Raw genomic sequence first — 144179 nt, 5'->3', positions numbered from 1 at the left:
GACTGAACCAGACTACAGGTCCGTCTAGCTCAGTATGACTGAGTAATGACTGCCAATGACTTTCCAGGGTTTCAGAGAGGAGCTCTTCCAACCCTAGCTAGGGATGCTGGGAACTGAACTAGGGACCTTCTGCGTGCAAAGTGGATGTTCTGTCACTCAACCATGACCCTTGGGAGGAGGCAGGGCTTGCGGATTTCATTCAGGCTTGCTACCTCCCCCCCCCCCAATAATTCACCCACTATTTGCACAACTTCAGATGGGGATTCACAAAACGGACCTCTCTTCCATATAGACTATGCCTTACAACACTTCTAAAATGTTTTATTTCATTCATTTATTTCATTCACCTTTCCTCCAACGGGTTCAAGGTGTATACATGCTCTCGCTTGTAACCTCACAACAACTCTTTGAGATGGAGTAGGCTAAGACATGGTCCAAGATAGCCTAAGGTGAACTGAAAGGGGAATCAGAACCCAGGCCTCCCTTGTAGTCCAACATGAACCACTATACCAGTGGTTCTCAACCTGTGGGTCCCCAGATGTTGTTGGACTACAACTCCCATCATCCTTGACCACTGGTCATGCTGACTAGGAATGATGGGAGTTGTAGTCCAACAACAGCTGGGGACCCACAGGTTGAGAATCACTGCACTATAACATTCGTATATCATGGAGAGGAATTCTAGGAACATAGGAAGTTGACTTCTACTGAGTCAGACTATTGGCCCATGAAGGTATTGGCTTCACTCATCCCTCAAAGAATAGAGTTTCCAAAAAGTCCTGTCCTGTCCTGTCCTCTCCTCATACCACTGCCACCCTCTTTACCTGAATTTTTCTTGGTATCAGACCTTGAATCTGCTAAGTTTGGTGCATGAGAAATAAATACACTGAAGGATAGAATCCAAGATCATATTTAATGCCAGCGCAGCTCCAATCTATTTTATATGGGATATTTTACTTCTTCAAGTATATGCAGTGTCAGGGAGTTACCTTTTTGCTGAGATATGCACTAGCAGAGCATTTTACTGAATCTACAAAAGTAAAAAAATACCAAAAATATTTGAGACCACAGCAATTCTAGGAATTTAGAGAAGTTAGCATTACACAGACTATTAACTTCTTTGGCATCTGGAGGCAACGTCTGACTTGTCATCTTTGCTTGACCCTGAAACAACTTAAACAACTTTCCCCATAATTGTTGCCAAGATGTCAGCATTGAATAACCACGTCTCGCTTTTCCTTTCAGGGATGAGGGGGGTATCTTTCAAAACTAATGGTCACAAAGACGAGAAATATTTAGAGAATTTGAGGAGAAACTACCCTGTCATCAGAAAGCACTCCTCACCAGAGATATATATATATATGTATATATATCTACTGGTACTCAAGCCCCAGTTCTCCAAGTGGTGAGATGTTTATGGGGTATTGTGATTTTCAAGGTATGGACTCTGCTGGAGGTTTACTGGAATTTGTGTCATGATAATAATAATAATAATAATAATAATAATAATAATAATAATAATAATAATAATAATTTATTTATATCCTGCCCTCCCCAGCCGAAGCCGGGCTCAGAGCGGCTAACAACAGTACAGTGGTACCTCAGGTTACATACACTTCAGGTTACATATGCTTCAGGTTACATACTCCACTAACCTAGATATATTACCTCAGGTTAAGAACTTTGCTTCAGGATGAGAACAGAAATCATCCTCCGGCAGCTCAGCGACAGCAGGAGGCCCCATTAGTTAAAGTGGTGCTTCAGGTTAAGAACAGTTTCAGGTTAAGAATGGACCTCCGGAACGAATTAAGTACTTAATCTGAGGTACCACTGTAAAATGATACAACATTCTAAAATCATTTCATTATAAAATCAGTTCAACTCAGATTAATGGTGACCATTGGGCTAGAGTTCTGTGAGGATTGCCAAAGGAGGGGGTCAGGCTGTGCCCTGGCCAAAGGCCTGGTGGAACAGCTCTGTCTTGCAGGCCCTGTGGAAAGATGTCAAGTCCCACAGGGCCCTAGTTTCTTGTGACAGAGCATTCCACTAGATTGGAGCCACAGCCAAAAAAGCCCTTGCTCTGGTTGAGGCCAGCCTAACTCTGTGGCCTGAGACCTCCAAGGTGTTTTTGTAAATATGCAGGTGAAGCACTTTGACAGATACCCAAAGTTCATTCCACCCCACTCAGAGATGTAAAGGCCCAGAAAAAAAGGCAGAACATTTTTTTTCCCAACTGGAAAAATTAGGTTGGAGGAAAATGAGATGTTACCTATTTTTTCCCTGGTGTTTTCCCCCATACCTTCGCATTTCTACTCACAACAGGTCATCAGAAGGAACCATAATCACCCCAAGATGCTCCCAGCTTTCTTTAGAGTATGGACTCAGTTCTTTGACTCTCCTCTGCAACTCTCCTAAACTGCCACTCTGTGGGCACTTATTTGTGTATTCAGTGATGTCCAGCATCTTCAAACTTAGGAGATAAAAGGTGACTTATAATGCAAGGTGGGATCAAGGATGAAGCAGCAGAAACAAAGAAGGTATATTGTGTACTTGTCACTTGCTATTATTTTGGTTAAACGCACAGGTACTTCCAAGCAGCTCCCACACAAAGTTCCCATCAGAATCAGAAGCCTGTGGCTGCTTGCATACTTAAACCTAAAATAGATAAAAGTCCAAGCTGTATTTAAGGTAAAGGTAAAGGGACCCCTGACCATTAGGTCCAGTCATGGCCGTCTCTGGGGTTGCTTTATTGGCCAAGGGAGCCGGGTCATGTGGCCAGCATGACTAAGCTGCTTCTGGCGAACCAGAGCAGTGCACGGAAATGCCGTTTACCTTCCCGCCAGAGTGGTACCTATTTATCTACTTGCAGTTTGACGTGCTTTCAAACTACTAGGTTGGCAGGAGCAGGGACCGAGCAACAGGAGCTCACCCTGTCATGGGGATTCGAACCGTCGACCTGCTGATTGGAAAGTCCTAGGCTCTGTGATTTAACCCACAGCGCCACCCACGTCCCATGGCACAAATTCATTCCTTAGCCATGGGCAAAGTCTCTCTCCCTCCCCACAACTTTAAATTCTATCACAACTGCATACAGCATGGTTCTGCGGGGTGGGGGACCAGAACTGAGGAGTTTGGAACTCATCACATCAAAAGCCACAGTCTACTGTTTGTGCCAAAGGTTGCCTCTGTTGAACTGTATCACTGGAGGCCACAGAATGTGCCTCAATATATGCCAAAAGGAGATATATTAGATAAACATGCAGGTCCCAGTATCCGCCCACTCATTATGGAAAAAATTCACTTATCTGAACATAAGAAATATGCCCAAATCTCACTACATGCACAGCTGTTTCAGATATCCAAGTGGCACAGTTTTTCCACTTCCTTACTTGTTTGAGCTTTGCTGGTCGATGGCAGCCATTTGGGGCAGGAACCATGGAGAAAGGGAGGCGGGTATATTGGCAAAACCTATTGGTGTTTCGCAACTTTCTGACTAGTTGCAGGACCTTAGCCAGACCTAGCAGAGTAAACGCAGAATCCACGGAAGCAATTGGCGACTTGGCTGCAGACCAGATAGACGAACCAGGAACCAGGAACTTGTACTTAGGTGTTTATTATATACAGTGGTACCTCGCATGACGAAATTAATTCGTTCTGCAAGTTTTTTCATCTTGTGAATTTTTCGTCTTGCGAAGCACGGATTCCCATAGGAATGCATTGAAAAAGAAAAAGGAAACAAACTTGCAAGATGTTTTCGTCTTGCGAAGCAAGCCCATAAGGAAATTCGTCCTGCAAAGCAACTAAAAAAACGAAAAACTCTTTCGTCTTGCGAGTTTTTCGTCTTACGAGGCATTCGTCTTGCGAGGTACCACTGTACAGTGGACTATTTACAGGAACAGATCACAGATCTTTTGCTAGCTCTCTCTGACACGACTCACAACTCCTACACTGACACAGAACTCCGAACTCACAAACTCCAAACTAACACATTCCAGTTAGTTACCCGTTAATTATCACTCCCTTGAGAGAGCTTGACCAATCAGGGAGCGGTCTCCATGTCTCTGTTATCACCAGGCAGACTTACTCCTTCAGACTGCCTTCTGGCTGTCTGCCAAACCTTAATTGACTCTGTGTGAGTAGCTGCATGTACACAGTTTCCCAACAGGGTAGAGATCAGACCAACCAGAGAGCCAGGGAAATCGGACAAATCAGTCTTTCCTTTGGCTGCAGCCATTTAAGGAAGAAACTGTGGTGGGAGAGGGGTAGAGATCACCGATTGAAAAGGTCCCCATAGGAAATAATGGAAACCATCAGCTCATTATGTGAACGCTCCCCTAACAAACAATTTTCTAGGAGTGCATTGCGTTTGAACCTGCCTGTGGTATTTTTCTAAGGCAATGGCTCCCAAACTTTCCCCCAGGGAAATTGCTGAGGTTCTTGGGACCACTTAAAATCCATAGGAATGCCACAGAGCACCTGAATGAAGCTTGTGGACCACAATTTGGGAACCTCTGATCTGATGCCTTCCTTGAATTTGTGGGAGCTGGGAAAAGCAGAGGCCGAATGTTTCTTGGCAAACAAGGGCTGGGTGAGTACTGGGTGAGTACTGCCGTCCTGCTCCACGTTTGGCTGGGCTAACCTATTTCGGTCCCACAACGCTACCAAATATTGATGTTCTCTAAGAAGAACCTAATGGGGCACACCTAACGCAAGGGCACAAAAGTTGAGGGAAGGCCTCAAAACAGAACTGCAGAACATTTCTAAATTGACCAAATGTCCTTATAAAAAGCGAGATGTCCTACGCGTTTTGGCAGCAAACATCCTCAGGAACAAAAGCGAGGCCGACCCTACTGTCGGTGAGGCAGTTGCCTCAGGCAGCAGATTTGGAGTGTCGGGAGAAGCCAGTAATTATTTAATTTATTATGTCACATTTTACTCTTGGGCAGGAAAGAGAAGTGCTTGTGAGAGTTTCTGCTTCAAGTGCCAAAAATAGCTTGGCTGGCCCTGGATAGGGATGGGACATAAATTAAACTCAGTTTGCGCATAAAGCAGAACTTACTTAATCCACATTTTCCAAACCGATACACAGCCATCCTTCAAACTTTGTACTTCTCCAAAGTTTTGTGATGCCGTTCTCCAGCCAAGAAACATGCCCAGAAATGTACATACCAATATATAAAGTGTGCATGTAAATGCATTTATTGGTAAATATAGCATACGAAAAAATGTTTTGCATGAGGGAAAGCAGTGCCGCAAAAATGTATATGTTAGCCAAAGGTGCATGCAAACATGTGTACTTTAGGTGAAATTTGCATTGAAATCTTGATTACATTTCTCAAGGACTTGAAAAATAAATTGCATACTGATTTGGAAACACGAAGAACTGAACTTAAGATTGGAAAAATGGGAAACAGAAAAAGCAGTATGGGCAGCCCATCCTTAGTTCTGGGTATTCTGTATCTTGACCTGTGGGGTTGGGGGCCACCACCTGCTGTTCCACTTGAAGAAGAAAAATGTTTTGGGCCAGCCAACTCAGGCACAAGAATGTAGCTCTTTTTTAAAAAAAGGAAACTTATATCAACTTCCAGAACCATTTTGGGGGTTATCGGTGTCCAAAGGACCACATAATGGAACAGATTATTAGCTCTTCAGCCTCAAGGGTATCTTTGCCATTCACTAAGGAATGAGTTTTGCTGGATTTGTTTCTGAAGGCCTCTATAGAAACATACTTATGCCAGAGCAAAACGCCTGTTTCTGGGGAAACTTTGCTGACTAGGCAGAGTGTTTGGTAGGGATGTGGTTCACCGGAACCCTCCACAACGTAGGCTATAAATTGCCATCATCTGATAATTGTGATCTATGAAAATATGCAGCTGCTTTTTGCTTAGAAAGAAAGTGGAGGGAAAATGAGGGAAAACGCTTTCAAGTCAAAACACCAAAATAACACACTCATGTATGTTTCTACAAAAGAAGGAATTCTTTGGCATGCCTCATTTACTCTTTGCAACCAGTTGTGAACCACAAAAGCATTTTCATTGTGTTTTCAGATCTGAATAGCGCATATGGCTTACTGCTGGCGTCTCTCAGTGGGAAGGTTTTCAAATGGTTTATGAACGCTGAAGTCTGCGTAACCACTTTATGCGCAAGATTTGTGTGTCACACCCACTATCCCCAAACACCCCATCTCAAACACACCTCCGACCCCCCCCAAAAAAAGCTTTGAAAACACACAGGAGAGCGCCCATTAGAAAGTAATATAAAATTCCAGGCATGGCTCAACATACATTAACCCTGAGAAAATATCATGAAGCGGCAAGCCCATTGGTATTTGTTAACCACTTTGACCAAACCCATCAAAACCTTGTTTGTTCACGTCAAATAAAATAGCTCATTTTAGTGGTTAACCCTACTGCCTCATCTTGGGGTTGGGGGCGGGGGGACGTCTGATGCACAAAGGTTTCAGGAATGTCTCGGATTTTAAATTGTCTGTTATAGCATTCTTTAACCATTTGCTGCTTGGGATGCGAGAATAATGAGTGGAGTTTGGGATTTTGCTTTATCATGTAGCAACAAGACGCCGACGCTGCCCCCCAAGCCTTTTCTGGTCTAATGCATAAGCCCCACTATCTCTCCTTCCAAGAAGCTGCTGTTGCCACTTCCCAGAAGAATTTGAGCAGCAATGGGGCAGACCATGCTCGTCTAAACTTATTCCAGGCCTGTAATAAGAGCATGCTGCTGTTCCTTACTGCTATCACCACTTGTCAGCAGCAAGCACAGCTTAGCTGGTAATTACAGGACTTACTCCAGCATGCCCTGAATGGGAAGATGAATTGAACTGGGCAGGCAGGGCAACAGGACTGGGAGGACCTTGGCAGGCTCACATCCATCTTTGGGATTGCTTGGCCTGCATGTATTATGGTTTCATTGCCCATACATTTCCGCTCTAAGTGAATACATTACTGCCTGGTTCCTACAGAGGGGCTGTTATCTTTAACATTCCACTCACAGCCCACTGTGTGTCAATCACTTCTCCTACCTGGGCAGTTATCTTTCCACAAGGGCCAGCATTGATGCTGAAATCCAGCATCGCCTGAGATCTGTGAGCGCAGCTTTCTCCCAACTGAAGTTCAGAGTGTTTGAGGACCGGGACATTTGCAGGGAAACCCAAATGCATGTTTACAAAGCTATTGTACTACCAACCTTACTGTATGCTTGAGAAACATGGACCACTTATAAACGCAATCTCCAGCTCCTCGAAAGATTCCAGCAATAGAGTCTCCAAAAAATGTTACACATCACTTGGGAAGACAGGTGAACTAATGCCAGTGTACTGGAAGAAGCAAAGATCACCAATGTTGAAGCAATGATTCTTCAACATCAACTTCTTTGGACTGGTCATTTTGTGCAGATGCTTGATTATTATCTTCCAAAGCAACTACTCTATTCCAAACTTAAAAATGGAAAGCGTAATGCTGGTGGTCAACAAAAGAGGTTTAAAGACTCTCTCAAGACAAATCTTTAAAAATATAGTATAAGCACTTGACAACTGGGAAAGACTGGCCTGTGAGCACTCCAGTTGGAGAACAGCCTTTACCAAAGGTGTCATGGACTTTGAAGATGCTCAAACTCAGGATGAAAGGGAGAAATGTGCTAAGAGGAAGGCACGTTTGTCAAACCCTCACCATGATCAACTCCCACCTGGAAACTTATGTTCCCACTGTGGGAGGACGTGTGGATCCAGAATTGGCCTCCAAAGTCACTTATGGACTCACTACTAAAACCGTGTTCATGGAAGACAATCTTACTTGGCTATGAGTGATCACCAAAGAAGAAGATCATTAACATTCCATGCACAGTCCATTGTGTTGAAGGCATCAAAATACTTACATTTTCCACGTGAATGGGTGATCACACCCCTCTTGCTTCTTGTCAACAAAGGAGGGTTAGAGGGGTATTGTGCAGCAGAGGACTGAACCTGTAGATTGAAAGGGAGAAGCGTGAAGCATAGATAACAAAGTCAACATCAAAGATTGAAACCCATGTTTGGGTGCCAAACACAAGTCAGTTATTGACTATCAGTATTTACTGTTGTAAATGTTGAAAGAGCGCCCCTTCCTCCAATTCCCTCAAGGCTGCTGACACATATATTGACCAGATCATATGAACACAAGAAGCTGTCTTATATGGAAGCAAACCAATGGCCTTTCAAGCATTGTCTCTTCTGTCAACAGTGGATCTCCAAGAATTGAGGCAGGCCATTTTTTTCACATCCTATCCCTCCATGTTATTTTAAATGGTCAGGGCGCAGAATGAACATGAGACCTTCTGGGTGCAGAGTTCTGTCAATGAATTACTCTTGTATTAGACAATGGTTTTTTACTCCAAAATAAAGTAAAAAATGGGGGGGTCATCTTATTCATGGGTAGTGCAGAGGGGAGACAGGGGAATGGTTGCATCCGTGAGCATTAATTGGCTGGATAACTGCATTGCAAAATTCAGGCAAACGCAAATCCCAAAGTGTTTTGGTCTGTGTATTGTTTCGGAAATTGCAAATTAAGTAGGTTTGTCTTTAAATGTCCACTAAATAGAATTTCTCCTCTATTGCGAGATTAACCCCCCATTCCTACAGAGGATAACCAGTGTGTCTGCAATAGGTTCAACCTGCTAAAATGCAGTAAAGCTTAGAGCATATTACAGCACTCAAATGTAAGCAATATGGAGATTTAGCTGTTTGTACTACATGCACTTATTTGAGAACTCAAAAATTGACACTCAAAAACTCATGGCAAGACTCTAGAAACAAAGCCATACCAGAGAATTATATATCTACACAATCTCAGGTCCTGCTATTTTATTTATTTCATTAAATACTCCTTGAAGGGCAAAGTTATTTTAATATCCACACCCAAGTCCCTGTCATGGTAATGAATATGAGTTGCTCATGGAAACTCATAGCATGTGAAAACAGAAATGAGACCCCAATTTAGGAAGAACATCATCGGTTTGGAAAAAGTACGACTATTATATTTGTTTTACACACAGGTTTGCAAAATGGAAATCTTAATAAGTTTTACAAAAGTAAACTTTTGTGAGTTACCGCAGACCACAGAAGCAGGGTTAAGGGAATTGTTTGTCTTTTGAGGCTTTGTTGGAGAATTTGGCCAGACAATAAATCAGCCAAAATGGTTCAAACAAAATGCCCAGAGGCTAACTCTCACATCCTATGCTAGCTCTGTATGTACAACATTTGGAAGTTATCAGCAATATATCTGAAATACATTCTGAATGCATGTGCATATACCGTATTTTTCGCTCTATAACACGCACCTGACCATAACACGCACACAGTTTTTAGAGGAGGAAAACAAGAAAAAAATATTCTAAACGAAACAGTGGCTGTATGATTTTTGTGGTTCATGCTGTGGCCACAGACATGTGATCTGACAGTGAGTTTGGGGTAGCCCAATACAAAAATCCTGAGGATCCATGTGGATCCGTGCTTTGTAACCACGTTTTAAGTGGGGAGGGAAGGAAAAACACTCAAGGGACAAGGAGCACACGTGGGGTGGGTGGAGAAGGATGCTGATAATAATGCAGGAGAGGCTCCTCTCCGGCTTTGCTCCTTTAAAACAAGCAGGCTCTGCTTCTCTCCCTCCTCCCCGGCAAGAAAACCACGATAGTAACCACTCTGAGACAAATCAAGAAAAATTGCGACCAACACTCTCCCCCAACAAGCGCGGTGAGGTCAAAACACACACACACAGAGAGAGAGAACTGGCCCTAAAGTCGCAGGGCGCTGGGAGAGCGCAGGGGCGCAGGGAGAGTGAACGGAAGCAAAAGAAGGAGAAGGAGCCCTCTCTCACACACAGACACACAGAGTGTCAATCCTAAAGTCGCAGGGGCGCAGGGAGAGTGAACGGAAGCAAGAGAAGGAGCCCTCACACACACACACACACAGAGTGTCAATTCTAAAGTCGCAGGGGCACGCAGGGGCGCTGGGAGAGTGAACGGGAAGCAAGAGAAGGAGCCCTCACACACACAGAGACACACAGAGTGTCAATTCTAAAGTAGCAGGGGCGCAGGGAGAGTGAAGGGGAAGCAGGAGGAGGAGAATGATAGCTCAAGCACACACACACACACACACACACACACACACAGCCCCTACAGTGGCTAATCCAAAATCGGACAGCAAAAAACTGCAGGCAGGGACAGAGAGCACGGGGTTGTTTTCAAGCAGCCAACTCCCGCTCTGCTTCTCTCCCTCCTCCCCGGCTCCGCTAGCTGACAGGAGCCGCTTACACCCGCTTTGCTGTTTCAAAGCAAGCCACGGACTGCTCACAACTGCAGCAAATTCCCCCGCCATCTGTAGGCATTCGCTCCATAACACGCACAGACATTTTCCCTTACTTTCTAGGAGAAAAAAACTGTGTGTTATGGAGCGAAATTTACGGTATATATATATATATATATATATATATATATATATGCAGGTTTTGGTGTCCTCGGGTGTCTTCCCGTGTAAAAGTTGGGGTGTCTAGGCGACGTTTCGACGAGGTCTCACTCGTCATCTTCAGGCTGGTGCTTTCGGCTTCTTGTTACTGGAACAGAGCGGGATCTCAATGTTTGAGTTCCTATAAATACTGTAGAGGGGGTGTGGTGTCTAGCCTCCAATGTTCTGGGCAGAGAGGAAGTTCCCAGGCTAGTGTGCCTTTTCTTCTTTTGTTCCTTAATTACTTGAGAGATACCTTGAGTGATTTCTTGAGTGATATCCTGAGTACCACTTAGGTGGGTCATTAGGTGTGGATTAGTTGCTAAAGTCTTTGTGTCTTGACCTCTTGAACTTTGTGAAGAGTTTTCCTGAGAAGATGGCTGTATTGCACTTAGTTGTGCTTTGGCTTGGCTTCGTGTATAGGGGCGAGCTGTGGTTTTGTGGCTTGTGTCAGCCAGATCTGTGTAGGGATTGCAGGGGGGTGCAGCATCCGGAGGTGCCACCATGGATTGGCTACTGGATGGTGTCAGTAATTCATCTGTGGAGAGGGTCTGGGTTTGGGTCTGGTGTGGTTGATTGGTGTTGGCGTTCTGTGTGCCTCTGGATCTGGTGTCAGTTTTTGTGGGGAGGGCTAATTTCCAGATGTCTGGCAAGCGGGATGTGTCGTCACGCTTGTTCATGTTGTGAGGGTGTTTCTCTATCTCGATGGCTTCCATGATTATTCTCTTGTGGTGATGTTCCGTGTTAAAGAGCAATTTGGAATCTGCAAAATTAATTTCGTGTCCTGTTTCTTTCATGTGTTGGAAAAGAGAGGAAGTTTTTTCTTCTTTTTTGACGGCATTCTTGTGTTCTGCGATACGTGCATTTATTCGTCTGTTTGTTTGTCCAATGTACGTGGCTGGGCAGACTTTGCAGGGTATTTAAAAGTCTGCCCAGCCACGTACATTGGACAAACAAACAGACGAATAAATGCACGTATCGCAGAACACAAGAATGCCGTCAAAAAAGAAGAAAAAACTTCCTCTCTTTTCCAACACATGAAAGAAACAGGACACGAAATTAATTTTGCAGATTCCAAATTGCTCTTTAACACGGAACATCACCACAAGAGAATAATCATGGAAGCCATCGAGATAGAGAAACACCCTCACAACATGAACAAGCGTGACGACACATCCCGCTTGCCAGACATCTGGAAATTAGCCCTCCCCACAAAAACTGACACCAGATCCAGAGGCACACAGAACGCCAACACCAATCAACCACACCAGACCCAAACCCAGACCCTCTCCACAGATGAATTACTGACACCATCCAGTAGCCAATCCATGGTGGCACCTCCGGATGCTGCACCCCCCTGCAATCCCTACACAGATCTGGCTGACACAAGCCACAAAACCACAGCTCGCCCCTATACACGAAGCCAAGCCAAAGCACAACTAAGTGCAATACAGCCATCTTCTCAGGAAAACTCTTCACAAAGTTCAAGAGGTCAAGACACAAAGACTTTAGCAACTAATCCACACCTAATGACCCACCTAAGTGGTACTCAGGATATCACTCAAGAAATCACTCAAGGTATCTCTCAAGTAATTAAGGAACAAAAGAAGAAAAGGCACACTAGCCTGGGAACTTCCTCTCTGCCCAGAACATTGGAGGCTAGACACCACACCCCCTCTACAGTATTTATAGGAACTCAAACATTGAGATCCCGCTCTGTTCCAGTAACAAGAAGCCGAAAGCACCAGCCTGAAGATGACGAGTGAGACCTCGTCGAAACGTCGCCTAGACACCCCAACTTTTACACGGGAAGACACCCGAGGACACCAAAACCTGCATTCCTGTACCCGTGAAAATCTACGAAAGCATATATATATATATATATATATATATAGTGATTCGAGGACCCGATCCCCGCTTGGGGAATAAAGACACGTGGACACAGAATGTAAGGTTAATGGGTAAGGTAAAGGCCACAACTTTATTGATTACAGCATGTGAGAAGGTATTGGCTTAGGCATTGGACCACGGAACATTAGACTCCACCCACTCGTAGAGGGGTGAGTCTGAGGAGGGGTTAACCACGAGTAGGGGGAGCCTGTTGATGCTAACACAACTATAGGCATTCTCCTGATGTCACCGAGGGTCGTGCCATGGCCCCCCGCCACACGGGCATCGGACAGGATCCACAACCGCCGGATTCCTTTAGCGGAATACCCAAAATTGTTGGGGAAGGCGATGGCCACACCTTGCCACCCGAAACACCAACACCACATTCCAATGCCTAACCGCCAAATACCACGAAAGTTTTGACGGTTGCTACGAGGTAGGCGAAAAAAACCAAGAGGCCGGGCCAATTTAGCCAATTGGAAAAAACTCCTACCAGCCCCCCTGGTTAAACAGGGCAACCAACCAGAGGTCCATAGCAAAGTCTCAGGAACAGCTAATCTAAAGGGAGTGGAGGGTGCAATATCCAAGCTCTGCCTGCCTTATTAGATTAGACTACAGTAATTCACTTTACATGGAGATGCCTTTGAAAAGTGTCGGTTCCGGTGATTTGATAAATTCTCAGCACAGGTATAATGCTTTCGAGTCTCTAAGTTATTCACAGTCATTTTTGCTTCGCTCTATCCTGAAATCTGATATGATGAAAGGCAGTATAAAAATTATCACTGTCATTGCTTTCTAACTTTACTCTGGGATGCTAGAGTTTGAGCTTTCTAAATGGCACAGATTCCTTCCTAAGCTGATAAGCGTCACATCTTAAAAGCACGGATTCGTAAAAAATGAAAAGGATAAGCAGCTGCCTATTCTGAAAAGACAACTCTTTCTTTTTTACCTTCTGCTGCCTGTTGGAAAGGCAAAGACTTGATGTAAGACTTGATTTTAAGAAGCACACAGCTTTCTCCTAATAAGTACCATTAGGTTCATGTCATTATGAGGCTCCACTCTCCTTAAGTGAAGGAACATTTAACAGAAGAGGATGTAACAACTTCTTGGGACTAATCTTTTACTGCAGTGCTGCCAAAAAGTGCTAATCCTTTGCCAAGGGACTTCCATAATACTTAGCAAATGTTCGTGATCAGGACCACCCAGGAACTTTATAAGATTTGCATTTTCGGGCTTTTATTTCTCGTTATGCCCTGAGAGCAAAACGCCCTTTAGTATGTGCTTACATATCGGTATCTTGCTTCGTGTTTGTTGGGTCCACTTGAGGTGGGGTGTGTGTGCGTGTTCATCATCATCTTCTAAAAGACCTGATTTCAAAGATGGTCCCTGGAAGGGGAAGCCGTCTGCCTTTCTTTAGCTTTTTAAAAAACATTTATATCTTGCTTTTTCATCAACAAGGCAGCTAAAGATATTAAAAAGAGATGCAATAAGCTTGTTGTTGTTGTTTAGTCATTTAGTCGTGTCCGACTCTTTGTGACCCCATGGACCAGAGCATGCCAGGCACTCCTGTCTTCCACTGCCTCCTGCAGTTTGGTCAAACTCATGTTGGTCTCTTCGAGAACACTGTCCAACCATCTCATCCTCTGTCGTCCCCTTCTCCTTGTGCCCTCCATCTTTCCCAACATCAGGGTCTTTTCCAGGTAGTCTTTTCTTCTCATGAGGTGGCCAAAGTCTTGGAGCCCCAGCTTCAGGATCTGTCCTTCCAGTGAGCACTCAGGGCTGATTTCCTTCAGAATGGAGAGGTTTGATCTTCTTGCAGTCCATGGGACTCTCAAGAGTCTCCTCCAGCACCATAATTCAAAAGCATCCATTCTTTGGAGATCAGCCTTCTTTATGGTCCAGCTCTCACTTCCATACATCACTTATGCAATAAGTAGGAACAGCAAAAATAAGCAGGAGAGGTGCCGTTACAAATGGTAGTATTATTTTTGCTTCAAAACTACACAACTGTTGCTTGTCACAGGAAGGTCGACCACAATGGAGCAGGTCAGACGTCATCTGAGAGGGAGTTTCAGAGCTTTGGTGTTACTTTCACAAAGGCCCTGACCAGACCTCACTAGACTGTTATGAGCTGGAGGGAGGGTTGTAGGTTGACTCTTTAAATTCCAGTCTAGCTTCCCGGTGAGGTGATAGCCTGGGCAATGGGCATTTAATGGAACAAAGGAAATGGCTCAGTGCCAGAGGGCAAATGGGTGCACCCCCTCCCTCAACTAGCTGGTAGTTAGAAAGACAAAGGTGAAAATTATGAATGACTACACACATGAAATGGATTTTATATTTATAAGATATAACAGAGAGGTGCTGCTTGTGTGGAAGAAAATATGGCTTGCTGTTAGATTGGACAACAAGTAGTAATGGATGAAATGGAAATTTAAGAACAGAAGATGTGGCAATAGGAGGATGAGATGGACATATGTTTGCAACAGGAGCAGGAAACTTGATTTTAAGAAACTATTACATTTAAGTAATTTGGATGGATTTGTAATAATTTGGGAAACTAATAAAAACTAATATATACAAAAGAAAGACAGACAAAGGTGAGAAATGAGAGTTGAATAATGTGAGCTAGAAGCTGGAAGCAAAGCAGCAGGCTGGGAAGCCAGAGAAACAGAATGATGCCTGGTTTCTGCTTGAATCCAGTGTCGCAAGCTATGGGGTTGGGGTGTTAATGCTGTGAACAGTGTATATATGTGTAAATAAACCTTTTATCATAATTACACCACGGTCTTTGCTGTGCCTCATTCCAAAGAAAACACAAACCCTGGGTAAATGCCCAGAACACCTGAAATTTCACACAGCTCAGAGACTGGGCTGGCATGAAACAATAGACACTGGAGGAAGCCAGAGTCGGGCATCTGAGGTAGATCTTAAGCAACAAATAGTAGGTACATGTGGAAGAAAGCAATCCTATGTTTCCTCAGATTTAAGGCCCCAGGATGGTGGTGAGTTCCCTTTCCCTCATCATACATTCATTCCCTCATACATAATCACATGTACAAACATGTACACTAATGATCCATCACCATCTCTCTCTCTCTCTCTCTCTCTCTCTCTCTCACACACACACACACACACACACACACACACACACCCTGACCCATAGCCTCCCTTTCCAGCACTGGGGTTGTTAAGAAGCCCAGCTGCTGCATGTCTAGTTGTTTATTTCCACCAAAGGCTTTGAAGATGCTCAAACTCAGGACAAAAAGGGGGAAAGTACTAAGAGGAAGGCATGCTTGACAAACCCTCACCACGATCAACTCCCACTCAGAAATATATGTCCATACTGTGGGAGGACGTATGGATCCACAATTGGCCTCCACAGTCACTTACGGACTCACTATTAAAACCGTGTTTATGGAAGACAATCTTACTTGGCTATGAGTGATTGCCAAAGAATTTCCTCACCATAGTGGCACCCCTGTTCTGGAACTAGGCTGTCTCTCATGCTACCCATACTTAGGGGACAGGTCAAAACTTGCTCATTCCTTTAGGTCTTTGGAACCTAATGGCTCAGTTTACATGTCAACACTAAGCCAAACCATGCAGGCCAGTGGAGGGGTTTCAGTTGTTTGCCCTTCCTCCGTTCTTCCCACTGCTGCGCTGTTGTGAGCTCAGCCACGGTTTGGTTTAGCATGTTGCCTGAACCTGGGCTCATGGTTTTGTCTCTTCCAGACAAATCTCCTCCTCACCATGCCATCTCTAAATCAGTGCTGGGTTTCCCACCCCAACAACTATCCAGAACAGATGTGGGAGCATGGGAGACAAACAGAGGAAAGACCCGTTGCACAAGCAAACTTTGTTCCACGTGCACAACAACTTAGTTGAATCCCGCCTCCAAATTTTGCCATGACTGCTAAATCTGCCGCAGTAACAGGACATCACATCCCTAAATAATGAAGATGGTGACATTCAGCTTTCCTAGAGACAGACAGCCAGCCAGACAGACACACTCATGCATCATAAAACAAAACTTGGGTTTGTGTGCTCTGAATGTACAGCTTTCAAATGACTACAGCTCCAATGACCAATGACCTTCTTGGAAGGGAACCTCAATGAACTGAATGGGACTTAGGTTTCCAAGTAGATCCGTATAGGAGTGCACTGTAAAATCGTTTTTAAATTTTGAATTGTAATTATGTTTCCTCTCCAGTTGTGGGCTTGTAAACATACTTTACCTGTTATCTGAAATTCCTCATACAGGGACCAAAACATCAGGGTAATGAGTACGTGTTGTTCAATTAGAAAGTTTTACGATGCACATCTTTCTTCTCAATCTCTCCCACATCTATTATAAAACTTTGGGATAGTTGGTTTATAGCCATAGCCCCTTGAACCTTGAGAACACAACACACTATAAATGTGTTAATGTCTTCTTGAAAGCTTTTTTACATAGCTTGGGTCCACCACCATAATTTGGCTTCGGTGACCAAAATACTAATTGCTGCTTCAATGCACAAGTTTGCATTTTTCACGGGGTCAAGAAGCTCTGTCAAGACACTCTGCAAATATCAAAGGCAAACCATCTAGAGAGTGCCCCAAAGGAATTGCTGCCTACACGGCTCAAGACTGAAAACCAAGTTAATCTTAGAAACCACCTGAATCCAACCCTACATTTTATACTACTGAGGTCATTGTGGAGCCTGCAGGGCCAAAGTGTGCTTACAGAGGAAGATCACCAGATGAGGACAGGTGCTTAATCCTCTTTCATACATACATACATGCATCCATTTATTTGTATGCTACCTTTCCATGGCTAAAACAGCATGAAAAAACACAAAAACAACAAAAGTAACCCCAAACAAAGATAAAACACATCAGAAAGTATGCCAAATTGCAACCATTTCTACATAATTCGTAATAACTTTTAAAAAGGTAAAGGTAAAGGTAAAGGGACCCCTGACCATTAGGTCTAGTCATGACTGACTTTGGGGTTGCAGCGCTCATCTCGCATTACTGGCCGAGGGAGCCGGCATACAGTTTCCGGGTCATGTGGCCAGCATGACTAAACCGCTTCTGGTGAACCAGAGCAGCACACGGAAACGCTGTTTACCTTCCCGGCGGAGCGGTACCTATTTATCTACTTGCACTTTGACGTGCTTTCGAACTGCTAGGTTGGCAGGAGCAGGGACCAAGCAACGGGAGCTCACCCCCTTGCGGGGATTCGAACCACCGACCTGCTGATCGGCAAGTCCTAGGCTCTGTGGTTTAACCCACAGCGCCACCTGCATCCCATTTTAAAAAGATATGTGTGTGTGTGTGTGTGTATGAATGACAGCAACACCCTCCCTCCCCAACAGTAGCCCAACCCAACAGTTTATTCAGCAGCTTCAGCTTTTGCAACTGGAGTCAGACAGGCCCTCCCAGGCCAAGTGGAAAAAGGCATGCAAGGCAGGGAGCAGGTCTTCCAGGAAGTACAACCAAGATGTGCAAACACCACTTCTCACATGCAAATGACTCTCCAAGGATATTTTCCCCACAGCCAGGTTCACTTCCGATTTCAGAGTCTGACGGGGGGCGGGGGGAGAGGAGAAAAAGCATTTCTGAGCCTGGTGGGAGCATATATAGGGCTGGATCATCAGAAAGGGAAAAGAGTTAAACATCTCCATGAGGGTGACATGTTTGAAGTCACATTTACACCATATATTAAAAGTGCCGTGATCCCCCTTAAGTAGTCATGGCTCCCTCCAACAAAGAATCCTGGGGCCTATCATTTGTCAAGGGACCTGAGAGTTATTCCCAGTTCCCCCTCCCCGCTACAATTCCCAGAGCTTTCTGGGAAGGTTTTTATTGTTAAACCGCTTTGGGAATTGTAGCTTGGGGGACTGGGAGTCTCCTACAAACTCCCAGCTCCCTGTAGGTCTCAGGATTCTTGGGGGGGGGGGGGTATGACTGTTTAAAGTGGTATCACTGCACTTTTAATGTACAGTGGTACCTCGCAAGACGAATGCCTTGTAAGATGAAAAACTCGCAAGACGAAAGAGTTTTTCGTTTTTTTGAGTTGCTTCGCAAGACGAATTTCCCTATGGGCTTGCTTCGCAAGATGAAACATCTTGCAAGTTTGTTTCCTTTTTCTTCAAACCGTTAATACCCAGGGAATCCGTGCTTCGCAAGACGAAAAAACTCGCAGAAGGAAAAAACTCACAGAACGAATTAATTTCATCTTGCGAGGTACCACTGTATGGCATGAATGTGGCCCAAGTCCAGTTTAAAGATAAAGGTCCATGATAAGTGGGGAGAGCAGAGGCCTAGAAGTTGCCCATCCACAGGTCTTTCTTGGTGTTGTGTAGATGACCACTGTTCATCCTTTCCATCCATTTTTCCTCAGCCCCTAGATATTTTTTTACAAGACATACATGCCTCTGGGGGGCTGGGCCCACAGAAAAGAGCACTTTACGAAGCTCAACCATTCCAAGGTCCTTCTAGGAATGCTTAGGAATTGTTAGGAAGTTCTTTGGATTGCGGCCCTTGATTCTTAATAATAATTTCATGCTAGTTCTTCTAGATGTCTTCAGAGAGGGGGGAGTGGAAGAGAACCCTGCATTTTTTTGGTTAACTTGTTTCCTTAATAAACATGTTGATGTGGGACACAGATGAAGCCTCTTCTCTCTGTCTCTTTTTATAACACAACCCATTGTTTACTTTTTAAGAGAGTTTTTTTTTAACAAGGACAGCTGTTCCAAGTACAATCTATCCCATAATTTGGCTAACTAATGGAAGTTCTGAAGGCTCTGCCAAAACTCAAAACTTAATTGCTAGAGCGGCCCCCCTGCCCCGGTGCACTTAAACGAACAAGTGATTAAAGCCAATGCATCTGGACCCAAATCTCAGTCCTTTGGCACAAGACGTAAACTCTGTAACTATTTCACCATTAATTGACTTCAGCTAGAGACAAGACTTGTTTGTACAGTTGCTAATCCTTGGTGTTTTAACACTCTCTCCGACAATTTTAAGTATTTCTTCAGCTTTGCAGTACTACGGTTTGCAGTAGTTATCAGGCGACAGTCAGCCTTGAAATATAGCTTCTCAACTAACAGTCACCATGAGTAGTATCTTATTAACAGATGGCTGATGAAAGATGACATCTTAAGGCAGACTTTACCAAGGCAAAAGAAATGTGAATAACTGACGACTCACAGAGTGCATCCACCCACAAGTTGTACCTTCCCTCTTGCAAATCCGAACAATGCTCAGCTAAGGTGCAGAATTCAAAATTCATTTGTAGAAGCTCTAAAGATATATCAGGGGTAACATAAGCATGCAAGTGCATTCAGAATTACTCCAAGTATACATGAAACCTGGTCATCTCCCCAAATGGGAAAATAGAAAGATGTAAACATGTCAAATCAGACGATTAGTCCATCTAGCTCAGTGTTGTCTATTGTACATGATTGACAACAGCTTTCCAGGGTTTCAGACAACCTTACCTGAAGGCACTGGGGATTGATCTGGGACCTTCTGCATGCAAAAGCATGGGGTCTACTGCCAAGGCCCTCCCACAGAAGGCAAGGGTATGTTGCTAGTATCTGTATTGTGTTTGCATTGTAAATGTATTTCACAACGAATAAATGGTATTGGGGAAAGGAGGTGGCAGTTGGCAGTTGGGAGATGGTTGGTTATTCTGTTAGTTGATCCTTTGACCAAGAACATGGGAGTGTAAGACACAGGATCTACCCACTCTGGAAGAATGGCAGATGAAGGTGATGGACTATATGGGATTGGCAGAAATGACTGGCAGAATCCGAGATCAGGGAGAAGAGAAGATTGGAAGAAATTTAAAGACTATCTACAGAAATATTGCAAAATTAATGAATGTTAGAATGATGTCGGATAGAAATGAAGTGGTTTCCAGCTGTAATGCTTTAAGAGAATATGAGAAAAAAATAAAAAAAGGTTTAGAGATAGGTTAAAATTTATTGATGAGGATTTGCTGAGCTAACAATTTGAATTGGAATACAAAAAAGGGAGGTATGAGGAGGTCTGGGAAATAAGTTAATGAAAAATAAGTAATGGAAACTGTGTTTTTAATTATTTTTATTTTTGTATTTTTGTTATTCTTTTTTCTTTTTGATTTTTATTGTATTATTATTGAAAACTTTAATAAATATTCTTGGGGGGGGAAAGAACGTGGGAGTGTGGTGACTTTGAGCGGACACTGACTAAAGGTGCTTGTGAGGATGAGCAAGCTATGGATTAACAACTTATGCACTGATATGAAGGAGTTTTGAAAACAAAAGGACTAAACCCTCTCTTGGGCTCAAGGGAGAGAAATGTATTGCATTCATTAATACATATATGAATAATACTTGTCAGGCTGGCACAGCTGAACAAGTAAAGTTTTATCTTCAAATCTTGTGTAAGGCATCTGTTGTTGTTTAGTCGTTTAGTTGTGTCTGACTCTTTGTGACTCCATGGACCAGAGCACTCCAGCCTCCTCCAACCTGGTGCACTCCAGATATTTAAGTTACAACTCCCTATTGGCTTTGCTGGCTGGTATTGATGAGAGCTTCTAAGAGCACTGGAATGGGGATGGCTGAACTATACTTAGCTCCAACCTAGGTCAGGAATGCAAAGTTCCGTCTCACGATCCCAGTATCCTTTGAGCATCTGCCTTGAGAACTCCATCCTTTGTGACTACCAATCATAAATGGATTTTGGCTGCTCCCTACCTTCCTTTTCATTTCATACTTTTTCATTCAGGCTTCATTTTGCCCAAATGTGGCTTGAAACGCAGCCGGAACGGACAGACAACAACCTCAGTACATTTTATGCTACTAATGTGAACATACCCTAACTCTCACCTCTGTCAGTGTACGTGGTCTTATGCAACTCACAACCTTTCAGCCTTAACCCCATCTCCTGTAGAGGAGTATTGACACTGTCCTGCTGTATAGGCTTGTTGAAATCAGAGGTGAGGCACTTGGGACCATCCAGATGTTGTGGGAGGTCAATTCCCATCATCCTTCACTGCTGGCTATGCTGGCTGGGACTGATGGGAACTAAGAGTCCAACATCTGGAGAACAGCAGGTTCTCTGTCTTTGTCACAAGGATTATTGATGCAATCTCTGTGTGGAAGACACAAGATTTACCCACCTGGGAAGAATGGCAGATGAAGTTGATGGACTATATGGAACTGGTGGAAATGACTGGCAGAATCCGAGACCAGGGAGAAGAGTCGGTGGAAGAAGACTGGAAAAAATTTAAAGATTATTTACAGAAATACTGTAAAATTAATGAATGTTAGGAAAATGTTGGAATGAAGTTATATGGCTTTAGCAGAAATGTTATAAGGAGTTAAGTACAAATAGATTTTTAATGCATTAAAGGGAAAAAATAAGGTTAGAATAAGATAAGATAAATTACAGGACAGAAAACAGAGGAAGATGGAAAGGAATTGCTGAAACAGTTAATTGAAGTGGAATACAAAAAAGGAGGTGTGAGGAGGTCGTGGAAACAAGTGAATGAAAGATAAGATACTGAAACTATTGGATGTGTTTTAAATTGTGTTTGTTTTTTGTTGTCAATTTAATGTTTTAGTGTTAGTGTAATGTAGTGTTTTTGTTTTTGTAGTGTATTGTATTGTTTTGTTTAATTCTTTTGCTTTTCTCTGTAATCTTTAAACTGTTAATAAATATTATGTTAAAAAAAATAATGATGCAATCTCTGTGAAGCTCTTTGGGCATTCTTAAGCCGCATAACTGCTGCTTCATCACCGCTACCTATTGTTATCCCCCTTTAATATATATTTTTAAAGACAATGGTGGTCCCTGACAGCACAATCCTATGCATATCTATTCAGAACTAAAAGCTCATGGAGCTTAATAAGGCTTACTCGCAGGTAGGTGAGTATACAGCCTTATGACTCCCGTTCTTCAAACTCAACAGAACAAGCTTCTTCAGCATTTCATTATGAATGCCGCATTCCATAGTACATGCCTCCCTGTAACTCTGGAGACATAAAATAAACCTGCACTGCAGCTTCCATTTAAAACAAATCTCTTGTGTTGGAAATGGAATTAAGTGACTAGGAATCTAATTCTGCAAATTTTGCTACCTTCCTGTACTGATCACCTTTCTTCCTATAGTGTTTCCCTTGCAAAATTCCAATCTCCTCTGGAAACAAGAAAGCAAACAATAAGGACACTTGAATAGAATTTTTTGGTCAGTTAATTTTCAATTTGAAGTAATGCATAGTTGAATTTGTTTGCACTGTAAACGTTTGACTAGTAAAAAGAGCTTTGTTTTGCATACCCACTTCCCTTCCACAGCCAAAAATCACAGTAGGCTTCACAAAGAGAACTCTTTAAGTCTTGAGTGGGATACACACTCTGCAGTGGGTTTCAACTGTACGTGCCACTGTAAATTGAACTGTGAATTTTAATCCCACTCTCAAGTTAGCCTTTCTGCCCTGCTGGTATATTACACTCCACATACTCTGCTGACCACGATGCGTTCCCTGTCATGGGGATCTTGAAAGTGCTTAAACAAATGAAATTGTAGGAATCAGTTTCGTATTTCCTGTCTGCATTCCAAAGCGGAAAAGAACGGGGCTGGGGTTGAGTTCCTACAAACATATGGAGCTGTCGTCTTCTAGGTCAAATCATTGGGTATACCTGATCCAGTAGATCAGTATCAAACAGAGGTTTGCCAGGGTCTCAGGGCTCATTCACACTTCCACTTGTTCCATGCCTAGAAAGTGCTCGTCCACACATAGATATACCCAAATCTTATACAATACTATAACAAACAAAATTCTTAATAGAATCCACCAGACATAGCTGAGGTGTGCATGAGAACAGAGTGCAACACATCTTCAGAGATCACACAGGTATTATCCAATAGGTCCTGTAGATTCATGTAACACTCACCTATTGCACTGATGGTGGTTATACTGTTAGGTGCTCATTTCCATTTCCCCCTAGCTGCTACATAAAACACTATCACACCAGTTTGACCAACAAACATGGCAAGGCAGAGAAACATAGGCAGCGACAGGTCTACAATATCGCTTCCATATTTGTACCTTTGTTGTTGTTGTTTAGTCGTTTAGTCGTGTCCGACTTTTCGTGACCCCATGGACCAGAGCACGCCAGGCACTTCTGTCTTCCACTGCCTCCCGCAGTTTGGTCAAACTCATGCTGGTAGCTTCGAGAACACTGTCCAACCATCTCGTCCTCTGTCGTCCCCTTCTCCTTGTGCCCTCCATCTTTCCCAACATCAGGGTCTTTTCCAGGGAGTCTTCTCTTCTCATCAGGTGGCCAAAGTACTGGAGCCTCAGCTTCAAGATCTGTCCTTCCAGTGAGCACTCAGGGCTGATTTCCTTAAGAATGGATAGGTTTGATCTTCTTGCAATCCATGGGACTCTCAAGAGTCTCCTCCAGCACCATAATTCAAAGCATCAATTCTTCGGCGATCAGCCTTCTTTATGGTCCAGCTTTCACTTCCATACTTCACTACTGGGAAAACCATAGCTTTTACTATACGGACCTTTGTTGGCAAGGCGATGTCTCTACTTTGTACCTAGATGTGGCCAATAAGAGGACTGAAAAATGCATGCTTGCATGAACTTGGCTTTTCCCATCAAAATACCCACAGACAGCCAACAGGAAAGTACCAGGAGCCCAATGGCAAGTATTTTTCAAGGGCAAATGTGAGATTTATACATACATTTAAATACACATGAGAGTGCTTTAAAGCTGATGCAATAGACACAGACGCGTGTTTACCAAATGAATGCATTTTTGGTGGAGAACGTCTTCGGATAAGTCACTTCTGAAAATGTTCTAAATGCGACAGACTTTTCTTGTCAATGCCTGCACTAGATACTACAGGCACCATTTTCGTAAGCAAACAGTTGTAACCAAGAAGGAGAATAAGACAACTGGAATGAAGGGGAGATGGGATTGCAGTCCATACAAGGGAGCCGTAAAAAGTTATGTTTAAACATATGCTGCTAACTACATAACAACAGATGGCTCAAGAGACAGGCAACAGGATCCAAGTTGTCTGTCCAAAGCCTTGTTTTAACTTAGACAAACTTTGACCTCCTTGCTTGATGATCTCCCCATTCACATCTTTGCTACAGTACTTAAAAGTCACATCTTTTAACAATGGGGATTCTGTACAAAGGCCAAATCTAAAGTTAGGTCACATTTGCTTCTGGCAGAAAAATTATCTGAGCTCTGGAAATACCAATGCATCTTTAAAGAACTGGAGGGTGTTTGTTTCTTTCCTCTTGTGACACTGAGAAATATAACTCCTGCCACGGGGCGGGATGACGGCATCCATCATTTTGAAGACCTGCAGTTGCTTCCATTCATACTGAGCAAGCCTATATTCCATTTTCTCATAGGGCATCATGGAAAATTAAAGGAAGCACGGGAACATGAGCTAGAACTAGACTGAATATAGAACACTATTTGTTTACCTCAAGGCAACGGAAAACAATTACCGGTAGTCTCCCAAGCCAGGTCACCAAACAAACAAGCGAGCATGCAATGTACCTAGACCAGACTTGGAACTCCAAATTCAATTATCGGAATAGCAGGCTTCAGAAAGAGGAATGCTAGTAGTGCCCATAGGTAAGGCTTATTTTAATGAAGATAAATAGCATTGCGAAACAGTGGTTCCCTCTTCCCAAGCAAAGCCTTTAACTCACACAAGTTGTGTCATCAGTTCAATCACTCTTGAGTCACCATCAGAGTTAGAATCATAGAGTTGGAAGGGACCATGCAGTCCAATCCCTTGCAATGCAGGAATGATTTTTGTCCATGGTGGTGCTCAAATCCACAACCCTGAGATTAAGAGTCTGATGCTGTACTGACTGAGCTATCCTCCAAAGGGCAGGGCTTTCCTTGGTTAAACCAGGATGCTTAGATGGGGACTGTGGCGTTTGCCTCCTAGGATGGGTCATAAGGAAAGGGTTAAAATGGGTGTGATGTGATTGGCCAGCAAGAATGCAAGGGGGAGGAAATAAAAGTTAGAGTGGGAGGTTTTGAAAGTCAGTTGAGGTTTGGGAGTTGAAGAAGGAAGAGGGAGGTTTAGGTGTGGGTTGGTAGAGTTGTATTGTGAGAGAGTGAGAGGAATTGTTAGGTGGAGTCAGATAGATAGTTGGGAATAATCAGTTTGGAGTTGTTAGGAACTAAGAATAAGAAACTGACAAGAGAAAATTAACTGAAACCATAAGCTTGTTCCTGCATTTAAAAATAAACTTGATTATTTGTTTATGTTAACAACTGTCTGGACTCCATGTGTCCCCGTGAGATACGGGGTGGTGGCAGTGGAAAAAGCTATCGCAGTGGCGGCACAGGGTCAATAGACCGTCAAACATCCGGGGGCCCTGTGTGTGATCGCCACAGGGACCTTTAGTAACTTGGTTGAGGCAGCAAAGGGTGAATGGAGAGGCAAAGGATATGAAGAGGAGTTATATACTCATTGAGCTGGAGGTCTAAAATAATCCAGCATTTTCAATTACGAAGCTACGAAGAGCCCTGCTCTATCAACACGAAGTCCCATCGAGACATCATGCCTTCAACAGCAGCCAAACCAATGCCTTTGAGCTCACAAAGCTGGATATGAAGGCAAACAGCATCCCTCTGTTGTTCTCTCCCTTCCAAGAGTGGTACCTGCACTCAAAGACATATTATATCTGAACTTGGAGGCTCCACATTGCTAACTCCATCCATTTGTTTGCTCCTCTTATGCTCTGATTTAAGATGGTGGTCATTGTGGTCATGAATTCCCTTATTTAGGAGTGTTCAAGAGGAAATACTTTACGTTTTTGGTTTTCATTTAGTTTCAGTGGGAATAACTTCAACCGCTCCAGTGCTGGCTTTCTGTTGGGAGCTCCAGAGAATGGCTGCTTACCTTTTCGTGGATATCCTTTGGTTACAGAAATCTGTGGCAGGCAGCAGGTGGACATAGCACAGAGAGATGTTCTTCGCTGGCAGGCGGAAGGATACCAAAGGCAGTCATTCCATGGTCTAAAATAAGTAGTGAATAATGGGGCCTTCCTACCTGCCAGTGAACAAGGGAGGGAGGGAGGGAGGAAGATTTCTCATGAAAATCAGCTGGCTACAACATGTGACCAATGTCTCACTTTTCTTAAGGTGGTTAACATCAGTATGAGGTCACAATGACTAGTAATATCAGCATGAGATCACAATGACTAGTTGCATGGCAAGTTCCCGCCTCCCCCCAATGAAATAAAGACACAGGACAACAGAATTCAGGTTAATGGGTCAAATTAGGCCACAACTTTATTGATTACAGGAATTGAGCTGTATTGGCTTAGGCATTGGTCCTAACAACTAACCGGCTTGAAGGCCGGTAAGGGTTAACCACCAGTGGGAGGAGTCCCGCTGAGGCACGTCAGCTAGGATCTCCCCCCCCCCAGCGTCACCGCGTAGGGGCGTGCCGTGGGCCCACACCTCCTTAGGCTTTGGACAAGGCCACGCCCCCCGGAATCCTTTACTGGACTACCCTTTGCTGTGGGGGGATGCGATGGCACTCCTTCCCCCCCTCATCTGCATAACAATAAAACAGTACCCCCACCAATGCCTAACCACCACTCGAGCCTGATTAACATCAGTATGAGATCACAATGACTAGTAATATCAGCATGAGGCCACATTGTCCACTTTCTCCATCCTTTACTGAAGCAGAAGATATGCAGGCACAATCTTTCTCTCTCTCTCTTTCATGGTGGCAGAAAGAAACAGGAACTATCACCTACAACCACCCAAGAGCAATCACCAGTCAGATAAGTATAAGTGTATGAGTGAGTAAGGAGGGAAGAATATTTCTGAACGTGCTCTGTTGCAACCAAATGAACACTGGATTAGATTATTAGAGGTGAAAGCCACCAGCATGCAAAGTCCTACTCTAGGACTTTTGCTGCATGTGCAAAAACTAAATAAGTATTATTATTATTATTATTATTATTATTATTATTATTATTATTTATACCCCGCCCATCTGGCTGGGTTTCCTCAGCCAGTCTGGGCAGCTTCCAGCAAAATATTAAAATACAATAATTAATCAAATATTAAAAGCTTCCCTAAACAGGGCTGCCTTCAGATGTCTTTTAAAAGTCAGATAGTTGTTTATTTCTTTGACATCTGGTGGGAGGGCGTTCCACAGGGCGGGCGCCACTACGAGAAGGCCCTCTGCCTGGTTCCCTATAACTTTGCTTCTCGCAATGAGGGAACCACCAGAAGGCCCTCTGAGCTAGACCTCAGTGTCCGGGCAGAACGATGGGGATGGAGACGCTCCTTCAGGTATACTGGGCTGAGGCCATTTAGGGCTTTAAAGGTCAGCACCAACACTTTGAATTGTGCCCGTGAACGTACTGAGAGCTAATTTTAGGTCTTTCAGGGCTGGTGTTATGTGGTCTCAGCAGCCACACCCAGTCACCAGTCTAGCTGCCACATTCTGGATTAGTTGTAGTTTCTGGTCACCTTCAAAGGTAGCCCCACGTAGAGCGCATTGCAATAGTTCAAGCGGGAGATAACCAGAGCATGCACCACTCTGGCAAGACAGTCCATGGGCAGATAAGGTCTCAGCCTGCATACCAGATGGAGCTGCGCTAGCTCTTGCAGAACCACTTGAATGCCTTTGGATGTAGTTTCACTTTTCCAATCCAATGCTATAGCACAAGGTATAAAACAACCCCTCGGAAGATGACTTCTGCATGCAGAAGAATACCTTTTGATCCAACCCATGAAATGGTTTTTGAATAGCTGTGCGGGGATGTATAACAAAGTTTTTGTTTGTGGAGAATGGAAAGACTGGGCTGCAGTCAGAAAGGGGGCTGCTTGATTCATTTTCCATAATGGCCAACTGGACGTAAATGCTCAATCTCAGCCAAATATTAATCTCAATTTATTGCACTTGGGTAGCCTGTCTGTGTGATGGAAATGGCAGACCCAAAGGAGAAAACAACTTAAAGAAAAAGAGAAAACTCATCTGTGCTTTCAAACAGAGCAAATGGTGACATTACACAAAGTACATTTGTTTACCAGTGGTGGTCAGGGATTGAGGAGCCATCTTCATTTATTTGTTAATAATCCACTCAATGGGCCTCTAATGGCCTGTACAGCCTATGTCTGGAAACTTAGTTTGACCAGACTAGAACTCTCAGCTGAATTAGGCCAAATAATGTAGGAAAATTATTGGGGAAGCCAAAAATAATACAAAAGAACATTACTCAAGACAAACACAGAAGTTCTCTTGAACAAGAGTTCTTCCCATAATAGAACTTTACATATTATTAGTGGACCTCCACTATTCCGTATCACTTAGTAACAGGGTAAATTAAAGGACATCTCCATTATTTATTGTTTGGGGTTAATTGTGAGATAGATAAAATATATCACACATACAAAAGTATGGTCTTAAAGAATACATTATAATAAAGTAGCAATTGCATATTATATTTAAATATTGACACACACTTATCTGTGAGAGCTTCATTGGAAAATGTTTCCCCCCTTTTATGAATAAACTGTCTGAGCTGTGAAATCAGTGGTCATTTCAAATATATCCCTTTCATCAAAGATTAGAGGTCTCGGAGGGAAGTTCAATAATCCTTTCAAAGAATTGCAGGACAGTGTTGAAGATGTGAAAAACGACCACTCATGGCAATGTCATAAAACAAACCTGCACCAGCCGATAACATATTTATCCTCAAAATCACATTTGAGGGTTGCTTTACTTCTGGTAAACTTAATGGATATAGAACTTCTATGACACTGGGGAATAAAACACTTGGGCCATAGTAGAAATATTCCAGATATTGTCCAGGATACAAAGAGCTGTAAGTGTGTCCTGTGCGTCTCTCTCTTTTTTTGATGAGTAGATGCCCAAGCCCAATCACAAGCTGATGCTGTATGTCCTGTGCACTTCAGAAAACAATTTGGCCATACAGTATAATATATGCTTTTATGATAAAGAAAAATGGGGTTGAAGGTAAATGAAATGGAGTATCTGGAAGAAAGGCATGGCTGATTAGCTTTGAACAACAACAACAACAGTAAACTTTTATTTGTATTCCGCCCTCCCCAGCTGAGACCGGGCTCAGGGCAGCTAACATTAAATAGGAACATTCCTATTAAAAGGTGAAGGTTCACCCAAACAGTATGATCATCTGTAAAAGCCCGTTGCACTGGATTCATTACTAAATCCCAGGCAGGAAGTGATTGGCCAGTGGGAACCCAAGGGGAGGAGTTAGAGTTAGAGTTGGAGTTGTGTGGAAGTCAGTTGGGAGTTGGAGAAGGAAGAGGGAGGACAAGTGTGTGGGTTGGCCGAGTTGTGTTGTGAGAGAGTGAGAGGAACTGTTAGGAGGAGTCAGATAGATTGTTGGGATAATCAGTTTGAAGTTGTTAGGAACGTATAGGACAGTACAGAAACTAAGATTAAGAAACTGCCAAGAAAAATTAACTGAAACCATAAACTTGTTCATGCCTATAAAATAAACTTAATTATTTGTTAATGTTAACAACTGTCTGGACTCCGTGTGTACCCGAGAGAAACGGGTTGGTGGCAGCGGGGAAGCAATCACAGTGGTGGCACAGGGATCAATAGACCGTCAAACGTCCGGGGACCCTGTGTGATCGCCACACTATGTATATAAATCACAATAGCCTCAAAATGGGAAGCAACACACAAATTGTGTTGTTTTTTTCCCAAAGAAGAGAAAATGCAAGTCTTTGAGGGCTAAACCCAAAGGAAGGAAAAACGTTTCCACATTCCTTTTCCAAAATGTGCAGTTGCACCCACTGACTTCTCTCTGTCACTGACTATTCATGTTATTCCAACAACCCAGTCCTACGCAGGTTCAGTTGTAAGTCTCGTTTTCAATGGGCTTTACTGCCAAATAAGCATTCTTAGGATTGCTGCCTTAGTCAGACAGCACATCCCCAGACGTCTTCTGAGATTCCTCAGTATGAGTCCAGAAAGTCTGATGTTAGTCTTTATGTCACATCACACGAAATCTCATGCTTTCTGTCAGGGGTTGCTTGAGTTTATAGAAAGTACATTTTCTCGTAACAGAAATAGGCTGGTTAATATAAGTGCTTTGATTTATAATCTTGCAACATTCTGTAAAGTGTTCATGAATTAGACATACCGGAAGTCTTATTCCTTGACTTAATCAGAAGTTACTCAAACACACACACAGTTCTAGTTGAGCAATATCTGTCTGTGGGGGGAAAGCAGCTCCTTAATTTGAGAATCTCTTCTTTAATGTTTCGGCTTCATTCATTCAGTAAAAGCCAAGATTTTTAAAGGGTCTTCCTGATGCCATGAGGTCTAGACCAGTGTTTCCCAACCTTGTGCCTCCAGATGTTTTTGGCCTACAACTCCCATCATCCCTAGCTAGCAAGACCAGTGGTCAGGGATGATGGGAGTTGTAGGCCAAAAACATCTGGAGGCACAAGGTTGGGAAACACTGGTCTAGACAACCTTCTCACATCTATGCATAATTCCAGGAAAGCAACAGGATAGGGGGTTTCACTGGCCAAAAGATTTGGTTTAGCCCACCTTAGTCCAAGGTACTTTGTAGGCTCTAACTTTCCCCCCCTTTGACAGATGTGTATGAAGTTTTCAGGTATGGAAGACCCTCCAGAGAAGATAAAGCCTGCCAAATTACAAGCAGATAAGTCCAGGGGCTATTGTGCTGTGTACCTTTAATTCTGATTTTTTTAAAAAAAGGATATGCCTATAACATTTTTACGTCTATAGCAGAATTGGATTAAATTTGCAGGCATTGTCACTTCTTCTAACAACACAAATACTGCCAAATTTCTAGAAGATAGTTGCAGTGGTATCCAAACAGCAGCAGCTATCACAATTCTTGGGCTGGATAGAAAGGAATCACTTGATCTCCTCTAGCATTTTGTAGACAACTGGTCTGAGAGAGGTATCCCTGGGTGAGAAACCTGGCAAATTGTGGATAAATATGTGTGGAGTCTTTTGTGGTAGAACTTTTAAAGCTGATTGTGGGGGGCGGTGGAGCTAAAAGTTTTCACTTTGCAGGTAAAATAATTATTTCTGATTACAAGCTTGACCTGAAAGTCACAATGGAGTTCTCTTTCCACCCTCTCCCCACTGTGGCACCTGATTTTTATTCCCCGTCTCCTCACCCTAGAATTATTCTTTACATTGGAAGCTCAGCGACATTAATTTCCCTTTCAGCAGATGTTTGTCTGCAGCATTATTGAAATGTCTGGATCAATGAGGCACTTGAAGACTCCTTGCTTTGATCTGTGCTGCCTCATAATGATCCCACATCACCTATGGCAAACCAAAAATTCCTCTGAGGGACCCTGCATTCATTCCCTCAGGATTCATCCCAATCTGATCTGCACTGTTTACTTCAGAGGTTCTATTCATGCTGCCTCATACAGATCCTTTGTTGTTGTTTAGTCGTTTAGTTGTGTCCGACTCTTCGTGACCCCATGGACCAGAGCATGCCAGGCACTCCTGTCTTCCACTGCCTCCCGCAGTTTAGTCAAACTCATGCTGGTAGCTTCGAGAACACTATCCAACCATCTCGTCCTCTGTCGTCCCCTTCTCCTTGTGCCCTCCATCTTTCCCAACATCAGGGTCTTTTCCAGGGAGTCTTCTCTTCTCATCAGGTGGCCAAAGTATTGGAGCCTCAGCTTCAGGATCTGTCCTTCAGTGAGCACTCAGGGCTGATTTCCTTCAGAATACAGATCCTGCTTTGCCCCATATCCTTATAAGGAACCCTTTTCCAGCTTTGGATTCACGTTTTTTCCTGAATCCAATGCACACCCACACAACAGAATATGTCCTGTGCAGCTCCCCAAGTTCCCTTAAGGAAAGATGTTTGTTTAATATCCTGCCTTTCCCAGATCACAACTACAAACTGTTTTGAAGCAGTATGTGGCAATCCATGTTTGCAATGTATACTTTTGGCCATGTCAGTTGCTTCTCCAACACATTCACAAAGGAAAGGACAGAATAAATATTATGAGCCCAGTCTCAAGTCTCCGATAACCTTCAATACCAGACTAAGATGTTTATTCAGTGTGACCCAGAAAGAAGCATGTACCACGCACACTGAATCATCCACACCACTTCCTGGACTACCTGAACCCATCTTATTTCAATAGCTACTGCATTCCCACTGGGGTTTTTCAAAGCCCTGGAGAGAACAGGGAGGAAAGCATCCCACAGCCTCATCACTTAATTCCAGTCCCAGTCACTTTCCTTGCTGCGCCTTGAACAACTCTGGAGAAGTTCATGAACTTTTCAAACCAGATTTTGAGAGGCTCGGGATAATGTCAATTGCAAAGCCAATAGCAAGTCAAATAATTCAAGGTTCCAAGGGAAGAGTGGAACTTGTTTGGACCCCTAGCTCCAAATAAAAATGCAAATTATGTGCAAGTGACCGGCGGTGTCACAGAGACTTAATCATAAACTGACCTTGCTGGTTGTCAGCGCTCAGCTATAAAAACAAGCAAACCTTGAAACGTGTGTCATGTTTCAGTGAAGATCTTCTGATTAAACGTTTCTTCATTGAGTGTGCTTCCTGTGGTCAAAATTCAAAGCAGGCTTTACCACAGTAGGGCAACGTGGTGCAACTCATCCAAGAAGACTGCTCCTTAAACAGGGACATGCTTTGAGCTCATGGGGCCATCGTAGGCTGCAGTCAAGCACTATTTGTCAGATCGAGAATGCTTCACATGTGATATTTCCTGTGCCTCAGGGTAGCCCAGAAATAGCAATAGACCTTAATAAATGGGTGTGCTAATAAATAAGAGTTAGACAGGCAGCCTTTCTACATGGTAGACTCTCCTTAGCTAGACAGTGAACTGAAAGCGTATGCTGCCAGATCCTGTATGCTCTCCCCAAAACATGGGTGGTCCTCCAAGCTGAAACGTCACATTTACCCCATTCCTTCAAGATTACAGTGTGGAGTCCAGATCTTACAGTATGGTCATTTCAAGAGGGGCTTGTCCAAGCCATCTCTCCCAGCCAGCCTGCAGCCAGCCTGCCCAAGATGGATCCATCTGTCTTCTTCCTTCTTCTTCCCAGAACACTGTGCTAAAAACCTCTCTTTTTCTGTCACCTCACACCCATATAACATGGCAACCTTCAAAATCCCCTCTGCTCACACCCCAGGGCACGGGGGAAGACAGTTCTCTTGCATTGCCAATGGATCTCAGTGGCCCTGTATTGTTTCTTCATGGGGGCCAGGTCGTTTTGCATAGGCTAGCTCAGAAATTCCTCTGCAGCTTGTATTTCTCCCTTCTGGGAATTAGGGGGATGGCACTGCCGATCAGAAGGTTGGCAGTGCGAATCCCTGCGACGGGGTGAGCTCCCGTTGCTCGTTCCTTGCTCCTGCCAACCTAGCAGTTCGAAAGCACTTCAAAGTGCAAGTAGATAAATAGGTACCACTCCGGTGGGAAGGTAAATTGTGTTTCCGTGTGCCGCTTTGGTTCGCTAGAAGCGGCTTGGTCATGCTGGCCACATGACCCGGAAGCTGTACGCTGGCTCCCTCGGCCAATAAAGTGAGATGAGCGCCACAACTCCAGAGTCAGCCACGACTGGACCTAATGGTCAGGGGTCCCTTTACCTTTTCAAATCTATAACAAGTTGACATTAGGTGTTCACTCAGAATATTCCGTAATGCATTGAAACCAGCATGGGAGGTGCTGACATCAAAAGTTAAAAGCAGGCTATATTTTTCTTTTCTATGCATCAATACTTGTAATGTGAATGGGTTTCTCTCCCTCCCTCCCGCCCCTTGGCATGGTGGCCAGGCAGCTTCTGAACTCCCAGCTCCTTATCACTTTCAAAGGTGACAAATTACAGTTGTGTTTCTTTCCACCATGGGTTATTTCAGACAAAAGTGGCCCATTGGGGTGGAAAGAGCGATATCCATAACAAAAGCAACAGAAAGTCTCGACTGTGTGCTGCTCTTGTTGGCTTGTGAAAAATGTCATTTATTTCTTTAGCAGTCGTAACAGCAGCAGCAGCAGCAGCGCTTCTTACCACTGGAAGCACCATAAATATGTCAGAGTTTGTGTGCATGTACTGTGGTAGCTGCATCATAATCTATTCAGAGTTTCTGACTTGTTTTCCTGGTTTGTTTCAGCCGTTCCCTCTTTAGGGCCTCTTACCTCTCTAGGGCAATCCTGGAGCAGAACCACAGAGGGCTGGGATTGCAACTCTTCCCTCACAGCCCCAGAGATCATAAATCAGTTGCAAAAAAAGCAACTTTTACTGAAGTGCATGGACATTGCTTTAAAAACAAGAAAACAAAAAACCACCCTTCTGTCTCTCCCAGTAAGGAAAAGCTGCTTGGCGGTGGGGTTGGGAGAGAAAAAGCTCTTCAAAATATGATGTGTTTGTTTTAAAAGAAAGGTTTGTGCCAGGAAGCATGTAACAGGTAAGACTTCTGTGGGATTAAACTCCAGGGCTGTAGGTCTCACATTTTCTACAGGGTTTCATTCTCCAAGGGCCAAAACTGCATGTTGCAAAGCAACCCCGCCGCTCAAAAATCTTGATCATTCCACCTTAAGGCTATAGAAATATGGGCAACTGTGTGTCTACGTGTGTCTCCCTTGCCAAGTAGAATTGGTTTTGGAGGGGAAATTACTGGAATATTTAGACACTGCCATGGTGGTGGCTTGTGGGAATGTCACCAGCGGTGGAGAAAACCGATTGGGCGCCTGGGCAGTGCACGTGCCCTGAGCCCAGGGGTGGGGCCACCTGCCCGCAGGGTGAGGCGAGCCGGGGCAGGACACTCTGTGGGGCCTCCAAGGAGTCTGCCTGCCTCCTACCATTCAGCCGGGGGAGGCAGTGGGTGGACCATTTGGGCAGCACGGAGCCTGCGGGCACCCAAGCCCAGGAGATGTTAGAATTCCTGTTCCATGATTGCAGTCATGGGATCTTTGTCTACCACATGACTGTGTATATTTTGACTCCGCAGAGTGGGTGAGTGCCATCCGGCGTTTTGTCACCCTCCTCAGTGGTGACACCCAGGGCAAACCGCCCCCACCAAACCCTCCTTCCTCCGCCCCTGGATGTCACCTGTGCCTCTCTCCAGTAATAAAGGCAAAGTACTATACCCCAGCAAATCCAGAAGTATCAGTCAGATACCCATGGCCAGCTCTGCTGCCCCTGTGGATCCTGCTGCCCGAAGCAGGGTCACCTCACCTTGCCTTATGAGTGGGCCGGCCCTGCAGACACAGCACATCATATTATTGCCTCACAAGTTCTGGAAGTCTATGTCAAAAATGCACACAAGAGACCCTGAGCCACTTTAACCGGCTGTCTTTGACCAAAGAAAATAGGTCACCTTGTTTTTCTTTCAAAAAGTGTCCAGATTCAGTGTTTGCGCATCTCTTTGTTATGTTTGTTTTAGCTAAGGTGGCTTTCAAGCTCGTTTTTACATCCTTAAGGTTGTAAAAAGTTATAATCCCCCTCAGTCCTCTGTTAGGAGATTTTGAAAACAAATCCAAAGCACAAATCGATTGCCAGCTGTTAAAGACAATGATAGACGCATAACTGGACAGCCTTTGCCTGTTTAGTAAACTGCAGGTGCTCCTCTGGCATTCCTAGAAAGCTGCCGTAACATATCTGTTGAAGTTGTTGCACTCCTTTTCCGGCTGGATCATAAAAGAGCCCTGCTGGACCAGTCCAAAGGCCCTTCCAGGCCAGTATCCTGCTCGCTCTCACAACGGCCAACCAGATTCCCATGGGACACCCACGTGATTCCAAGGACAGCAATCTCCCACCTGATGCTCCCCAGCAACTGGCATTCAGAGGCAAACCGCCTCCTGGATGTGCGGCTACAAGCTTTTTTCTACCCCGAGCATCCAAAAGGATTACATTGGTTTCCTGCCTCAGCTGAGCAGCTGTTTTTGTTATATTGCAAAGTTGTAAATTTGAGTGATGAGTGAAGATAACTGTCCTGCTCTCCGCATGGCACTGGTGTGGTGGTCTCAGCACACTTGGCTCATTTTTATGTGCAGTGTGTTGAACCGAGAAGTGTAAGGGCAAAGAATCAAAAGTGGTTTTGAAAGCAGGATTCTTTCCTCTGCATCCTCTTCCTACCTAGAATGTCAGTGCAATGAAAGGCATACAGAGCAAAGGAATGCCAGCCATGTGCAGTTTGATGGTGCACTTTGCTGTCACATTTGAAAAGTAAGGTGAAGGTAAAGGGACCCATCTCGCTCATCTCACTTTATTGGCTGAGGGAGCCGGCGTACAGCTTCCGGGTCATGTGGCCAGCATGACTAAGCTGCTTCTGGCGAGCCAGAGCAGCGCACGGAAATGCCGTTTACCTTCCCGCCGGAGTGGTACCTATTTATCTACTTGCACTTTGTGCTTCCGAACTGCTAGGTTGGCAGGAGCAGGGACCGAACAATGGGAGCTCACCCCGTCGTAAAGTTAAAAAGGTAAAGGACCCCTGGACGGTAAAGTCCAGTCAAAGGCGACTATGGGATTGCAGCACTTGTCTTGCTTTCAGGCTGAGGGAGCCGACATTTGTCCACAGACAGCTTTCCAGGACATGCGGCCAGCATGACTAAACAGCTTCTGGTGCAACAGAACACCATAATGGAAACCTGAGCACATGGAAATGCTGTTTACCTTCTCACCACCTATTCATCTACTTACACTGGTGTGCTTTCGAGCTGCTAGGTTGGCAGGAGCTGGGGCAGAGCAACGAGACCTAACTCCATCGCACAGACTTAAACTGTCAACCTCATGATCAGCAAGCCCCAAAGGCTCCATGGTTTAGACCACAGTGCCATCCACGTCCCTTTTGAAAAGTAACACCTGATGGACCGTAGGCCCTTTGATGTAATTGCATAATCCAACACAGGTGATAGCTCAGTTGGTTAGAGTGTGGTGCTTTTAACGCCAAAGTTGCAAGTTTGCTCCCCATATGAGACAGGTCCAACCCCCTGCATTTCAGGGGGTTGGACAAGATGATCCTCAGGGTCCCTTCCAACTCTACAGATCTATGATTTTCAAGGAGTAGTATCGGGCAGCTTTCAGCATCATCATCTTGAGACAGAGAAAACACTTGTACTCAAGAGTTGGGTGAAGGTAAAATGACTGGGATGGGATGCAGGTGGTGCTGTGGGTTAAACCACAGAGCCTAGGACTTGCCGATCAGAAGGTCGGCGGTTCAAATCCCCGTGACAGGCTGAGCTCCCGTTGCTCGGTCCCTGCTCCTGCCAACCTAGCAGTTTGAAAGCACGCCAAAGTGCAAGTAGATAAATAGGTAGCGCTCTGGCGGGAAGGTAAACGGTGTTTCTGTGCGCTGCTCTGGTTCACCAGAAGCGGCTTAGTCATGCTGGCCACATGACCCGGAAGCTGCACGCCGGCTCCCTCGGCCAATAAAGCGAGATGAGCGCCGCAACCCCAGAGTCGGGCACGACTGGACCTAATGGTCAGGGGTCCCTTCACCTTTACCTAAAATGACTGGGATAGCCCCTCTCTCTCTGATGTGTGAATCTTCTGCCTTGTAGGAGTTCCCCTTTGTCTTTGCTAAAGAGTTTGTTTAGATACTTGTAAAGAACAGAAATATTCCAAAGTCTCCAGTTCTCTCTCTCTCGAGGACATTCAACCCCACAGCATTGCTCCTGGAACTCCTCGCTGCTCGGAGATACGGGGAGAACGTAATATCGTGCTCGTCAACACATAATAAAACATTACATCCACATAAAGAGAACCTGATTTTGAAGCAGGGTTTCCCCGTTGGAGCCCACCAAGTGTCCAGGGTTCAAACCAAGTCCAAGGTGCTAATGATCAGAGTTTTGAAAGGAAAGCAGCAGGGAAATGGATGTGTGTGTGTGTTGTTTTCCTGCACAGGGTCTCGAGACAAGGTTTTCATTCAGCAGCTACTGTTCATGCACGGAAAGATTTGGTAAAGAAACCCCACGGAGTTCAAAACAACGTGAGCGGCCCCCTCCCCGTTTCCAGGCGCTTTTTTTTTGCCAGAGATAACAAAACAGTAACCCAGCTGATATTTGCAATAGCTGCGAATTTATGAAGGGAGGCCAAGGTGCTACCCCCTCGCACCCCATCGGCAAAATGGCAGCTCCTGGAGTTCCCCTCACAGCCAAGCAGCGCTTTCAGAATCCCCTAAGTGGCCTTGCAAAAGCCTTTCCAGAAAGACCCAGCCAGGTTTGTTAATGCATAAAGCAGAGTTGCTGTCTGCCTAACATTTACCTTGGGATTAAAGGAGAGGGGAGAGGGGACCTTGGACTTTTACTAAGCTTTAAACTCTGTGATGCCTTGACGTAATAGGAAGAAAAGTTGGCAGCTCTAACCTGGGTTTCTTACTGTGGATGTGAAAGCTTCAAGGCTTCCCCTCCCTGAATCAAAAAACAGACCTTTACATGGCGTTATTGTACAGAAGAGCAAGTGGTCTGTGTCGCTTAATACTGCTTTCTTAACCACCGGGCGCTGTCAGAAGGAACCACGCTGCACTGGGAAAACACATGAATCACACTTCCTTGAAGCTTGCCTTAAATAATAATTCTTTTTTTTCCTTCTTCTTCTAGTACTCAAGAGACCATAAAACTTCACGTGAAATCACTTCAAGGCACAAAAAGCCACCAGCCCCCCAATTGCAAGAAAGAATAAGACTTCACAAGCCCAGCCGCTGCTTGGCTCTCTCCCGGCGCCAGAGAGGAGCACAAAAGAGCTGCTTGGATCAACCCAGACCCAAATACACACGGCCGCCCCAAGACACAGGGCTGCCTGGAGCAAAGGACAACACGGAACCCCCCTTTCCATGTACTGGACTGGTAACAGGATCTTATTTTAACCCTGGCCACAGGGTAGCTTTAAGAGCGCACAGAAGGCAGCCTGGCGCACACAACTCTGTCCGCCAATCGGGAGGAACAGCCATGGTGACTGCCACCACTGTCCGCTTCAGCATCCACCGCCCGAGGCAGCTGCCTCGCTCTGCCTAATAGTAAGACCAGCCCTGCCAATGCACCACAGGCAAATGGTCAGGGGTACTAAAGGAAGGAAATAGCTGGTGGTTGCTTTAAAAAGCGAGCCAAGCTGCATGATGCAAAGGTGTTTGCTACTAACCAACCATAGCTGGCTGATCACAATCGCCAATCATAAATATGGCAATCGGACTGAGCCAACTCATTCTTTTTTATATATAAATATTTTATTTTTTCACATAATATATCTTTTAAAAAAATATAATCATATGTTACCATTCTTATTTTTCTGGGACTTCCCATATCGCTCAATAAGACGTGATATCTCCACTCTTTGAACTGAGCAAACTCATTCTTTGTATCTGCTTTCTAGGAACAGCTCAGTTGGTGGAGCATGAGACTCTCAATCCCAGGCTTGTGAGTTCAAGGCCCGCCTGGGGCAAACTTTCCTGCACTGATGACCCTGGGGGTGCCTTCCAATTCTATGATTCTAACTATACCCCAGTGTTCTTGCCTGTCGTCATGGCAGGAAGGAAAACCAAGTAGATCTCAGCTGCAACACTAGTCAAAAGCTCCAGTCTCCCAAAACCCAATGGGTCTCAGGAACTGGCAGGACACCAAGGAAGGGGGAAAGGATCCCAGCGAGGGGTATAGCCATGATTGGTACACACTGGGACAACCTGAAGATGGGGAAGGGGAGGTCGGGGACTTAGGGGGTACTCACGGAATATCAGAGGATGTTGCACACCACCAGAACCAGAGGTGTCCCTGTCTCCGTGGGCATGGTGGGCTCTGAAGTGCTGGGAACAGTGGAAAATGCACTCCAGGAGACTGAGGAAGTCCACTAGCTCACTAGTGGACCAGGAAGAGATCATGGGGCTTGTTAGGTCTGGGAGGAGACCAGTGATCACTCAGCTGGTGAAGATCACACATTTGTTAAGTGGAGAGACACAGCTGCTCAGCTGGAACAAGCTCAGGTGCATCAATCAAGATTGGGATGATAAAAGGGAAGCAAGGCAGAGACTCTGTCTGCTTAACCTTAGCTCAGTGGGTGAGAGTGCAAGTGAAAACGCCAAGGTTGCAAGTTCAAACCCCAGCAGTAATACCTCAAAACATGCAGCAAAGAAAAGCATGGGAATATAGTATGTAAAACCTTTAAAATGTGCCCTTCCAGTGAGTCCCAAAATGTCCCCTTTTAAAAGCTCTTTCCAAGCTATCCCACTCCCCTAGCGTATTGATAGACCCACACAAACGGTTTCCTTACAAAACTCTCAATACACAAAACTCTTTCCTACACAGCAGTCAGAAAAGATGCACAGGCAGTCAAAACATTGGTTAGTTACGAAATATAAGTGCTTTTAAACTATTGGTAGGGAAGAAACACTTGTTTCAGACTCCTTTCTGGTCTGAAACAAAAAGAGGTTGGTTAAAGCATGTGCTCAGAGCTCCTTGCATACTGAATTCCACATGGAGAGAAAGAGACCTAACAAAGGCTCGGTGACCCATTTCCTCTCAAGGTGGGAAGTGATGTCACAGGCTAAGCCTGGCAGGACAGCTTACTCTATGGTTTAACCCCTTCCCGCACTAATTAGACATGCTATGGTTATATGAGGCTGGAACCCTACATGTACTTGGGGGAGGGGTCGCAAAGAGCCACAAAAAATGTGTGGATGTCTTGTTTTTAATTACAGTTTGGGCAACAAATGCAACATGTAGAACATTCAAGATCTGAACTGGAGACATTCTCAACGGACGTATAGCCATCATACAGCGTAACCAGGTTACGCCAACCCAGGAAGTGCCCACAGTTCAGCTAGCTTTCTAAGAGTACTCTAGGAAGCCAACTTTTGTGAGATGCCCTATGATGAAGAGAGTGTTTACAAATGGGCTTCCATGTTGCCCGACGCCAGAGTTTCACATGAAAAGGAGCTCTATTAAGAGAGCAGGACCCTTAGGATGAGGTTGAGAGTACAATCATGACTTCAGAAGCCAGCTTTCCCCGTGCTCCCAGTATTTGATTTCAGGCTGAAAGCCATTCGAGGAAGCCAAAACAAGCACAGCCAGTCCTGCCTCCTTCCCCAAAAGTTTGCTTCATCTTGGAGTCTCTTGCATTTCCAACAGGACCAGGGGAAAAAAGCCACACTGCTTCATTTATCAAAAAGGAATTACTCAAGCCCCAGTTTATTAATGTTCAGTAGTTCTCAGTTAGACAGACAAGTTGCACACATAAGCGGCATTTTTTTTAAAAAGCCCTTCTGGTGTTATGGAAATGGTAACATTAAATAGTACTTTGCAACAGAGTTTTTCTGTTTAGGTTGGCTTCGGGAGTCAAAAAAAATAAAAGAGCTCAGTGCTAAGGGGTAAGGTGAAGGTCAACAAAAGCCTGATGGGGCTGGGATGTTCATTGTGCAGAGGACAGGAAACCCGTTGACTAAAGACTCCTCATGGCCTGTGTCCCACATATCACAAATATTCTGGAAAAGTGTATTCAGCAGAAAGATGGATTTCAGCTAGCTCAAGGAGCTGCTGTCTGTTGGCAAGAGCCACCTCCATTCACCCAAGTACTGCAATTAGGTACCTCAACCAGATGTGGCAAACCTGTGGTCTCTGGGGTACATCAGACCCACCAAACGATTGGCAGTGGCAGTGTTAGGAACTCAGATATATAAGCCAGGCATCATCATCATCATCATCATTTATTATTTATACCCCGCCCATCTGGCTGAGTTTCCCCAGCCACTCTGGGCGGCTCCCAATCAAGTGTTAAAAACAGTACAGCGTTACATATTAAAAACTTCCCTGAATAGAGCTGCCTTAAGATGTCTTCTGAATTTCAGGTAGTTTTTTGTCTCTTTGACATCAAATGGGAGGGCGTTCCACAGGGTGGGCGCCATTACTGAGAAGGCCCTCTGCCTGGTTCCCTGTAGCCTCACTTCTCGCAGGGAGAGAACCGCCAGAAGGCCCTCGGAGCTGGACCTCAGTGTCTGGGCTGAACGATGGGGGTGGAGGCGCTCCTTCAGGTATACAGGACCGAGGCCGCTTAGGGTTTTAAAGGTCAGCACCAACACTTTGAATTGTGCTCGGAAACGTACTGGGAGCCAATGCAGATCTCTCAGAACCGGTGTTATGTGGCCCCGCCGGCCACTCCCAGTCACCAGTCTAGCTGCCGCATTCTGGATTAATTGCAGTTTCCGGGTCACCTTCAAAGGTAGCCCCATGTAGAGCGCATGGCAGTAGTCCAAGCGGGAGATAACTAGAGCATGCACCACTCTGGCGAGACAGTTCGCAGGCAGGTAGGGTCTTAGCCTGCGTACCACGTGGAGCTGGTAGACAGCTGCCCTGGACACAGATTTGACCTGTCCCTCCATGGACAGCTGTGAGTCTAAAATGACTCCCAGGCTGCGCACCTGGTCCTTCAGGGGCACAGTTACCCCATTCAGAACCAGGGAATCCTAATCCACCTAATGGCTCCCTATACCAGGGTTACAGTCGCCAAAACGGAACGTCTAGTTGCCATTTTGGGGCAAGACAGCTCAAAAGTTGTATTTTTCAACACTTTTTTGGTCCCTGAAATTTGTTCTGATCGCGCTGATAAAATATAATGGATAGAATCCTACAGGTGGTGTTGTTAGTGTGTAGAAACAGTCAAGATCCCCAGGCAAGCACCTGCAAATGGTGGTGCCTAGTGCCTGGTGAATTTCAAACATCGCACTGACAAAATTTGCTGACAGCATCAAACATGGTTCCAAACGTATTGCTGTGTGTGATCATTACATGTTGAGTAGGGAAATGCCATTATCTCCTGTGTCTTCAAAGAAATGTGTTTTTATGTATACCATAAATGTATTGGCCTTTTGGGGTTTATTGCTACAGCATTGTACAGTGGTACCCTGGTACTCAAACGCCTTGGTACTCAAACGCCTTGGTTCCCAAACACTGAAAACCCGGAAGTGTTCCGGTTTTTGAAAGTTTTTCAGAAGCCAAACGTACGATATGGCTGTTGGCTATTGTTTCTGGGGCGCCTGCACCAATCGGAAGCTGCCCCTTGGTTTTCGAACATTACGGAAGTCAAACGGACTTCCGGAATGGATTAAGTTTGGCGCTTTTGTTTTTGCTATTTATTTTGCGTTTTAGTTCTTGAGGATTTTTTCGGTTCATTTGTTTTTGTGACTGTGTGGAACCCAGTTCAGCTACTGATGGATTGTGTGACTGAGGAAATGTATAAAAGCCCCCATCCAAACAATTACTATCATCAGTGCAGGTAAGGAAAAAATATTAATTTAATTTTTTATCATCTACAATACTGTCTTATTTATTTTACATTGCAGTACACTGATTATTGCTTTCATTTTATGGAACAATGGTCTCACTAGATAGTAAAATTCATGTTAAATTGCTGTTAAATCGCTGTTTTAGGGGTTGTTTTTAAAAGTCTGGAACGGATAAATCCATTTTGCATTAATTTCTATGGGAAAGCTCGCCTTGGTTTTGAAACACTTTGGTTTTGGAACGGACTTCCGGAATGGATTAAGTTTGAGAACCAAGGTACCACTGTATACTAAGCACCTTCCATCTTGTCCTTTGGATTATTTTCCTATCCAGAGAATTCTACACACATCCTTGTTAGATATTTGCCATTATTTGTTGGATATACCAAGAAAAACACACACCAAGAACTCAAGCCATTTGTTGGATGGCTATTAATCTGGAACAACCTCTAACCTTAACGTACAAATCTGTTGGTGGGGTTTCAGCTTAAACAACCCCATTAAAAGCAGATGCTCACATTGATGCTGTAAAGTCTGAGGGCCTGAAAAAAATGTTTGAAGGAACACTGATCTCAGACTCAGCACCCTGGGACACAGGAATGGGAATCGCACCCCCAAACCCTTTCACTCCAACCACAATCATAACCAAATTAGCCTGTCAGTGTGCAAGTTAGAAGTCAGAGGAGCACTGCTCCAAACTTCTGGGATATTCCGCCCAATGATGATGACCTATAAGCTGTTGCAGAACTTTGTGATTTCCACTTAATTATCAGAGTGTTTAACTGGCCCAAGTTAGTAAACACTTTTTAAGAATCCCCATTAACCTTCACCTTGGTTATCAGTCAGAGCAGCTGTTCTTAATGCAGAGGGGCTCAAAATCATAGAAAAGCAATCAACTCTGGGCTTTAACCAGGCTTCCTCAACCCTCTAGATGTTTTTGGCCTACAACTCCCATAATCCCTAGCTAGCAGGACCAGTGGTCAGAGATGCTGGGAATTGTAGTCTCAAAACATCTGGAAGGCCGAGGTTGAGGAGGTCTGGCTCAAAGAAACATAGAACAACAAACCTATAAGCTCATATAAGTGATAATTCTCAAATGGTTCGCATCGGGCACATGTTAATTCTCTCTCCATCTGCTGCTCAGCCAGAACATGGCAACCTTTCTCAAGCCGGATTGGACTAAGTGCTAGAAATCCCCTTGGCAAAATTTTGGAATGAGACCCCCTAGCACATAAACACACGGCTTCGCTGTCCAATCTCTGAATTTATATTATCAAAAATAAACACTTTCTGATGTTTTCTGTAACTGACATGCAACGGATTCCACATTGCAGCAAATACGATAAGTGCAGTAAACAATAGAAATTACACTTCATTACACACGGAGAAACATTTGCTTAGCCTTCGTGCATACAAAATCCGGTTGCCATGCAACTTTCAGCATCCCACAGTAAATAAAGCGTGGAATTTTACAAACCAAGACAAGCATTGGGCTGTATCGACCCTCTCAGATCATGCCGCAGCTTGACTTCTTTCTATTCCATCATCATTTAGCATCAAGGACTTCTTAAAACTGTTGGAGAAAAAATCTATTTAATTACTACAACACCCTCTGGTGGGAAGGAGATGTTCAAGTCAAGGATTAACCTCAAAGAGCATTTTTACACTCTGGGGGCTAAACTGCAGTTGGCAAGTTCAGTGAAAGGTTGTAAATGCATTAACTGATTCTACGGTCTTGTCGCTCACTGAGGGCACTTCAGAGTGGCATGTTTATTGAGCATCCGTCTTGATTTGTTTGCAGGGAGATTAAAAGGCACCGGCTATTTAATAAATATCCATCTTGTTTTGTTTGTGGGGAGGTTAGAGCTCTACAGAAATGGGATCCACAGAGGAATTTGCAGCCATCCTTTGAGAATGAGAAGGCATTGGAAACTCACCTTGAGAAAAGTTGCAATGGGCCCAAAAGGCGTGGCGACTGCTGCACTGGATCAATGCTCAGCGGGCAAAAAAAACTGGACATAGCATAAAAAGATGCTCACATCGTCTGCCAGGTGGAGATGGAGAGGGCAGATGAAAAAAGCATCTGCAAAGAGTGGGACTTGTGTGCCTGGGAAGTAAAACTTGCAATGGAAAGGATGATAAAGCGAGTAAGTTATGAAATGTCTAGGATGCAGAAGGCACATCTCCCATGAAAGCAGTTGGCATCTGCCTCTGCTTCAGGCTGAGAGGTGCTGTGGGATTTCAGGTGGGCAAGTCTCTGTCGTTCCGGCAGTGGCAAAAGGATGCTTGTGGCTCTCCTTCAGGCAGGCAGCATCGGCATGAATGGGATTAATTTCTCAAAGCTAACCACCGACTGCTGGGGTTTCCGGAACACCTTTCTCCACTTCCCTAGCTAAGGACAATGTAATCTTCGCCTTCTGTGTGAAAGGACACAACAGAAACGGCAGTTTTAAATCAGACTGGGAGAGCCTCAGAGAGGACTGAGTTTTGGGGCTCTGTAAGCTAACCCCATCTAACCATAGATGGGAAACTAATGTGGAGCAATGGGTTTCGCTATTGATGCATTTTGGCTGTGTGACTCCATCCATGCCCAACTCGTACATTTGTAAATAACATTTGCAAATGTTGCAAAGCATCTTTAAACCCCAGTACAGTGGTACCTCAGGTTACATACGCTTCAGGTTACAGACTCCGCTAACCCAGAAATAGTGCTTCAGGTTAAGAACTTTGCTTCAGGATGAGAACAGAAATTGTGCTCTGGCGGCGCGGCGGCAGCAGGAGGCCCTATTAGCTAAAGTGGTGCTTCAGGTTAAGAACAGTTTCAGGTTAAGTACGGACCTCCGGAATGAATTAAGTACTTAACCTGAGGTACCACTGTAATACCTTCTTCCAAAGGAAACCAAACTTGATAAGGCTTCAGACTTTAAAAAGAATTATAATACTCTTGTTTCAACAACAAGCACTTTAGTTTGCACCGTTTAGAGCAGAAGTGAATAATATCAGAGAGTCTTAAGGCACCTCTTACATTTTGGCTAAAGAATCTGGAAAACCATAGACGCCAATGTTATATTACTGCCAACAATCCGCTAACATCTTCCAGGATACTTGGTTTGACAAATGCTTGGTTCTCATCGATACAATAAGCCTGTGTTTGCGGCTCTGCCTTTTCAGGCTGTGGGGGCTCACATGACTGATCTGTCACACACACACACACACACACACACACACACAAAACTAGGTTAGAATTCTTCTTTCCTCTGACAGTTAGTTTTCTATGTAGTGGGGCTTGGGGTGTGGGGATGAAGAGCATTCAGTCATTTAAGTCCTCACCTGCCGCATGAAGTGGCAGAACCCACATACTGGTTGACTACCTCAGTGAGAACCAAGTCAACATTAGTGCACAAGTGACCTGCCCTGAGCTTATGTATTTTTTATTTTTAAAAAAATATTTTTTAAAAAATCAGCGGCTAAACTACTGAGATTCTAATGATAGGGTTGGCAGCCATCCCTTATCTGGGAAGCATGAAGCAGTCTGACCCCTTCTCTCTCCCGCAGCTCTTTCCATACGGCCAGGTTCCCAGAACCTCTTTTATGACAGAAACATTACTTCAGAACTCCCAACAGGAGAGAAAGTGGTAAGGAACTTCCTAATGGAAGGTAGAACAGGGAACACAGTACAGTGGTACTTTGGTTCCCAAACGGCTTGACTCCCGAATGCCGCAAACCCGGAAGTAAGTGTTCCGGTTTGCAAATGTTTTTTGGAAGACGAATGTTCGTTTCAGCTGTTGGCATTGTTTCCGGGGCCAATCAGCCAATCAGAAGCCTTGGTTTGCGAAAGTTTTGGAAGTCAAACGGACTTCCAGAATGGATTGAGTTCGGGAACCAAGGTACCACTGTATTGCTAAGAAATAAGACCTAGCCATGGTGGGTTTTCCATCGCTTTCATTTTTTATGATGGACAACTATTTGTCTAGTCATCTCTTGAGATGGGCTCTTTCATGTTGAAAGTCCCAGTCAATAGCTATCAAGTGTACCTTCAGACTATCCTCGTGTTGTGGGACGGATTCAAGCATATACCAGAACTTCAGGATGATGGGAAGGCCATAGCTCTGTGCTGGAGCATCTGCACATGGAAGGTTCTAGATTCAGAGACCCCAGCATCTCCAGGTAGAGAAACCAGCCTGAAACCCTGAAGATCAGTTGCCAGTCGGTGCGAGGTGGACCAATGGCCTGACTCTGTAAAAGGAAGTTTTCTATGTTCCTGATTAAAGTGGGTGAAACAGCTCTCTCTTTGTCCTTCCAGATGTTGTTGAACCACTCAAGCCAAAAGCTTTTAGGTGTGGACATAATTCTCTTTTGCTTTCCCCTCCATCCAAACAAAAGGCATTATTATAGTTCAAAGATACATCCCATCAGTGGTGTACGGTCAGTGGACTAGTCCCCAGAAGGGTCCAAGAGCCCTCCCGCCACCTTCCCAAAGCCTGCTTTCTTTGGGAAGGAGGCAATAGGGCTTTAGCATCCTGTCAGAGGCCTGGCACCTCCTTCCCAAAGTCTGGGAAGCTTCTGTCCAGCTTAGGAGGGAGATGCGATGCTCACACACATGATGTCAGCGCCCCAACCCCAACTGACCTCGAAAGATGGCATCTCTGGCTCTAACTATTCCCCTATGGAAAATCTCACTGCACATCTCCTCTGCATTCCATCCAGGAAGATGCAGAATACAGTGGTACCTCAGGTTACATACTCTTCAGGTTACATACGCTTCAGGTTACAGACTCCGCTAACCCAGAAAGAGTGCTTCAGGTTAAGAACTTTGCTTCAGGATGAGAACAGAAATCGTGCTGCGGTGGCAGCAGGAGGCCCCATTAGCTAAAGTGGTGCTTCAGGTTAAGAACAGTTTCAGGTTAAGTACGGACCTCCGGAACAAATTAAGTACTTAACCCGAGGTACCACTGTAGGCCCATGAGAAGTGTGGCCTGGGCTAAGACCTGAGGGTTTGAAAAAGAGGCCTGGACCACCCCCACCGCCTAGGCCTGAGTTTCTTCTCCCCTGATAAAACTAGTTTTCAGTGTAGCTAGGTGTGTACCATGTAAAAAGGCCTTTTCCGCACCTCCATTTCCCCAGATCTTCAGCTTGCCAACCTCTGGGAAACCCATATTGCCTTCCTGTATTCATAGCTGCCAAGGGTAGAGTTAATTCAGGTTGCTATGTTTAGAGCCCAGCTTGGGTAGGATTAGATAGTTAAAAGCAATGGCAAAGAGGTATCTTTCAGCCTTCACACTGGAACCGTTCTTTTCATCGAGTGCACCCTCCAAACATCTGCTTAGCGTTTTAGCAGCTCAGCCGCTCCCAGTCATGTGAGCCAAGAACTTCAAAGCAACACCACTAATATCTGTGCAACTGCAGTTCAGCAGTTCCCATCAGAAAACGTGCAACTTTGGTAATTAATGATGTATTTAGATCAGCCCATTTAAGAACAACGCGGGCTCTTATTTGGGCAATAAGTACTCACATTTCATTGCAAATGACAGAACACTGGATAATAATAAAAAGAATATAAACCTATCTATCAAGGTGTTGCCAATATTTTCCAATACTGTACTTTACGCATTAAAATGATGCCTTGATATATTTGATATATATTTGTGGAAGATTAGGCCTGTTAATCCAGCCTAAACCTGTACTGGAGGCATGAATTCACTTTGCAGTTTGCTGTCAAATAATTTGTAACCAACTGGACAAGTTACGGTGGCGGCAGCAAATACGGCTAGATCTTGCAGGCAGCCCATGGGTCTCTTCGCACCAATGTTCTGTCTATTGCTTCCACATTCTGACAACCTAGAAGGGGAAAAAAGGAAAGAGCAGGGGAGATAAAAGCAATTTGTAGTCCGAATTATTTTCTGTTCCCAATGACAGCTCCAGTAATTTTACCTGGGGGACGGGTCTTCTCCTATACTTGTTCAATCATATCAGCATCAGGACATGTTTTGAAAGACCCCACCACCTTCTGGAGCTTAGATGGGTGGTGACCACTAAAAAGGTGCGACCCTGTGTCTGGACGCCCCTCTCAAAGTAGCCCATTTGCCATAATCCCATCAAACTTCCAAGCGGCAAGTAGAGAACTCATTTTTCCATGCTGTCTCCAGTGATATTGACGCCAATGGGAGATTCCCACCCACAAGGCAAATACCACCTTCAGAGGAGGCAGGAGTTAAGCTCTCCATCCATGCTGATTTGCAATCTCGATAATTTATCAACCCAATCCCATGTGCTTTAGAATGTGATTTAAAGGTACAGTGTAGACAGAGCCAATAATTCCAATATATTTTGCATCTTACCAGAAAGTGCCATTGCCAACTGGAACTCTTCTTTCAATATCTTAAGAACTTCCTTCACACCTTCTTCACCCTAATTAAGTTAAGCATATCACATAAACATAGATTTTGAGGTTTCAGCTTTAAGTCAGGCAATGCCCTCAGTGTGGCGGAAAAAATATCGGTTTGTTCAGTAAACACCGAGTGGTCTTTCTAAATCTTGCCACTTGGCTGCTACTGTGAGATATAGCATACGTTCTGCTATAATTACAATGCTTTGTCCCCTATAGTTTAAGATGGCTAGACTGGTCGTATGCTAAAACAAACAAACCATGAATGAATGCTGAAAAACAGACACTGGACAGCAAAGAATTCCATCCCCAAATTGGAACTAACTTTCATCTGTCTTCAATTTAAAAGGTGGGGAAGAGAGAGAAATCTGGATCAAAGAATTCCATCCATTAGTCAAAAAGCAGAAAAGGCTTTGCATAAAATAGAACATTTGTATCAGTGTATTGGAAAGGAGATTTATAGCTATTTTAACCTACACCAGGGGTCTGCAACCTGCGGCTCCGGAGCCGCATGTGGCTCTTTTACACCTTTGCTGCGGCTCCGGGGCAGATACTAGCGAAGGGAGGAGGCGCATTGTGCGCCCCGACACTCCCCACTGTGGCGGGCGCTGTACTGGCTGTGACGTCGCATGTGGGCGGTGTGTGTGTTAGTTTTGCGGCTCCCAGGTTTTTTTTTCTTCGGAAACGGGTCCAAGTGGCTCTTTTTGTCTTAAAGGTTGCAGACCCCTGACCTACACAATATACAAGTCTTGAAAATCCAATGCATCCTGCCAGCAGGACTTATAAGCCAAATCCCTCCCTATGAGTCCAACTCAGTAATTAATGTGCAGATCTGCTTTTCCAGTAAACTAGCAGAAGCTACGGAACAGGCATTCGTACTACTGCTTTAAATTACCTTATAGGCAAGTCCCCAGATTACAGGCCGTCCTACGAACACAGCTCGGGCTCCAAGGGCGAGGGCCTTGAGGACATCTGTGCCTTTCCTTACTCCACCATCTAGGAACACCTCCACTTTTTCTCCCACAGCCTCAATGATCTCAGGCAGGACCTCAACCTGCAAAGGAAAGGGCGACAGGGGGTGGGAACAGCCTCTGAACACTTTCAAACTACCGGGACCCAACGTTTGTTTTTATCAAGCCGCCATTTTTATTTCCATGTGTGAGAATGTAAGTTTGGCAAGTGCAAATGTTAATTAAAAAACGAATGATCCAAAGCGGGGACAGAGAACTTAAGGTCCTCCAGATTTTGCCCAAATATGGCTCCCATCCAATCTTCACCATTGCTGGCTGGGACTGATGGGAGTTGGAGAGCAACAACATCTGGAAGACCAGGTTCCCCATCCCTGATTTGAAACATCAACACCTGGCGCCAAAGAGACCCAGTTGTGACAGAAAGCACTTGTGCACATACTCTGGGATATCACTGATCCTATATTGCACACTGCTCTGGAAGGTCCACTGCCACCAGCACTTGGGAGCAGCTTTCTGGGAGTCCAATGTGTCAGTTTGCATTTCTTAGTGCAGAAAGTATTGATTAATTCAAGAGGGTTCTGGAAGCTTTCTTGTGTGAAAGAAACAAGCAGAAGGTTCATGATGTTTGGGTTATTCCTTCAGAGAAGCTGAGTACAGCTGGTTTAAACTGGTTTTCTTATCTCTTCTGACAAGATCATGCTGATTATAAAAGTAGGGCCAGAAGGAGCCTGGGTTTCACTTTCTCTTTCTATCACTTTTCCTTCTGGTGTGGTGTTCTGTACATAGCATGCTTAGTGTAAAGGTTTAGACTTATCATAAGTTATTGTAAGTTTAAGTGAAGTCTGCTGCAACTAGATTTCTTATGGACAGTGCCAATCCTGAATGTATTGGATTTGTGATCATGATGCTCATTTGCCTTCAGCAACAGTAAAGTTCTGCTTGATGAAATACAATCGCTCCTTGTCTATTTTGGGGGAATCCTGCAACGTGTTTAAGTTTTCACTCTGCTAACTATACGTTGGAGTTCAGCTCTGGATCAATACGGAGTAGAATTTCAATGACACAATGGCACTGCAGGGAGGAAGGAGTAGAACAGTTCTAGTGCATGCATCTCTTTGAGTTGTAGCCCATCCCCATAAAACACAAGCATCTTTTATGGGAAAGTGTCTCCCAGACAGCACCATCCCTCTGTGTCCTGCCTCCTTCCCATGGCACTGGCTGTTTTAACAAACTGTAGGATTGGTTAGTGCTTGAGCTGTTTTATCCTCCTTTCATTTGGCTGCCTGATTTGTGTTTGCATGCATCCACCATCTTAACCAAGTCCTATTGAATTCAATGGGGCTTACTCCCAGGGAAGTGGAGTTAGGATTGCAACTTTAGACTGTTAAGAATGAAACCTTAAACTGCTGAGCCTAGACTAATTCTATTGGAGTTAAAAGGGACAACTCCATTTGAATTTTTCTGACTCCAAACAGCATAGCAGTAAGATCAGCAGAATGACTCCCCCTCTGATCCAAAAATATTTGTGTGGATATTTGTGCTGAAGTGCTATGGGTGCCATTCAGTTACTCAGAATGAATTCCTCATCTCAGAATTCTTTAATTCTCAGTAAGAACAACAAAGAAAAACAAATCTTTTTGTGACAGAAGTTTTCAGAAGAAGATTAATAGGTGGGAGGTGGATGGCAATGAAATTCGAATAATACAGTTGTACCAGAAGCTGTGTTGGATGTTCTGGTTCCAAAGAACATTCACAAACTGGAACACTCCCGGGTTTGCAGCGTTCAGGAGCCAAAACATTCAAGTCGCAAGGCTTTCATCAACCAAGGTATGGCTGAACGGTTTAAATGTCTGCTCAATAGGCATCCCTTTTACACTTGCCAATAGGTGGTAATTAGCGGAACCAAAAGGGAGTGGTGTGGTTTGAGGTGGAAAGGAAAGACCCAAGGGAACCACTGACACTGCGCCCAAGCATGCCCAAATCCTGGAGCAAGCCCTAACTCTATTGCACTTTGTGTTTGGTGCATTGGGTTGGTTTTTAACAGAGCTCCCGGCACCTGGTGCAGGCACATATGCATGCCAGAGGGGCGCACGGAGGGTGATCCCACCACAGCACCCCAACCCTCACCGCCAACACAGCTGGAGCAACCTCGCCCTGCACTGGAGCCAAACAGGGCCATGCTGCACCTCCTGCACAGGGGGAAGCCCAGTCAGCCGACACAGCACTTGACAGGCGCAAACTAGGTTCCCCATGTCAGCGCGCCCAGCATGGCATGGCCCAGTGCTCCTCTCCTTGAATGCTGGTTCCTCTAACACCGGGAGACGAGGGCCAGGCCAGACTGTGCAGTGAGCCTGCTTCATGGACCCTCAAAAATCCAGGGCCAGGGCTTCCCTGGCACCCACATATTATGCCCCTGAGATCCAGGTAGTGAGATATCCTGCAGCAACAACAGTGGCAGGTGCATTTGCAGACTTTAGAAACACAAGAAAAGTTATATGAGAACAAATTTCCTACAACAAAAAGAGCAGAATTCAGCTAAGATTCTATTTTTTTTATCTGTTGCTGTTGCTTAATTGCAAGGTGAACATTTAGCTCATTTTGTGAAATATGACTGCGAAATGGGAGGGGGAAAGTTCTTGTTTAAGAACTGTGTTGTGGCTCCAGTGAAGATAACGAATAGGAAAAACTATGCTGTGCATCAACCGTAAATGTTGAAGAAACTCCAGTTCCTCAGACTAGATGCCTCTCTTTTGAACAGGGCAAAATAATAAGATGCTAGCAGACTGTTGAATTGTTTTGCCAAGGCAACAAAACCACTTTATATTGCACGCCAAAACCTGAGATCTGGTAATTCAACTCTTTGCTCAGGACAGGTGAATGTGAGAAACCTATGACAGATGACTGATAGATAGCTGATATGATGGATGATAAACCTGTGACCAGGCAGTTTAACTACATGCACAGGACCACTGGATATAACAAGGCTATGATAGATGATAGATGAGTTCAAAGTCTCAAAGAGTCCTCCAAAGTCTAATGTGTTGATGGGGAAGGAGTTTATGCAAGTAGAAACCAATGTTTCATACACAGAAAACGATGCTGCAGAAGGCAAGCAGAGGCAATATTCATTTCTTTGAAGGCAAAACAGAGTGGCCAGAGGGAATCAAAACTTGCAAGTTCAATTTGCTTGTATATTCTTTCTGACTGAGGTTTCTAGTCATCTGGCACACAATAAAAGGGCTTGTTTTTCCTCTTTAGGTTTTGCTTTGTTGCCAGAAATACTTGGGTTCCACTTCCGCATATGTATGCTCACTTTCACATCCAGGCAGATTGTGCCAAGTGCTGTTACTTGAGTCTCATACAAGCCATAATTAAAGCGCACATTTCATCAGTGTGTAACAAGACACAAGGAAACATTCACCAGTTTGGACTTGATTTGTTCTCAAAACCAAAATAAAGCTAAACTATGTAGTCAGGTTTCAAGAACGTAAGGGTTTCAATCAGACACTAAATAGTTATATTTCCCCCTCCAGGGCAAAAAATGCATGCTTTACATGTGTAAGATCCCAGGTTCAATCCCTGACATCTACAGTTTAAAGTTTTCAGGGCTGAATTTACTAAATCTATAAATTATGAGTACCTTTCACCCACAAACCCTGACAGCCAAAACTTATGACAACAACAGGGTTTTGCCAACACCATAGGAGCCAATTCCTAGGGGCCATGGTCCCCTCGTGTGCCCCCCCCCCAAAAAAAATTATGCTCTGGAACCTAGGAGTAAATCAGGAAGCAATCCTTTTTTAAAAAAAACTCTGCAGCTGAGAGCACAAGGCAACAAGGCTTTTAGCTCATTTTCCAACGATCAGGCAAACCATAAGGTAAAGGTAAAGGGACCCTTGACCATTAGGTCCAGTCATGACCAACTCTGGGGTTGCGGCGCTCATCTCACTTTATTGGCTGAGGGAGCCAGCGTACAGCTTTCGGGTCCTGTGGCCAGCATGACTAAGCCGCTTCTGGCGAACCAGAGCAGCTCACGGAAATGCCGTTTACCTTCCTGCCAGAGTGGTACCTATTTATCTACTTGCACTTTGACATGCTTTTGAACTGCTAGGTTGGCAATAGCAGGGACCGAGCAATGGGAGCTCACCCCGTCGCGGGGATTCGAACCGCCGACCTTCTGACCGGCAAGTCCTAGGCTCTGTGGTTTAACCCACACCGCCACCCGTGTCCCCAGGCAAACCATAGGCTAGCACATATGCCTAGAATGCACCCTTGAAAGCCACATTTTTATTTGCGGGTGGGGGGTGGGAACCCAGCTGCTAATTGCTTAAACTGCATTTAAATAAATTTGTCAATCATTGCGGCCAACTCTCAGTTGCTTTACTAATACTTACGGTGGCTGGAACTCCATCCAACTGGCGCGCACCGTGATTTGACACCAGGATCCCATTTACGCCATGCTTCACTGCTTCCCGAGCATCATCGGCTAGGGAAGAAAACACGGGGCCTTTACAAATTGCAGCTGTCATTGTGGGAATTGCAACATCCATAAAACTCTTTAATGAACACATAGAACTAAGGCCAGCTTTTCTGAAGAAGGTTGCGCGAGGAATGCGATTCAGCAACTAAACTTCACTGTGTGACTGTCTCCCAAGTCAAAGACAACATTTTTATTGCTATGGGAAGACCCTTAGTGCAGGTTAATTCTGTGTCCAGGGCGGCTGTCTACTAGCTCCATCTGGTACGCAGGCTGAGACCCTACCTGCCTGAGGACTGTCTTGCCAGAGTGGTGCATGCTCTAGTTATCTCCCGCTTGGACTACTGCAATGCTCTCTACATGGGGCTACCTTTGAAGGTGACCCAGAAACTGCAATTAATCCAGAATGCGGCAGCTAGACTGGTGACTGGGAGAGGCCGCCAGGACCACATAACACCAGTCTGGAGAGATCTGCATTGGCTCCCAGTACGTTTCCGAGCACAATTCAAAGTGTTGGTGCTGACCTTTAAAGCCCTAAACTGCCTCGGTCCAGTATACCTGAAGGAGTGTATCCACCCCCATCGTTCAGCCCGGACACTGAGGTCCAGCTCCGAGGGCCTTCTGGCGGTTCTCTCCCTGCGAGAAGTGAGGCTACAGGGAACCAGGCAGAGGGCCTTCTCAGTAGTGGCACCCGCCCCGTGGAACACCCTCCCTTCAGATGTGAAGGAAATAAGCATCTATCCTATCTTTAAAAGACATCTGAAGGCAGCCCTGTTTAGGGAAGTTTTTAATATTTAATGCTGTATTGTTTTTAACACTTGATTGGAAGCTACCCAGAGTGGCTGGGGAAACTCAGCCAGATGGGCGGGGTATAAATAATAAATTATTATAAATTATTATTATTGTTGTTCTGAAGAGCTGGTAAATGTTCATTCTACTGATCCCCATCAAAACTAGCCCTTTGGCTCAGAGATTTACTGTACACAGACAATAACGATTACCTTAATCTCTCTCACACACAATGTAATCATTTCGTATTCCGATGGCTTTCGATTCATTATAAAAACAGAGAAAGGAAGAGAGCTCATAATTCCATATATCATATGCAGCCCAGAGGAGAACGTGGGCCTGTTTGTACAGTATATTGAGCAAGTTTAGACACAATCCATTTCCTATTGTGCCTTTCCTCAAAGTTAGATACAAGCCAATGTCAGTTCTGACATCCGCTTAAAGATAATTGCTTTCAAAAGGAACAACACTTTATAGCTTATTTTATGGGTTTGGACTAAACCTTAAGAAGTGTTACATTAACCAAAAGATTCAATTTCCTGGAAGACCAGGGATCCCAACCCACCCCTCAAGAAACAAGAGGCAAACAAACAAATTCCTTTAGGGGGAAAAAGAGTTCAAGATCTAAAATGCTCCAAAGCTCCAACCAGCTAAAGAATGTGCCATTCACGGTTTATAAAAAGAAAAAGCTGGCTTTGTTTTAACAATTTACACACTTACGAGATAGAATGTTGCACATTTCTTCTACAACTGTATGTTAAACTTTCATCTTCTAAGGAGTACATACCTCGGGTTACAGACGCTTCAGGTTACGGACCGCCGAAACCCGGAAGTACTGGAACAGGTTACCTCCGGGTTTCGGCGGTCGCACATGTGCAGAAGCACTAAATTGCGCTTTGCGCAAGTGTAGAAACGCCAAATCGCAACCCGCATGTGCGCAGATGTGCAGCTGTGGGTTGCGAACGCTGCGGGTTGCGAACGCGCATCCCGCATAGATCACGTTTGCAACCCGATCGTCCACTGTACTGCAACTTACTGAATAAATTAAATTAACTGAACAAAATAAATTGCCATGCTCTGTGACTTTGAGCTCAAAGTGCATAATAATAATAATAATAATAATAATAATAATTTATTATTTATACCCTGCCCATCTGGCTCCCTAAACAGGGCTGCTTTCAGGTGTCTTCTAAAAGTCTGGTAGTTGTTGTTCTCTTTGACATCTGGTGGGAAGGCGTTCCACAGGGCAGGTGCCACTACCAAGAAGGCCCTCCGCCTGGTTCCCTGTAACTTGGCTTCTCGTAGCGAGGGAACCGCCAGAAGGCCCTCGGCGCTGGACCTCATGAACATGTTGGTTGGGTGTGGGTGTGTGCAGATAGGGACACATAGTAGCATTCATTTTAAAAAAGAGATGATTCAGACCAGCATTGCTAATACATAATCCAACGTCTGGATAACGTATATTCTTTATTAAGCCCTTTATCAGCTTTCACACTAACTCAGGACTGGTGAGCCTGGTATTCAGTTTGCATCTTCAAACTAAGGGAACAAAAGAAAGACAATTTGGCTTCTTGCTTAAAATATAGGGGGAGATCCAGCCTTCAGGTGAACTTGAAAGCCCTTTTGTGAAGGACACTTGAAATCTTGAAGTGCTTCCTAGCCAATCAAACATAGGTTTGGTAGGAAACATCCTCTCATCCTGGCCTGCCAGATTTTTAGCAGCTCCCGTTTCTAGACAAGATGGAAACACTTTGAACCAAGGTGATAAGTGTGAGAAGGAAAGAAGGATATAAAATCAAACTGCAAAAATAAACAGGGCTGTTGAGAAAAACATATATTCTGTTTGTCATCAAAAATAGCCTCTGCATTCTCTCTCAACCTTCTGTAAGCCTCGTCCGATATCCCTCAATAGTTACATTTAACTCAAGTTGAACAAACCTCTAAGGATGCCTTTGGCAACAATTGGCAGCGAAGTCAATCCTCTGAGCCACTTCATATCCTCCCAGTTGATTGATGGATCAATTGCCTCCGCTACATAAACAGACAGGCCACTGTTTTCGCCATAGCCCGTCTCCGATGAAAATGCCAGGTCATTCGTTTCAAAATTTTTCATTCTGGAGTTCAAGAGCGGGGGAGAAAACACTTTCAGAAAACTCAGCTGGATAAGGCAAAATTTAAAGCCAGTACAGCTTCAACTCTCAACAAAACCACTCAAATGGCTATTTAAAATAAATTAATTAATTACATACTTCACATTTAATGAATGGACTTGGAAGCCTCTGAGGTACCACCTACTGATTTGTCTACCGTGGTGTGGAGCAATGCATCCTAAATATTTGAGGTGGTCTTGTGGCCATTGACAGCCGTCCAGAGTGGCTGGGGAAACCCAGCCAGATGGGCGGGGTATAAATAATAAATTATTTTCTATTATTATTATTATTATTATTATTATTATTATTATTATGGCACATGTCATTATAATGAAATGATTTTAGAATGTTGTAATATTTTACTGTTGTTAGCCGCTCTGAGCCCGGCTTCAGCTGGGGAGGGCGGGATATAAATAAAATTTTATTATTATTATTATTATGAGACTCTTATTATGCTTTTATATTCTGCTGGAAGCCGCCCAGAGTGGCTGGGGAAACCCAGCAGGATGGGCGGGGTATAAATAATAAATTATTTACTATTATTATTATTATTATTATTATTATTGACAGGGAACATTTCATTATAATGAAATGATTTTAGAATGTTGTAACATTTTACTGTTGTTAGCCGCTCTGAGCCCGGATTCAGCTGGGGAGGGCGGGATATTAATAATAATAATAATAATAATAATAATAATAATTACTATTATTATTATGAGACTTATTCTGCTTTTATATTCTGCTGGAAGCCGCCCAGAGTGGCTGGGGAAACCCAGCCAGATGGGGAGGGTATAAATAATAAAATTGTTGTTATCGTTGTTGTTGTCGTCGTCATCAGCATCACCATCATCATCAATCTCAGAGCTGCAGGTCTGAGCCCCACATTGGGCAAAGGATTTCTGTATTGCAGGGGGTTGACCCTAATGGCTTTGGGGGTGCCTTCCAATGCTACAAATCTATGATTTTATTATGTTAAAACAAAGTACTTCGTCACACGATGTGTAACTAACTCACAGAATTCATTACCATATGAAATTGTGAGAGCCACTGGCTTTAAAAGGACATTAGCCAATGGGGTTATTGGCAGCTATTGGGCATGATTGCAAATAGAACCTGCATGTTCAGAGGCAGTGCAGTGGTACCTCGGGTTACAGACGCTTCAGGTTTACAGACGCTTCAGGTTACACACTCCACTAACCCAGAAATAGTACCTCGGGTTAAGAACGTTGCTTCAGGATGAGAACAGAAATCGTGCTCCGGCGGCACGGCAGCAGCAGGAGGCCCCATTAGCTAATGTGGTGCTTCAGGTTAAGAACAGTTTCAGGTTAAGAATGGACCTCCGGAACGAATTAAGTACTTAACCCGAGGTACCACTGTATACCCCTGAAGACCTGGTGCCAAGGGTGCCAAAACTGAGATGCCCCACAAAGGGTTTTCTCTCATATACCCTCATCGTGGCCACCTTGTACGCATTTGGCTGCCCATGGCTGAAAGCAGGTTGCTGAATTGATGGATTATTCAACTGAACCAGCAGTGTCTATTTTGCACCACGGTTCAGGATTTCAGCATCCGGAAACCAGGAGTGGACACCTACAGGGGCGCCGACTTATAAAAAATATTGGGGGGGCCCATACCGGGGTCCTGCCCCGGGAAGTTTTCTAAATTTTAGATGAAAATTAGTGAGTTTTAAAGTTTTTTAAAAGTATTTTAGAGTCATATGATCAACATTAGAACCCCGAAAACTCGACTCTCTATAACTCCACACTCCGGGAAACTCGACAAGCCTGAAACACTTTTTGGCTTTGAAAAAAGAAACAAAACATAAACACGCACGGTATTTTCGTAAAAAGCTAATTTAATTTGCAGTAACAATTATGCTTATAGACTATTACAGAGCAGTGAATATATAGCTCTGAAAAGACTGAAATGATATTTAAATAAATCCTAAACTATCATTAAAAGAATAAAACATAAAATATTGCTGTCGCACAGTAATAGCACTTTGATTAATAAGTGAAATAGCTAATTTAAGCTTACTTTGAATAAGGCTGAGGGTTCATTAAATAAAAATAATATCTCAAAGTTAATGCTTTAATACAGTTAATAAAGTTAATACAGTATGCCTAATACTGTATGTAAATACTGTAATACTGTATGTAAATAACGGGCTTTAATTGGGTCTTACACCCTAAAAATATTTAAGTATTTGAAAATAACTAATACAGTACTATAGTAATATAGAAATACAGTACTAAACTAGTACTAATATTTCGAAACTGAAAATTTAACATTCTGTATGTATTTAATTCTCTATTTTATAAAGATTTTTAATATCTGACAGTGAGTTTGGAGTAGCCCAATGCAAAAATCCTGAGAATCCATGTGGATCCGTGCTTTGTAACCACGTTTTTGCACCACTGTGACCCTAGGCAACAGTGGGTGCGTGATTTTTTTGGTGCAAGATGTAGCCATGGACATGTAATGTGATCTGATGGTGAATTTGGAGTGACCCAATGCAAAAATCCTGAGGATCCATGTGGATCTGTGCTTTGTCACCACGTTTTAAATGGGGAGGGAAGGAAAAACACAGAAGGGACAAGAAGCACAAGAGGGGTGTGCGGAGAAGCAGCTGGCTAAGAATGCAGGGGAGGAGTTTAACGGGGGGGGGAGGAAAGGAAGGCAAAAGTCCCCCCCCAAGCCAGCCCTCTCTCTCTCTCTCCCACCTGCGAGTCCCTAGAGCACGGAGAGGAGGAGGTGCTGGGCTGGAGCCTGCAGGAGGTGGTGGGCTGGAGCCTGCAAGCAGTGTGACTAGGAAAGAATTAGAAGGAAGGACTCGATCCTTTCCTTAACCCTCTGCTTGCCAAGACGGCAGGGGATTCCCTGCTCTTTGTTGAGTTTGAGCAAACGCAGCAACAGAAGCGGGTGGGCAGTAAGACCCTGAGGCAGAATGCAGGAAAGCAGCAGCTTCCGCCTTCCCTCCGCCCCGACCGCCGATCTTAATTTTGCCTGATTTTTGCCTGTTTTTGCCCCTGCGCTCCGGCGAGTCAGCTCCAGGGACCACACATTCGCTCAATAACACGCACAGACATTTCCCCTTACTTTTTAGGAGAAAAAATCTGCGTGTTATAGAGCGAAATTTACTGTAATAATTTTCTTAAATTGTTGGGGGGGCAGAGCCCCCCCAAACGAATTTTTGAGGGGGCTCGGGCCCCCTCAGGCCCCATGGAGTCGGCGCCTATGGACACCTACTCTCTATTCTGTTCTTAACAGTGAGGAGATACACAAAGAGTTTCTATCCGTCAGCAAGCAAGGTGGGTGCTGATATAGATGCCTCCCCCTGCGCTGAAATGGGGACATGCTTGGTCCTGTCTAGGGATGCGGGTGGCCAGAAGCAGTTTAGTCCTGCTGGCCACATGATCTGGTAAACTGTCTGTGGACAAACGCAGGCTCCCTCGGCCTGAAAGCGAGATGAGCGCCGCAACCCCATAGTCGCCTTTGACTGGACTTAACCGTCCAGGGGTCCTTTACCTTTTTTTAAAAAAAAACAACCTTGCTTGGTCCTGTCTCTTTTCCTACATTTTTCAGGAGACACGACATCCCCTTTGTTTTACGCCACACCCCACAGAAGCCATTTGGTATTATACCCAGTATACCTGAAGGAGCGTCTCCACCCCCATCGTTCAGCCCGGACACTGAGGTCCAGCGCCGAGGGCCTTCTGGCGGTTCCCTCATTGTGAGAAGTGAGGCTACAGGGAACCAGACAGAGGGCCTTCTTGGTAGTGGTGCCCGCCCTGTGGAACGCCCTCCCACCATATTTCAAAGAGATAAACAACTACCTGACATTCAGAAGACATCTTAAGGCAGCCCTGTTCAGGGAAGTTTTTAATGTGTGACATTTTAGTGTATTATTATTATTATTATTATTATTATTATTATTTGCCCTGCACCCCTGTCAGCCATTTTGTGACTGGTGCCCATAGTGTGCTCTCAAAATCCCAAATGTGCCCACTGTCTCCCAAATGTTGGGGAGCCAGGGTGGATAAAAATCATTGATTTACAAAATAGAAATTATTTTTTTTAATTTAAATTGGTTTTTTTAAATTTAAATTGGATTTTTAAAATAAAATGCTTTGGGAGAAAAATATTTCTAAAGATAGTTTTATATATGTTATATTATAGTCCAAATGCTATTCATCAGGAAATAAGTTTTTAAATTTTTCATGTGTTCTAAAATTCAGTCTAAGGTTTTTTTTAAAAAAAATCGTTTAACCACATCAGTTAACAAACATTGATACATACGCTATAACGTTATTGTTTTAGTTAAATAAATTGTTTAAATTGTTATTAAGGAAATGATTGTTTTTCTCCTTCCAATAAAGTGCAGCAGAAAAGTTGTCCAAATATAAACAATTAACTTATAACCTCACAATAATTTCACAATTATCCATCAATGTATTTCTAATAGTATAAACAAATCAGTAAATTTTGATATAACTGTAAAAACTACTCTGAAAATTTATTATTCCAAAAATAAAACCTTCATCTGTTGTAAATATTAAGATTATACCAGCAAGAATGAGTCTTTCTGTAAAAAAGAAGAAGATTTAAATCAAGTCTTACTGAGTAGTGGGACTAGGGGACGCGGGTGGCGCTGTGGGTTAAACCACAGAGCGTAGGACTTGCCGATCAGAAGGTCGGTGGTTTGAATCCCCGCGACAGGGTGAGCTCCCATTGCTCGGTCCTTGCTCATGCCAACCTAGCAGTTCGAAAGCACATCAAAGTGCAAGTAGATAAATAGGTACCGCTCCAGTGGGAAGGTAAACGGCGTTTCCGTGTGCTGCTCTGGTTTGCCAGAAGCGGCTTAGTCATGCTGGCCACATGACCCGGAAGCTGTACGCCAGCTCCCTCGGCCAATAAAGCGAGATGAGCGCTGCAACCCTAGAGTCGGTCATGACTGGACCTAATGGTCAGGGGTCCCTTTACCTTTACCTTTTACTGACTAGTGATTTAAATCAATTTGACTTAAATCAAATCCACCCTGTGGTGAGCCCTAGTGTATAGGATCTGAGCACTAAAAGAAGTGAAGAATGCTGGAAGCTGACCAAAATTTGTAAGTACCTGCGTTCTTTTGGAACGCAGAAATAAAGAATCAAATCTAGCACGCGGGGGAGGGTGGGGGGTGGCACTTTATCTAAATTAATTCAGTATTGGAATGATTGGTATTAATAATTGTATTATAAATTGGTATTCTTATAATGAGGCTATTATTGGATTGTAATTGAAAACTAATAAAACATATTTTTTTTAAAAAAGAAACAACAACCTGTAAGTACCTGAGATTCGGGGGAAGCTGAAATTTGTTGCGCACATCATCTAAGCGTTTTCCAAGAAATGGTGTATCTACAGTCACAAATATGCCTTTGTATCCAGCTTTTTCTGCCCGCTTCACTAAGGACCTGGTGACTTCACGGTCTTTATAGATGTAGAGCTGTAACCAACGAATTGCCTCTGGAGCTTCCTGGGCAACGTCTTCTATAGATGTTGTGGACCACGAACTCAGCATCATCCCCGTTCCCATTGATCTGCAAGCTAAAGATCAGGAAGTAAGTGCCTCCCAAATATTTTCAATAATAATAATAATAATAATTTATTTGTACCCCACCCATCTGGCTGGGTTTCCCCAGCTACTCTGGGTGGCTTCCACAGAGACCAAAAATACACTAAAATGTCACACATTTAAAACTTCACTGAACAGGGCTGCCTTAAGATGTCTTCTGAATGTCAGGTAGTTGTTTATCTCTTTGACATCTGATGGGAGGGCGTTCCACAGGGCGGGCGCCACTACCGAGAAGGCCCTCCGCCTGGTTCCCTGTAGCTTTGCTTCTCGCAGTGAGGGAACCGCCAGAAGGCCCTTGGTGCTGGACCTCAGTGCCCGGGCTGAACGATGGGGGTAGAGACGCTCTTTCAGGTATACTGGACCGAGGCCGTTTAGGGCTTTAAAGGTCAGCACCAACACTTTGAATTGTGCTCGGAAATGTACTGGGAGCCAATGTAGGTCTTTCAAGACCAGTGTTATGTGGTCTCGGCGGCCGCCCCCAGTCACCAGTCTAGCTGCCGCATTCTGGATTAGTTGTAGTTTCCGGGTCACTTTCAAAAGTAGCCCCACGTAGAGTGCAAGTAGTTCAAGACCCTATCAAGAAACTAGGTACTACACATTTATATTATGGGCTGGGGGAAAAATCTCTTGAGCTTTCTAATTGCTCTGTTCTCTTTATAGCAGCCAAAGGTGTGAATTTTATCAAATCAGCACTTTCTGATATTACACGAGAACCAAAACACAGCCACAGTGCATTTCGTCAACCCATCAAAATTTACAAAAATGCATTTGCTATGGTAAGATATGTATAAAAAGGAGTATACGTTTCTGAAAATAATATACAGTTGGGAGACACTGCTTGCAAAGAATGTGTACGTTAGTCAAAACTGCACTAGGTGGCGCATTGGAAGATGGCTGACAATAACATCTCTCCGACCCACACGAGGTAATTTGGAGGCTATGATGGGGGTAATTAGCCTCCTTAACCCCCCCCCCAGGATTGTGGGGGGGGGCGGCCCCTGCCTGCTGTGCCCTATACCACCCCCGAATTTGTGGGAGTGGGGGCACTAGGCACAAAGCCCTCCTGTGGGATTCCGGCACTCCTCAACGCCGTCCCTGATTCGTGCCGCTAGTTGCAAGGATCTTCAAAAGAAACAATTTGGACGAGATAAATTGCACATGCTTCAAGGAAAAAGGGGAATAAAGACTGCTGACAGAAGAGATCTCTGATAACAAGACAAGAATAAAATATGAGAAGATACGTCAAGATACCGTACGACAAATGACTGAGGGGGGAGGGGGGGAAAACCTGCCTTCCCTTTTTTCTATGTGATTTAACAAGAATCCCCTCCCCTAATGAGTCAGAAATCAAGGACTTAAGCTGTGGATTTAAGGCTGTGTGGAGATAAACTTTCGATCCAAAGCTGGAAAGCTAAGAGTTTTGGAATGACGCAGTTAAAAATGCCGTCGCCATCTTGGGAGGCATTGTTGGAGCTCTTGGGTCTGGGAGGAGAAAGAGAGAAATAGAGTTGTTTACATATCGTGGATCAACTCCTCGGTGGGACTTAAGAGCGACAAATGCCAAAATTTATGATGGAAAGAGTGATGTTATCTACGAAGGAGATATATGGAAACCATCTGGACTTAGTAGAGGAATGGGAAATCCACACAGGATTGTTATATTTGCTATCGGCTTAAGGAGACTAACAGAAGAGATTGTAAAGGGAAAAGAGAAATTATATGAACAAGATATGATGTGGAAACACCAAGATAAGACTGGATAGAATTATGAACTTTGTCTGGACTGATTGGGACTGATTTGGACATTAACGCAGAAGAAGATGATCTGAATCCCCCTTTGGATCTTGAAGTATGGGTTCCCCCAACAAAATTTTAAAATTTGGCTTTGTAATTTGGAATTTATGCGATGTGATTTAATTTGATGTGATTGGCCAGTTAATAAATATTATTTAAAAAAACAAAAAACAAAACTGCAGACGGGCCACAGCTTAGTCACCCTTGCTTTATGTTCTATTCCCTGAATTACCTACAGTGCATTGGGAGAAAGTTTGCACACTTATTAATTATCTAGACACCCTCACAAGGAATAAGCCAGAAGAACATTTCTAGCTTAGTAGTCACGGAACTGGGTTCCACCAAATGCATGGCTGCTTCAGTGGCTTCTGTGGGGCAAGAGGTCACTTGGACCAGAGCGTTGTAGCTGAACTTCTCCACATTTATTTCCATCTTTTATCAACAGTCATTTAACTACCCCATTTATTTCAACACTGTTCTAAGTACCTCCAGGTACAGAACTCATATAATCATTTTATTGATTGATTGAATTTATATATCGCCCTATACCTGGAGGTCTCAGGGCGGTTCACAGAAAAGATGACAATCTACAAAATCAAAGTTAAAAACAATAACCCAATAACCCCCCCCCCCAATTATTATTAATTTTTACATAAATGGTGTTCATCACTGAACAGAATACGCTGTTTGGGTAAGGTGACTAAAGCTCCAATTAAGGCTTAGAATAAAACCAAACACTTTTTTACTTTAGATGTCATCAATATTATGGTAATTTGCCTTTTAAATAATATACTGATTTCTCTGAAACTTTTCAATGTACCAAAGATCACCTAAACAGAAAATAAAAAAATAAGCACTGTTTTATGTATTTACCTACGGTGGTTACCTGAGTGACAGCTTAACATTAAAATGCTTATGTATTGAGAAATACTGTATCTCACTAAACATAGGTTTTTTTTGTCCTCAGGATAGCATCACCATTTAGGATACAAATGCATGAACTTCTAGATTATGTACTATATTGCAGGTATAGCAGACTGTCCCAAGTACACTTTAAGCAAGATTATTTCATACTGAGATTCTTGTATCGGTCCCTAGTGACTGCCATTATAATAATCCTTTGTGTTGATTGGGATTACTGGGTTTCTATTCAAGGTATTAGAGCTCCACCATGTGGAACATCTACTTAATCATAGCATATTCTTGCAATTTACTTCACTTCCTAAACAAACCATTCCCCTCAATCTCTCCTGCTCTTATTGAGAATTTATGCGGGCTGCTTTATTAAAAAAAAAACCCACAATGTCCCCATTCCAACATTCACAGAGTCCATGTAGTGGTGGCTCCAAGCCGCGGCCCAAACATTTGAAGCCCTCTCCCCATTCGCAACACTCCCATCTGAGTGGAGCAGAACCTCCCCAGCAAATTCCTGAGAGCTCCCTGGGGCAGAGACTCCATGTAATCAAAACAAGATGGGCATATAGGTTGCTTCCAGGTGGCCTGTTTAGTGAGCATCCAGCCAACTTGTTTGCGAGAGAGATTAGATGGCAGCCTGATTTCTTTGCAAGGAGGTCAGTTAGTTGGTGTTACGCCACATTTTCCAGTGCATCCCTTTCCTTACTGCAAAAAGTCTTATCTTTTGCATCAGTAATAATAATAATAATAATAATAATAATAATAATAATAATAATAATAATAATAATTTATTATTTATACCCCGCCCATCTGGCTGGGCCTCCCCAGCCACTCTGGGCAGCTTCCATAAAAACAAAAAATACAGTAAAATATCACACGTTAAAAACTTCCCTGAACAGGGCTGCCTTAAGATGTCTTCTGAATGTCAGGTAGTTGTTTATCGCTTTGACATCTGCTGGAAGGGAGATTTGTTTTGAAACAGCTCCAAACCAGCTTTAATTGTGTAGCCTGAATTTGTTGGGATGTGATTGAGTCCACCCAAAAATAGTGACAGTACAGAAGTGCCCATGAGAGCAGCCATTGCTACGTGAGTATTTATAATGAATTCTGTTAGTTCTTTTATAGAAATATATATTATTGCGTCTCCTCTGGGGGATCTGCTGTCTACTTTTAGAAAATAAAGCAAATATAGTCGTCCTTGGTTCTCGAATGTAAACTGTTCCAGAAGTCCGTTCATCTTCCGAAAACGTTTGAAAACCAAGACGCAGCTTCTGATTGGCTGCAGCAGCTTCCTGCACTTCATCGAAAGCCGTGGAAGCTGCAATGGACGTTCGGCTTCCAAAGAACATCTGAAAACCAGAACACTTCCGGGTTTTCGGTGTTCGGGAGCCAAAACGTACGAATACCAAGGTGTCCGAGAACCAAGGCACGACTGTAAGGTAAAGGGGCCCCTGACCATTAGGTCCAGTCGTGACCGGCTCTGGGATTGTGGTGCTCATCTCGCTTTACTGGCCGAGGGAGCCGGCATACAGCTTCCGGGTCATGTGGCCAGCATGACTAAGCCGCTTCTGGCGAACCAAAGCAGCGCACGGAAACGCCGTTTACCTTCCCACCGGAGCGGTACCTATTTATCTACTTGCACTTTTATGTGCTTTCGAACTGCTAGGTTGGCATGTGCAGGGACCAAGCAACAGGAGTTCACCCTGTCACGGGGATTTGAACCGCCGATCTTCTGATCGGCAAGTCCTAGGCTCTGTGGTTTAACCCACAGCGCCACCCACGTCCCTCTTAAGGCACGACTGTAGATTCATCATAATTCTTCATTACTCTCACCCAAAAGCAGCTCAACACTGCCATCCAGTGCATGGAAGTTGAGAACCTGTAACAACACGATTGTGCTCCTTCCCTCTTAGATGGCTCCATCTTTAAACTTTACCTCCATTAGGTTTCAGCTCCTTCTAAAAAGCCAAAATGACCACAATGTCAACTTGAAAGCAACATCTCAAACCAAGTTGACCACTAGATGGAGCTGGTTTGTCAGTCACTTGAAATTTCTTGCCCTCAAAAAGGAGTGGATGTTCTGTGTCAATAGATTCCTGTGATGTGAGCAGTCAAGTGAAGCGAGGAAAGCTAAGAGAATATTATCCCCAAGTACCTTTGGGAATGTGTTAGGTGTAAACTGAGGCCAAAACTGATAGCACACTACTCAGAGTGACAGACACACTGATATAGAGGCCTTTTGCCAAGTTTCCTTCCAGGAAAAAAAGAATGAACGGGGAAACTCATCAAATTCTTCATAACCAACAAACATCTGTAACCAGATGACCAAGTCCACAGGTCTATGTATGGGCAGTGTAAGAATGAAATGCCTGTTTCATAGGATTTTTTTTTAAAAAAATTCAGAAGCTTTTCCCTACTAAACATAACCACGTTCCTTAAAATAAACGAGAACTATAAATTACCTTTCTCACAGACAAACACAACTTTTAAATATGATGCTATGCTCACAGTCACAGAAACTTAAATATCCTGTCCCTCCTCAATGTCACTTGAAAGCATTAGGGGGATGGTTATTGTGAGCAATCCATCCTGTGTTGGAGGAAGCAGTTCCTTTGACAGGCAAGAATTGTGTGACATCCCTACACCATTGGCCCTGCTGGGTGGAACTGATGGAAGCTGAAGTCCGACAATGTCCGGCAGGCTAGTCTCCATGCAATCCATTTCTAATACAGTGGTACCTCAGGTTACATACGCTTCAGGTTACATACGCTTCAGGTTACAGACTCCGCTAACCCAGAAATATTACCTCAGGTTAAGAACTTTGCTTCAGGATGAGAACAGAAATCGTGCTCTGGTGGCGTGGCAGCAGCAGGAGGCCCCATTAGCTAAAGTGGTGCTTCAGGTTAAGAACAGTTTCAGGTTAAGAACGGACCTCCAGAACCAATTAAGTTCTTAACCCAAGGTACCACTGTATACTAACCATCAGAAGTAAAGGACTTGCATGCCGCATTTTGAAACGTAACAATGAATTTTAGAACTGGAATGGTGTTGTCTTCATTTCTTGGCAAATTTGACAAAAGCCAACATCTCGAAACTACACAGAGAGGTTCATTAGGGTGGAGGTGTGGAACTCTGGCAACTCTCTCCCCCAACTCTGGCAACTTTGATAGGAAGCTGTGGTCCTCGCAGCGCCGGATTTAGGGTGATGTGGGTCATCTCCCCGCACAAGGGGCACAAAATTGAGTAGATCCATAACTGAGAAGCTCCCATTTGGGCGTGCCAAATGTTGGCCTCGCACAGGATGCCTTATGACAGATTGCCAAAGTCTACCCCTGGTCCTAGCTTCCTGTCAATCTTTTTTTTTTAAAATAAATATTTTTATTAACAATTTTTTGTTTTAATCACAATGCCAATAAAACAATACAATATCACATCTCTTTAACATAAATCTTTTCACTTCTTTGGACTCCCTCGCATCTCCCGCTCCTGCGTTCCTGGTTATAATTTTATTCAGCAAATTTATCCCCTTACTTTTTAATCATCATAACTAATTTTCCAATGTTATACCTCTAAATTTGACTATCGTTTTATTCAAATCTTAACAGGTTTAGATATAACCAACATATTCCAAAATTTTTATCATTTATTAAATTTATCTTATCTTCCTAATTCACTTCCTTAAACTCAATGGTGCCAAGTTGTTTATACTCTAGCATCCTTCTTAACATTCATACAATTTGCAATATTTTTGTAAATAAATCTTAAATTTCTTCCAATCTTCTTCCACCGTCTCCTCTCCCAGGTCTCGGATTCTGCCGGTCATCTCAGCCAGTTCCATATAGTCTATCAGTTGCATCTGCCACTCTTCCAGTGTGGGTAGATCTTGTGTCTTCCAATGCCTGGCGACAAGTATCCATGCTGCTGTTGTTGCATACATAAAAAATGTTCGATCCTTCTTTAACACACTCTGGCCGACAATACCCAAAAGAAAGGCCTCTGGTTTCTTAGGGAAGGTATACTTAAATACCTTTTTCAACTCATTATATATCATTTCCCAGAAAGCCTTCACTCTAGGGCAAGTCCACCAGAGGTGAAAGAATGTTCCTTCAATTTCCTTACACTTCCAACATTTGTTATCAGACAGGTGGTATATTTTTGCAAGTTTGACTGGGGTCAAATACCATCTATATATCATTTTCATAACATTTTCTTTCAAAGCATTACATGCAGTAAACTTCAACCCAGTAGTCCACAACCTCTCCCAGTCTTCAAACATAATGTTATATCCAATGTCCTGTGCCCACTTTATCATAGCCGATTTAACCGAGTGGTTTGTCAGAAGGCTCTCTCTCACTGTCAACCAGCTGATTGTGCATTGGCAAAGGGGAGCCTTGCTCTCACTGCCAATCAGGAGTGTGTTTTACCGTTTCCCAACTCTGAATTGACAGGCATATCTCTACCTGCGTCACACCTGATGTCAGCCATGATTAGGATATTGTTTTGAGATGCCACAAAGTGGGGAAAGCTTTGTTCCGATTAAAAAACAACAGCACTAGTTCAGTCAACTGAAGCTTTTAATTCTAGGTTCACATTTAAACCCCAGATCACTTCTGCCAGAAACAAGTGATTTTGGGAAGGGTCCAAGACAGTGCAGGACAAACCAACCACCTTGGCATGAAATTTCATCAGTAAAACTCCTATGGGTGTGTTTTTTTCACATTTCAATCCAATCTGTGTTCAAAGCTAGCGTTCTGCTAAAAAGCAAGAATAGTAGCAGGCCTCTAATTGAAAACTGACGCCTCATTCAAGCCTTGCTCTTGGCACTATTTATATGCCCTGAAGGTACTGATTTTTATGGTTGTTTTGGCTCAGGGTTGTGGACAGAGCAACTAAAAAATTCTCAAGTTTCATTTTCTCAGGATTTCTGCTTTAAACAATGAGAAGCAATTTTGGCCATGGCCCAGCATACCTGAAGGAGTGTCTCCACTCCCACCGTTCAGCCAGGACACTGATGTCCAGCTCCAAGGGCAGTTCCCTCATTGTGACAAGTGAGGTTACAGGGAACCAGGCAGAGGGCCTTCTCGGTAGTAGCACCCACCCTGTGGAACGCCCTCCCATCAGATGTCAAAGAGAGAAAGAACTACACAGCTTTTAGAAGACATCTGAAGGCAGCCCTGTTTAGGGAAGTTTTCAATGTTAGATGTTTTATCGTGTTTTTAATATTCTATTGGGAGCTGCCCAGAGTGGCTGGGGAAACCCAGTCAGATGGGCAGGGTATAAGTAATAAATTATTATTAATTATTATTGACAGCTTTATTTATACTGTACATCTTCTGATAAGAGGCACTAGAAGTTCTGGGGGTTCTCCCAACTCCCCAGGAGTCATTTTCAGGGTGAATGGGGGAGCACACAGAGGAAGAGGAGGGAAGCCCCACTACACAAATGGAAATCCTTGCACAGGGCGTTCGCTGATGGAGCTCAATAGGGGAATTCTACCCAAGGTTTCTTTAACATTGCTGAGCTCCTTCCTGGGTTATATTATTCACAGCTGGGTTTTCCAACATACCTCTGGCGGTTGCAATTTCTCCATCCGCATGAGCCATGCATTGCATGGCTGTCGCTGCTACACATATCGGCATGCTGAGTTTCTGGCCCAAGATGGAAGTCGACAGGTCCAGAGCAGACACATTCCTCAGCATCCGAGGGTACAGTCTTAACCTAGCACAGATGGAAATGGAGAAGTCAACTTATCAGACAGACGGGAATCATACTCCAGAGTTTGCAAATAACTTTTTGTCTTTGTTTACTGCTGAGCAAATGCTATCATTTAATGCTCCCACCAGTACGGACTGGAACCAGCTCTTCCTTAACTTTCTTTTTTTAAAAAAGTTTTTACTTATACTTTTCAAATTTATACATTTCATTAATTTTGCAATCATTTTAACATTTCAGAGTTTGACTTCCTTCCCTCTTTCTGCAGTTCCTTAAATTTTTTAATATTTTCTGCATATCCAAATTCTTTTTATTTGCTCATTTAATTATCTACTTCAAATATAAACTCTTATGAAACTGCAGGTTATTACAATAATCCTGCCAATGTTTTCATCTGTTTGCAATTTATATGTAAATACTCAATAAACCATTTCCATTATTTTATAAAATGTTTGTTATCTTGATTTCTTATTCTTCCAGCAAGATTCACCATTTCTGCATATTCCACAAGTTTTTGTATCCATTCTTCCTTTGCCAGGACTTCTGCTTCTTTCCATTTTGGGGCAAGTAGCCTTCTTGCCCCTGTAGTAGCATACATAAAAAAAAATTCTATACAATTTAGGTAGTTCTGTCCCTATAGTTCTTCCTTAACTTTCCGGTAGTGTGAAGATACCCAGAAGATAATTTGGGTGGCGATTTCCAAGTTCTAGAAATGTAAAGAGGCAGGGTCAACATACACTTTTCAACTTTTGGCAGGTAAAGGAGGTCTGGCGGGAAAGCAAGTTACCGTATTTTTTGCTCCATAAGACACACCTAGTAAGACGCACCTAGTTTTTAGAGGAGGAAAACAAGAAAAAAATATTCTGAACGAAACAGTGGATGTATGGTTTTTGTGGTTCATGCTGTGGCCACAGACATGTGATCTGATGGTGAATTTGGAGTGACCCAATGCAAAAATCCTGAGGATCCATGTGGATCTGTGCTTTGTGATCATGTTTTTGCACCATTGCAGCCCCAGGAAACAGTGGATGCGTGATTTCTTTGGTGCCGGCTGTAGCCATGGACATGCTATGTGATCTGATGGTGAATTTGGGGTGACCCAATGTAAAAATCCTGAGGATCCATGGGCTTTTACCTCCCCCCTCCCAGGCAGCCTCTGCTAGTGTCCCTTATCTCTTTTCCTATCCCACCGATCAGATGTTTCCTTTCAACACTCCCTTCCCTCTTGTTTGCCTTAGTGTTGTGTCTTTTCCTTAGCTGGAGCAGTTTTTTGCTCCTCCTTTTCTTCTAATTTCTCTCCTTGTTGCTTTAGTCTTCCTGTTTTCCCCCTTTGCAAGTTTGCTGTCTTTACCTCCCCCCTCCCAGGCAGCCTCCTTTATCTCTAGTGTCCCTTATCTCTCTCCCCGATCGGCAAACGATCAGCGGCTTTGTTTCAACACCCACTTCCCTCTTTCAAAAAAAAAAAGAAAGCACGATCTGCTTTTTGCCCCTGGGCAATTCGGCTCCAGGAACCACACAGACATTTCCCCTTACTTTTTAGGAAGAAAAAAGTGCATCTTATGAAGCGAAAATACGGTACATCCTACAATGCAGGCATATTGTCAAGCATTAGGGGTTTCGGGCTGGGACTTTTGCCACCGCCAAAAGTCCCTCTGAAGGAATCAGAGGCCACATTCACACCATGCATTTAAGGTGCTACAGTACCACTTTAAAACATCCTGGCTTCCCTCAAAGAATTCTGGGGTTTGTTAAGGGCATTGAGAGTTGTTATGGAGCCCCATTCCCCATCACAATTAGAATTTTCAGTTCCCCATGAAGAGGGACTGGTTGTTAAACCACTCTGGAAATTGTAGCTCTCGGGGCAGGGAACAGGCATCTCCTAACAGCTTAACAAACTACAGCTCCCAGAATTCTTTGGAGGAGTCATGAGCACTTAACGTGGTATCATAGACCTTGGTATGGTGTGAAAGTGGCTGCAGGCTTAACTGTGCTAACTACAGAAAGCATTTCAGTAACTTCAAAAGCTCCAGGAACCACTCATGTTTCACCTGTCCCAACAACCTATTGCATTCCCTGGAATTGGATGTTCTTTCTATAAAGCATAAGCACTGAGACATGGGACGCAGGTGGCGCTGTGGGTTAAACCACAGAGCCTAGGGCTTGCCGATCCGAAGGTCAGCGGTTCGAATCCCCACGATGGGGTGAGCTCCCATTGCTCAGTCCCAACTCCTGCCAACTTAGCAGTTCGAAAGCATGTCAAAGTGCAAGTAGATAAATAGGTACTGCTCCGGTGAGAAGGTAAACGGCGTTTCCATGCGCTGCTCTGGTGCGCCAGAAGTGGCTTAGTCATGCTGGCCACATGACCCGGAAGCTGTATGCCAGCTCCCTCGGCCAATAAAGCGAGATGAGCACTGCAACCCCCGAGTTGGCCACGACTGGACCTAATGGTCAGGGGCCCCTTTACCTTTAAGCACTGAGACAGGTAGACTGATGCCACAATAAATATAGTCCACATTGTGTTCTTTAAAGCTACTCCTGAAAAATGGAATAACCTATGTCAAAACATTCAGAATGGGAAAGTCATTAAACCATGTTGCATTGTGTGTTGTTAAGCCTCCACTAGCTTCTCTGTGTTCTTCAGAAATGTTTTAGTAAACAGCTCAACCATGTATTCTCGATGTACCAGTTGTCTGTATCATTGTCTGTTAGGAGCCTTGAACTCTGCTTAGCCTCCCATTCCTTCCTCTCCATGTTTGAGATAAAGTCTCATTTCGGTGACCTTCCTCGCACTCAGCTTCAGGGAAGCAATGACATGCATTGCGTGAACAACTTTGGCAAACAAGCTGTCATTGGTCCCACATTTATCAGCAAAGGGCAGCTCATTGTCCAAAGGCTTTGGGAAAGTCAGGGATGCAATGTGTCGGAACTGATTATCAGAGGTTTGATCATTTTCTCCCACTCTAATTTAAAATGCTGAAAGATGTGGTTTCAAATTGATTTCCTTGAATGTCATCAGGCCAACCTTGCCACAACATCTATTTTCGAAGAAACGATCTGGCTGGAGACTTTGGGATAGAATTTTACCCACCAAGATCAGAAGTATTGGAGGACAATCTTTTTTTAGTTCCCCAGCACTAACCTGGAGAGGGTGAAGCCAGCTCGGTTATCTCTTGTTTGGCGGGGGGCAGATTTCAAAACAGCATGTTCACAAATTGTTAGAGAAACGCTGGTGCCATCATCCACACTGCAGATGTTTAGGATTCTTTTACAATAAAAAAGTCCAAAGAGAATGGGAAGCAGCCACATCTCAATTTGATGGCTTAAGCCACCAGCCTGAAATCCTAACTGCTGACTCCCTGGGAGACCATGGCCTCTTGACTCCACAAGAACCAACAAAGCAAAAAGTTACTGCATTGCATGCATAACCCTCACACCTCCCCATCCAAATATTCATCAACTTCACTGCTGATCAGTGGCAGGGGATAAAAGGACACAGAAGAGATAGCAATCTATCTTGCCTGCCCATGAGCATATTATTGTTGTTGTTGTTTAGTCATTTAGTCGTGTCCGACTCTTTGTGACCCCGTGGACCAGAGCACACCAGGCCCTCCTGTCTTCCACTGCCTCTCGCAGTTTAGTCAAACTCATGCTGGTAGCTTCGAGAACACTGTCCATCTCGTCCTCTGTCGTCCCCTTCTCCTTGTGCCCTCCATCTTTCCCAACATCAGGGTCTTTTCCAGGGAGTCTTCTCTTCTCATGAGGTGGCCAAAGTATTGGAGCCTCAGCTTCAGGATCTGTCCTTCCAGTGAGCACTCAGGGCTGATTTCCTTCAGAATGGATAGGTTTGATCTTCTTGCAGTCCATGGGACTCTCAAGAGTCTCCTCCAGCACCATAATTCAAAAGCATCAATTCTTCAGCTATCAGACCTCTTTATGCTCCAGCTCTCACTTCCATACATCACTACTGGGAAAACCATAGCTTTAACTATACGGACCTTTGTTGGCCAGGTGATGTCTCTGCTTTTTAAGATGCTGTCTAGGTTTGTCATTGCTTTCCTCCCAAGAAGCAGGCATCTTCAAACATTTTACACTGCCATTCTTCCTTAGTGGGTACTAGACTTGTTCTCCACCTTTGTGCCAATAAGGCTTATAGTACAAGCTGGTGGGAATCGGTCCAGACCGGTTGGAACCGGTTGAAGCTGGTTTGAATCGGTCCAAGCTGCTTGGAACCAGTTGGAACCGGTTCAGACTGGTTGGAATTGGTTGAAGCCAGTTTGAACTGGTCTAGACTGGTTGGAACCGGTCCAGACCGATTTAAACCGGTTGAAGGCGGTTTCAGCCGGACTAGACCTGTTGGAACTGGTCTAAGCTGGTTGGAACCGGTCTAGACCAGTCTGAACCGGTTCAGACCGGTAAGAACCGGTTGACGCTGGTTTCAGCCGGTCAAGATCGGTTGAAACCGGTACAAGCTGGTTGGAATCGATCCAGACCGGTTAGAACTGGTTGAAGCCCATTTCGTCCGGTCTAGATCGGTTGAAACCGATACAAGCTGGTTGGAACCGGTCTAGACTGGTTGGAACCGGTTGAAGCCAGTTTGAACCGCTACAAGCTGGTTGGAACCGGTCGAGATTGGTTGGAACTGGTTGAAGCCGGTTTGAACTGGTCTAGACTTGTTGTAACTGGTTTAAGCCGGTTTGAATCGGTCCAAGCTGTTTGGAACCGGTGTAGACCGGTTTGAACCGATCCAGACCGGTTTGAACCGGTTGAAGCTGGTTTCAGCCGGTCTAGAGCGGTTGGAACAGATCCAAGATGGTTCAAACTGGTCTAGACTGGTTCAGACCAGTTGGAACCTCTTCAAACCGGATGGAACCGATCTAGACCGTTTGGAACTGGTTGAAGCTGGTTTGAACCGGTACAAGCTGGTTGGAACCGGTCGAGACAGGTTGGAACCTGTTGAAGCAGGTTTGAACCAGTCTAGACTGGTTGGAACTGGTTGAAGCCGGTTTCAGCCGGTCTAGATCGGTTGGAAGCGGTCTAGACCAATTTAAACCGGTTGAAGCCGGTTTCATCCAGACTAGACCGGTTGGAACCGGTTGACGCCGGTTGGAACCAGTCCAAGATGCTTGGATCCGGTCTAGACCGGTTGGAACCGGTCTAAGCTGGTTGGAACCGGTCTAGACCAGTTGGAACTGGTCCGGACCAGTTAGCAATCCCTCTTGCTGTTCTGGCTTCTGAGATTCAGAATATTTTTTTCCTTGTTTTCCTCCTCCAAAAACTAGGTGCATCTTGTGGTCTGGTGCGTCTTATAGAGCGAAAAAAACGGTAAAAGGCTTGGATGAATAAAAAAAGTGTGTTAAGAAATACAGGTAAGGGGGTGTGCAAGCCTCCCTCAGGAAGAAATTCTTCGTTCCTTCCATGCATGACTATTATGTTGTTTAACTTGTTTAGCCTCACCACCCCCATGTCCTGGACTGTTTTGAAGCATACATCTTCAAATTTTGCAGAAATACATCTATTCTCTTCAATACCCCTTCATCTCAACAAGCAAGGAGACAAAGAGGGGTGCGATGAAGTTGTTGCTTCTTTCCATGCTGAAGGAAAGAAGGGAGAAATTGTTGGGTTGAGAGAACAAGCGTATCAAGATAATCCCACCCTTACCAGTCACTCAAAAAGTGGCCTTTGGGGCACAGTGTGGTTGTCCGAACTGTTTACTCCAACTCAGTACCCACCAGACATGGACACAGTGAAAGTTAAGACTATTTAGCCAGAAGCTCCAGCAGCAGTTAAGCATGACTCCTGTAGACAACCAAGCTGTCCACTGTCACTGCAGCTTAACTCCATTACAGACATGCTTCAGAGCTTCATATTCCCCATTGCCCTGTTTAATTACATGCAAACTTATTTATTTACCTTGAAAATGCAGATACATTTTCAGCTAAGGTCTGCTGATCATCAGCTCCAGACTTATAGTAGTCATACACAGATTTCCGAAGAAATTTCTTGGCATGTTCCTCAAAGTCAGCAATGCAAATGGGTTTTTCGGACATGATGTAGGTTACTCAGTTTTGTTGCACTTGGATCATTTAAAGTTTCTGCATTTCTGCCTGTTAATCATTAAATTAAAGCAAGTAACCCAAGTAAAATACAAGCCCCCTGTTGACATTTCTGGACAACTGCTTTGGACTTTGGCATCTATTTCTCATTTACCGAATTCGGATATGTGCCAATGCATATCAACCAGGGAAACCAGAAGCATGCTTGGAGGTTATGTAAAAGTTGCTATGAGGGCTCAGATAGACCACAGCTTATAAAAGGAACATACAAGTCTAAAAAAAGTTACAGGCTCTCAAGGAGGCTACATAAGACAAAAGACCTTTAAAAGGAAGTCTAGGCCAAAAAAGAGAAAAAGCAAGAACAAAAGTACTTTTAGAATTAAGGCACACCGAGGTGGTATTTGGAGAGAACACAGGAAGAGAGAAAATAGTAACCAACTTTGCTAAATGCTAAATTTAAATTTCCTTTCTTGTTAGGGATGTAACGGGTCACTGCAACATAGCGGGAGGGAAAATGAACCTAGTTTATAAATAAATTTGCAATCTAGTACACATGGGACTGGAACCCCATATTGAAATTGCCTTTAAGTCAAGTTCAGCTTTAACAAAGCTCCCTTCTTCAAGGGCTTGTGCTGTGCATCCCTGGTAGAATCTTGTTGCAATAAACTTTAACTTTTGAATCTGAGAAGTACAGCAAGTCCTTCACACCCACCTTTGTTTCACAAAATGACTGAAAGAGAACAATTTCCATTGACCTTCAAAGCTACAGAGAAAATAGATTGCATATTCAACAGCAGCACCAATTTAAAGGTACACAGCAAAGTCTGCAGTGTAGACATATTGGTCCTAGGTTTTCCACCTGGCATCTTCAGGACACAAGAAAACAAACTCACTTCAAGTGTGCAATTGAGGCTTTGTAAGTAGAGCAGATTGTTTTAGAGTTACTAGGGAAAACGACATTGTGATAATCAAGACATTCTCATCAATAGAACTAAGTGCTATCTACATCACAATACATTTTGGTCAGCATCAACTGGGAACCTGAAGGATGGAATATTAATATATAGAAATGATGTGATGTTTTTAACACCATTAAATTACATGGACACAGGACATGTAATAAATAATTTTTATATAGCGAGTAAGGAAATAAACAGTAACATTTTTAGTATATATATTTTTGCATAAAAATTATGTCAAACTAACCGTTTCGACTAAACAATCAGAAGCACAAAAATAATATTGCCTTTATTCAGAATGATTTGCTTTAAACTTGAGATTCATTTGCTTGGCCCAATACCAATTAATCCCTCTATTTACTGAAAACGTGGCATCCATGCAAGTTAAAACCCTGATGCGACCCTTTGGACCATAGTGCATTTATTTATACATAGTAGTTTATGTGACCATCGGTTTCAACACTTCATTTTTGCACATGTTGAAAAAGGTTACTTCAGTAGCATCCTTTGGGATACAGTGGTGCCTCGCAAGACGAAAAGAATCCATTCCGCGAGTCTCTTCGTCTTGCGGTTTTTTTGTCTTGCGAAGCAAGCCCGTTAGCGGCTTAGCGCTATTAGCGGCTTAGCGGGCTTAGCGGATCAGCTGTTAAGCGGCTTAGTGGATCAGCTGATAAGCGGCTTAGCGGATCAGCTGTTAAGCGGCTTAGCGGATCAGCTGTTAAGCGGCTTAGCGGATGAGCTGATAAGCGGCTTAGCGGCTTGGGAAAAAGGGGGAGGGAAGGGGGAAAAACCGCAGGAACTCGCAAGACATTTTCGTCTTGCAAAGCAAGCCCATAGGAAATTCGTTTTGCGAAGCACCTCCAAAACGGAAAACCCTTTCGTCTAGCGGGTTTTCCGTCTTGCGAGGCATTCGTCTTGCGGGGCACCACTGTATCTGTGTCCTAAACTAACTTAAGCAATTCTTCATAACACCCCCTACTCCATATCTGCATCCCTACAGCAAACTTTCTAGGATAAACCAGCAGAGTTGGAAAACCTGATCAACAGAGTTCTAAAGTGCCAATTCCATATCTGATACTGCAACATGAGGATGAATTCCTAAGTATGGCAGTGACAAATATACAGTGGTACCTTGGTTCTCAAACGCCTTGGTTCCCAAACGCCAAAACCCCTGAAGGGTTCCAGTATTCGGATGTGTTTCGGAAGCCGAACCTCCAATGCGGCTGTCAGCTATTGTTTCCAGGGCACTGGCACCAATCAGAAGCTGCGCCTTGGTTTTCGGACATTTCAGAAGTCAAACGGACTTCCAGAACAGATTAAGGCTGGCACTTTTGTTTTTGCTATTTATTTTGTGTTTTTGAGGCTTTTCTGGTTAATTTGTTTTTGTGACTCTGTGGAACCCAGTTCAGCTACTGATTGACTGATTGTGTGACTGTGGAAATGGATAAAAGCCCCCCATCCAAACAATGACTATCATCAGTACAGGTAAGGAGAAAAAAAAATTATCATCTACAATGCTGTCTTATTTATTTTATAGTACAGTACATTGATTATTGCTTTCATTTTATGGATCAATAGTCTCGTTAGATAGCAAAATTCATGTTAAATTGCTCTTTTAGGGGTTGCTTTTAAAAGTCTGGAACAGATTAATCCGTTTTGCATTACTTTCTATGGGAAAGCACACCTTGGTTTTGGAACGCTTGGGTTTTGGAACAGACTTCTGGAATGGATTAAGTTTGAGAACCAAGGTACCACAGCATTGATGATTGTCTTGTTAAGAGACCATGATAATTTCATTCCAAACCAGTTTACTTGGAACTAAGTCTTACTGAATTCAACAGAGTTTACCTCCAATTATGAATGCTTAGAATTGCAAACTTGGTGTACTTTCTCCTGAGAGTGCCTAACAAAAAATGCCAGTATCGTATTGCGTTTTTAGGAAAACTACACTTGTGCATGAAGTGACCTTCTGAAACATGAAAATGCTATTAAATAATAAAATGCTGCACATACATTATTAGTTGAGATTGTAATTATGACAGACTTTACCTGTAACAATGCAACAACAGTCAATTAGCTATTGTCTAGCTGTCTTTCATGGGAACATGGAGAGGTCAACTTCTAATGCTTTAATCCTTTTCTCATGTACCTGAAAAATAAGCTTGGCAACACGGCTAAGGCATTGTGCTAGGATGGTTTCAGAATTAAATCAAGAAGCGTGACCATGTTATTTCTTTTGCTACTTTAATTGAATGAAAAGTGCACTTGGTGCACAACTGAACCATTCCCAGGACGTTTAAATTTAGGCTTCTCAATTACACATCATTTTAATTGGTCCTGTTAAGCTTTTTGGGTCGCATCATCTCAGACTATCAATATTTTTGCTATACATTAAATGTGCACATTAAAGCAATTCTAGCAATTTACCCAGCACCTAGTAGTTTTAAAACTTAATGCATTTTATGCTCTTGAGTCGATCTGGCTTATGTTCAGGACAACTTGGATTTGAGCAATGCTGTCAAGATGCAACTAGAATTTTGACCTCAGCATATTTTGAACTGACACAGCACAGGGTTTCTGAAGATGCCATAGCTTAATACACACATGGTTGGCCTTTGGAACTCAAGATGGGCTGGGCTGCAAATCTCATTATCCCTGAGGCTGTGCTGGCTACAGGTAATAGTTCTGGTCTGACCACACAGCAAGGAGGTCCACATGTTCCCCGCTCCTGATTTAGTGCAATGAAGGACTTTAATTCAAGGTGCTCTATTGGCAAGAACCACAGGATGGGCATTGTGACACTATGTATGCTTGTTACTGTTAGTTTAAGCCTACCATTTAGTTACTAGAGAGGTAGTTAACCTGTGGACCGCCATACGTTGCCTGGAGTCCAACTCCCATCAGCTCCTATAGGTAAGATGGGAGTTGTAGTCGAACAATATCCTGAGAGCCACAGGTTAGCCACCCTTGGCATAACAGAATGATCTCTTGCCATGTCAGCTGATCATATCCAGCAATTAGCTGCCCTTCATTCTCTGCTCTGCATTCCTTATTCTCTTAGCCTAGCCATCCAATTATGCTGCCACTAAATTGCTTTTGTTTCACCCTGTAAGCTTAATTCACTCCAATGCATTGCAGAGTATTTAGGTAGGGTGACAACCGTCACTGCTATACTGAAGCTATATTTACACAGCTATACTACACTGATCAATATATGGGATGTATGAAGTCAGTAAACATTCTTAAACGCTTAGAAACAAACCGCCGTTCGTTAAATAAATCAACTGAAACCATTACGGATATTTCTTTCAGACAGCATTATGTTTAAGCAGTTGCTGCAATCTAAACCTTTTTAAATCAAATGAGTATTTTGGTCATCAGGAATAAGTGATCATCTGCAAGTCACTTCAGGCATCATCCATTCTTTTAAACTAAGCAATGTTTTTTAATTCTGAATCTTCCTTGTGCTGGAATGCATTTTAGGTATCAACATGATCAAAGCCACATTGAGTAACCTGGAGAGCCTCATATATGGTCAGAGAACTAGGAAGCGAGTTTACCTTACAGACAAGTGTTTGGGCAACCCATATGGAAGCCTGATACACTAACAACAAGAAACAGATAGTGTATAGTTTTAAAATGCTTTTTCGAGACAAGTCAGCACATCCAAAATAAAATTTGTAGGTTTATAAACTTACACTATTTGTTGCACTGGGTGCTGTGCTGTTTACATGTTGCAGATGTACACCAGGCAACTGCAAGTAACGTATTTTTCTGTGTATAACATGCCCCCTGTTTTGGGGGACTCAAAATTAAGAAAATGGGGGGAGATTGTCAAGAGATGTTGAGCTTTTGGGGGGATTGCCCTCAGCTGTTAAGCTTTTTTGGGGTGAGGTTGCCGACTCAAAAACAATTAAAATAAAAAGCGACGCAAAAGCTGCCAATCGCCCACCCAATTGACGCAGGGGCAGCCAATTGACAACAGCCCTTGACACACCCACAAATCAATCGCCCAATAGCTGCTGACAATCTCCTGCTCGCGACTGCAACCAATCGCCCATCCCCCCTCTGCACTATCCGTGTATAAGACAACCCCAAATTTTTAACATAATTTCTTAATACAAAATCCTCGTCTTATAGAGAGAAAAATACGGTAAGCACCTCCGATGTGTTCTTATATGCAATCTATGCATTTAACCACTTCAAAAATAACGGTGCACTGCATGTATATGCAAGTGAATTCTTCACTGACAAGAATGGAAGCTGCCTTATATCTAACAAGGAACTACTATAGGGTTTTTACAGAAAGCTTTGAATTCCATGGCTGACTAGCTTGTGCCAACAAAGACCAAAGCATGCCTTAGATTAACTAAAATCTGTAAGCACATAATACTGAAACACAAAAATTATATCTGTGTGCAGTGTGCCTTGCCAAAAGTTAACGCCTCTCATTGACACCACCCCTGCACCTAGCACAAAATCAAAGTTACGCGATTGTCATGGCTTCACTCTGAACATTAAAAATGTATCTTCCAGAAATTACTGGCCCTAAAGACAATGACAGCAAGCAGCCTTCCGACACAAAGCATGGATTTAACTGTAACAGTTTACAGGTCAAGTGTTTGGCTTCAGCTGCAATCAAGGATGGTCCCTGATGCTTCTTTGGTCCAGATAAAAGTACATACACAGCTAATTGCACTATAGTCCATCAGCCTCCACCTGGTTTTTACGTTGCCTTAGAGAGCTTTGCTCCACTTTGTCAGATGCATGGTGCTCAGAGTCATTTTCAGTCTCAGATCCTTCAACTGCAGAGTCCTCCGAAGAGTTTCCCTGAGACTCATCTTCTCCATCAGACAAACCTTTTTCTGCAACTGGTTCTTCGGCTATATGCTCTGCTGTCTCCTGTTGCTCCTCTGTTTTGTCATCACTGCGGTCCACCAAGTCTGTTGGCAGGAAGAATTGAGGAAAAAAACTGATATACATTATGTTAAAGTTGCTGTTAAACTTAAAATCTTCAACAGCCTCCATCTGGTGGCTCTCCTATATTCTGTCATTCTTCTTATGCTTGTTGTGAAGAAGCAGACCACACGTGCCATGTATTTGCTAATGGGATTACATGTTAACTGCATCACCTTGCAACTTGGCATTACCTAAAAGGGCCAGATCACTACCCTTCTAATATCTCTCCCACAAGCAGATACTCATTCACACGCTCAATGCAAGTTATTCATCCTCCTTTGCAAGTGGAAATGCTTTAAGCCCCTGATTCTGCCTGTTCCTCTTCTACCAGCCATCCAATATTTCCCCCCAGTTGAAAATAAGGCTGCAGTCTTCAGCAAACCTATTTGGAAATACATTCCTTTGGTAGCATTCTTTATGGATCACAGTTGACATTACAATACAGTGGTACCTCGGGTTACATACGCTTCAGGTTACATACACATCAGGTTACAGACTCCGCTAACCCAGAAACAGTACCTCGGGTTAAGAACTTTGCTTGAGGATGAGAACAGAAATCGTGCTCCGGCGGCGTGGCGACAGTAGGAGGCTCCATTAGTTAAAGAGGTGCTTCAGGTTAAGAACAGTTTCAGGTTAAGTACGGACCTCAGAAACGAATTAAGTACTTAACCTGAGGTACCACTGTAATGTCTTTTTAAAATGCAGATTATTAATGTGCCACAGATCTTGAATATCCCAATTGCCCAAGCAAACTATTTACCTTCAACTCCACTTAATTTTTATAAATGCACACACTTCTTCATACTTGGTTAGGAAGACCCATTGCACATTTCAGTGTCACCAGCCCAACAGCTACTCTCATGCTGCTTACAGTACTTGAAAAATATTGCACCTATCTATTTCCAATTTGGAAAAGGACTCATCTCTTCACAGGCGCAGGACCACTTGCTTAGTATAATTAACTGGTATCCCACAATTCAAATACTATTCAAACTTTCACATCAAAAACTGGCCATGTCGACTCCTTTAACACTTGCATACAGAAATCTGATCACTACTGGAAACAGAATGTCTAGTTTTCAAACCAAACTTTACATGAACAGCTGAAAACATTACATTTTAGGTTATCTGCCTTTCATTAATGACGCACCCCTTTTCACCCCTTGCTTCTCCCTGTAAGACCTATTGCAGTCGTTAAGAGTCGTCAACAGGCTCATCACAGCTATCTGCCAACCACCCATTCCCACCACCCTTCTGAGTAATACCCCTCCCCACCTTCTCACTATATAGAAGGGTCTGGAAACTTCTGTTTCAGTGTATCTGAAGAAGTGTGCATGCACACGAAAGCTCATACCAAGAACTGACTTAGTTGGTCTTTAAGGTGCTACTGGAAGGAATTTTTTTTTGTTTTGACTATGGCAGACCAACACGGCTACCTATCTATTAATGACGCAGTTTGCCTCGCAAAATTGTACACTGAGCTTAGTTTTTTATTACATACTTACCAGAATCTTCCAATTCGGACCTAGGTGGGAAAATGCAGTCTGTAAGTAGAACCAGTATCTGAAAGAAAGGAAAAAGTATTACAAAGGTATTACAAAGGTAACCCCGCAAGCTCTCCAACCAGAACCAGGTTTCTTCATGTCTGAACACTATTCTTTAAGAAGTTGTTGGGGTTTTACCATTCACCTGTATCTCAGCGCTACATATCCACAGAGGTGCAATGGCTGTATCCTTAGCACACTTGTAATTTAATTTTATTCAGCTGCTGGGGGAAACCATGAACACAACTGACAATTATGAACATTATACTGTGCTGTTGCTTGTCCTTATGAGCATGACATTTTCAACTGCATACAGATTGGCATGCTCTGTTTGAACAAGCTTCCATCAAATTGCCAGTGTTACAAGAATGAGCCATGATGAGCCCTAGGCTCACATGACCTCCCCCCTTTTGCATGCAATGGGAGGTGATCTAAAGCGTTCCCCTTAAATTGTTCCCTTTTTTGCTGGGTTTTAACAACTCCAGGTGCATCAGCAAAAATTAGATACAAACCAAGCTTACCCAACTCCCCACATATTAAAAATGCAAAAGATCTACTAATTTTTAGCCTTCATGCACCTTACTTCTGCAACAGCAGAAAAACATTAACATTTGTGACAGCATTTTATGGTATCCTCTAAAGAGGAAAAGTGGGGGTTTTACAGGAATGAAGCAACGTAACATTAAATCAGGTACTTATGACAAGGACCACAGGAAATAAGGAGAAATGATTCATAGTAAGTGGAATGACTTCTTCTAATGTGCAACTCACAAATCAATTTCTGCAGACTACTCACACAGTTGAGAACCTGAGGAGTTCAGGGGTCTAAATTGTGTAGAAAATGTTTCCACAGGCAGAGTGGTCTGCCTCCTTCCAACTTCGCCCTCAACCTCATGGAAGATGGCAGGCAAAGGTAAAGTAAAAAGGTAAAGGACCCCTGGAGGGTTAAGTCTAGCCCAGGCTTCCTCAGCCTCAGCCCTCCAGATGTTTTTGGCCTACAACTCCCATGATCCCTAGCTAGCAGGGCCAGTGGTCAGGGATGTTGGGAATTGTAGTCTCAAAACATCGGGAGGGCCAAGGTTGAGGAAGCCTGGTCTGGCGACTATAGGGTTGCAGAGCTTGTCTCGCTTTCAGGCCGAGGGAGCCAGCATTTGTCCACAGACAGCTTTCTGGGTCATGTGGCCAGCAGGTCTAAACTGCTTCTGGCACAACGGGACACCGTGACGGAAACCAGAGCGCACGGAAACGCCATTTACCTTCCCGCCAGAGTGGTACCTATTTATCTACATGCAATGGCATGCTTTTGAACTGCTAGGTTGGCAGGAACTGGGACAGAGCAACAGGAGCTCACCCCATCGCAGGGATTCGAAATGCTGACCTTCTGATCAGCGAGCCCAAGAGGCTCAGTGGTCTAGACCACAGCGCCAGCCGCGTCCCTGATAAGATGGCAGAGCAATGCAGAGGGTATGGCTCTCAGTGTGTTTGTCCCTTGCTTGCGTGTAGCCTTTAGAGGCAAGCATCTGTCTGGCATCAAGAGCAAACTGCCCTAGGGAGTTTCTAAGTAGGAATGTGGCAGTTAAGTAAATCCAAAAAGGTAAAGGGACTCCTGACCATTAGGTCCAGTCATGGCCGATTCTGGGGTTGCGGCGCTCATCTTGATTTATTGGCCAAGGGAGCCGGCGTACAGCTTCCAGGTCATGTGGCTAGCATGACTAAGCCACTTCTGGCGAACCAGAGCAGCGCATGGAAACGCCGTTTACCTTCCCGCCGGAGTGGTACCTATTTATCTACTTGCACTTTGACGTGCTTTCGAACTGCTAGGTTGGCAGGAGCAGGGACCGAGCAACGGAAGCTCACCCCGTTGTGGGGATTCGAACCAGCGACCTTCCGATCGGCAAGTCCCAGGCTCTGTGGTTTAACCCACAGCGCCACCCGCGTCCCAGTCAATCCTAATGGGGCACCAATCACCTCTTCAGCACTGTCAGCAAGCCCTACTCGCCAAGGAACAATGAGGAGTGCACACTCCTTACTGTTCCTTTGCAGCCACATCTTTTGTTGCCCCACCCAATGTCACATATGACTTCAGGTGTGGGGCAGGTGGGCCTGGCTTAGGGGAAATGGCCTTATGGGCCAAACTGACCCCCGCTGTACCCAACTTGGCCTGCAAGCTGGAGGGTGCCCAAGCCCGCCTTGAACTATCTCCTGAAAGGCTACACTTTGCTTTAAAATGGTAGGCTGAATAATTTGCAATCCTATGCATGCCTATTTGGGAGATAGTCTGACTCATTTTTGAAGGGGGGGAAAACGAACACAGGATTCAGTTGTTAGATGCCAATTTAAGGTGTTCTAGCCTGGAGTTTATTTCAAGGACAGCACATAGGGAAAGTGCGTCAAAACTGTCTCAAGCCTGTATCTGCGCTTGTTCTGGAATTGGCCTTTCTCTTACTCCCCTAATGAACTGAGGATCTCTTCTTCCTCTCTAGTAAAGTGTCAGTATTCTAGACCTCATGTATCTTCCACAATTCTTATTTGAATGGTAGGATGGAAGGTGAAACTTAACACTTAAAAATCACAAATGGCTAAGCCCACTACAAACTTCCAGGCTGATGTGACTGCTGTATTATCTACAGTAAAGACTGCCTACAATTCTGTTTAATAATATATATTAAAAAATCTTACCAAGCCCAGGATTAGACCAATCAATAAAGTGGCCAATATGAAGACTGCATAAGAACCCCAAACGTGAATTCCAAGAGTGACTGTTAAGTAGTTGTGGATTTGCTATAAAAGGAGACAAACAAACAGCTTAAAATAAAAATGGGGTTTTAGTACCGGACATGACATTCAGACAAATCAATTGATCATCTTTACCTTCAAAAAAATCCTTAGTCACTAACCAAAATAGAAAACAAATTCTTACTAGTCTGAAGCAGTTTCAAATGAGTTGCACACAGTCTGAACATCCATCGAAAACTAATATTTGCTAGGATGACTGCAAAGCAATGTCATTTTGGCATTTCTGTGATGAAAAGCCTATATACTTTGCACCAGAAGACAGAGTGGAAAACCAGTTCTTTTAGACCAGAAATACAAATTGGGACTCAGATTATATGCAAATCTATTTTTTCTTCTGGGTCTTTAGTCTTTTGTCTCCCTAACGAGGCTTTTTGATTTTTTAAGTAATCCCTGAGGACTTCATTCCCCCCAATTCATCATTAACAATTAATATCAATCAATATCAAGCTGACCATCTCCATCCTAAGAAACAATCTGAAGTAGCAATTCATGTGGTTATAGAACACATTTGTAGAATTCCACATTCTCTCTAACTTAAAGCGGTTTAAATGGTCAAAAATGCTATCTCACAGACACCAGGAAACAGAATAGTATCAATATAGCTGGTGTTAGTATTCATCATCTCACTCAATATACAAATGTGCAGCTTATAGATAAAATGCTTTCTTACACCTCACCTGTTGTACGATGGTCCAACCGTTCAACACCAACTGGAAAACAAGCCGATCTAAACCCTGAATTTGCATGCAAGCGCCATCACAGTTACAATTTGCCAGAAAATTAATCTGACCGTAGGCAGGCAAGAATGATGTATTGATACGATTTCTCTGGATGAACACCACCTCAGAAAGCAGAGACAAGCTCTGCACTTATTATAATTATAATTTCATGCCATGCAATTTTGCCTTCGGGCCTGTCTAAAAATGTCACATGGTTTACATTCCACAGATAAGAATAGAAACCATACATAATTACTGATATTTCCCATATTACGTTTTGGATGGATGGCAAGACTTCTTTCACAAAAACAGCTATCACAACGAAGTCATCTGAACAAGCATTTCTGCTTGCGGGGGGGGGGGGGGGATTATGACCATGTTTTCCGTTACAACTTTAATAGTACAAAGAATTCTAAATTTAAACCCCAGGAGGCAGTGGAAGGCAGGAGTACCTGGCGTGCTCTGATTCATGGGGTCACGAAGAATCGGACACGAGTAAACAACTAAACAACAACAACATGCAGCAAAACACACATTGTGTGTGGAAGTACAGTTAGCAGGTCTAGCAAAACCATGCAGTCCAAGTCCATGCTGCTCAGATATAAATTTTACTATTGTTATCATACAGACTTTAACACATCTCTGCTGCCCAGGCTTTAAGGACGGCTCACATTAGCAGACAACCTGTGCTTAAACCTACTTGTGTAACAAGACTTCCCTTTATTCTCCCAAATCTGTGGAGGGGTTACAAGGGCGGGGCTGGAAGGAGAGGACAGGAGAGGAAAGGCATTTTTTCCCCACTCATGGATTGACATAACTGGCTATACCCACATTTTTTAACTTACCGTATTTTTCTGTGTATAACACGCCCCCACATATAAGACACCCCCTATTTTGGGGGACTCAAAATTAAGAAAATGGGGGGAGATTTCCCCCATGTATAAGACAACCCCCCTTTCTAAACATTTTTTTTTAGTAAAAAAAAAAGCCTAGTCATACATGGAAAAGTATGGTAAAAAGTATGGTAAAAACCTAAGCTACTCTATCTGGATGGACAGCTGCTGTGTTAATTTGCATGGTTTATTTTCTATTTTTTGCAGCATTGTCATCAACAACAACATCAAGACCCCAGTATTCCTTTCTCAGAGTGCAAAATGATAAAATGCAATGCAGCAATTATATATATATATATATATATATATAGCAAGCAACTCAACTAACAGCTAAAACAGCAAAAGATAAACTACAGTCTGCAGTAAATTCTTGTCTACATTATCTACCAAGAGCCTGGAAAAACAGGCATGCCTTTAATTTCCACCTAAAACCTAACTATGTCAGGACTAGCCATGTCTCCCCATGATTGTTTCTTACAGCACTGTTAGCCTCCCTGGGAACATAAACTTGCACTGAAGGTCATGATATAAATTATAAAAATAAATAAATGCAGTTTGGTAAAAAATTAAAGCCAGCTACAAACTAGTTAATGTCACTGCACACTGTAATTATCAGAGTGGAAATTGTACTCCTTGCTTTTTTTTTTTTTTTTTAAAAAAAAGCCTCTTGCAGCATATTCTGGTGACTAGAATTTAAGCATGCAATATGGTAAATAAGAGTCCTTTCCAAGAGTTTGCTTGTGACAGCCTCATAAATTTCCCATTCCAACAGCTAGTGTTCAGTTACTAGAGTACAGAAGTTCTGATATGATAAACCACCACCGTTTTGAAATTTACTATATAGCTGAAATAAAGTAAATTAGCCAACAGCATATGAACTGAGTTCTGAAAAGTACAAAGGCTTCTCCACGGGATACAGAGCTAACCTCACATTTCATTAGCATTACGTATGGGGTTATACCATTAGTTCCATGACAATGCCATTGACAATGCATTGTGCAAGCTACTTATGATATAGAATTAATTGGGGAACATTTACTCACCCTGATCCATGCAGATAAATGGAAGAGTCCTGCCATTCCATGCATCCTAATAAAGAACAAATATCTGGTTTATACCAATGTCATTGGATAAAGCATGACAAATTAAGTATTCTTACATGTTCTATGTCACATCCTTCTTGATCTGCACTAATCTTTGACCATCTACACCATAATTTAATAGTGTAGTAGGGGATAATGACAGAAATTATATGTTTTGACCATTATAAGATGTAGGGCCCCTTCAGGGGTCACTGCCTTGCCGTGGCGAAGGGGCTTGAATAACTCAGAGAAGCAATGAACTATGCCGAGCAGGGCACCCAAGATGGACAGGTCATAGTGGAGAGTTTTGACCAAACATGATCCACCTGGAGCAGGAACCGGCAAGCCACTCCAGTATCCCTGCCAAGAAAACTCCATGGACAAAAACAACAGCTATATAAAAGTTATGACGCTGGAAGATGAGCCCCTCAGGTTCATCTTCTTTTCTTGGGAGAAAAGCAATGGCAAACCTAGACAGCATCTTAAAAAGCAGAGACATCACCTTGCCAACAAAGGTCCGAATAGTTAAAGCTATGGTTTTCCCAGTAGTGATGTATGGAAGTGAAAGCTGGACCATAAAGAAGGCTGATCACCAAAGAATTGATGCTTTTGAATTATGGTGCTGGAGGAGACTCTTGAGAGTCCCATGGACTGCAAGAAGATCAAACCTATCCATTCTGAAGGAAATCAGCCCTGAGTGCTCACTGGAAGGACAGATCCTGAAGCTGAGGCTCCAATACTTTGGCCACCTCATGAGAAGAGAAGACTCCCTGGAAAAGACCCTGATGTTGGGAAAGATGGAGGGCACAAGGAGAAGGGGACGACAGAGGACGAGATGGCTGGATAGTGTTCTCGAAGCTACTAGCATGAGTTTGACCAAACTGCGGGAGGCAGTGGAAGACAGGAGTGCCTGGCATGCTCTGGTCCATGGGGTCACAAAGAGTTGGACACGATTAAACAGCTAAACAAGAGCTAGGTGATATGCTCTGAAGACAAGAACAAGTCATTTGACTGTATGTAATAGTTCACAGATCACTGTAGAAGGTTCTTACCTTCCTATGACAGTTTCGCGCAAAGAGTTAAACAGATTTTCACAGAGAAGCGTCCGGTTTCTCAGCTCTTACATAAAAACTGCAAAAACCGTGCCTCATTACTCAATTGTGCTCTATTGTGCTTCATATTTTACCATTACCATTTTATCACCATATTTTATCCTCATTGGGTCTCACTACTCAATATTAATACACTTAAAGGTAGTAAAAGAATTTTGGGAAATGATATATAATGAATTGGGAAAAAAATTTAAAATTACTTTTTTCTAAAAAACCTGAAGGCTTTCTTTTAGGAATTCTAGGTGCCAAAATCCCAATGGAGCAGAAAAGATTATGTATGCGATCACCGCTGCATGGATGTTATTGGCCCAGAGATGGAAAGAAGATAAAGTCCTGGCTACATAAAATGGCAGATGGATTATGCCGAAAAGGCAAAAATGACTGGAAGAATCAGAAATCAGGAAGACCAAAATTTTAATAAGGAATGGGGGGAAATTATAATTTATCTTAAATACCATTGTAAGTTAAAATTGTAAGTAGGAGTGGAATAAAATGGTGAATTTTAGATATAATGGAGATGTAAAAGATTTGGAGTATAATAAAAGATGCAGTAGGAAATGACTAACAACAGGACCCACAAAGGGGAGGAGGGGAGTCCAGGAGATTCTTTGACATCTTGTTTTTATGATATATGTTGGATATCTGATTGTAAAACCTTAATTTGAAAAACCAAATGAATAAATTTATTAAAAATAATATTAATACACTTAGTTGCTACAAGCATGTGGCTACTGTCCAAACAGCAAGTGAACATTCAAATCACTCATTCCATGACATCTAGAACAATTACCTGTTTTCTGATGTCACAAGTGTGGCACATTCCCTACCAGTGAGTGGTAGCCAATGATATGGGCTGGGGAAATACACACCACAGAAAGTCACCCTAAATGTTAAGGAGCTAGAACATGGGTAAACAAACTAAGGCCCGGGGGCCAGATCCGGCCCAATAGCCTTCTAAATCTGGCCCGCGGACAGTCCGGGAATCAGCGTGTTTTTACATGAGTAGAATGTGTCCTTTTATTTAAAATGCATCTCTGGGTTATTTGTGGGTCCTGCCTGGTGTTTTAACATGAGTATATGTCCTTTTATTTAAAATGCATCTCTGAGTTATTTGTGGGGCCTGCCTGGTATTTTCACATGAGTAGAATGTGTGCTTTTATTTAAAATGCATCTTTGGGTTATTTGTGGGGCATAGGAATTCATTTAGTTTTTCCCCTTTAGAATAGAGTCCGGCCCCCCACAAAGTCTGAGGGGCAGTGGACCGGCACCCTGCTGAAAAAGTTTGCTGACCCCTGATTTAAACCATGGGTAGGCAAACTAAGGCCCGGGGGCCAGATCTGGCCCAATTGCCTGCGGACAGTCTGGGAATCAGCATGTTTTTACATGAGTAGAATGTGTCCTTTTATTTAAAATGCACCTCTGGGTTATTTATGGGGCATAGGAATTTGTACATTCCCCACCACCAAAAAAAATATAGTCCGGCCCCCCACAAGGTCTGAGGGACAGTGGACCGGCCCCCTGCTGAAAAAGTCTGCTTACCCCTGAGCTAGAATAATTAAAGCTAGTTTTCAACTCCCCCCAACCCCGCAAAAATATATAAAGATGCAATTTCAACAAGACAAGGTACTGTAACACAATTACGTAATGGATGAGGGGGACTTCCATCCAGCCACAGGTTCTACAGCTTCCCACTTTCTCTCCAGGATATAGGCTTCTAAGTCCTCCAGCGTCCTCAAGCCACGGTATCTTCGAAACACTCCATCCTTTGCGCTAAAAATAAAAACAGGTAATTGTATAAAACCAAAACACACAGAAGGAGCTATGGTTACCCCCCTTCCACACATGGAAATGAATCTCGCTGCTGTTAATCAAAGGCCAACAACCACACCCTGGGACCCCCTCTCAATGCCCATGTAAACCAAACAAATGTACAGAAGAGAACCTACCCAAATGATGCTGACATAAAAATCTCACACATATAGCAAGTTGGAAAAACGGGGGGAAATAGTGTGCAAGTTTATCACCCACTCTCTCCCCCTACCTCTGGATATCATATTGTCTTACATTGAAAGTAACCAAAAGACTTTATAATCTGATCAAAAAGAGAGAGAGAGAGAGAGAGAGATTGCATGTTCTTTTGTAGTTCATGAGAATCTTTAATAAAAATTATTTTTTTAAGAAGGAGGAGGAGGAACTATTGTGTTGATGCATCTGCAGTGTTAATAGAAGTTGCTGCAGGGAGAATCATTTGTGGTCCCTCACGGTAGCACAGTGAATTCAGTGTTGCCTCATCTTCACTTAGTTACTTTATTTAAAGGGATTCCTGTTTTATCTGCGCCAGAAACTGTGGAGAGAACAGTGCACCTTTGAACCTGAAAAACCTTTAATTCCAACACACTCAGAGCCTCAACTATAGTTCCACTGAGGAAATAATAATAATAATAATAATAATAATAATAATAATAATAATAATTTATACCTCAACCTCCCCGGCCAAGACAGGGCTCAGGGCAGCTAACATTGAATATAAATACAGTAAAAACATTACAAATAAAAGAGCTGATTAAAATATAAGTTAGAATACAGTTTAAAATGCAGCTTAAAATGCAGCCTCGTTTTAGTGGTAGCCTATATATCAAAGCCATAAGGAGAGAAAACGTCAAATATTCACCAGGGCCAACTATCCATGCTGGTCCTACATGGGTCAGCAAAATGAGCCGAGGGAAAATGAATATACAAATCCCATAAAAGGGGTTCCATCCAAAAAAATAAAATAAAAAATGAGAGGGGGGGTTAGACTGAGTCCAGCCCAGAGGCCAGGCGGAACAGCTCCATCTTGAAGGCCCTGCAGAAAGGTGTCAAATCACACAGGGCCCTGATCTCCTGCGGTAGGGCGTTCCACCAGGCCGGGGCCAGAGCTGAAAAGGCCCTGGCCCTGGTTGAGGCCAATCTAACCTCCTTGGGGCTCGGGACTTCCAAAGCATTATTTATGGACCTTAATGTCATCCACAGGGCATACCAGGAGACAGTTGCTACATTCTCCAGAACACCAACAGTTGGCCCACGTTTTTCCATGACCTCTGTTGTTCTGCTTATCCTAACAATATCCCAGCCCCCGAAAACTGGCACAGACAGATACTGTCTTCCAATAGCAAACGGTTGCCATTGTCAGACAAATGAAATGAGGTACTTACTGGTAAATCGTGGGGAGTGTCGTAACAAAGAAGCGACCACTTACGCCTAAGGAAGTAAAAAAGTATTTTCAGTAGTTTCCCCCCAGGACATTATTCTGCTTTCCTAAACACAGTCATATAACAAACCAAATTAATTAATTAATTAATTTAATTAATTAATTAATTCCTGATGGATAGCCTTCAGACTATAATGCAACTTAAGTAGAAAACTGTCTTTAGAAAGATTTTTCCTCCAAAAGCATTTTATTTTAAAAATTCAATTTAAATTTTTTTAAAAAATCTGGTTATCAATCAGCATATGATAGATTTGTATGGGCCGACTTAAAGCAGGCCACACAGATTGCTATTAAACTGAGAGACAGCAATTGCCTTCCAAAGGAGGAGTGGAACTACAGCTGCAGCTACTGCACAACTGGCTTTATCTCTACAACAAAAGGATCAACAAATCTTATAAACGGAACAAAAAACTAATAAGCATTAGTGACATGCAGTGGTGGAATGGCTGAAAATGTTACCGGTAATCACCATCACCAAGGGAGGAGCAACAAGTGGAGTTGGAGCATGAATAACCAATCACTGAATTAAATGCAAAGATGTTATCAGTATGTGTTTTTGCGAGCTACCTGCAGAAGCATGTACAGTGGTGCCTCGCAAGACGAAATTAATTCGTTCCGCAAATTTTTTCTTCTTGCGAGTTTTTCGTCTTGCGAAGCACGGTTTCCCATAGGAATGCATTGAAAATCAATCATTGCGTTCCTATGGAAACCGCCTTCAGACCAGGTCCGGGGACAGTCTGTCCCCCGACCTCTTCTGAAGGCTGGGGGGGGGGGCAAGGGCTTTTCTTCCCACCCCCAGCATTTTAAAAAACCCCGGGACAGCGGAGGACTTCTCCGCTGTCCCGGGGTTTTTAAAAATGTTCTTTGAGCAAACTCGGTTTCTGAATGCCAGCTCTCCGCTGTCCGGGGCAATTTTAAAATGCTGGCGGGCATTCAAAAGCCGTCCAGGACGCGCTTGCTTCACAAGAAGAAAGCCCATAGGGAAATCTCCGCGGAGCTCTTTTAAATGCTGGCGGTGGGGAGCAAAGACTTTTGCCCCCTGCCGGCCTTCAGAAGAGGTCCAGGATCTCTTCTGAAGGCCGGCGGGGGGCAAAAGTCTTTGCTCCCCCCTGCCTGCCGTCAAAAGCCGTCCGGGATAGCGGGAAGCGCTTCCCTGCTATCCCGGACTGCTTTTAAAATGCTGGCGGTGGGGAGCAAAGCCTTTCGGCCCCCGCCGGCCTTCCTGGACCTCTTCTGAAGGCCGGAGGGGGGGGGGGGAAGGCTTTGCTCCCCACAGCCAGCATTTAAAAGAGGTCCCCGGAGATTTCTTCTTGCGAAGCAAGCCCATAGGGAAATTCGTCTTGCGAAGCAACTCGCAAATGGAAAACCCTTTCATCTTGCAGGTTTTCCGTCTTGCGAGGCATTCGTCTTGCGGGGCACCACTGTATGGTTAAGGCAAAAGACATGCACACCCAGCAAGAACTTTTGCTAATCAAAACTCTTTTAGCTTCTCTTGAAATTCATACTGATATTTTTCCCCAAGCCTCAAAGCCTCACTTACAATTAGGTGACAACTCCTACTCTTCAGATTCAATTATTTCCTCATTTTAATGGATAATTTTAAAGATCTCCTCCAGCAAAACTCTGAACATCCTCTAGTTAGCATGCATAAAAGCACTGCTAACTTTAAGTGAGCAGATGAACAGTAGCACAACTCAGGTCAAGGGTAAAAAATTTACATAAAGGGTTCCCAGACCTCTTGCCATCTGGGTCAAATTGAATACATCAAAGAACACCGTGTTCCAGCTCGTCCAGCCAAACGCTCAAGTTAACTTGTAGTTAAATTATCATATTCCCACAATAGCAGCAATGTTCCAGTATGGAGTTAAAATATGTCTAGTTAACAATGTATGCCGAAGTACAGAGTTGGGGACCTGGCGGCTTCCCCCAACCGAAAAATGCTTATGTCCACACGAAAAATGCTTATGTCCCTGCAGAGATGGCAGTACGAAATCAGTGGCACATGCCCTCCTGGCGTGCACTCTTTACAAAGACCTGAGGAACAAGATTACCATCCCTCTTTTATTGTCCATTCTGGGTCGCCCAACCACTGCCACAATGTCCTTTCTCCTGGCAGATCAAGAGGAACAGATGACAGCAAAGGTTGCAATGTTTTTAGCTGGAGCAATCAGAATAAGGTCCACTATTTGACAGTTGATTCAGGACTCTAAACTGTCTTTTATATAATCGACTTTCATTTTGTTCTGTGTATATCACAATGTTCTTTTGTTGCTATGGCCGGTGGCGGACGCAAATAAATTTTCATTCATTCATTCAATCTGCCCCACCAGATTGACCAAAAAATAGCAGCTGTGGTTTGGGGGAAATACCCTCCCAGGCCAGATGGGAACCCTGCAGCCAGAGGTTTGCCTCACCTGCTGAAGAAGTAATGTCTAGAATTTGAAAGGAAATGCTGGATTTTCAGTTCCATAAATTAACAATGCATAAGGAATACCCTATTGAAAACAAGCATGTAAATATATTTGTATTAAAGTTCCCCACTAAAAAGAGAATTTTGGCTTACCTGGTTCTTGAGTGACATCCACCTTGCCCACGCTGAGTTCATGGTCTTTGCTGTTTTCTGCAAAAGCCTCCCATGCCGATTCCATCTCCTGACAAGCGGGACACCAAGGGGCATAGCTAAGGAAAGTGACAACATGATTTAGTGATTGCACACATTTCCATATCTGGAAAGTCTGCAATGTATCACCAATAGGAAATTCCCTGAGGAATATCAGTCACAGGCAGAGAACAATGTAGGCACGTCCAATGTGTGTGCTACATCATACCAAACCCGGAAGTGACCCGAAAATATCACAAAAATGCCACAAAACGAGGTGGAGTGGGGTGTTTCAAATATACACAATCTCACTTAAACACACAGTGCTTTGGAACATAACCCCCGTGTAAATTTGGAGCTGCCTGTATATTTCTGCCACATTACTCCATACCAGGTTACTGTCACATTTGCTGCCTTTAAAAGTAGTCGTAAGACTTCCACCTGGCACAAAATGCTTTCTGGCACTAGAAGCAAGAAAGCGAGCGACTCCAGTCTTGTATCACCTGAATGGATTGCCCGTTTGTTTCCTGACCTGTTTCAAAGCCCTGGTGTTTGCCTTTAATGGCTTTAGACCAGGCCACCTCAGAAATATTTCCATATGAACCTGGCTGGCCATTTAAGGTGGTGTCCATTCATATAAGACTGGCACAAAGGGGGGCAATGTGTGACCCTCCAGCTGTTGCTGGACCAGATCTCCTGTCATCACTGACCATTGGCCAGGCTGGGGATGATGGGAATTGAGTCTAACAACATCCAGAGGTTCCAGAAAAATGAGATCCAGCAGGCAGACACAAGAACAGAGCCATCTCACTGGTGGCAGCAAGACTGTAACTCTCCCTCTTGATGAATATACACTTGGAGCCCTATTTGCCGATTTTCAGACTATTAGCAGCTGCCTCTCACATATCAAAAGCTATCTATTGGATTTTTTAAACTAAGTTGCTGTATTCTAATTGTTTCCATTGCGGCTGAATCTAGTGTACATAACAGAACAATAGTTAAAATTCTTGTTTTCGATGTATTTTTATCTTTTAATGTAAGCCACTTTGTCTTGACAGAAGAAACGTATATGGTAAGCAAACTACACAAGCTAAACTAAACAAACAGAAACATAACTTTCTCTGCCTTCTTCCTCTACATACACTCCCCATGCAGTTCTTGCAATTTCCAGAAAATAAAGGACGGGAAATTTATTTCTAGGTCATTGTATCGGCATCCAAGATAACAAACTATTTCTATGATGATGACCCAGAGCATGGGCTCTCTTCCAGACCCAAAATGTCAACACTCGTTTCAGACACTATTATTATTATTATTATTATTATTATTATTATTATTATTAGTTTCTACTGATTTATTGGTTTGTTTGTTGCTTGTATAGGATATTTTGTTTTTCAATGTTTGATGTTTATATAGCATGTATCTGGGGCCAAGTGGGCTGCTGGGTGACGTGAGCACAACCAAATCCTCATACGCTCAGTAATGTGCAGCTGGATAATACATGATGGGCTGCTGGTTGGGTAAGGTGAAACAAGACCTGGGAAATAAATGTATGAGAGAGCATGCATGCTCTCAGCTACACACTGCCAGAATAGGGATCAGTGGCATCCACATACACACCTGCAACATGCTTTGCTACAGACGTACACGCTGTGTGCTCTAGCAAGGAGGGTTTCTATTTTGAAGTAAACTATTGAGAAAGTGTGTGAGTGAGAACACACGCTTATGAATTGCTCCAGCCTGGATTGACCTTCAACCATAGTTACCATTGTGTATCAACAGCAGCAACAGTGATTTGGTAGGAGTAGCATTGTGGGAGGCAAACTGAACTGGCAAATTCATGTCTTTTAGACTGTAACCCTGAATGCTGAGAATGTCTTTTGAGAAACCTTTCGGCCAAAGAGCATGGCAAAGATTCCTTTGAATGAAAAAGAATTTGAGAATAAATAGTGGGCTCCCAATTTTAACCTTTCAGCTTAAGGATATTAATGTTGCCCTGAAAATTTTTAATGAGCGAAGCTATCCCCCTGCTGCACCAATGCCTCACCATTTTGCGATTCTTCCTTTACATTCATTGAATTAGACAGTTCCCACCTCCAAACTCTTCTTCTTTTTCAGTGCATATCCCACCAAAATTGCTAACATCTGTTTTGTTTTTTTGTTTTTTTATATAAAAATTTTATTGCATTTTCAATTTACAGAAAAGGAAAAAAGAACAAACCAGAAGAAAGAAAAAAGAAAAATAATCCAACTTTCAAAATGAATTTTTACGTTACTAACTGGACTTCCCCACATCTCCCTCACCCTGCGTTCTTTACAATAAACATATCAGCAAATTATTACCTTGTTTCGTATCTTTTTTATATCTTTCAAAATATTTTACTTCTAAATTTAAAGTACCTTTTGTCAAATATTTATACCTTAAGATAATACATAAAATAACTTTAAATTTCAACTTTTTCTTACTTATAACTTAACTTTCTATTTTCCCAATCTAGTTGGAGGAACTAAAATTTCCAAATCATGCAGATTCTTAACATTCGTACAACTTATAATGTTTTTGTAAATAGTCCTTAAATTTCTTCCAGTCCTCTTCCATTGTCTCTTCTCCCAAATCTCGGATTCTGCCAGTCATTTCAGCCAGTTCCATATAGTCCATCAACTGCGTCTGCCACTCTTCCAGCGTGGGAAGATCTTGTATCTTCCAATATTTTGCAATAAGTATTCTTGCTGCTGTAGTTGCATACATAAAAAGTGTTCTATCCTTCTTTAACACCTTTTGGTCCACAATGCCCAGGAGGAAGGCCTCTGGTTTCTTAGGAAAGGTGTACCTAAACACCTTTTTTAACTCATTGTAGATCATTTCCCAGAAGGCCTTCACTTTTGGACAAGTCCACCAAAGGTGAAAGAATGTCCCTTCAGCCTCCTTACATTTCCAACATTTATTATCAGACCGATGGTATATTTTTGCAAGTTTGACTGGGGTCATGTACCACCTGTATATCATTTTCATAATATTCTCCTTCAGAGCATTACATGCCGTGAATTTCATTCCAGTGGTCCATAACCTTTCCCAGTCTTCGAACATAATGTTGTACCCACTATCCTGAGCCCATTTTATCATGGCTGATTTGACTATCTCATCCTGAGTGTTCCATTTAAGCAGCAAGTTATACATTCTCGAGAGTACCTTGGTCTTAGGTTCTAACAGTTCTGTCTCTAATTTCGATTTTTCCACCTGGAATCCTATTCTTTTGTCCAACTTAAAAACCTCTTGAATTTGAGCATAATGAAACCAGTCTTGCACCCTATTCTTTAATTTTTCAAAGCTCTGCAGCCTCCAATTGTCTCCAGTTTTATCTATTATTTCCCAATATTTCGGCCATCCGACCTACTAACATCTGAAGCTCCCTACCCATGCAGAAAGTGTCCGGATAATATGCTGCTGGACAGAGACCAATGCTAATGTCCCCTTAACACCAACTATTCTGTTATCATATAATAAAATAAATAATTAAAGAACATGCCTGTCAATATCCTCTTTGTCCACAAAGTAAACTAACATGAGTTCAAGTTTACCAAAGGATTTACTGCTATTTAATAGCAGCGTTTCTGTTGCACACACTTTCTAGGAACTGTCCATTTAGGAATAAAGACAAATTTAGAGGACAACTGCAGCAAACTTTGGATTCCAAACTACAGCCACTTTCAGTGCCTTAAAAACTGTTATACAAAAATATAACTCTGGGCAGTCTAACTAGATTCAGTTCATAAATCCTGATCCAAGCAGGAAAACCGCAAAGGGGCCATACCTTCTCTATACTCATAAAACACATTTCTTCAGATGTGGTTGTCATTTCTTTGCTAGAAAACAGCTAAGTTCTTGAATGAGCAGCTTCTCACACAATATTTTTTGCTTTTAAACTGTAGTGGATCCCTCTCTTGAATTGCTATTACAGTGGTACCTCAGGTTAAGTACGCTTCAGGTTACATACGCTTCAGGTTACAGACTCCGCTAACCCAGAAATAGTGCTTCAGGTTAAGAACTTTGCTTCAGGATGAGAACAGAAATCGTGCTCTGGCGGCGCTGCGGCAGCAGGAGGCCCCATTAGCTAAAGTGGTGCTTCAGGTTAAGAACAGTTTCAGGTTAAGAACGGACCTCCGGAACGAATTAAGTACTTAACCCGAGGTACCACTGAATTCAAATTATCTTTTTTTAAAAAAAATAAAAAAAAATCAACTGGAGCTGTAAGCAGATTGTCAGTCTTCCAGTTTCTAACAAGTGGTTTTACAACACTTCTGCAGTTTCCATACAAATTAGATTCCATCCTATGAAGGCCCAAAATGTGCAAAAGGAAGCTGTGCTTGAGTTACCAGCTGCCATGTTAACAAACATCCTCTAGAAAATGTGTATGCAAATGGTTCAGGTGAAACATTTTTTAAGCTGCCTATTGCTCTCTTTTTATTTTTTTAAAAACTTATCTATGCCTGCATGGCCTAAACTAAGACAGCCTTCTCTCTCCCAGTCAGATGTATGAAATGACCAGTTATAGCACAGATCGCTAAAAGCAATCTCGGCCATAAATTCAGAAATTAAGTGGCCATTTGCAGATCCGCCATTCTTCCTCCGTCTAACCTTTAATCTGCAGTACAGAGATATAGTTATTTACTTTACAAAGTTGGCAGAATGACTACAGAAACTCTACATACAGTTACACCCTAAATGCAAAGAAAGAGAGAGAGAATTTGGAGATCAATGGTTTCTACTCACAGCAGCAGAGGCAGAATATGCCTCTGAATACTCATGACTGGGGAGCATATGGGGGTGCTGTTTCCTTCATGTCTAGGGGTTGCCAATAAGCAGCTGGGTGTCACAGTGGGAAAGAGGGATGCTAGGTTAGCTGGACCTTTGGCCCAAGCCAACAGGGCTCTTCTGTAAATTCCTAAAAAGGTGTCTCCTTTTTCAATACGCCTCCAACAAGCCTGCCAAGGCAAGAGAAAAGCTGTGCCGCATTATTAGGTAGCTAAGAAGCTATGGGAGATGCGGGTGGCGCTGTGGTCTAAACCACAGAGCCTAGGGCTTGCTGCTCGGAAGGTCGGCAGTTCGAATCCCCACGATGGGGTGAACTCCCTTTGCTCGGTCCCAGCTCCTGCCAACCTAGCAGTTCGAAAGCACGTCAAAGTGCAAGTAGATAAATAGGTACCACTCCGGCGGGAAGGTAAACGGTGTTTCCGTGCGCTGCTCTGGTTCGCCAGAAGCAGCTTAGTCATGCTGGCCACATGACCTGGAAGCTGTACTCCGGCTCCCTCGGCCAACAAAGCAAGATGAGCGCCGCAACCCCAGAGTCGTCCGTGACTGGACCTAACAGTCAGGGGTCCCTTTACCTTTAAGAAGCTATGGGTGGGATTTGACATCCCTAAAATTAAAAAAGCCATGGGCATACACATCTCTAAATGACGTGAGGATTCATAGGCAGGACCGGCCTAATACATTGAGCACCTGTGGCAATCGATCCCCCACAAAAGAGCACCCTCCCCAACAGGGAAGAAGGAGCGAGTGGAGATTTACATCAAGAACAGAGGCGGGATGGTGAGATCGAAATTGGGAATTGTTGTCCCTTGGATGCTGCTGTCTTGAGGCCATCACCTCACCTGGCCTCCTGAGTGGGCCAGCCCTGAGATGGGAGCAAAGGTAAGAAACGCAAGCCATGCCACCAGGTGAGAGTGATGTTGCCTGATAATCAGGGACCAGCAAACAGAACAAGACCAGCAATGCACCATAAAAAACCCTGGAAGGGCAGGATGTGAGGAACATTTGAGGGAGTTACCTGTGTTTACCCTGGAAAAGAGGAGTCTGAGGTGAGACAGGATAGCCATCTTCTAGTATCTAAAGGGCTGTCACATAGAGGATGCAGCAAGTTTGCTTTCACCTGCTCTGGAAGCTAGGGCCCGAACCCATGGATTTACAAGAACAGAGATTCCGCCTCAACATCAGGAATAATTTTCTGATGGTAAACGCTGTTTGACAGTGGAAAGGACCCCCCTCCAACTCTATAATTCTATGATTCTAAGTTGGACGCCTCTTAGAATCCTAGAATTGCAGATCTGGAAGGGATGCTGAGGAATCATCTAGACCCGTGGTTCCCAACATGGGGCACACAGCCCACAAGGGGGCAATTCAAGAATGAGTTAGACCAGGGGGCAGCAACATGAGGCCCATGGGCCAGATGCGGCCCACAAAGACCATTTTACCAGCCCACAAGCCACCCCTGAACTGAGCCACCCGCTTGGCAAGTTCCCCACATGCTGCGCCAAACGCAGTGTAGCGTGGGGACTCACCAAGCAGCACCGGAAATCACGTTTGTGCATGCGCAGATACTGGAAATCGCATTTGCGCATGTCCAAACACCGAAAACCAGTTCTGTGTAGGCATGATTTTCGGCATCTGGGCATGAGCAGAAGCTATTTCCGGCACTGCGCTGCGCCAGTCCGGCCCATGGTCAATCTCCATGGGAGTGATCCAGCCCATGGCTGGTAAACCTTGCCAACCCCTGGTTAGACCAAGTTCATGGCCTTTTAGGCTTCCTCCACGTGAACAGGAGTTCACTTTTTGAATAAAAGAATTATATGCCAAGGGGGTGGGGTCAGCGTTTTAGAGATACTTAGTTGAGACATGGCCAGAAAAAGGTTGGTAACGATTGATCTAGTCCAACTCTCTGCAATGCAAGAATATGCAGCTGTCCCATACAGGGATCACAACCTGCAACCTTGCCGTTATTAGCACCACGCTCCAACCCACTGACCTATCCAGGCTGACTTGTCGGGACGGACTCCATAGTTTTCTTGTTTTAATCCCCAGCATCAAAACAAGAAAACTATGAACGCTTGTGCCTCCCCACTCCCACCCGCAAGCCACCTAAAATGAAATGACCTTAACTGTATTGCAGAAGACAATCAGAGAGTCTGAATCAACTCCAGAAGAAGGGTCTGGTATGGTTTTGAATCACATTAGGGCCGGCATCTTAATATCCCTGCAGGGCAGGGGAGCGGGTTGGACTAGATGACCTGCTGGGGTCCCTCCCATTTCTCCAGGTATAAATTTAATCAATGTAAAAAAAAAATTGTGCCTGGTGAAGCCAAAGGAACCAGAGGGAGGGAGCCTCCAAACCCACCGACTGCCACCCACCAGAGTCCAGCTTCCTCCATTTAGATCCTGAGCAATTCTGAAACCAGCCTGCTTAGTGGTGTCCCCGCCCCGCCCTTCCTGGAAGGTTTGGACTACAACTCCCAGCAGCCCCGGAGGGCAGCGCTCGCGCAGGGGCCGCCGGGAGTCGTAGTCCGAGAGTCCCCGAAGCGCCGCAAGCGACTCACAATTGGACCATCCACTGGCCTTGCAGCAGGAGGCTCCAGTTGGACCCGCTCAGCTCGCTCACTGGCCGCCCCGCCGCGCCGGGGTCTTGCGAAGCCGAGGCGACGGCGGCGACGGCGGCCGCCAACGCCACCAAGGCCGGAGCAGCCGCCGCCGCCGCTCTCCTTCCCGCCGTCCCGTCCCAGCCTGAGCGGCTGCGGCGAGAGCCGAACGACTGAGGGAAAGCCGCCGCCATCTTGGGAGGAATCAAACCGCCGCCAAAAAAAATATCCCGTAGAGTTCCGCGCTCCCGTGACGCACTGACGCAGCCCCCCTTCCGGTTGCCATTGGGCGGCCTCCGCCATGTGCGGGGAAGCGAGTGGCGGAAGTGCCTGTTCGTGCGACGCGCTTGGAGTGAGGGGGTGGGGAAAGTGGCTTGAAGAGCAGCGCGCCTCTCCTCTCTCTTTGTCAGGACCAGGCTCCTGCGCAATTAACAGGGAAGATCTAGCCCGACTTTTTTTTTTTTGCACTGTTGTATATAGGCCCTTTTGAATTATGGTGCTGGAGGAGACTCTTGAGAGTCCCATGGACTGCAAGAAGATCAAACCTCTCCATACTGAAGGAAATCAACCCTGAGTGCTCACTGGAAGGACAGATTGTGAAGCTGAGGCTCCAGTACTTTGGCCACCTCATGAGAAGAGAAGACTCCCTGGAGAAGACCCTGATGTTGGGAAAGATGGAGGGCACAAGGAGAAGGGGACGGCAGAGGACGAGATGGTTGGATAGTGTTTTCGAGGTTACCAGCATGAGTTTGAGCAAACTGCGGGAGGCAGTGGAGGACAGAGGTGCCTGGCGTTCTCTGGTCCATGGGGTCACGAAGAGTCGGACACGACTAAACGACTAAACAACAACAACAACAACATATGTGTACCGGATGTCTCGGCGTTTGCGTGACCTTTGTTGGAGGCGGGGCTTCGGTGGCGCGAAGCGTCATCCGTGCTGTTACCCAATGCTTTCTTCCTTTTAATTGGTTTTTATTTGCATTTTCAAGAGCAGAGAGAGTCTTTAGCCCCCTCCCCGTGTCCCATTTGCAACTTCGTGCCAAATGCATGATGTCTACATATGACTTCCCTTCCAGCCTTTACCTGGTTCCTCTGCTTTTCTGCTAGTCCGCGTAATCCGCATCTTTTCAATAATGCAATTTGTCATCTATTAAAAATAAGTTATGTATTTGTCTATATTGGTTCTTAATATATTCAATAAACATTATCCATTCCTCCTTGTATATTCCTCCTCATCTTCGTTTTCTCTTATCCTGTTCATCAGAACAGCCAGTTGAGCATGATGTTGTTGTTGTTGTTGTTTAGTCATTTAGTAGTGTCCGACTCTTCGTGACCCCATGGACCAGAGCATGCCAGGCACTCCTGTCTTCCACTGCCTCCCCCAGTTTGGTCAAACTCATGCTGGTAGCTTCGAGAACACTGTCCAACCATCTCGTCCTCTGTCGTCCCCTTCTCCTTGTGCCCTCCATCTTTCCCAAGATCAGGGTCTTTTCCAGGGAGTCTTCTCTTCTCATGAGGTGGCCAAAGTACTCAACAGTCTCCTCCAGCACCATAATTCAAAAGCATCAATTCTTCGGCGACCAGCCTTCTTTATGGTCTAGCTCTCACTTCCATACATCACTACTGGGAAAACCATGGCTTTAACTATACGGACCTTTGTTGGCAAGGTGATGTCTCTGCTTTTTAAGATGCTGTATAGGTTTGTCATTGCTTTCCTCCCAAGAAGCAGGCGTCTTCAAACATTTTACAATGCCATTCTTCCTTAGTGGGTACTAGACTTGTTCTCCACCTTTGTGCCAATAAGGCTTATAGTACAAGCTGGGGGGAATCGGTCCAGACCGGTTGGAACCGGTTGAAGCCGGTTTGAATCGGTCCAAGCTGCTTGGAACTGGTTCAGACTGGTTGGAATTGGTTGAAGCCGGTTTGAACCTGTCCAAGCTGGTTGGAACCGGTCGAGACAGGTTAGAACCGGTCTAGACCGGTTGTAACCGGTCCAAACTGGTTGGAACTGGTTGAAGCCAGTTGGAACCGGTTGAAGCCAATTTCAGACAGTGTAGACCAGTTGTAACCGGTTCAGACCGGTCTAAACCGGTTGGAACCAGTCCTGACCGGTTTGAACTGGTTGAAACCGGTTTCAGCTGGTCGTAACCGGTCCAAACTGGTTGGAACTGGTCTAGACCAGTTTGAACCGGGTTCAGACCAGTTGGAACCGTTTCAAATCGTTTGGAACCGATCTACACCGGTTGAAACCTGTTCAGACCAGTTGGAACCAGTTCAAGCCGGTTTGAACGGATCTAGACCGGTTGGAACTGATATAGACTGGTTGGAACCGGTTCAGACCGGTTGGAACCGGTTGAAGCCAGTTGGAACCGGTTGAAGCTGGTTTGAACCGGTCCAAGCTGGTTGGAACCGGTCGACATCGGTTGGAACTCGATGAAGCCGGCTTGAACCAATCTAGACTGGTTGGAACTGGTTGAAGCCGGTTGAAGCCGGTGTAGACCAGTTGTAACCGGTCCAACCTGGTTGGAACTGGTCTAGACCGGTTGGAACCGATTTAGACCGGTAGAAACCAGTTCAGACCAGTTGGAACCAGTTCAAGCCGGTTTGAATGGATCTAGAGCAGTTTGAACCGATCTGGCGGTTGGGACCGGTTCAGACCGGTTGGAACCGGTCCAAGCTGGCTGGAACCGGTCGAGACCGGTTGGAACTGGTTGAAGCCGGTTTGAACCGGTCTAGACTGGTTGGAACAGGTTGAAACCGGTTTCAGCCGGCCTAGACTGGTTGGAACCGGTCCAGACCGATTTAAACCAGTTGAAGGCAGTTTCATCTGGACTAGACCTGTTGGAACCAGTCCAAGCTGGTTGGAACCGGTCTAGACCAGTCTGAACCAGTTCAGAGCAGTAAGAACCGGTTGACGCCGGTTTCAGCCAGTCTAGATCGGTTGAAACCGGTACAAGCTGGTTGGAATCGATGCAGACCGGTTTGAAATGGTTGAAGCACGTTTCGTCTGGTCTAGAACATTTGGAACCGGTCCAAGCTGCTTGGAACCAGTCTAGACCGGTTGGAAAAGGCTGAAGCTGGTTTGAACCAGTTGAAGGTGGTTGGAGCCAGTCGAGATTGGTTAGAACTGGTTGAAGTCGGTTTGAACTGGTCTAGACTGGTTGTAACCGGTTTAAGCCGGTTTGAATCGGTCCAAGCTGTTTGGAACAGATCCAAGATGGTTCGAACTGGTCTAGACTGGTTCAGACCAGTTGGATCCTCTTTAAACCGGATGGAACCGATCTAGACCGTTTAGAACTGGTTCAAGCTAGTTTGAACCGGTTCAGACTGGTTGGAACTGGTCCAAGCTGGTTGGAACCAGTCGAGACAGGTTGGAACCGATTGAAGCAGGTTTGAATCGGTCTAGACTGGTTGGAACCGGTTTCAGCCAGTCTAGATCGGTTGGAAGCGGCCCAGACCAATTTAAACCGGTTGAAGCCGGTTTCATCCAGACTAGACCAGTTGGAACCGTTTCAGACCGGTTGGAACCCGTTGACGCCGGTTGGAACCGGTCCAAGATGCTTGGATCCGGTCTAGACCGTTTGAACTGGTCTAAGCTGGTTGGAACCGGTCTAGACCAGTTGGAACTGGTCCGGACCCGTTAGAACCGGTTGAAGCCGGTTTGAACCTATCCAAGCTGGTTACAACGGGTCTAGACTGGTTGGAACCGGTTGAAGCCGGTTTCATCCGGTCTAGACCAGTTGGAACCGGTTCAGACCGGTTGACGCCGGTTTGAACCGGTCTAAACCTGTTGGAACTGGTCCAGACCGGTTGACGCTGGTTGGAACCAGTCCAAGCTGGTTGGAACGGGTCTAGTTTGGTTGGGGAACCGGTTCAGACCGGTTGAAGCCAGTTGGAACCGGTTGAAGCCGGTTTCAGCCGGTGTAGACCAGTTGTAACCGGTTCAGACCGGTCTAAACCGGTTGGAACCAGTCCAGACTGGTTTGAACTGGTTGAAACCGGTTTCAGCCAGTCTAGACTGGTCGTAAATGGTGCAAACTGGTTGGAACTGGTCTAGCCCGGGTTGATCCGGGTTCAGACCAGTTGGAACCGTTTCAAACCGTTTGGAACCGATCTAGACCGGTTGAAACCAGCTCAGACAAGTTGGAACCAGTTCAAGCCGGTTTGAACGGATCTAGACCAGTTGGAACCGATCTAGACCTGTTGGAACCGGTTCAGACCGGTTGGAACCGGTTGAAGCCGGTTTCAGACGGATCTAGACCGGTTTGAACGGATCTAGACCGGTTGGAACCGGTCCAAGCTGGTTCGAAACAGTCGAAACCGTTTGGAACTGGTTGAAGACGGTTTGAACCAATCTAGACTGGTTTGAACCGGTTGAAGCCGGTTTTAGCCGGTTTAGACCAGTTTGAACCGGTTGAAACCGGTTTCAGCCGGTCTAGACCGGTCTGGTTCCAACCGGTTTAGACCGGTCTGAACCGGTTACAACTGGTCTACACCGGCTGAAACCTTCTTCAACCGGTTCAAACCGGTTGGGACTGGTTCCAACCAGTTTAGACCAGTCTGAACTGGTCTAGACCAGTCAGCCGGTCTAGACCAGTCGTAACCGGTACAAACTGGTTCGAACTGGTCTATACCGGTTTGAACCGGGTTAAGGCCAGTTGGAACCGTTTCAAACTGTTTGGAACCGATCTAGACCGGTTGATATTAGTTCAGACCAGTTGGAACCAGTTCAAGCTGGTTTGAATGGATCTAGACCGGTTGGAACCGGTTCAGACCGGTTGGAACCGGTTGAAGCCAGTTGGAACCGGTTGAAGCTGGTTTGAACCGGTCCAAGCTGGTTGGAACCGGTCGACACCGGTTGGAACTGGTTGAAGCCGGCTAGAACCAATCTAGACTGGTTGGAACTGGTTGAAGCCGGTTTCAGCCGGTGTAGACCAGTTGGAACCGGTTCAGACCGGTCTAAACCGGTTGGAACCAGTCCTGACCGGTTTGAACTGGTTGAAACCGGTTTCAGCCGGTCGTAACCGGTCCAAACTGGTTGGAACTGGTCTATACTGGTTTGAACCGGGTTCAGACCAGTTGGAACCGTTTCAAACCGTTTGGAACCGATCTAGACTGGTTGGAACCCGTTCAGACCAGTTGGAACCAATTGAAGCCGGTTTGAACCGGTCCAAGCTGGTTGGAACCGGTCCAAGCTGGTTGGAACCGGTTAACTCCGGTTGGAACTGGTTGAAGCCGGCTTGAACCAATCTAGACTGGTTGGAACCGGTTGAAGCGGGTTTCAGCCGGTGTAGACCAGTTGGAACCGGTTCAAACCGATCTAAACCGGTTGGAACCAGTCCCAACCGGTTTGAACCAGTTTCAGCCAGTGTACTCCGGTCGTTACTGGTCCAAACTGGTCTAGAACTGGTGGGAACTGGTCTATACCGGTTTGAACCGGGTTCAGACCAGTTGGAACCGTTTCAAACCGTTTGGAACCGATCTACACCGGTTGAAACCAGTTCAGACCATTTGGAACCAGTTCAAGCCAGTTTGAATGGATCTAGACCGGTTGGAACCGATTTAGACTGGTTGGAACCGGTTCAGACCGATTGGAACCGGTTGAAGCCAGTTGGAACCGGTTGTAGCCAGTTTCAGACGGTGTAGACCAGTTGTAACCGGTTCAGACTGGTCTAAACCGGTTGGAACCAGTCCTGACCGGTTTGAACCAGTTGAAACCGGTTTCAGCCAGTCTAGACTGGTCATCACCGGTCCAAACTGGTTGTAACTGGTCTAGACCGTTTTGAACCGGGTTCAGACCAGTTGGAACCGTTTCAAACGGTTTGGAACCAATCTAGACCGGTTGAAACCGATTCAGACCAGTTGGAACCAGTTCAAGCCGGTTTGAACGGATCTAGACCGGATTCAGACCAGTTGGAGGCGTTTCAAACCGTTTGTAAACGATCTACACCGGTTGAAACCAGTTCAGACCAGTTGGAACCAGTTCAAGCCGGTTTGAACGGATCTAGACCGGTTGGAACCGATCTAGACTGGTTGGAACCGGTTCAGACCGGTTGGAACCGGTTGAAGCCAGTTGGAACCGGTTGAAGCCGGTTTCAGACGGATCTAGACCGGTTTGAATGGATCTAGACCGGTTGGAACCGGTCCAAGCTGGTTTGAACCAGTTGGAACCAATTGAAGCCAGTTGGAACCGGTTGAAGCTGGTTTGAACCTTTCCAAGCTGGTTGAAACCGGTCAACACCGGTTGGAACTGGTTGAAGCCGGCTAGAACCAATCTAGACTGGTTGGAACCGGTTGAAGAAGGTTTCAGCCGTTGTAGACCAGTTGTAACTGGTTCAGACCGGTCTAAAACGGTTTGAACCCGTCCCAACCGGTTTGAACCTGTTCAGACCAGTTGGAACCAGTTCAAGCCGGTTTGAACGGATCTAGACTGGTTGGAACCGATCTAGACTGGTTGTAACCAGTTCAGACCGGTTGGAACCGGTTGAAGCCAGTTGGAACCGGTTGAAGCCGGTTTCAGACGGATCTAGACCGGTTTGAACGGATCTAGACCGGTTGGAACCGGTCCAAGCTGGTTCGAAACAGTCGAAACCGTTTGGAACTGGTTGAAGACGGTTTGAACCAATCTAGACTGGTTTGAACCGGTTGAAGCCGGTTTTAGCCGGTTTAGACCAGTTTGATCCGGTTGAAACCGGTTTCAGCCGGTCTAGACCGGTCTGGTTCCAACCGGTTTAGACCGGTCTGAACCGGTTACAACTGGTCTACACCGGCTGAAACCTTCTTCAACCGGTTCAAACCGGTTGGGACTGGTTCCAACCAGTTTAGACCGGTCTGAACTGGTCTAGACCAGTCAGCCGGTCTAGACCAGTCGTAACCGGTACAAACTGGTTCGAACTGGTCTATACCGGTTTGAACTGGGTTAAGGCCAGTTGGAACCGTTTCAAACTGTTTGGAACCGATCTAGACCGGTTGATATTAGTTCAGACCAGTTGGAACCAGTTCAAGCTGGTTTGAATGGATCTAGACCGATTGGAACCGGTTCAGACCGGTTGGAACCGGTTGAAGCCAGTTGGAACCGGTTGAAGCTGGTTTGAACCGGTCCAAGCTGGTTGGAACCGGTCAACACCGGTTGGAACTGGTTGAAGCCGGCTAGAACCAATCTAGACTGGTTGGAACTGGTTGAAGCCGGTTTCAGCCGGTGTAGACCAGTTGGAACCGGTTCAGACCGGTCTAAACCGGTTGGAACCAGTCCTGACCGGTTTGAACCGGTTGAAACCGGTTTCAGCCGGTCGTAACCAGTCCAAACTGGTTGGAACTGGTCTATACTGGTTTGAACCGGGTTCAGACCAGTTGGAACCGTTTCAAACCGTTTGGAACCGATCTAGACTGGTTGGAACCCGTTCAGACCAGTTGGAACCAATTGAAGCCGGTTTGAACCGGTCCAAGCTGGTTGGAACCGGTCCAAGCTGGTTGGAACCGGTTAACTCCGGTTGGAACTGGTTGAAGCCGGCTTGAACCAATCTAGACTGGTTGGAACCGGTTGAAGCGGGTTTCAGCCGGTGTAGACCAGTTGGAACCGGTTCAAACCGATCTAAACCGGTTGGAACCAGTCCCAAACGGTTTGAACCAGTTTCAGCCAGTCTACTCCGGTCGTTACTGGTCCAAACTGGTCTAGAACTGGTGGGAACTGGTCTATACCGGTTTGAACCGGGTTCAGACCAGTTGGAACCGTTTCAAACCGTTTGGAACCGATCTAGACCGGTTGAAACCAGTTCAGACCATTTGGAACCAGTTCAAGCCAGTTTGAATGGATCTAGACCGGTTGGAACCGATTTAGACTGGTTGGAACCGGTTCAGACCGATTGGAACCGGTTGAAGCCAGTTGTAACCGGTTTTAGCCAGTTTCAGACGGTGTAGACCAGTTGTAACCGGTTTAGACTGGTCTAAACCGGTTGGAACCAGTCCTGACCGGTTTGAACCAGTTGAAACCGGTTTCAGCCGGTCTAGACTGGTCATCACCGGTCCAAACTGGTTGTAACTGGTCTAGACCGTTTTGAACCGGGTTCAGACCAGTTGGAACCGTTTCAAACGGTTTGGAACCAATCTAGACCGGTTGAAACCGATTCAGACCAGTTGGAACCAGTTCAAGCCGGTTTGAACGGATCTAGACCGGGTTCAGACCAGTTGGAGGCGTTTCAAACCGTTTGTAAACGATCTACACCGGTTGAAACCAGTTCAGACCAGTTGGAACCAGTTCAAGCCGGTTTGAACAGATCTAGACCGGTTGGAACCGATCTAGATTGGTTGGAACCGGTTCAGACCGGTTGGAACCGGTTGAAGCCAGTTGGAACCGGTTGAAGCCGGTTTCAGACGGATCTAGACCGGTTTGAATGGATCTAGACCGGTTGGAACCGGTCCAAGCTGGTTCGAACCAGTTGGAACCAATTTAAGCCAGTTGGAACCGGTTGAAGCCGGTTTGAACCTTTCCAAGCTGGTTGAAACCGGTCAACACCGGTTGGAACTGGTTGAAGCCAGCTAGAACCAATCTAGACTGGTTGGAACCGGTTGAAGAAGGTTTCAGCCGTTGTAGACCAGTTGTAACCGGTTCAGACCGGTCTAAAACGGTTTGAACCCGTCCCAACCGGTTTGAACCTGTTCAGACCAGTTGGAACCAGTTCAAGCCGGTTTGAACGGATCTAGACCGGTTGGAACCGATCTAGACTGGTTGTAACCAGTTCAGACCGGTTGGAACCGGTTGAAGCCAGTTGGAACCGGTTGAAGCCGGTTTCAGACGGATCTGATCTAGACCGGTTTGAACGGATCTAGACCGGTTGGAACCGGTCCAAGCTGGTTCGAAACAGTCGAAACCGTTTGGAACTGGTTGAAGACGGTTTGAACCAATCTAGACTGGTTTGAACCGGTTGAAGCCGGTTTTAGCCGGTTTAGACCAGTTTGATCCGGTTGAAACCGGTTTCAGCCGGTCTAGACCGGTCTGGTTCCAATCGGTTTAGACCGGTCTGAACCGGTTACAACTGGTCTACACCGGCTGAAACCTTCTTCAACCGGTTCAAACCGGTTGGGACTGGTTCCAACCAGTTTAGACCGGTCTGAACTGGTCTAGACCAGTCAGCCGGTCTAGACCAGTCGTAACCGGTACAAACTGGTTCGAACTGGTCTATACCGGTTTGAACTGGGTTAAGGCCAGTTGGAACCGTTTCAAACTGTTTGGAACCGATCTAGACCGGTTGATATTAGTTCAGACCAGTTGGAACCAGTTCAAGCTGGTTTGAATGGATCTAGACCGGTTGGAACCGGTTCAGACCGGTTGGAACCGGTTGAAGCCAGTTGGAACCGGTTGAAGCTGGTTTGAACCGGTCCAAGCTGGTTGGAACCGGTCGACACCGGTTGGAACTGGTTGAAGCCGGCTAGAACCAATCTAGACTGGTTGGAACTGGTTGAAGCCGGTTTCAGCCGGTGTAGACCAGTTGGAACCGGTTCAGACCGGTCTAAACCGGTTGGAACCAGTCCTGACCGGTTTGAACCGGTTGAAACCGGTTTCAGCCGGTCGTAACCGGTCCAAACTGGTTGGAACTGGTCTATACTGGTTTGAACCGGGTTCAGACCAGTTGGAACCGTTTCAAACCGTTTGGAACCGATCTAGACTGGTTGGAACCCGTTCAGACCAGTTGGAACCAATTGAAGCCGGTTTGAACCGGTCCAAGCTGGTTGGAACCGGTCCAAGCTGGTTGGAACCGGTTAACTCCGGTTGGAACTGGTTGAAGCCGGCTTGAACCAATCTAGACTGGTTGGAACCGGTTGAAGCGGGTTTCAGCCGGTGTAGACCAGTTGGAACCGGTTCAAACCGATCTAAACCGGTTGGAACCAGTCCCAAACGGTTTGAACCAGTTTCAGCCAGTCTACTCCGGTCGTTACTGGTCCAAACTGGTCTAGAACTGGTGGGAACTGGTCTATACCGGTTTGAACCGGGTTCAGACCAGTTGGAACCGTTTCAAACCGTTTGGAACCGATCTAGACCGGTTGAAACCAGTTCAGACCATTTGGAACCAGTTCAAGCCAGTTTGAATGGATCTAGACCGGTTGGAACCGATTTAGACTGGTTGGAACCGGTTCAGACCGATTGGAACCGGTTGAAACCAGTTGTAACCGGTTTTAGCCAGTTTCAGACGGTGTAGACCAGTTGTAACCGGTTTAGACTGGTCTAAACCGGTTGGAACCAGTCCTGACCGGTTTGAACCAGTTGAAACCGGTTTCAGCCGGTCTAGACTGGTCATCACCGGTCCAAACTGGTTGTAACTGGTCTAGACCGTTTTGAACCGGGTTCAGACCAGTTGGAACCGTTTCAAACGGTTTGGAACCAATCTAGACCGGTTGAAACCGATTCAGACCAGTTGGAACCAGTTCAAGCCGGTTTGAACGGATCTAGACCGGGTTCAGACCAGTTGGAGGCGTTTCAAACCGTTTGTAAACGATCTACACCGGTTGAAACCAGTTCAGACCAGTTGGAACCAGTTCAAGCCGGTTTGAACAGATCTAGACCGGTTGGAACCGATCTAGATTGGTTGGAACCGGTTCAGACCGGTTGGAACCGGTTGAAGCCAGTTGGAACCGGTTGAAGCCGGTTTCAGACGGATCTAGACCGGTTTGAATGGATCTAGACCGGTTGGAACCGGTCCAAGCTGGTTCGAACCAGTTGGAACCAATTTAAGCCAGTTGGAACCGGTTGAAGCCGGTTTGAACCTTTCCAAGCTGGTTGAAACCGGTCAACACCGGTTGGAACTGGTTGAAGCCGGCTAGAACCAATCTAGACTGGTTGGAACCGGTTGAAGAAGGTTTCAGCCGTTGTAGACCAGTTGTAACCGGTTCAGACCGGTCTAAAACGGTTTGAACCCGTCCCAACCGGTTTGAACCTGTTCAGACCAGTTGGAACCAGTTCAAGCCGGTTTGAACGGATCTAGACTGGTTGTAACCAGTTCAGACCGGTTGGAACCGGTTGAAGCCAGTTGGAACCGGTTGAAGCCGGTTTCAGACGGTGTAGACCAGTTGTAACCGGTTCAACCGTTGAAGCCAGTTGGAACGGGTTGAAGCCGGTTTCAACCGGTCCAAGCTGGTTGGAACCGGTTGACTCCGGTTCTAGACTGGTTGGAACCGGTTGAAGCCGGTTTCGTCTGGTCTAGGCCAGTTGTAACCGGTTCAGACCGGTCTAAACCGGTTGGAACCAGTCCAGACCGGTTTGAACAGGTTGAAACCGGTTTAAGCCGGTCTAGACCTGTCGTAACCGGTCCAAATTGGTTGGAACTGGTCTAGACCGGTTTGAACCGGGTTCAGACCAGTTGGAATCGTTTCAAACCGTTTGGAACCGATCTACACCGGTTGAAACCAGTTCAGACCAGTTGGAACCAGTACAAGCTGGTTTGAACGGATCTAGACCGATTGGAACCGATCTAGACTGGTTGGAACCGGTTCAGACCGGTTGGAACCGGTTGAAGCCAGTTGGAACCGGTTGAAGCCGGTTTTAGCCGGTTTAGACCAGTTGTAACCGGTTCAAACCGTTCTAAACCGGTTGGAACCAGTCCCAACCGGTTTGAACCGGTTGAAACTGGTTTCAGCCGGTTTAGACCGGTCGTAAACACTCCAAACTGGTTGGAACTGGTCTAGACCGGTTTGAACCGGGTTCAGACCAGTTGGAACAGTTTGACACCGTTTGGAACCGATCTAGACTGGTTGAAACCTGTTCAGACCAGTTGGAACCAGTTCAAGCCGGTTTGAACGGATCTAGACCGGTTGGAACTGATCTAGACTGGTTGGAACCGGTTCAGACCGGTTGGAACAGGTTGAAGCCAGTTGGAATCGGTTGAAGGCGGTTTCAGACGGTGTAGATCAGGTGTAACTGGCAAAGGAAACAGAATGCTTTTTATCACAGGAGAAGAAATCAGGCCTCGACAACTTAACCGGCAGAAAAAGATTTTTGGAAAAAATCCCTAAGCCCCGGGGTCACAATTATAGCAAAAATCTGACTTGTGGCAATTCACTCAAAAATGATGCCAAAAAGCTGCAAATGCTCCCCTGAAAGGTTTGGCTGTCGAAACATAAGGCTTTTTATCACAGGAGAAGAAATCAGCCCTCGACAACTTAACCGGCACAAAAAGATTTTTTTGAAAAAATCGCTAAGCCCAGGGTCACAATTTCAGCAAAAAATTGACTTGTGGCAATTCACTCAAAAATGGTGCCAAACTGTTGCAAATGCTCACCTGAATGCTTTGGCGAAGGAAACAGAAGGCTTTTTTATCACAGGAGAAGAAATCAGGCCTCGACAACATAACCGACAGAATAACATTTTTTTAAAAAAATCCCTAAGCCCGGGGTCACAATTTCTGAAAATATCTGATTTTTGGGAATTTACTCAAAAATGATGCCAAACTGTTGCAAAAGCTCCTCTGAACACTTTGGCAGCCAAAACAGAAGGCTTTTTATCACAGGAGAAGAAATCAGCCCTCGACAACTTAACTGGCAGAAAAAGATTTTTTGAAAAAATCCCTAAACCCCGGGGTCACAATTTCAGCAAAAATCTGACTTTTGGCAATTCACTCAAAAATGGTGCTAAAAGGTTGCAAATGCTCCCCTGAAAGGGTTGGCGGTCAAAACAGAAGGCTTTTTATCACGGGAGAAGAAATCAGTGCTCGACAACATAACCGACAGAATAACATTTTTTTGAAAAAATCCCTAAGCCCGGGGTCACAATTTCTGAAAATATCTGACTTTTGGGAATTTACTCAAAAATGATGCCAAACTGTTGCAAAAGCTCCTCTGAACACTTTGGCAGCCAAAACAGAAGGCTTTTTATCACAGGAGAAGAAATCAGCCGTCGACAACTTAACCGGCAGAAAAAGATTTTTTTGAAAGAATCCCTAAGCCCGGGGTCACAATTTCAGCAAAAATCTGACTTTTGGCAATTCACTCAAAAATGATGCCAAACTGTTGCAAATGCTCCCCTGAAAGGTTTGGCTGTCGAAACATAAGGCTTTTTATCACAGGAGAAGAAATCAGCCCTCGACAACTTAACCGGCAGAAAAAGATTTTTTTTGAAAAAATCGCTAAGCCCAGGGTCACAATTTCAGCAAAAATCTGACTTTTGGCAATTCACTCAAAAATGGTGCTAAACGGTTGCAAATGCTCCCCTGAAAGGGTTGGCGGTCAAAACAGAAGGCTTTTTATCACAGGAGAAGAAATCAGTGCTCGACAACATAACCGACAGAATAACATTTTTTTGAAAAAATCCCTAAGCCCGGGGTCACAATTTCTGAAAATATCTGACTTTTGGGAATTTACTCAAAAATGATGCCAAACTGTTGCAAATGCTCCCCTGAACACTTTGGCGGTCAAAACAGAAGGCTTTTTATCACAGGAGAAGAAATCAGTGCTCAACAACATAACCGACAGAATAACATTTTTTTGAAAGAATCCCTAAGCCCCGGAGTCACAATTTCTGAAAATATCTGACTTTTGGGAATTTACTCAAAAATGATGCCAAACTGTTGAAAATGCTCCCCTGAACGCTTTGGCAAAGGAAACAGAAGGCTTTTTATCACAGGAGAAGAAATCAGCCCTCGACAACTTAACCAATGGAAAAAGATTTTTTGAAAAAATCCCTAAGCCCCGGGATCACAATTTCTGAAAATATCTGACTTTTGGGAATTTACTCAAAAATGATGCCAAACTGTTGAAAATGCTCCCCTGAACACTTTGGCGGTCAAAACAGAAGGCTTTTTATCACAGGAGAAGAAGTCAGCCCTCGACAACTTAACCGGCAGAAAAAGGATTTTTGGAAAAAGTCCTAAGCCCCGGGGTCACCATTTCAGCAAAAATCTGACTTGTGGAAACTCACGCAAAAATGGTGCCAAACTGTTGCAAATGCTCCCGTGAAAGGTTTGGCAGTAGAAACAGAAGGCTTTTTATCACAGGATACGAAATCAGCCCTCGACAACTTAACTGGCAGAAAAAGATTTTTTGAAAAAATCCCTAAACCCCGGGGTCACAATTTCAGCAAAAATCTGACTTTTGGCAATTCACTCAAAAATGGTGCTAAAAGGTTGCAAATGCTCCCCTGAAAGGGTTGGCGGTCAAAACAGAAGGCTTTTTATCACGGGAGAAGAAATCAGTGCTCGACAACATAACCGACAGAATAACATTTTTTTGAAAAAATCCCTAAGCCCGGGGTCACAATTTCTGAAAATATCTGACTTTTGGGAATTTACTCAAAAATGATGCCAAACTGTTGCAAAAGCTCCTCTGAACACTTTGGCAGCCAAAACAGAAGGCTTTTTATCACAGGAGAAGAAATCAGCCGTCGACAACTTAACCGGCAGAAAAAGATTTTTTTGAAAGAATCCCTAAGCCCGGGGTCACAATTTCAGCAAAAATCTGACTTTTGGCAATTCACTCAAAAATGATGCCAAACTGTTGCAAATGCTCCCCTGAAAGGTTTGGCTGTCGAAACATAAGGCTTTTTATCACAGGAGAAGAAATCAGCCCTCGACAACTTAACCGGCAGAAAAAGATTTTTTTTGAAAAAATCGCTAAGCCCAGGGTCACAATTTCAGCAAAAATCTGACTTTTGGCAATTCACTCAAAAATGGTGCTAAACGGTTGCAAATGCTCCCCTGAAAGGGTTGGCGGTCAAAACAGAAGGCTTTTTATCACAGGAGAAGAAATCAGTGCTCGACAACATAACCGACAGAATAACATTTTTTTGAAAAAATCCCTAAGCCCGGGGTCACAATTTCTGAAAATATCTGACTTTTGGGAATTTACTCAAAAATGATGCCAAACTGTTGCAAATGCTCCCCTGAACACTTTGGCGGTCAAAACAGAAGGCTTTTTATCACAGGAGAAGAAATCAGTGCTCAACAACATAACCGACAGAATAACATTTTTTTGAAAGAATCCCTAAGCCCCGGAGTCACAATTTCTGAAAATATCTGACTTTTGGGAATTTACTCAAAAATGATGCCAAACTGTTGAAAATGCTCCCCTGAACGCTTTGGCAAAGGAAACAGAAGGCTTTTTATCACAGGAGAAGAAATCAGCCCTCGACAACTTAACCAATGGAAAAAGATTTTTTGAAAAAATCCCTAAGCCCCGGGATCACAATTTCTGAAAATATCTGACTTTTGGGAATTTACTCAAAAATGATGCCAAACTGTTGAAAATGCTCCCCTGAACACTTTGGCGGTCAAAACAGAAGGCTTTTTATCACAGGAGAAGAAGTCAGCCCTCGACAACTTAACCGGCAGAAAAAGGATTTTTGGAAAAAGTCCTAAGCCCCGGGGTCACCATTTCAGCAAAAATCTGACTTGTGGAAACTCACGCAAAAATGGTGCCAAACTGTTGCAAATGCTCACCTGAAAGCTTTGGCGGTCAAAACAGAAGGCTTTTTATCACAGGAGAAGAAATCAGCCCTCCACAACTTAACCGGCAGAAAAAGATTTTTTTGAAAATATCTCTAAGCCCCGGGGTCACAATTTCTGGAAATATATGACTTTTGGGAATGTACTCAAAAATATGCCAAACTGTTGCAAATGCTCCCCTGAACGCTTTGGCGAAAGACACAGAAGGCTTTTTATCACAGGAGAATACATCAGCCCTCGACAACTTAACCGACGGAAACAGATTTTTAGAAAAAATCCCTAAGCCCCGGGGTCACAATTTCTGAAAAAATCTGACTTTTGGGAATTCACTCAAAAATGATGCCAAACTGTAGCAGATGCTCCCCTGAAAGGTTTTGCGGTCAAAACAGAAGGCTTTTTATCAAAGGACAAGAAATCAGCCCTAGGCAACTTAACCGGCAGAAAAAGATTTTTTTGAAAAAATCCCTAAGCCCCGGGGTCACAATTTCAGCAAAAATCTGACTTTTGGCAATTCACTCAAAAATGGTGCTAAACGGTTTCAAATGCTCCCCTGAAAGGGTTGGCGGTCAAAACAGAAGGCTTTTTATCACAGGAGAAGAAATCAGTACTCGACAACATAACCGACAGAATAACATTTTTTTGAAAAAATCCCTAAGCCCGGGCTCACAATTTCTGAAAATATCTGACTTTTGGGAATTTACTCAAAAATGATGCCAAACTGTTGCAAATGCTCCCCTGAACACTTTGGCGGTCAAAACAGAAGGCTTTTTATCACAGGAGAAGAAATCAGCCCTCGACAACTTAACCGGCAGAAAAAGATTTTTTTGAAAGAATCCCTAAACCCCGGGGACAAAATTTCAGCAAAAATCTGACTTTTGGCAATTCACTCAAAAATGATGCCAAACAGCTGCAAATGCTCCCCTGAAAGGTTTGGCTGTCGAAACATAAGGCTTTTTATCACAGGAGAAGAAATCAGCCCTCGACAACTTAACCAATGGAAAAAGATTTTTTGAAAAAATCACTAAGCCCCAGGGTCACAATTTCAGCAAAAATCTGACTTTTGGCAACTCACTCAGAAATGAAGCCAAACTGTTGCAAATGCTCCCCTGAAAGGTTTGGCTGTCGAAACATAAGGCTTTTTATCACAGGAGAAGAAATCAGCCCTCGACAACTTAACCGGCAGAAAAAGATTTTTTTGAAAAAATCGCTAAGCCCAGGGTCACAATTTCAGCAAAAATTTGACTTGTGGCAATTCACTCAATAATGATACTAAACTGTTGCATATGCTCCCCTGAATGCTTTGGTGGTCAAAACAGAAGGCTTTTTATCACAGGACAAGAAATCAGCCCTCGACAACATAACCGGCAGAATAAGATTTCAGCAAAAATCTGACTTTTGGCAATTCACTCAAAAATGGTGCTAAACGGTTGCAAATGCTCCCATGAAAGGGCTGGCGGTCAAAACAGAAGGCTTTTTATCACAGGAGAAGAAATCAGCCCTCAACAACTTAACCGGCAGAAAAAAGATTTTTTTGAAAAAATCCCTAAACCCCGGGGTCAGAATTTCAGCAAAAATCTGGTTTTTGGCAATTCACTCAAAAATGATGCCAAACGGTTGCAAATGCTCCCGTGAAAGGTTTGGCAGTAGAAACAGAAGGCTTTTTATCACAGGATACGAAATCAGCCCTCGACAACTTAACCGGCAGAAAGGATTTTTGGAAAAAATTCCTAAGCCCCGGGGTCACCATTTCAGCAAAAATCTGACTTGTGGGAACTCACGCAAAAATGCTGCTAAACGGTTGCAGATGCTCCCCTGAAAGGTGCTGCGGTCAAAACAGAAGACTTTTTATCACAGGAGAAGAAATCCGTGCTCGACAACAGAACCGACAGAATGACATTTTTTTGAAAAAATCCCTAAGTCCCGGGTTCACAATTTCTGAAAATATCTGACTTTTGGGAATTTACTCAAAAATGATGCCAAACTGTTGAAAATGCTCCCCTGAACACTTTGGCGGTCAAAACAGAAGGCTTTTTATCACAGGAGAAGAAGTCAGCCCTCGACAACTTAACCGGCAGAAAAAGATTTTTTTGAAAAAATCCCTAAGCCCCGGGGTCACAATTTCAGCAAAAATCTGACTTTTGGCAATTCACTCAAAAATGGTGCTAAACGGTTGCAAATGCTCCCCTGAATGCTTTGGCGAAGGAAACAGAAGGCTTTTTATTACAGGACAAGTAATCAGCCCTCGATAACTTAACCGGCAGAAAAAGATTTTTGGAAAAAATTCCTAGGCCCCGGGGTCACAATTTCAGCAAAAATCTGACTTGTGGCAATTCACTCAAAAATGATGCCAAACGGTTGCAAATGCTCCCGTGAAATGTTTGGCAGTCGAAACAGAAGGCTTTTTATCACAGGAGAAGAAATAAGCCCTCGACAACTTAACCGGCAGAAAAAGATTTTTTTAAAAAAATCCCTAAGCCCAGGGTCACAATTTCAGCAAAAATCTGACTTATGGCAATTCACTCAAAAATGATACCAAACTGTTGCATATGCTCCCCTGAATGGTTTGGCGGTCAAAACAGAAGGCTTTTTATCACAGGAGAAGAAATCAGCCCTCGACAACATAACCGGCAGAAAAAGATTTCAGCAAAAATCTGACTTTTGGCAATTCACTCAAAAATGGTGCTAAACGGTTGCAAATGCTCCCCTGAAAGGTTTAGCGGTCAAAACAGAAGGCTTTTTATCACAGGACAAGAAATCAGCCCTCGACAACTTAACCGGCAGAAAAACATTTTTTTGAAAAAATCCCTAAACCCCGGGGTCACAATTTCAACAAAAATCTGAATTTGGCAATTCACTCAAAAATGGTGCTAAACGGTTGCAAATGCTCCCCTGAATGCTTTGGCGAAGGAAACAGAAGGCTTTTTATCACAGGAGAAGAAATCAGCACTCGACAACTTAACCGCAGAAAAAGATTTTCTGAAAAAATCCCTAAGCCCCGGGGTCACACTTTCAGCAAAAATCTGGTTTTTGGCAATTCACTCAAAAATGATGCCAAACAGTTGCAAGTGCTCCCGTGAAAGGTTTGGCAATCGAAACAGAAGGCTTTTTATCACAGGAGAAGAAATCAGCCCTCGACAACTTAACCGACGGAAACAGATTTTTAGAAAAAATCCCTAAGCCCCGGGGTCACAATTTCTGAAAAAATCTGACTTTTGGGAATTTACTCAAAAATGATGCCAAACTGTTGCAAATGCTCCCCTGAATGCTTTGGCGAAGGAAACAGAATGCTTTTTATCACAGGACAAGAAATCAGCTCTCGACAACTTAACCGGCAGAAAAAGATTTTTCTGCAAAAATCCCTAAGTCCCGGGTTCACAATTTCTGAAAATATCTGACTTTTGGGAATTTACTCAAAAATGATGCCAAACTGTTGAAAATGCTCCCCTGAACACTTTGGCGGTCAAAACAGAAGGCTTTTTATCACAGGAGAAGAAGTCAGCCCTCGACAACTTAACCGGCAGAAAAAGATTTTTTTGAAAAAATCCCTAAGCCCCGGGGTCACAATTTCAGCAAAAATCTGACTTTTGGCAATTCACTCAAAAATGGTGCTAAACGGTTGCAAATGCTCCCCTGAAAGGTTTGGCGAAGGAAACAGAATGCTTTTTATCACAGGACAAGAAATCAGCCCTCGATAACTTAACCGGCAGAAAAAGATTTTTGGAAAAAATTCCTAGGCCCCGGGGTCACAATTTCAGCAAAAATCTGACTTGTGGCAATTCACTCAAAAATGATGCCAAACGGTTGCAAATGCTCCCGTGAAATGTTTGGCAGTCGAAACAGAAGGCTTTTTATCACAGGAGAAGAAATCAGCCCTCGACAACTTAACCGGCAGAAAAAGATTTTTTTAAAAAAATCCCTAAGCCCAGGGTCACAATTTCAGCAAAAATCTGACTTATGGCAATTCACTCAAAAATGATACCAAACTGTTGCATATGCTCCCCTGAATGGTTTGGCGGTCAAAACAGAAGGCTTTTTATCACAGGAGAAGAAATCAGCCCTCGACAACATAACCGGCAGAAAAAGATTTCAGCAAAAATCTGACTTTTGGCAATTCACTCAAAAATGGTGCTAAACGGTTGCAAATGCTCCCCTGAAAGGTTTAGCGGTCAAAACAGAAGGCTTTTTATCACAGGACAAGAAATCAGCCCTCGACAACTTAACCGGCAGAAAAACATTTTTTTGAAAAAATCCCTAAACCCCGGGGTCACAATTTCAGCAAAAATCTGAATTTGGCAATTCACTCAAAAATGGTGCTAAACGGTTGCAAATGCTCCCCTGAATGCTTTGGCGAAGGAAACAGAAGGCTTTTTATCACAGGAGAAGAAATCAGCACTCGACAACTTAACCGCAGAAAAAGATTTTCTGAAAAAATCCCTAAGCCCCGGGGTCACAATTTCAGCAAAAATCTGGTTTTTGGCAATTCACTCAAAAATGATGCCAAACAGTTGCAAGTGCTCCCGTGAAAGGTTTGGCAATCGAAACAGAAGGCTTTTTATCACAGGAGAAGAAATCAGCCCTCGACAACTTAACCGACGGAAACAGATTTTTAGAAAAAATCCCTAAGCCCCGGGGTCACAATTTCTGAAAAAATCTGACTTTTGGGAATTTACTCAAAAATGATGCCAAACTGTTGCAAATGCTCCCCTGAATGCTTTGGCGAAGGAAACAGAATGCTTTTTATCACAGGACAAGAAATCAGCTCTCGACAACTTAACCGGCAGAAAAAGATTTTTCTGCAAAAATCCCTAAGCTCCGGGGTCACAATTTCAGCAAAAATCTGACTTTTGGCAACTCACTCAAAAATGGTGCTAAACGGTTCCAAATGCTCCCCTGAAAGGTTTGGTGGTCAAAACAGAAGGCTTTTTATCACAGGAGAAGAAATCAGCCCTCGACAACTTAATCAGCAGAAGAAGATTTTTTTGAAAAAATCCCTAAGCCCCGGGGTCACAATTTCAGCAAAAATCTGACTTTTGGCAATTCACTCAAAAATGGTGCTAAACGGTTGCAAATGCTCCCCTGAAAGGGTTGGCGGTCAAAAGAGAAGGCTTTTTATGGCAGGAGAAGAAATCAGCGCTCGACAACATAACCAACAGAAAAACATTTTTTTGAAAAAATCCCTAAGCCCCGGGATCACAATTTCTGAAGAAATCTGACTTTGGCAATTCACTCAACAATGATGCCAAACTGTTGCAAATGCTCCCCTGAAAGGTTTGGCGGTCAAAACAGAAGGCTTTTTATCACAGGAGAACAAATCAGCCCTCGACAACTTAACCGGCAGAAAAAGATTTTTTGAAAAAAACCCCTAAGCCCCGGGGTCACAATTTCAGCAAAAATCTGGTTTTTGGCAATTCACTCAAAAATGATGCCAAACGGTTGCAAATGCTCCCTTGAAACGTTTGGTAATCGAAACTGAAGGCTTTTTATCATGGGAGAAGAAATCAGCCCTCGACAACTTAATCAGCAGAAGAAGATTTTTTTGAAAAAATCCCTAAGCCTCGGGGTCACAATTTCAGCAAAAATCTGGTTTTTGGCAATTCACTCAAAAATAATGCCAAACGGTTGCAAATGTTCCCCTGAAAGCTTTGGCGGTCAAAACAGAAGGCTTTTTATCACAGGAGAAGAAATCAGCCCTCGACAACTTAACCGCAGAAATTTTTTTTTGAAAAAATCCCTAAGCCCCGGGGTCACAATTTCAGCAAAAATCTGGTTTTTGGCAATTCACTCAAAAATGATGCCAAACGGTTGCAAATGCTCCCGTGAAAGGTTTGGCAATCGAAACAGAAGGCTTTTTATCACAGGAGAAGAAATCAGCCCTCGACAACTTAATCAGCAGAACAAGATTTTTTTGAAAAAATCCCTAAGCCCCGGGGTCACAATTTCAGCAAAAATCTGACTTTTGGCAATTCACTCAAAAATGGTGCTAAACGGTTGCAAATGCTCCCCTGAATGCTTTGGCGAAGGAAACAGAAGGCTTTTTATCACAGGAGAAGAACTCAGCCCTCGACAAGTTAACCGGCAGAAAAAGATTTTTTTTGAAAAAAAATCCCTAAGCCCCGGGGTCACAATTTCAGCAAAAATCTGACTTTTGGCAATTCACTCAAAAATGGTGCTAAACGGTTGCAAATGCTCCCGTTAAAGGTTTGGCAATCGAAACAGAAGGCTTTTTAACACAGGAGAAGAAATCAGCACTCGACAACTTAATCAGCAGAAGAAGATTTTTTTGAAAAAATCCCTAAGCCCCGGGGTGACAATTTCTGGAAATATATGACTTTTGGGAATGTACTCAAAAATATGCCAAACTGTTGCAAATGCTCCCCTGAACGCTTTGGCGAAAGACAATCAGCAGAAGAAGATTTTTTTGAAAAAATCCCTAAGCCCCGGGGTTACAATTTCTGAAAAAATCTGACTTTGGCAATGCACTCAAAAATGATGCCAAACGGTTGCAAATGCTCCCCTGAAAGGTTTGGCTGTCGAAACAGAAGGCTTTTTATCACAGGACCAGTAATCAGCCCTCTACAACTTAACCGGCAGAAAAAGATTTTTTTGAAAAAAATCCCTAAGCCCTGGGGTCACAATTTCAGCAAAAATCTGACTTGTGGCAATTCACTCAAAAATGATGCCAAACTGTTGCAAATGCTCACCTGAAAGCTTTGGCGGTCAAAACAGAAGGCTTTTTATCACAGGAGAAGAAATCAGCCCTCCACAACTTAACCGGCAGAAAAAGATTTTTTTGAAAATATCTCTAAGCCCCGGGGTCACAATTTCTGGAAATATATGACTTTTGGAATGTACTCAAAAATATGCCAAACTGTTGCAAATGCTCCCCTGAACGCTTTGGCGAAAGACACAGAAGGCTTTTTATCACAGGAGAATACATCAGCCCTCGACAACTTAACCGACGGAAACAGATTTTTAGAAAAAATCCCTAAGCCCCGGGGTCACAATTTCTGAAAAAATCTGACTTTTGGGAATTCACTCAAAAATGATGCCAAACTGTAGCAAATGCTCCCCTGAATGCTATGGCGAAGGAAACTGAAGGCTTTTTATCACGGGAGAAGAAATCAGCCCTCGACAACTTAATCAGCAGAAGAAGATTTTTTTGAAAAAATCCCTAAGCCCCGGGGTCACAATTTCAGCAAAAATCTGACTTTTGGCAATTCACTCAAAAATGGTGCTAAACGGTTGCAAATGCTCCCCTGAATTCTTTGGCGAAGGAAACATAAGGCTTTTTATCACAGGAGAAGAAATCAGCCCTCGACAACTTAACCGCAGAAATTTTTTTTTGAAAAAATCCCTAAGCCCCGGGGTCACAATTTCAGCAAAAATCTGGTTTTTGGCAATTCACTCAAAAATGATGCCAAACGGTTGCAAATGCTCCTGTGAAAGGTTTGGCAATCGAAACAGAAGGCTTTTTATCACAGGAGAAGAAATCAGCCCTCGACAACTTAATCAGCAGAAGAAGATTTTTTTGAAAAAATCCCTAAGCCCCGGGGTCACAATTTCAGCAAAAATCTGACTTTTGGCAATTCACTCAAAAATGGTGCTAAACGGTTGCAAATGCTCCCCTGAATGCTTTGGCGAAGGAAACAGAAGGCTTTTTATCACAGGAGAAGAACTCAGCCCTCGACAAGTTAACCGGCAGAAAAAGATTTTTTTTGAAAAAAAATCCCTAAGCCCCGGGGTCACAATTTCAGCAAAAATCTGACTTTTGGCAATTCACTCAAAAATGGTGCTAAACGGTTGCAAATGCTCCCGTTAAAGGTTTGGCAATCGAAATAGAAGGCTTTTTAACACAGGAGAAGAAATCAGCACTCGACAACTTAATCAGTAGAAGAAGATTTTTTTGAAAAAATCCCTAACCCCCGGGGTCACAATTTCTGAAAAAATCTGACTTTGGCAATGCACTCAAAAATGATGCCAAACGGTTGCAAATGCTCCCCTGAAAGGTTTGGCTGTCGAAACAGAAGGCTTTTTATCACAGGACCAGTAATCAGCCCTCGACAACTTAACCGGCAGAAAAAGATTTTTTTGAAAAAAATCCCTAAGCCCTGGGGTCACAATTTCAGCAAAAATCTGACTTGTGGCAATTCACTCAAAAATGATGCCAAACTGTTGCAAATGCTCACCTGAAAGCTTTGGCGGTCAAAACAGAAGGCTTTTTATCACAGGAGAAGAAATCAGCCCTCCACAACTTAACCGGCAGAAAAAGATTTTTTTGAAAATATCTCTAAGCCCCGGGGTCACAATTTCTGGAAATATATGACTTTTGGGAATGTACTCAAAAATATGCCAAACTGTTGCAAATGCTCCCCTGAACGCTTTGGCGAAAGACACAGAAGGCTTTTTATCACAGGAGAATACATCAGCCCTCGACAACTTAACCGACGGAAACAGATTTTTAGAAAAAATCCCTAAGCCCCGGGGTCACAATTTCTGAAAAAATCTGACTTTTGGGAATTCACTCAAAAATGATGCCAAACTGTAGCAAATGCTCCCCTGAATGCTATGGCGAAGGAAACTGAAGGCTTTTTATCATGGGAGAAGAAATCAGCCCTCGACAACTTAATCAGCAGAAGAAGATTTTTTTGAAAAAATCCCTAAGCCCCGGGGTCACAATTTCAGCAAAAATCTGACTTTTGGCAATTCACTCAAAAATGGTGCTAAACGGTTGCAAATGCTCCCCTGAATTCTTTGGCGAAGGAAACAGAAGGCTTTTTATCACAGGAGAAGAACTCAGCCCACGACAACTTAACCGGCAGAAAAAGATTTATGTGAAAAAATCCCTAAGCCCCGGGGTCACAATTTCAGCAAAAATCTGACTTTTGGGCATTTACTCAAAAATATGCCAAACTGTTGCAAATGCTCCCCTGAACGCTTTGGCGAAAGACACAGAAGGCTTTTTATCACAGGAGAAGAAATCAGCCCTTGACAACTTAACCGACGGAAACAGATTTTTAGAAAAAATCTGACTTTTGGGAATTTACTCAAAAATGATACCAAACTGTTGCAAATGCTCCCCTGAATGCTTTGGCGAAGGAAACAGAAGGCTTTTTTATCACAGGACAAGAAATCAGCCCTCGACAACTTAACCGGAAGAAAAAGATTTATTTGAAAGATCCCTAAGCCCCGGGGTCACAATTTCAGCAAAAATCTGACTTTTGGCAACTCACTCAAAAATGGTGCTAAACGGTTCCAAATGCTCCCCTGAAAGGTTTGGTGGTCAAAACAGAAGGCTTTTTATGACAGGAGAAGAAATCAGCCCTCGACAACTTAACCGCAGAAAAAGGATTTTTTGAAAAAATCCCTAAGCCCCGGGGTCACAATTTCAGCAAAAATCTGGTTTTTGGCAATTCACTCAAAAATGATGCCAAACGGTTGCAAATGCTCCCGGGAAAGATTTGGTAATCGAAACAGAAGGCTTTTTATCACAAGAGAAAAAATCAGCCCTCGACAACTTAATCAGCAGAAGATTTTTTTGAAAAAATCCCTAAGCCCCGGGGTCACAATTTCAGCAAAAATCTGACTTTTGGCAATTCACTCAAAAATGATGCCAAACGGTTGCAAATGCTCCCCTGAACGCTTTGGCGAAAGACACAGAAGGCTTTTTATCACAGGAGAAGAAATCAGCCCTCGACAACTTAATCAGCAGAAGAAGATTTTTTTGAAAAAATCCCTAAGCCCCGGGGTCACAATTTCAGCAAAAATCTGACTTTTGGCAATTCACTCAAAAATGGTGCTAAACGGTTGCAAATGCTCCCCTGAATGCTTTGGCGAAGGAAACAGAAGGCTTTTTATCACAGGAGAAGAACTCAGCCCTCGACAAGTTAACCGGCAGAAAAAGATTTTTTTTGAAAAAAAATCCCTAAGCCCCGGGGTCACAATTTCAGCAAAAATCTGACTTTTGGCAATTCACTCAAAAATGGTGCTAAACGGTTGCAAATGCTCCCCTGAATGATTTGGCGAAGGAAACAGAAGGCTTTTTATCACAGGAGAAGAACTCAGCCCTCGACAAGTTAACCGGCAGAAAAAGATTTTTTTTGAAAAAAAATCCCTAAGCCCCGGGGTCACAATTTCAGCAAAAATCAGACTTTTGGCAATTCACTCAAAAGTGGTGCTAAACGGTTGCAAATGCTCCCCTGAACACTTTGGCGGTCAACACAGATTGCTTTTTATCACAGGAGAAGAAATCAGCCCTCGACAACTTAACCGGCAGAAAAAGATTTTTTGAAAAAATCCCTAAGCCCCGGGGTCACAATTTCAGCAAAAATCTGACTTTTGGCAATTCACTAAAAATGGTGCTAAACGGTTGCAAATGCTCCCCTGAATTCTTTGGCGAAGGAAACAGAAGGCTTTTTATCACAGGAGAAGAACTCAGCCCTCGTCAAGTTAACCGGCAGAAAAAGATTTTTTTGAAAAAATCCCTAAGCCCCGGGGTCACAATTTCAGCAAAAATCTGGTTTTTGGCAATTCACTCAAAAATAATGCCAAACGGTTGCAAATGCTCCGGTGAAAGGTTTGGCAGTCGATACAGAAGGCTTTTTATCACAGGACAAGTAATCAGCCCTCGACAAGTTAATCGGCAGAAGAAGATTTTTTTGAAAAAATCCCTAACCCCCGGGGTCACAATTTCTGAAAAAATCTGACTTTGGCAATGCACTCAAAAATGATGCCAAACCTTGCAAATGCTCCCCTGAAAGGTTTGGCTGTCGAAACAGAAGGCTTTTTATCACAGGACCAGTAATCAGCCCTCGACAACTTAACCGGCAGAAAAAGATTTTTTTGAAAAAAATCCCTAAGCCCTGGGGTCACAATTTCAGCAAAAATCTGACTTGTGGCAATTCACTCAAAAATGATGCCAAACTGTTGCAAATGCTCACCTGAAAGCTTTGGCGGTCAAAACAGAAGGCTTTTTATCACAGGAGAAGAAATCAGCCCTCCACAACTTAACCGGCAGAAAAAGATTTTTTTGAAAATATCTCTAAGCCCCGGGGTCACAATTTCTGGAAATATATGACTTTTGGGAATGTACTCAAAAATATGCCAAACTGTTGCAAATGCTCCCCTGAACGCTTTGGCGAAAGACACAGAAGGCTTTTTATCACAGGAGAATACATCAGCCCTCGACAACTTAACCGACGGAAACAGATTTTTAGAAAAAATCCCTAAGCCCCGGGGTCACAATTTCTGAAAAAATCTGACTTTTGGGAATTCACTCAAAAATGATGCCAAACTGTAGCAAATGCTCCCCTGAATGCTATGGCGAAGGAAACTGAAGGCTTTTTATCACGGGAGAAGAAATCAGCCCACGACAACTTAACCGGCAGAAAAAGATTTATGTGAAAAAATCCCTAAGCCCCGGGGTCACAATTTCAGCAAAAATCTGACTTTTGGCAATTCACTCAAAAATGATGCCAAAGTGTTGCAAATGCTCCCCTGAATGCTTTGGCGAAGGAAACAGAAGGCTTTTTATCACAGGAGAAGAAATAAGCACTCGACAAGTTAACCGGCAGAAAAAGATTTTTTTGAAAAAATCCCTAAGCCCCGGGGTCACAATTTCAGCAAAAATCTGACTTTTGGGCATTTACTCAAAAATGATGCCAAACTGTTGCAAATGCTCCCCTGAACGCTTTGGCAAAAGAAACAGAAGGCTTTTTATCACAGGAGAAGAAATCAGCCCTCGACAACTTAACCGACGGAAACAGATTTTCAGCAAAAATCTGACTTTTGGCAACTCACTCAAAAATGGTGCTAAACGGTTCCAAATGCTCCCCTGAAAGGTTTGGTGGTCAAAACAGAAGGCTTTTTATGACAGGAGAAGAAATCAGCCCTCGACAACTTAACCGCAGAAAAAGGATTTTTTGAAAAAATCCCTAAGCCCCGGGGTCACAATTTCAGCAAAAATCTGACTTTTGGCAATTCACTCAAAAATGATGCCAAACGGTTGCAAATGCTCCCGTGAAAGATTTGGCAATCGAAACAGAAGGCTTTTTATCACAGGAGAAGAAATCAGCCCTCGACAACTTAATCAGCAGAAGAAGATTTTTTTGAAAAAATCCCTAAGCCCCGGGGTCACATTTTCAGCAAAAATCTGACTTTTGGCAATTCACTCAAAAATGGTGCTAAACGGTTGCAAATGCTCCCCTGAACACTTTGGCGGTCAACACAGATTGCTTTTTATCACAGGAGAAGAAATCATCCCTCGACAACTTAACCGGCAGAAAAAGATTTTTTGAAAAAATCCCTAAGCCCCGGGGTCACAATTTCAGCAAAAATCTGACTTTTGGCAATTCACTAAAAATGGTGCTAAACGGTTGCAAATGCTCCCCTGAATTCTTTGGCGAAGGAAACAGAAGGCTTTTTATCACAGGAGAAGAACTCAGCCCTCGTCAAGTTAACCGGCAGAAAAAGATTTTTTTGAAAAAATCCCTAAGCCCCGGGGTCACAATTTCAGCAAAAATCTGGTTTTTGGCAATTCACTCAAAAATAATGCCAAACGGTTGCAAATGCTCCCGTGAAAGGTTTGGCAGTCGATACAGAAGGCTTTTTATCACAGGACAAGTAATCAGCCCTCTATAAGTTAATCGGCAGAAGAAGATTTTTTTGAAAAAATCCCTAACCCCCGGGGTCACAATTTCTGAAAAAATCTGACTTTGGCAATGCACTCAAAAATGATGCCAAACGGTTGCAAATGCTCCCCTGAACGCTTTGGCAAAAGAAACAGAAGGCTTTTTATCACAGGAGAAGAAATCAGCCCTCGACAACTTAACCGACGGAAACAGATTTTTAGAAAAAATCTGACTTTTGGGAATTTACTCAAAAATGATACCAAACTGTTGCAAATGCTCCCCTGAATGCTTTGGCGAAGGAAACAGAAGGCTTTTTATCACAGGACAAGAAATCAGCCCTCGACAACTTAACCGGAAGAAAAAGATTTATTTGAAAAGATCCCTAAGCCCCCGGGGTCACAATTTCAGCAAAAATCTGACTTTTGGCAACTCACTCAAAAATGGTGTTAAACGGTTCCAAATGCTCCCCTGAAAGGTTTGGTGGTCAAAACAGAAGGCTTTTTATGACAGGAGAAGAAATCAGCCCTCGACAACTTAACCGCAGAAAAAGGATTTTTTGAAAAAATCCCTAAGCCCCGTGGTCACAATTTCAGCAAAAATCTGGTTTTTGGCAATTCACTCAAAAATGATGCCAAACGGTTGCAAATGCTCCCGTGAAAGATTTGGCAATCGAAACAGAAGGCTTTTTATCACAAGAGAAGAAATCAGCCCTCGACAACTTAATCAGCAGAAGATTTTTTTGAAAAAATCCCTAAGCCCCGGGGTCACAATTTCAGCAAAAATCTGACTTTTGGCAATTCACTCAAAAATGATGCCAAACGGTTGCAAATGCTCCTGTGAAAGATTTGGCAATCGAAACAGAAGGCTCCCCTGAATGCTTTGGCGAAGGAAACAGAAGGCTTTTTATCACAGGAGAAGAACTCAGCCCTCGACAAGTTAACCGGCAGAAAAAGATTTTTTTTGAAAAAATCCCTAAGCCCCGGGGTCACAATTTCAACAACATAACCGACAGAATAAATCAGCCCTCGACAACTTTACCGTCATTCTGTCGGTTATCTTGTCGAGCACTGATTTCTTCTCCTGTGATAAAAAGCCTTCTGTTTTGACCGCCAACCCTTTCAGATTTTTGCTGAAATTGTGACCCCGGGGCTTAGGGATTTTTTTCAAAAAAATCTTTTTCTGCCGATTAACTTGTCGAGGGCTGATTACTTGTCCTGTGATAAAAAGCCTTCTGTATCGACTGCCAAACCTTTCACGGGAGCATTTGCAACCGTTTAGCACAATTTTTGAGTGAGTTGCCAAAAGTCAGATTTTTGCTGAAATTGTGACCCCGGGGCTTAGGGATTTTTTCAAAAAAATCTTTTTCTGCCGGTTAAGTTGTCGAGGGCTGATTTCTTCTCCTGTGATAAAAAGCCTTCTGTTTTGACCGCCAAAGCTTTCAGGGGAGCATTTGCAACAGTTTGGCATCATTTTTGAGTGTTTTGCCACAAGTCACATTTTTGCTGAAATTGTGACCCCGGGGCTTAGGGATTTTTTCAAAAAATCTTTTTCTGCCGGTTAAATTGTCGAGGGCAGATTTCTTCTCCTGTGTTAAACGGTTCCAAATGCTCCCCTGAAAGGTTTGGTGGTCAAAACAGAAGGCTTTTTATCACAGAACAAGAAATCAGCCCTCGACAACATAACCGGCAGCAAAAGATTTTTTAGAAAAAATCCCTAAGCCCCGGGGTCACAATTTCTGAAAATATCTGACTTTTGGCAATTCACTCAAAAATGATGCCAAACTGTTGCAAATGCTCCCCTGAAAAGTTTGGCAGTCGAAACAGAAGGCTTTTTATCACAGGAGAAGAAATCAGCCCTTGACAACTTAACCGGCAGAAAAAGATTTTTGGAAAAAAATCCTAAGCCCCGAGGTCACAATTTCAGCAAAAATCTGACTTGTGGCAATTCACTCAAAAATGATACCAAAGTGTTGCATATGCTCCCGTGAAAGTTTTGGCAGTAGAAACAGAAGGCTTTTTATCAGAGGATAAGAAATCAGCCCTCGACAACTTAACCGCCATAAAAAGATTTTTTTTGAAAAAATCCTTAAGCCCCGGGGTCACAATTTCTGCAAAAATCTGACATTTGGCAATTCACTCAAAAATGGTGCTAAACGGTTGCAAATGCTCACCTGAAAGGTTTGGCGATCAAAACAGACGGCTTTTTATCACAGGACAAGAAATCAGACCTTGACAACTTAACCGGCAGAAAAAGATTTTTTCGAAAAAATCCCCAAGCCCAGGGGTCACAATTTCTGAAAATATCTGACTTTTGGCAATTCACTCAAAAATGATGCCAAACTGTTGCAAATGCTCCCCTGAAAAGTTTGGCAGTCGAAACAGAAGGCTTTTTATCACAGGAGAAGAAATCAGCCCTTGACAACTTAACCGGCAGAAAAAGATTTTTGGAAAAAAATCCTAAGCCCCGAGGTCACAATTTCAGCAAAAATCTGACTTGTGGCAATTCACTCAAAAATGATACCAAAGTGTTGCATATGCTCCCGTGAAAGTTTTGGAAGTAGAAACAGAAGGCTTTTTATCAGAGGATAAGAAATCAGCCCTCGACAACTTAACCGCCATAAAAAGATTTTTTTTGAAAAAATCCTTAAGCCCCGGGGTCACAATTTCTGCAAAAATCTGACATTTGGCAATTCACTCAAAAATGGTGCTAAACGGTTGCAAATGCTCACCTGAAAGGTTTGGCGATCAAAACAGACGGCTTTTTATCACAGGACAAGAAATCAGACCTTGACAACTTAACCGGCAGAAAAAGATTTTTTCGAAAAAATCCCCAAGCCCAGGGTCACAATTTCAGCAAAAATCTGACTTGTGGCAATTCACTCAGAAATGATACCAAACTGTTGCATATGCTCCCCTGAAAGGTTTGGCGGTCAAAACAGAAGGCTTTTTATCACAGGAGAGGAAATCAGCCCTCGACAACATAACCGGCAGAAAAAGATTTTTTTGAAAAAATCCATACGCCCCGGGGGTAACAATTTCAGCAAAAATCTGACTTTGGCAATTCACTCAAAAATGATCCCAAACTGTTGCAAATGCTCCCCTGAAAGGTTTGGCAGTCGAAACCGAAGGCTTTTTATCACAGGACAAGAAATCAGCCCTCGACAAGTAAATCGGCAGAAAAAGATTTTTTTGAAAAAAATCCCTAAGCCCCGGGGTCACAATTTCAGCAAAAATCTGACTTTTGGCAATTCACTCAAAAATGATGCCAAACTGTTGCAAATGCTCCCCTGAAATGTTTGGCAGTCGAAACAGAAGGCTTTTTATCACAGGAGAAGAAATCAGCCCTCGACAACTTACCCGGCAGAAAAAGATTTTTGGAAAAAAATCCTAAGCCCCGGGGTCACAATTTCAGCAAAAATCTGACTTGTGGCAATTCACTCAAAAATGATACTAAACTGTTGCATATGCTCCCGTGAGAGTTTTGGCAGTAGAAACAGAAGGCTTTTTATCAGAGGATAAGAAATCAGCCCTCGACAACTTAACCGCCATAAAAAGATTTTTTTTGAAAATATCCCTATGCCCAGGGTCACAATTTCAGCAAAAATCTGACTTGTGGCAATTCACTCAAAAATGATACCAAACTGTTGCATATGCTCCCCTGAAAGGTTTGGTGGTCAAAACAGAAGGCTTTTTATCACAGGAGAAGAAATCATCCCTCGACAACATAACCGGCAGCAAAAGATTTTTTTGAAAAAATCCCTAAGCCCCGGGGTCACAATTTCTGAAAATATCTGACTTTTGGGAATTTACTCAAAGATGATGCCAAACGGTTGCAAATGCTCCCCTGAACGCTTTGGCGAAGGAAACAGAAGGATTTTCATCACAGGAGAAGAAATCAGCCCTTAACAACTTAACCGGCAGAAAAAGATTTTTTTTGAAAAAATCCCTAAGCCCCGGGGTCACAATTTCAGCAAAAATCTGACTTTTCGCAACTCACTCAAAAATGTTGCTAAACGGTTGCAAATGCTCCCCTGAAAGGGTTGGCGGTCAAAACAGAAGGCTTTTTATCACAGGAGAAGAAATCAGTGCTCAACAACATAACCGACAGAATAACATTTTTTTGAAAAATTCCCTAAGCCCCGGCGTCACAATTTCTGAAAATATCTTACTTTTGGAAATTTACTCAAAAATGATGCCAAAAAATTGCAAATGCTCCCCTAAACACTTTGGCGGTCAAAACAGAAGGATTTTTATCATAGGAGAAGAAATCAGCCCTCGACAACATAACCGGCAGAAAAAGATTTTTTTGAAAAAATTCCTAAGCCCCGGGGTCACAATTTCAGCAAAAATCTGACTTTTCGCAACTCACTCAAAAATGTTGCTAAACGGTCCCAAATGCTCCCCTGAAAGGTTTGGCAGTCGAAACAGAAGGCTTTTTATCACAGGACAAGAAATCAGCCCTCGACAAGTAAATCGGCAGAAAAAGATTTTTTTGAAAAAAATCCCTAAGCCCCGGGGTCACAATTTTAGCAAAAATCTGACTTTTGGCAATTCACTCAAAAATGATGCCAAACTGTTGCAAATGCTCCCCTGAAATGTTTGGCAGTCGAAACAGAAGGCTTTTTATCACAGGAGAAGAAATCAGCCCTCGACAACTTACCCGGCAGAAAAAGATTTTTGGAAAAAAATCCTAAGCCCCGGGGTCACAATTTCAGCAAAAATCTGACTTGTGGCAATTCACTCAAAAATGATACTAAATTGTTGCATATGCTCCCGTGAGAGTTTTGGCAGTAGAAACAGAAGGCTTTTTATCAGAGGATAAGAAATCAGCCCTCGACAACTTAACCGCCATAAAAAGATTTTTTTTGAAAATATCCCTATGCCCAGGGTCACAATTTCAGCAAAAATCTGACTTGTGGCAATTCACTCAAAAATGATACCAAACTGTTGCATATGCTCCCCTGAAAGGTTTGGTGGTCAAAACAGAAGGCTTTTTATCACAGGAGAAGAAATCATCCCTCGACAACATAACCGGCAGCAAAAGATTTTTTTGAAAAAATCCCTAAGCCCCGGGGTCACAATTTCTGAAAATATCTGACTTTTGGGAATTTACTCAAAGATGATGCCAAACGGTTGCAAATGCTCCCCTGAACGCTTTGGCGAAGGAAACAGAAGGATTTTTATCACAGGAGAAGAAATCAGCCCTTAACAACTTAACCGGCAGAAAAAGATTTTTTTTGAAAAAATCCCTAAGCCCCGGGGTCACAATTTCAGCAAAAATCTGACTTTTGGCAATTCACTCAAAAATGGTGCTAAACGGTTGCAAATGCTCCCCTGAAAGGGTTGGCGGTCAAAACAGAAGGCTTTTTATCACAGGAGAAGAAATCAGTGCTCAACAACATAACCGACAGAATAACATTTTTTTGAAAAATTCCCTAAGCCCCGGCGTCACAATTTCTGAAAATATCTTACTTTTGGAAATTTACTCAAAAATGATGCCAAAAAATTGCAAATGCTCCCCTAAACACTTTGGCGGTCAAAACAGAAGGCTTTTTATCACAGGAGAAGAAATCAGCCCTCGACAACATAACCGGCAGAAAAAGATTTTTTTGAAAAAATCCCTAAGCCCCGGGGTCACAATTTCAGCAAAAATCTGACTTTTGGCAATTCACTCAAAAATGATGCCAAACTGTTGCAAATGCTCCCCTGAAATGTTTGGCAGTCGAAACAGAAGGCTTTTTATCACAGGAGAAGAAATCAGCCCTCGACAACTTACCCGGCAGAAAAATATTTTTGGAAAAAAATCCTAAGCTCCGGGGTCACAATTTCAGCAAAAATCTGACTTGTGGCAATTCACTCAAAAATGATACTAAACTGTTGCATATGCTCCCGTGAGAGTTTTGGCAGTAGAAACAGAAGGCTTTTTATCAGAGGATAAGAAATCAGCCCTCGACAACTTAACCGCCATAAAAAGATTTTTTTTGAAAATATCCCTAAGCCCAGGGTCACAATTTCAGCAAAAATCTGACTTGTGGCAATTCACTCAAAAATGGTGCTAAACGGTTGCAAATGCTCCCCTGAAAGGTTTGGCGGTCAAAACAGAAGGCTTTTTATCACAGGAGAAGAAATCATCCCTCGACAACATAACCGGCAGCAAAAGATTTTTTTGAAAAAATCCCTAAGCCCCGGGGTCACAATTTCAGCAAAAATCTGACTTTTCGCAACTCACTCAAAAATGTTGCTAAACGGTCCCAAATGCTCCCCTGAAAGGGTTGGCGGTCAAAACAGACGGCTTTTTATCACAGGACAAGAAATCAGCCCTCGACAACTTAAGCGGCAGAAAAAGATTTTTCTGAAAAAATCCCTAAGCCCCGGGGTCACAATTTCAGCAAAAATCTGGTTTTTGGCAATTCACTCAAAAATGATGCCAAACAGTTGCAAATGCTCCCGTGAAAGGTTTGGAAGTCGAAACAGAAGGCCTTTTATAACAGGATAAGAAATCAGCCCTCGACAACTTAACCGGAAGAAAAAGATTTTTTTGAAAAAATTCCTAAGCCCCGGGGTCACAATTTCAGCAAAAATCTGACTTTTCGCAACTCACTCAAAAATGGTGCTAAACGGTTGCAAATGCTCACCTGAAAGGTTTGGCGATCAAAACAGAAGGCTTTTTATCACAGGAGAAGAAATCAGTGCTCAACAACATAACCGACAGAATAACATTTTTTTGAAAAATTCCCTAAGCCCCGGCGTCACAATTTCTGAAAATATCTGACTTTTGGGAATTTACTCAAAAATGATGCCAAAAAATTGCAAATGCTCCCCTAAACACTTTGGCGGTCAAAACAGAAGGCTTTTTATCACAGAAGAAGAAATCAGCCCTCGACAACATAACCGGCAGAAAAAGATTTTTTTGAAAAAATCCCTAAGCCCCGGGGTCACAATTTCAGCAAAAATCTGACTTTTGGCAACTCACTCAAAAATGGTGCTAAACGGTTGCAAATGCTCCCCTGAAAGGTTTGGCGGTCAAAACAGACGGCTTTTTATCACAGGATAAGAAATCAGCCCTCGACAACTTAACCGGCAGAAAAAGATTTTTTTGAAAAAATTCCTAAGCCCCGGGGTCACAATTTCAGCAAAAATCTGACTTTTCGCAACTCACTCAAAAATGGTGCTAAACGGTTGCAAATGCTCACCTGAAAGGTTTGGCGATCAAAACAGAAGGCTTTTTATCACAGGACAAGAAATCAGCCCTCGATAACTTAACCGGCAGAAAAAGATTTTTTCGAAAAAATCCCCAAGCCCAGGGTCACAATTTCAGCAAAAATCTGACTTGTGGCAATTCACTCAAAAATGATACCAAACAGTTGCATATGCTCCCCTGAAAGGTTTGGCGGTCAAAACAGAAGGCTTTTTATCACAGGAGAAGAAATCAGCCCTCGACAACATAACCGGCAGAAAAAGATTTTTTTGAAAAAATCCCTAAGCCCCGGGGTCACAATTTCTGAAAATATCTGACTTTTGGGAATTTACTCAAAAATGATGCCAAACTGTTGCAAATGCTCCCCTGAACGCTTTGGCGAAGGAAACAGAAGGCTTTTTATCACAGGAGAAGAATTCAGCCCTCGACAACTTAACCGGCAGAAAAAGATTTTTTTGCAAAAATCCCTACGCCCCGGGGGTAACAATTTCAGCAAAAATCTGACTTTTGGCAATTCACTCAAAAATGATGCCAAACTGTTGCAAATGCTCCACTGAAAGGTTTGGCAGTCGAAACAGAAGGCTTTTTATCACAGGAGAAGAAATTAGCCCTCGACAACTTAACTGGCAGAAAAAGATTTTTGGGAAAAAATCCTAAGCCCCGGGGTCACAATTTCAGCAAAAATCTGACTTGTGGCAATTCACTCAAAAATGATACCAAACTGTTGCATATGCTCCCCTGAAAGGGTTGGCGGTCAAAACAGAAGGCTTTTTATCACAGGAGAAGAAATCAGTGCTCAACAACATAACCGACAGAATAACATTTTTTTGAAAAATTCCCTAAGCCCCGGCGTCACAATTTCTGAAAATATCTTACTTTTGGAAATTTACTCAAAAATGATGCCAAAAAATTGCAAATGCTCCCCTAAACACTTTGGCGGTCAAAACAGAAGGCTTTTTATCACAGGAGAAGAAATCAGCCCTCGACAACATAACCGGCAGAAAAAGATTTTTTTGAAAAAATCCCTAAGCCCCGGGGTCACAATTTCAGCAAAAATCTGACTTTTGGCAATTCACTCAAAAATGATGCCAAACTGTTGCAAATGCTCCCCTGAAATGTTTGGCAGTCGAAACAGAAGGCTTTTTATCACAGGAGAAGAAATCAGCCCTCGACAACTTACCCGGCAGAAAAATATTTTTGGAAAAAAATCCTAAGCTCCGGGGTCACAATTTCAGCAAAAATCTGACTTGTGGCAATTCACTCAAAAATGATACTAAACTGTTGCATATGCTCCCGTGAGAGTTTTGGCAGTAGAAACAGAAGGCTTTTTATCAGAGGATAAGAAATCAGCCCTCGACAACTTAACCGCCATAAAAAGATTTTTTTTGAAAATATCCCTAAGCCCAGGGTCACAATTTCAGCAAAAATCTGACTTGTGGCAATTCACTCAAAAATGGTGCTAAACGGTTGCAAATGCTCCCCTGAAAGGTTTGGCGGTCAAAACAGAAGGCTTTTTATCACAGGAGAAGAAATCATCCCTCGACAACATAACCGGCAGCAAAAGATTTTTTTGAAAAAATCCCTAAGCCCCGGGGTCACAATTTCAGCAAAAATCTGACTTTTCGCAACTCACTCAAAAATGTTGCTAAACGGTCCCAAATGCTCCCCTGAAAGGGTTGGCGGTCAAAACAGAATGCTTTTTATCACAGTAGAAGAAATCAGCCCTCGACAACTTAACCGGCAGAAAAAGATTTTTTTGAAAAAATTCCTAAGCCCCGGGGTCACAATTTCAGCAAAAATCTGACTTTTCGCAACTCACTCAAAAATGTTGCTAAACGGTCCCAAATGCTCCCCTGAAAGGGTTGGCGGTCAAAACAGACGGCTTTTTATCACAGGACAAGAAATCAGCCCTCGACAACTTAAGCGGCAGAAAAAGATTTTTCTGAAAAAATCCCTAAGCCCCGGGGTCACAATTTCAGCAAAAATCTGGTTTTTGGCAATTCACTCAAAAATGATGCCAAACAGTTGCAAATGCTCCCGTGAAAGGTTTGGAAGTCGAAACAGAAGGCCTTTTATAACAGGATAAGAAATCAGCCCTCGACAACTTAACCGGCAGAAAAAGATTTTTTTGAAAAAATTCCTAAGCCCCGGGGTCACAATTTCAGCAAAAATCTGACTTTTCGCAACTCACTCAAAAATGGTGCTAAACGGTTGCAAATGCTCACCTGAAAGGTTTGGCGATCAAAACAGAAGGCTTTTTATCACAGGAGAAGAAATCAGTGCTCAACAACATAACCGAGTGAATAACATTTTTTTGAAAAATTCCCTAAGCCCCGGCGTCACAATTTCTGAAAATATCTGACTTTTGGGAATTTACTCAAAAATGATGCCAAAAAATTGCAAATGCTCCCCTAAACACTTTGGCGGTCAAAACAGAAGGCTTTTTATCACAGAAGAAGAAATCAGCCCTCGACAACATAACCGGCAGAAAAATATTTTTTTGAAAAAATCCCTAAGCCCCGGGGTCACAATTTCAGCAAAAATCTGACTTTTGGCAACTCACTCAAAAATGGTGCTAAACGGTTGCAAATGCTCCCCTGAAAGGTTTGGCGGTCAAAACAGACGGCTTTTTATCACAGGATAAGAAATCAGCCCTCGACAACTTAACCGGCAGAAAAAGATTTTTTTGAAAAGATTCCTAAGCCCCGGGGTCACAATTTCAGCAAAAATCTGACTTTTCGCAACTCACTCAAAAATGGTGCTAAACGGTTGCAAATGCTCACCTGAAAGGTTTGGCGATCAAAACAGAAGGCTTTTTATCACAGGACAAGAAATCAGACCTTGACAACTTAACCGGCAGAAAAAGATTTTTTCGAAAAAATCCCCAAGCCCAGGGTCACAATTTCAGCAAAAATCTGACTTGTGGCAATTCACTCAAAAATGATACCAAACAGTTGCATATGCTCCCCTGAAAGGTTTGGCGGTCAAAACAGAAGGCTTTTTATCACAGGAGAAGAAATCAGCCCTCGACAACATAACCGGCAGAAAAAGATTTTTTTGAAAAAATCCCTAAGCCCCGGGGTCACAATTTCTGA

General features: G+C 43.8%; 2 protein-coding genes and 2 long non-coding RNA genes across 4 annotated transcripts in view; 1 reads left to right on the top strand and 3 right to left on the bottom strand.

The window, feature by feature from the left end:
- Nucleotides 1-26527, bottom strand: part of LOC310840725 — a 76979-nt gene extending 50452 nt beyond the window's left edge. The window contains exons 1-2 of the long non-coding RNA XR_014562047.1: nt 26304-26527; nt 7888-7975 (exon numbers count right to left, since the gene is read on the bottom strand). This is a non-coding gene — a long non-coding RNA (uncharacterized lncRNA). The remainder of the gene's footprint in view (nt 1-7887; nt 7976-26303) is intronic.
- A 576-nt stretch (nt 26528-27103) lies between these two features.
- LOC310840862 lies at nt 27104-34843 on the top strand. Its single transcript, XR_014562218.1, has 2 exons — nt 27104-27202; nt 34561-34843. It is a non-coding gene; the product is annotated as an uncharacterized lncRNA (long non-coding RNA).
- Nucleotides 34844-49119: 14276 nt separating this feature from the next.
- On the bottom strand, nt 49120-78581 carry HAO1 (hydroxyacid oxidase 1). The gene is made up of 8 exons (XM_083730730.1): nt 78371-78581; nt 72315-72466; nt 63756-64011; nt 58211-58386; nt 55401-55492; nt 50931-51089; nt 49989-50058; nt 49120-49488 (listed from the first exon to the last, which is right to left on the bottom strand). The coding sequence occupies exons 1-8, from the start codon at nt 78505-78507 to the stop codon at nt 49418-49420; spliced, it is 1113 nt and encodes a 370-aa protein (XP_083586856.1). The 5' UTR covers nt 78508-78581; the 3' UTR covers nt 49120-49417.
- A 2905-nt stretch (nt 78582-81486) lies between these two features.
- Nucleotides 81487-106057, bottom strand: TMX4 (thioredoxin related transmembrane protein 4). The gene is made up of 8 exons (XM_083730773.1): nt 105798-106057; nt 98391-98506; nt 95772-95817; nt 94219-94347; nt 91427-91472; nt 88655-88756; nt 85937-85994; nt 81487-84415 (listed from the first exon to the last, which is right to left on the bottom strand). The coding sequence occupies exons 1-8, from the start codon at nt 106028-106030 to the stop codon at nt 84171-84173; spliced, it is 975 nt and encodes a 324-aa protein (XP_083586899.1). The 5' UTR covers nt 106031-106057; the 3' UTR covers nt 81487-84170.
- Nucleotides 106058-144179: the final 38122 nt, after the last annotated feature.

The sequence above is a fragment of the Podarcis gaigeae genome, assembly GCF_964106915.1.
Source record: "Podarcis gaigeae genome assembly, chromosome: 3".
Taxonomy (NCBI): Eukaryota; Metazoa; Chordata; class Lepidosauria; order Squamata; family Lacertidae; genus Podarcis; species Podarcis gaigeae.
This window is presented reverse-complemented; position numbering and strand designations above follow the sequence as displayed.

Coding starts and splice junctions, on each gene's coding strand:
- HAO1 (XM_083730730.1), bottom strand. CDS start 78,507: ATGTCCGAAAAACCCATTTGCATTGCTGACTTTGAGGAACATGCCAAG. Junction 72,467..78,370: donor AATGTATCTGCATTTTCAAG/GTAAATAAATAA, acceptor CATCTGTGCTAG/GTTAAGACTGTACCCTCGGA. Junction 50,059..50,930: donor TCTGGGGACTTGCCTATAAG/GTAATTTAAAGC, acceptor TAACTTAATTAG/GGTGAAGAAGGTGTGAAGGA.
- TMX4 (XM_083730773.1), bottom strand. CDS start 106,030: ATGGCGGCGGCTTTCCCTCAGTCGTTCGGCTCTCGCCGCAGCCGCTCA. Junction 95,818..98,390: donor GGATGTCACTCAAGAACCAG/GTAAGCCAAAAT, acceptor TTACTTCCTTAG/GCGTAAGTGGTCGCTTCTTT. Junction 85,995..88,654: donor TTGGTCTAATCCTGGGCTTG/GTAAGATTTTTT, acceptor CCTTTCTTTCAG/ATACTGGTTCTACTTACAGA.